This window comes from Salmo trutta, chromosome 19 (assembly GCF_901001165.1).
Source record: "Salmo trutta chromosome 19, fSalTru1.1, whole genome shotgun sequence".
In the NCBI taxonomy this organism is placed as follows: Eukaryota; Metazoa; Chordata; class Actinopteri; order Salmoniformes; family Salmonidae; genus Salmo; species Salmo trutta.
The window spans coordinates 40,567,109-40,711,287 of NC_042975.1; the positions used below are offsets into that span (position 1 = coordinate 40,567,109).

At 45.4% G+C, this 144,179-nt stretch overlaps 1 long non-coding RNA gene across 1 annotated transcript; it reads right to left on the reverse strand.

Moving 5' to 3' along the window:
- Window positions 1-39,750: 39,750 nt before the first annotated feature.
- Window positions 39,751-97,570, reverse strand: LOC115154592 (uncharacterized). Its single transcript, XR_003867915.1, has 3 exons — window positions 97,474-97,570; window positions 40,832-40,903; window positions 39,751-39,995 (listed from the first exon to the last, which is right to left on the reverse strand). It is a non-coding gene; the product is annotated as an uncharacterized LOC115154592 (long non-coding RNA).
- Window positions 97,571-144,179: the final 46,609 nt, after the last annotated feature.

Genomic DNA, 144,179 nt, shown 5'->3' on the forward strand with positions numbered 1-144,179 from the left:
CATCAATAACAGCCTTCTGAGGGCTTTTACTATAGCCCTCTCTCACAGAATGGAGCACTGTGCCCCTAAAAGCCAAACCAGGAGCATCCGAGGAGTAGGAAAGGGGGGCAATCTTTCAATTAGCGTTAAACCTTTAATAGAGTAAAGAGCGCCTTGAGTGTCTGCTGTGTGTGCCACTTTCCATACTGTTCCTCTGTGTTTTTTTTGTAGAGGTGAGGGGACCACTCATAGCCAAATAAGCCTGCTTCCATGCCTCAGGGCATCTCGCTGTGTGTGGTAGTGGTGACTGGGATCTCAGACATGCTCAACAGTTACAGGACGGGGGAGTGTCGAAAACAAGATATGATTCCTACAAACATCCAGATAGATAATAGCATAGATAAGTGTATAATAACTGGTAAGACCAGATATACAGTGCTGTATCATCTATTGCAATGTAGGTTCTGATAAGACGTACTGTAGGAGTGAGTGTGAAGGAGCAGTAGTGAGTGGGTGGGTGACTGTGCTGTGTGTAAGCCTGGGGTGTAATATACTACGCTGCTAATGTGCGTCTCCTCTGATTAATTGTTTGATAGCCAAACACTTCCTGTGTGGACAGATAGTGCTGTGTTCATAATGGGATATCCAGGCTTTACCTACTGTTCTTGGGGGTTATGCATTTTTATATTTTTTATGTCACCTTCATTTAACCAGGTAGGCCAATTGAGAACAAGTTCTCATTTACAACTGCGACCTGGCCAAGATAAAGCAAAGCAGTGCGACACAAACAACAACACAGAGTTACACATGGAATAAACAAACGTACAGTCAATAACACAATAGAAAAAAAAGTCTATATACAGTGTGTGCAAATGGCGTGAGGAGGTAAGGCAATAAATAGGCCATAGTAGCGAAGTAATTACAATTTAGCAAATTAACACTGGAGTGATAGATGTGCAGATGATGATGTGCAAGTAGAAATACTGGTGTGCAAAAGAGCAGAAAAGTAAATAAAAAGAATATGGGGATGAGGTAGGTAGATTGGATGGGCTATTTACAGATGGGCTGTGTACAGCTGCAGCGATCGTTTAGCTGCTCAGATAGCTGATGTTTAAAGTTAGTGAGGGAAATACAAGTCTCCAACTTCAGCGATTTTTGCAATTCGTTCCAGTCATTGGCAGCAGAGAACTGGACGGAAAGGCGGCCAAAGCAGGTGTTGGCTTTGTGGATGACCAGTGAGATATACCTGCTGGAGCGCGTGCTACGGGTGGGTGTTGTTATCATGACCAGTGAGCTGAGATAAGGCGTAGCGTTACCTAGCAAAGACTTATAGATGACCTGGAGCCAGTGGGTCTGGCGACGAATATGTAGCAAGGGCCAGCCGACGAGAGCATTCAGGTTGCAGTGGTGGGTGGTCTATGGGGCTTTGGTGACAAAACGGATGGCACTGTGATAGACTGCATCCAGTTTGCTGAGTAGAGTGTTGGAGTCTATTTTGTAAATGACATCGCCGAAGTCAAGGATTGGTAGGACAGTCAGTTTTATGAGGGTATGTTTGGCAGTGTGAGTGAAGGAGGCTTTGTTGCGAAATAGGAAGCCGATTCTAGATTTAATTTTGTATTGGAGATGTTTAATATGAGTCTGGAAGGAGAGTTTACAGTCTAGCCAGACACCTAGGTATTTGCAGTTGTCCACATAGTCAGAACCGTCCAGAGTAGTGATGCTAGTCGTGCGGGCGGGTGGGTGCGGGCAGCGATCGGTTGAAAAGCATGCATTTAGTTTTACTAGCGTTTAAGAGCAGTTGGAGGCCACAGAAGGAGTGTTGTATGGCATTGAAGCTCATTTGGAGGTTAGTTAACACAGTGTCCAAAGAAGGGCCAGATGTATACAGAACGGTGTCGTCTGCGTAGAGGTGGATCAGGGAATCATCCGCAGCAAGAGCGACATCGTTGATATACACAGAGAAAAGAGTCGGCCTGAGAATTGAACCCTGTGGTACCCCCATAGAGACTCCCAGAGGTTCGGAAAACAGGCCCTCCGATTTGACACACTGAACTCTATCTGAGAAGTAGTTGGTCAACCAGGCGAGGCAGTCATTTGAGAAACCAAGGCTGTTGAGTCTGCCAATAAGAATACGGTGATTGACAGAGTCGAAAGCCTTGGCCAGGTCGATGAAAACGGCTGCACAGTACTGTCTTTTATCGATGGCGGTTATGATATCGTTTAGTACCTTGAGCATGGCTGAGGTGCACCTGTGACCAGCTCGAAAACCGGATTGCACAGCGGAGAAGGTACGGTGGGATTTGAAATGGTCAGTGAACTGTCTGTTAACCTCTCTAGGGGGTGTGGGATGCTACCTTCCCACCTGGCCAACATCCGGTGAAATTGCAGAGCGCCAAATTCAAATTAAATTACTATAAATATTTAACTTTCATGAAATCACAAGTGTAATACATCAAAATAAAGCTTAACTTGTTGTAAATCCAGCCACTGTGTCAGATTTCAAAACGGCTTTATGGCGAAAGCAAACCATGCGATTATCTGAGGACAGTGCTCAGCACACAAAACATTACATACAGTTATCAGCCAAGTCGATTAGTCACAAAAGTCAGAAATAGCAATAAAATGAATCACTTACCTTTGATGATCTTCATATGGTTGCACTCACAGGACTCCCATTTACACAATAAATGTTTGTTTTGTTCGATAAAGTCCCTCTTTATATCCAAAAACCTCAATTTTGTTGGCGCGTTTTGTTCAGTAATCCAATGGCTCAAATGCGGTCACAACAGGCAGACGAAAATTCCAAATAGTACTGGTAAAGTTCGTAAAAACATGTCAAACAATGTTTATAATCAATCAGTTCTTTTTAGCCTAAATAATCGATAATATTTCAACCGGACAATAGCGTCCGGTTGAAATATATGAAGAAAAACAAGAAAGGCACGCTCTTGGTCGTGCGCAGGAAACAGCTCTGGGGACATCCCACTATCCACTCACTCAAAGTTGTCATTCTCTCTCATTTTTCAGAATAAAAGCCTGATACAATGTCTAAAGACTGTTCACAACTAGTGGAAGCCATAGGGAACAGAATCTGGGTCCTATCCCTTTAAATGGTGGATAGGATTTCTTTGGAAAAACAGCCATTTCAAAATAATGCCACTTCCTGGATGGATTTTCCTCAGGTTTTTGCCTGCCATTTCAGTTCTGTTATACTCACAGACATTATTTTAACAGTTTTAGAAACTTTGGAGTGTTCTATCTAAATCTACTAATTATATGCATATCCTAGCTTCTGGGCCTGAGTAGCAGGCAGTTTACTTTAGGCACGCTCTTCATCAGGAGGTGAAAATAGGGCCCCCTACCCTAGTGAGGTTAACTTGGCTTTCGAAGACTTTAGAAGGGCAGGGCAGGATGGATATAGGTCTGTAACAGTTTGGGTCTAGAGTGTCACCCCCGTTGAACAGGGGGATGACCGCGGCAGCTTTCCAATCTTTAGGGATCTCGGACAATATGAAAGAGAGGTTGAACAGACTGGTAACAGGGGTTGCAACAATAGCGGCGGATCATTTTAGAACGAGAGGGTCCAGATTGTCTAGCCCAGCTGATTTGTACGGGTCCAGGTTTTGCAGCTCTTTCAGAACATCTGCTATCTGGATTTGGGTGAAAGAGAAGCTGGGGAGGCTTGGGCAAGTAGCTGCGAGGGGTGCGGAGCTGTTGGCCGGGGTTGGGGTAGCCAGGAGGCATGGCCAGCCGTAGAGAAATGCTTATTGAAATTCTCGATTATCTTGGCTATCACTGTGAAGAAGGACCATAAAGAAGAACCACGGTTCAATGCCCAGTAGGTCCTATGACACACAGCCACAGCAAAGGACAAATGAGCAAAGTTGTGATGTAACCATTCAAAGCAGTGGGTACTATAAGTGCGTTGCTTTGTACTCAGAGTCAAGTCAATGGAGAAAAACAGTGTGGAAAATGAATGCTTCAATCCAGTCTGCTCTGTCTGGAATTTCTCTCATTATCTTTTTCTCCCAGAGCCTTTAATGGGCGCTGCTGTCTGAGCTGGCCCAACAGCATCAATAATGGAGTCAACATGGGCACTGGTAGAGACTGAAGGGTTAAAATAACCTTGACAAAGAGCAGATGCCAAATGGTGTGTTCACTGACAAACCGCTGACAAACCCCGACATCTGGATGAAGGAAACCTCCATCCTTCGCACGCTGAAGTCTCACATTATGACGTGCGTTCAATGGTCATCTTTCACATAGCAATGATGTGTAAGGCTTGGGCATTGTCCCTTCCTGGGCCCTGGTCATACAATACAGTATCACAGGCTCCCCGAGTGCTTCTTTAACATCCAGCCCAAACCACACAACTACCACACAGCTGAGAGTGTGCAGCCTGAAAAGCTTCCAGGAGCCGATTTAAACAAATTAGCTCTCCAGCCTCTGGTCCCCCCGGGGTTGAGTTCTGACAGTCACATTATGAGTGTAATAGGTGGAGTTTATGTAAACAGAATATTACGGTTTACAATGAATAATGAATGAGGCAGCAGGCTGAGAGGAAATTGGTGGTGCACCTAGTTGTCAGAGGGCCTAATGGATTCCAAACAGGCTTGTGTTACAAGCAGACTAAATGAAGCAACGCTCTGTTTATGCTGACATGTTAATGTGCTTTAAAGCTACTTTACTGGCAGGCAGTAGGGCTCCGGCACGCCCTGCACCGCTCATCAATGACACCTCAGAGAGAGAGACAGAGCGGATCGTGGAGATTCAAAAAGGATTACATACACGCAAAGAAATGTGAAAACATGACACTGTTGTTGACTAGTTGTAGAGCAAATAGAGGCTAGTGATGTACTGAGGGAGTGTGGTGTAGGGGTAGAGGGTAGGGGTGCAGGGGTAGGGTAGGGGAGCAGGGGTAGGGTAGTAGGGGTGTAGGGGTAGGGTAGGGGGGCAGGGGTAGGGTAGTAGGGATAGGAAAGGGGGGCAGGGTAGTAGGGGTGTAGGGGTAGGGTAGGGGGGTAGGGTAGTAGGGGTAGGTTGGTAGGGGTGTAGGGGTATAGTAGTAGGAGTGCAGGGGTGGGGGGGTAGGGGTGTAGGGGTGGGTTAGTAAGGGGTGTAGGGGTAGGGTTGTAGTGGCCCAGGGGTAGGGTTGCAGGGGTAGGGTAGTAGGGATAAGAAAGGGGGGCAGGGTAGTAGGGGTGTAGGGGTAGGGTAGGGGCAGGGTTGGGGGAGGTTTGTAGGGGTGTAGGGGTAGGGGGGTAGGGGTGTAGGGGTGGGTTAGTAAGGGGTGTAGGGGTAGGGTGGTAGTGGCCCAGGGGTAGGGTTGCAGGGGTAGGGTGGTAGTCGCGCAGGAGTAGGGAGGCAGGGGTACGGGTGCAGGGGTAGGTTGGTAGGGGTTCAGGGGTAAGGGTGCAGGGGTAAGTTGGTAGGGGTTCAGGGGTAAGGGTGCAGGGGTAGGTTGGTAGGGGTTCAGGGGTAAGGGTGCAGGGGTAGGTTGGTAGGGGTTCAGGGGTAAGGGTGCAGGGGTAGGTTGGTAGGGGTTCAGGGGTAAGGGTGCAGGGGTAGGTTGGTAGGGGTTCAGGGGTAAGGGTGCAGGGGTAGGGTGGTAGGGGTTCAGGGGTAAGGGTGCAGGGGTAGGTTGGTAGGGGTTCAGGGGTAAGGGTGCAGGGGTAGGTTGGTAGGGGTTCAGGGGCAGAGGTAGTGTGGTAGAGGTTCAGGAGTAGGGGTGTAGGGGTAAGGGTGTAGGGGTAGGTTGGTAGGGGTTCAGGGGTAGGGGTGTAGGGATAAGGGTGTAGGGGTAGGATGGTAGGGGTTCAGTGTTAGGGGTGTAGGGGTAGGGTGGTAAGGGTTCAGGGGTAGGGGTTAGGGATGTAGGGATGCAGGGGTAGCACATGGGGATGTGTGAAACGTACTCCTCAGCCTGAAGTGGTACTCACTAAGCAAGCAGCATGACATCCTACTGTGGTGCCTAATGACCCGGATCTACAGTTTGAGGGGTGAATGTAGCACATGGGGATGTGTGAAACTTACTTCTCAGCCTGAAGTGTCCCCACTTGCACTAGAGCGTAGCTGGGGTCATTAATTAGGGTGCCCCTCCCTGTTGGTTCCATTCATCAGCCCTGAGTTTCAGACGGAAACCCCATATGCCCATTGCCTGCCTGGGTCAAACAGTCCACAGCAGGCGATTGATGACCAGCCCCTTTCCCCTCCACCTCCCTGAGCTCTCTCCATGTTCAAACTACCCTCTCATAACACTATTACTACTCATCCCTACTGTACAGTATATGACGAGAGACAGCATAATGTACAACTCCACAGAGCTGTATTTACTGTTTACAAACTGTCATACACTTTTCACCATACAGCAATATTTTACTCAATGCATGACTGAGTGACTGACTGAGTGTGTGTCTGTGTGTGTGTGTGTGTGTGTGTGTGTGTGTGTGTGTGTGTGTGTGTGTGTGTGTGTGTGTGTGTGTGTGTGTGTGTGTGTGTGAGAGAGAGAGAGAGAAAGGTAGAGAGAGAGAGAGAGAGAGAGTGAGTGCGTGCGTGCGTGCGTGCGTGCGTGTGTGTGTGTGTGAGAGAGGGTAAGTAAGTGAGAAAGTGAAAGAGATTCAGATTCAGAGAAAGAGGGAGGGGGATGCAGACATGTATGCAGTAATGGCGACCGTGATTCCTGTGCCCTCTTTGTAAGTGAGTTAGGATGTGCTGCCTGCTATTTATCTCAAGTCCTCCAAAGGCAGCAGCAGTGAAAGAAGCCTGAAAAACCCAGACCTCAGCTGGTCTTCATTCGAGATATGTGGGCAGTGGACACACACACACACACACACACACACACACACACACACACACACACACACACACACACACACCCACACACACACACACACACACACACACACACACACACACACACACACACACGCACCCTTCCCTTGGCCCTGTCATCTAGTATTATTTATCAATGCGCTGACGTCTACCATGGAGCCCGCACCACATGAGAAAGTGATATGATTGATGTGAGACATGGTTCCATCTGAATGCAGACTGCTCCTGGGCAACTGCCTCGCCTTTATCTCTTCTGCTCTACTCTGGCCTGCTCAGCGAGAGGCAGGCCGTATATCAGTAGTTTAAGTGCTTCTCCTGATGAGTCCGGGACCTGGGTGGGGTGTGTATAGGCCTACATGTATGTGTGTGTTCATTTTGGTGGGGGATGGGTTGTGTTCACGTGAGGGCTGCATGTGTATCCACATTGACGTTGGTGTGCATGTGTGTGTGAGCTTTAAAAGGGGTGGGCACACACTAGCAGTGACAGAGGAGGTGTTAGACGGCTCCCAGGGCTGCTGTGTGTCGGCCTGCCCTCTCTCTCATCTTAATCCAAACAGAAAAACTGACACATTTTCAAGGATCCTAAAATTCCTGACTTGTGAGCTGCCTCCACATTGCCAGCAGGGAATGAGGAATGAGATGACTCAAGTGTCCCTTCACACCACAGGGTGTGTGTGTGTGTGTGTGTGTGTGTGTGTGTGTGTGTGTGTGTGTGTGTGTGTGTGTGTGTGTGTGTGTGCGTTTGAATACGGCATGAAATCAACAACAGAAGGGAATACAGACACCCTGAGTTAATTCATCATTACATATTTGGAGCTCTCAGGCTCCACTGTATGATCTGCAGGAGTGTGGCTGGAAAACCAATGTAGTGGCCCAGTCACTGCCATCATATAAAGGCTAAACAAATATGAAGCATGCGTCTGTACATTTTTGCCAAGCAATGCAAAGTTCTTTCAATTATTAGGTAAAGAATTTCACTATTCATCAGAATATATCATAAAAATAACACAAATAATATAGCAAAATTTGCTGTAGGTGAATTTGCTGTGAGTTTAGAGGCTTCGCATTGCATGTTGTAATGTATTCTATTAACCCTTTATAATAACCGTGGTCCAAAAATTCCTTTTTAAACGTGGGTTAAAGGACATGAGACCAGGGAATGGGTTTGAATGAGGAGTCACAAGGGTCAGTCCCTTCAATCTATAGAGAAAGAATGGAATCGGGAATGACTTCATGATATCCACTGTGCCTTAGAGCTGCAGAACTACCAAACCACTTGGCTGCAAAATGGTTTGGATCTTGGCTCGTAAATGGGAGGTTTCTGGTTCAAATCCCATGTCACAACCCTTGAGAAAAGCACTTAACATCAATTGCTTCAATAAAAATATCCAGATGAATAAGAGGATAAATATTTTTTTGCCTTTAAGAGCATCTGGTATGTAAAGATCTGATGACAATAATAACCCACCATTATGGCTGGATAGGGAAATCTCATTGAGTCAGCCAAGGAAATGGAAATGGCTTGTTACCTATGCCTCCCCCAAAGTGGAGTAAACCCCTTTAAACTTGGTAATCTTGTTTAGGACTGCTCTACGTATTCTACGGAGTGTTGGGTTTTGACATACCTGATGTGTAGTCAAAGGTTCTTTCAGATTCTGATATTATTGCAGTCAAATCCTATTCTTCCTCTGGAACAGTGATTCAACTCATCCAGTTTAGAATCCTTCAGTCCAAAACTCCAAACTCACAACACTAACCTGCATATTCAGGCTAAAATACAGCCCTGTTCAACAAGGAAATGAAGGCATGGTGTTATAAAGCTCAGGGCTAAGCCAGGCCAAAGGGTCTGCCGCATCATAGAAGAGTCTGACAGCATAAAAGTCGCGAGTATAGGACAAGTATAGGTCTTTTATATCCGCTTGACCCCGCTACAAAGGCCTAGTCTTACCAGTCTCCCTGATCAAAAACATACCAGAGGAAAAGTGAGGTGAAGAGTCAATTGGTTCACATAAAATAATGAGTGACTGTGACAAACAATATAAACAGTGAATGCGTGCTGACAGAGTCCTGAGCCCTGGACAATCTCATCTCAGTCCCACTGAAAACAAGTCTCGAAAATCTGCCCAAACGTGTCCTGCAGTAAAAGTGTCAAGGGGGTTCATTTTTATTTGGCCTCACATACAGAGTAAAATACAGGCACTTCAGAGGTCTACCGGGCAGGGCAGTGGTTTGTCCACCATCTGGGGGCATGCAAGGCCTGACCTCATGATTGCAATGGACATCACCTCTCTAGCCTGCTCATATCCCCACTGGTATCCACACACACACCTACTAGGGAAAACATCCATTGAACTGCAGCTTGATTGGAAGGTGATTGTTTCCACCCAAGGTAGGTGGTGCTCAGGTCCAGAGGAGTCTGCTGCCTCCCTCCTGCCCTGCAATGTAAATCCCAGATGTGGCCGTGCTTCTGATGGTAATGAGGAGGAAGTGGAGGGTCCAGGGCACGACACCTCAGAGGGATTAAATCACAGACACGCTTCCCTGCGGAAGCGTAAACGCAAACACTGGAGTAGCTAGCAACCCAGTGGCTTAACCCTCCAGATACCTAACAAACAACAGAAATATACACAGCCTGGGCCTGAGCGGAGGAAGCAGATAAAACAGTGGGTCTAGTTGAAGCAGGGTGGAATGGAGGGCACACAGTCACAGAGCCGTGTCTAGAGAGAGGATTGACCAGAGGAAGCCGCTGCAGTGGCACAGCAACAGGTAGCAGACAGACACACCGAGCAGAGTTCAAAGAAGAGGGATTCCAATGCATACTGCATAACTGTAGACATCTGGGCCTGCAATCAGCAGGCTACTCCAAAGGGCTGCCAAGGCAAACAGGGCAATAACAAATCCACTTTGCAGATCATCGATCTGCCTCTGCCAGGGCCAGGTAAACACGCTGGGGCTGAAGTTTGCTTTTTAAACCAGGGCTCAGGGATCGAGGGGAGGCAACTAGCCCCCCGTCCACCCCAACCACAGACGAGCTGTCTTCTTCTCTTCTCTCTAGCTCTAAATATAGGTCTGTCAGAAGAATTTCTCCATCTATCCAATAGTCACTACAACCCACTCAAATAGTGAGAAGTTTCTCTAGAGAAACATGACTTAGACATAGTATAGCATCATCATAGTGTTTGCTAATTGATGTTTACCAAGTTCATGTAAGTCAGTTATCTGTGCAACAGGCAATTGCAATGCAAGCTTAGAACACAGCAGAAAGGATCATCACAGACAGAACTACATCAGATAGTGTAGAACCTGTATAATCTACTAAAAGAACATCAGTGGCTGTATCACATACCTCTGTCTCGCTCTCTCCTTCAGATCCACAAAACAGTCTATTGATTAACAGGTATGACAGTAAAATATGGCAGATTTCCTTTACTAAGCTTTCAAACAAGACCTTGCTTCGGACCAGCTGTGAGTTCTGTTATGTCTTATACACACAGGGACACACACCGGCAAAACTCGGGGCAGGAGACAACCTCCATTGAGAGAGCAAATGAGCTGTTCCACCCCCAGAGACCAGTGCTTATAGTGCGGAAACACAGTCCAGATCCCCTGATAGAAGAACAGGCAGGTTGGAGGAAATGGAGCCTGATGGTTGGGATGATTAACACAGGGTGTAGCTCTAATGAAAGGATCTGGGTCAGCCATAAACATCCAAGCCTGCCTGATGTTATTATATGTGCCTTAAATGTCTTCTCCATCATCTTCCCACTTCTCATACAGTCATCTTTACCTGACCATGGATGATGGCATGTTACTCACATACCCATGAGGCCATCTGTACCCACAAGATTTAGTGGAAGGGCAATTGGATTGAAAGTGCATCTAAGGGAATAGAAATAACAAACAAGTCTTATTCTTATGTTTTGATTGTGTGTCAACGTCTGGCATAGTAGTCCATATTGTCAGCAACACCTTAGTAAATCTTTTTTTAGCCGAAACAGTTTGGTGGGCTGGAAGCAGGAAGGAAGAGGGAGACGGAAGGCTAGAAGTGAGATAAAAACAACGTTTGGAAAACTAGGTCTGTAAAGAGAGACTGATGAAACGTATAGATGATTCATTCCGCTTTAATGTTTATTGACGTTGTGCCGGCCACTGGTCCATATTTGTGTACCTCAATGTTGTAAGGCTTTTGACCTCTCATACATCTCATGCTTTGCAGCTGTATTGTGTTGGTCACATAACAAGTAAAATAAGTACTCCTTATCCAACCTCTCAGATCTTATGAAAAGATCTGGATCTCGCAGGATGTTTACAGATCCTATTGACCTTTCGCCCCAGATTTTTGGTCAACCAAATACAGTGCTCCAGTGGATAGCAACTGTCGCTAACCAAGCTCAAGTCCGACGCCTTGGACAAGCTCACGTTTCAAAACGCATGGAAGCCAATAAGGGCAATGGCGAAAACAGAGATTTTTTAAAATAAAAAAATGAATTATTTAAATAGCAAAATTATTGAACAGTGCACCAGGGGTACGTGGCTGTGATTCCTGAAATGCAGAGCCTTTTGCGCATGAGCTTAGCTAGCTAGCGTCGCCAGGACTTTGCCTGCAAGCGTGATTGGGGACTTCTACTGGAGAATAAGTTTCTGCCCATCTTCATACTGTACTATCTTTGATAGTGGGCAGAACAACCAAGGAGGTGGGCAGAGCCGAGCATGAGCTAGCGAGATCCTATTGGCGCATGTATTTGCATATTTCCGTTAGGGAACGCCTACTCTGTGAAGAGCACGTGTGCAATAACTCAATTAGCCCTTGCACTCCTTAGAAACAACACCATTTTAGAAAGGGTCAAGTCTACAAAACCTAGTGCACTCTGTTCGTAACAGAGTACAGTTTTGAGAACGGAAAACTGTATTGAGATCTAATGTTTTACCGATTAGAACATTTGCAGAATGGGCGTCCCGAGTGGCACAGCGGTCTTAGGCACTGCATCACTATAGACATTTTTTTACATTTTACACTATAGCCCCGGGTTTGACCCCAGGCTGTGTCACAGCCGGCCATGACCAAGAGACCCATGAGGCGGCACACAATTGGTCCAGCGTTGTCCGAGTTAGGGGAGGGTTTGGCCGGATGGGATTTCCTTGTCCCATCGCGCTCTAACGACGCCCTGTGGCGAGCCGGGCGCCTGCAAACTGACTTCGGTCACCAGTTGTACGATATTTCTTCTGCCACATTGGTGGGGCTGGATTCAGGGTTAAGAGAGCAGTATGTCAAGAAGCAGTGCGGCTTGGCAGGGCCGTGTTTTGGAGGATGCATGGCTCTTGACCTTCGCCTCTCTCGAGTCCGTAGGGGAGTTGCAGCGATGGGACAAGACTGTAACAACCATTTGGATATCACGAAATTGGGGAGAAACAAAAAATTGGTTAAATGTCAGCCAAGTTTTATCTTGCTCCATCCTCCCCCACTTCCTGACACTGGACTTCCTCTCATTACCATATTTGGTGGTGAGAAAAAGTTCTAAACAGATGCTTCAGATTTATAGCCCATGTGACATGTCTGGGTTTCCCCTTTTATCTATGATTGCATGTTGTAGGGGAAGGAAGGTAATGCACAGCTTGTGGAAAAAGCATAGAAGAAATACTGTTTTTTAAATAAATGTTTAATGAAGTGAGGGTTTGTGTCTCCTTGAGGTGGTTGGGCAAAGAGGTCCAGATACATGGGACTGGGCACATAATCAATATAAATATACTGCTCAAAAAAATAAAGGCAACACTTAAACAACACATCCTAGATCTGAATGAAATAAATAATCTTATTAAATATTTTTTTCTTTACATAGTTGAATGTGCTGACAACAAAATCACACAAAAATAATCAATGGAAATCCAATTTATCAACCCATGGAGGTCTGGATTTGGAGTCACACTCAAAATTAAAGTGGAAAACCACACTACAGGCTGATCCAACTTTGATGTAATGTCCTTAAAACAAGTCAAAATGAGGCTCAGTAGTGTGTGTGGCCTCCACGTGCCTGTACGACCTCCCTACAACGCCTGGGCATGCTCCTGATGAGGTGGCGGATGGTCTCCTGAGGGATCTCCTCCCAGACCTGGACTAAAGCATCCGCCAACTCCTGGACAGTCTGTGGTGCAACGTGGCGTTGGTAGATGGAGCGAGACATGATGTCCCAGATGTGCTCAATTGGATTCAGGTCTGGGGAACGGGCGGGCCAGTCCATAGCATCAATGCCTTCCTCTTGCAGGAACTGCTGACACACACCAGCCACATGAGGTCTAGCATTGTCTTGCATTAGGAGGAACCCAGGGCCAACCGCACCAGCATATGGTCTCACAAGGGGTCTGAGGATCTCATCTCGGTACCTAATGGCAGTCAGGCTACCTCTGGCGAGCACATGGAGGGCTGTGCGGCCCCCCAAAGAAATGCCACCCCACACCATGACTGACCCACCGCCACACCGGTCATGCTGGAGGATGTTGCAGGCAGCAGAACGTTCTCCACGGCGTCTCCAGACTCTGTCACGTCTGTCACGTGCTCAGTGTGAACCTGCTTTCATCTGTGAAGAGCACAGGGCGCCAGTGGCGAATTTGCCAATCTTGGTGTTCTCTGGCAAATGCCAAATGTCCTGCATGGTGTTGGGCTGTAAGCACAACCCCCACCTGTGGACATCGGGCCCTCATACTACCCTCATGGAGTCTGTTTCTGACCATTTGAGCAGACACATGCACATTTGTGGCCTGCCGGAGGTCATTTTGCAGGGCTCTGGCAGTGCTTCTCCTGCTCCTCCTTGCACAAAGGCGGAGGTAGCGGTCCTGCTGCTGGGTTGTTGCCCTCCTACGGCCTCCTCCACGTCTCCTGATGTACTGGCCTGTCTCCTGGTAGCGCCTACACACTCTGGACACTATGCTGACAGACACAGCAAACCTTCTTGCCAAAGCTCGCATTGATGTGCCATCCTGGATGAGCTGCACTACCTGAGCCACTTGTGTGGGTTGTAGACTACGTCTCATGCTACCACTAGAGTGAAAGCACCGCCAGCATTCAAAAGTGACCAAAACATCAGCCAGGAAGCATAGGAACTGAGAAGTGGTCTGTGGTCTCCACCTGCAGAACCACTCCTTTATTGGGGGTGCCTATAATTTCCACCTGTTGTCTATTCCATTTGCACAACAGCATGTGAAATTTATTGTCAATCAGTGTTGCTTCCTAAGTGGACAGTTTGATTTCACAGAAGTGTGATTGACTTGGAGTTACATTGTGTTGTTTAAGTGTTCCCTTTATTTTTTTGAGCAGTGTATATAATCATGTTACAAATGGAATGAAAATACATAGTGTATTGGAACCTAAGTATTGTGACAATATCGAGGTCACTAGCAATTCGCAGCCCGTAGAATTTGGTTTCCTTTTTGAATTGACTGAAACTGAAATGGAGTTGACCACAACCCTGGACATCATAGCGTGCTTAATATAACAAACATTTTTCACATGAAATGATTTTTTTTAAACATTTGAGTCATTTGAAGTTAGGGCCTGATTCCAACTTAGGAAATTATACCATTCGTTCGCACGCCTTTGCTACTTACTTCTCAGGCGTGATTCCCTTGCGATTGCTGAATAAATGTAATTCAACTGCTGCAAACCTTCCCACTTGCTGGCCAACAGATTTTCTCATGGAGTTTTCATTTATCTTAAGCCATCCCTTTAAATACAGAATACCTTTAGTTCGACAGACTAGAATACATTGAGAGAAGGGGTTCAGAAAATAAGGATCAATGAAGTTCAAGGTCAGAATACGCATAGAGAGAAAAGTGCATAAAAAGGTAATAACCTTCCATTTACGCACACTTAACTCGTTTTAGACTGATCCAATGAACCATTGTATTTCTGTTCAAAATGTTGTATCATGACTGCCCAAATGTGCCTAATTTGTTTATTAATAACTTTTCATGTTCAAAATTGTGCACACTCCTCAAACAATAGCATGGTATTCTTTCACTATAATATCTACTGTAAATTGGACAGTGCAGTTAGATTAACAAGAATTTAAGCTTTCTGCCAATATCAGATATGTCTATGTCCTGGGATTTTTTTTTGTTACTTACAACCTCACGCTAATCGCATTAGCCTACATTAGCTCAAGGGAAGGGACACTGATCCCGAAGAAGTTTTAAGATAGCTAGGTGAGAGACAACCACATATCACATTCATAGTAAGTAAATATTTTATTATTTACAGTTAATGCATTTATCTTAACCCTAAAAGCGCCAACAGGGGTAAAATCTGAACCAAAGGGGTCAAAAATGTCATCATTTTGAAACCCTTTTTTTATCCTTTGGAAATGTTGGGACTTTGACAAGCTACCAAAAAAAAAAAAAAACATTTACCATGATTTCTGTTTTAATATGGAGGAATTAAAAATACATTATATTTTGTAGCGGTACGTGGGCAGCTAAGCTGAAATTGTGGAATCAATAGTAATCTTTGTGAAATTTGGCATAAAGGTAGATGTACAGCCTGTATCTTAAAAAGAGTTAGATCTGAAACCAGCCCAGATTTGGCCCCTGGGGGGCATGGTAGTCACTTTAACCAAAAAATAACTCAACAATGTAAATACATATTTTGCTTCCATTCAGTGATGAAAGTCTCATCTTTCAGATGCAATTGAAACGGAGTTGATAGCCCATAGTGTTCCAAAGTTATAGCTAAAAGTCTGATGGCACCGTTGCCCATATCGGTGAACATCTTAGGTCGTACCAGTATGCCAGATTATATTAATCACCAATGTCTCAGCCTCTGAGTATCACAGAAACACAACACTTTGAATGAATAACAGACAAATGTTCATAACAACTGGCTATGGATGAAATGTATAATTTATATTTGTGTGGGAGCCTATGGCAATAGCCCATGGCATGATCACAAAATTCATATTGCGTGATTTAATTGCGACACTTTGTGAAGAAGTAAGTTTACAGATATGTTCAGAAAAGATGGGCAGACACTCAGCTGTCCTGACATTTGATTGTTCCACCATTTGGGTGCCTGGGTACAGAAGTAAGTAAATATATGTTTATTGTGAGAGCAGAGTAGAGTTCCTAGAGTCTACTGAAAATAATGACAGGTTAATCAGGGTTAGGTACCGGATGTCCCCAACTAAGCCCCTGTAGCTCATCCCAACAAGGGCCCGCCAGGCTGTGGATGGAACTGTTGCAGCCTGCAGCCCTCTATTCCCATATATCAAATCTCTCTCTCTTCTGTGCCTCCCTGCTGGGCAAATTTGTCCAATTAGATACGGCCCCACAGGGAGGTATTCAGTTTGAAATGTGGCCACTACTGCCTGCAGATTAAGCCACAATAAAGAGGGCTTCACAGATACGCTCATTTAAAGGCTCCAAATGGCAGGGACAGAGGAGACTGGACCACACAGACACACACAGCGCATGCAGACAGACAGACACGGGGCTGGTGAAAACGTCTTCCCAACACATATGAAAACAAAAACACACACAGGGCACAGTACCTACCCTCACTTAGACACACTGGAGCCCAGTACCCACCCTTACACAGACAGACACACACACAGGGCCCAGTACCCACCCGTAAACAGATAGATGCATACACAGGGCCCAGTACCCACCCTTACACAGACACAAACACACACATAAAGCCCAGTACATAATCAATAATCAAATAAAATCAAATGTTATTAATCACATACACAGTTTACAGCATGTATAAAAGGTGCAGTGAAATGCTTGCATGCTAGCTCCCTCAATATTGCAGTACAACCCCTCTGCCACCTAGGTGTCTGTGATGAGCCTCCGGCTGATCTGTCTCACACCCGACCATCCGTGGTGACATAATTCAAGACCCTGGCCCAGACTAAGAGCCTTACAGGTGTCAGAAGAGGCCAACTGCCACGTTCAATGGAATCCAATGACTGAAAATACATACCTGACGGGTGGCACTCAGGAGACTGGGTTACAAGCGGACAAATTACAAGCGAATCAAACGCAATGGAACATGGAGCCAAGAAAAGTAGGGATTGACACACCCAAAGTGGGAGGCACTCATGAAGTCTCTTACTGCAGTCAATCAGATCAACTCCAAACCCCTCCTTCAGACGCTGAGGAAATAGATTTTCACATTTTACATTTTAGTCATTTAGCAGACGCTCTTATCCAGAACAACTTACAGTGACGTTTAAATCAATCCACGATTGTGCAGCCCAATACATATCAGACATGCTTTTAAGTTGTGTATCCAGTAGGTCCCTCAGGTCCTCTGGCACTGGCCTTTTAACTATCCCAAAGCCTAGGACCAAGAGGCATGGAGAGGTAGCCTTTAGTTACTATGCCCCCAGGCTCTGGAACAGCCTGCCAGAGAACCTGAGGGGGGTCGAAACTGTGGACATATTTAAAAGAGATCTTAAAACACACCTTTTAAGCTTTGCTTTTCCTCAGGGGGCTTTTTAGTCATTCAGTATTTACTGTTATTCTTTTGTTTTTTATTCTCTTATGTTTGTTGTGTAGTAAATATTTCCGCTTTTATTTTCATACTTAAAAAAATAAACTTCTGTGAAGCACAATACATGGCATTCCATGTCTGAAATGTTTTGCATAAATAAAGCTGGATTTTCAAGTTTTTAAGTTTAAAGTCTTCAAGTTTTAATGTCACATGCACAAGTACAGTGAAATGCCTTTCTTGCAAACTCAAAACCCAACAATGCAATTATCAATAACAATGTAATACTAGAAAGAAATATGAAGAACACAATAAGTCAGTAAGCAAGCATACTATATACAGGGTCAGTTCCAATACCATATTTACAATGTGCAGGGATACCTGAGTGATGGAGTTAGATATGTGTAGGGGTAAGGGGACTAGGCAACAGGATATAAGATAAACACAGTAGCAGCAGCTTGTGTGTGAGTGGGTGTACGTGTGTGTAGAGTCAGTAAAAATGTATATGCATATTATGTGTGAGTGAGTGTGTAGGGCCCTGTGAGTGTGTAGGGTCTTGTGAGTGTGTAGGGTCCTGTGAGTGTGTAGGGTCCTGTGAGTGTGTACAGAGACAGTTCAAAAATACAAATAAAAGGTCAATAAGGATACAAGGTTAACTCTGATAGTCCGTATAGCTATTGTTAGCTATTTATCAGTCTTATTGCTTGGGGATAGAAGCTGTTCAAGAGCCTGTTGGTGCCAGACTTGAAGCACTGGTACCGCTTGCCGTGCGGAAGCAGAGAGAATAGTCTATGGCTTGGGTGGTTGGAGTCTTTAACGATTTTCCGGGCCTTCCTTACACACCGCCTGATATAGAGGTCCTGGATGGCTGGGAGCTCTGCCCCAGGGATGTAATGGGCTGTCCGCACCACCCTCTGTAGCGCCATGCGATTGAGGGCGGTGCTATTTCTTGAACTGCATTGTTGGTTAAGGGCTTGTAAGTAAGCATTTCACGGTAAGGTCTACACTTGTTATATTCAGTACATGTGACAAATAAGGTTTGATTTGATTGCCATACCATGCAGTGATGCAGCCAGTCAAAAGGCTCTCAGTGATTTGACAGGAGCGATTAGGGTTAAGTGTCTTGCTCAAGGGCACATCAACAGATATTTCACCTAGTCGGCTCAGAGATTCGAATCAGCGACCTTTCGGTTACCCGTCCAACGCTCTACCGTAAACTTTATATCACAAAATGCTCCACTTACAGCAGGTCTTCCTCTCTTCAGATGAAGCAAATCTGACATTCCATAACACTCAGTTGACATCACAGAAGCAGATCCCCTGGCAAAGGCATCCACAACTTCATCTGATGCAATTCATAGCATGATATGATGCTATCCACAGCTATCCACAGCCCATAGTGAAGGTTTAATGCTCATTTAGGCAGTAAAGTAGGTCCCAAGGGTCATACTGCCTGCTGTTTTGCTAGGGTGGGTCATTGGTTGATAGACTGATTAAAAACACAACAGACACATATGTACATTAGTGAAAATTGCCATGATTATTAGGGAACAAATTACCAGCTGTTTGCAAGTTCCTTGAGGAAGTTCAACTCAGTCAGTAACTAATGTCCCAGACAGGGACACATTGGGACCAGAAATTGTCCTAGCATTTCTAATGCAAATGCCCATTTCTTTCCTCGAGGCCCCCAACAGGCCCACTGGGCAAATGCCAGCGAATCTGGCATTTGACAGAATTGTCCTGTTGCCAGTCCTTAAAGAACTGTGACATATTCAAAGAAACCAAGACTAGTCACTTTTATTGGTCTGGTTCAGTAAGTGTTGACAACTTCAGCAGTGTTATGGATTTATCCTTTTCATTTGAGAAAAGGGGGTACATAGTCAGCTGTACAACTGAATGCATCTTCTGCATTTAACCCAACCCCTCTGAATCAGAGAGGTGTGGGGGGCTGCCTTAATCAACATCTACAGCACCCAGGGAACAGTGGGTTAACTGCCTTGCTCAGGGGCAGAACACCTGATTTTTACCTTGTCAGCTCAGGGTTTTGATCCAGCAACCTTACCAGTATTAGTATTTCTGATGTGATAATAATGGTAGTCGTGTTGTGTAAGAGTTAAGGGCCTCCACCAAGCCAATAACTATAACGATAACTATAATAATAAACTATAGTCTACATAACTACAAAACATTGGTGAGCATCCACACTAGAGGAAAGTTTATCATTCTACAGTCCTACACCTGTCAATCAACTGATTAACGTATTCTACTGCATGCTGCCTATTAATATGATGGTAACCTGAAGCATCAGGCTGACATTTCCACTCACCACCAAATATGGTGATGAGAGGAAGCCAAGTGGCAGGCAATGGGAGAAGATGGAGCCATATGGATTGCAGCCCAAATAAATGCTTCACAGAGTTCAAGTAACAGACACATATCAACATCAACTGTTCAGAAGAGACTGCATGAATAAGGCCTTCATGGTCGAATTGCTGCAAAGAAACCACTACTAAAGGATACCAATAATAAGAAGAGACTTGCTTGGGCAAAGAAACACGAGCAATAGACATTAGACCGGTGGAAATCTGTCCTTTTTTCTGATGAGTACAAATTTGAGATTTTTGGTTCCAACCGCCGTGTCTGTGAGACGCAGAGTAGGTGAATGGATGATCTCCGCATGTATGGTTCCCACCGTGAAGCATGGAGGAGGTGGGATGGTGCTTTTCTGGTGACACGGTCTGTGATTTACTTAGAATGTAAGGTACACTTAACCAGCATGGCTACCACAGGATTCTGCTGCGATATGCCATCTCATCTGGTTTGCACTTAGTGGGACGATAATTTGATTTTCAACAAGACAATAATCCAACACACCTCTAGGCTGCGTAAGGGCTATTTGTCCAAGAAGAAGAGTGATGGAGTGCTGCATCAGATGACCTGGACTCCACAATCACCTAACCTCAACCAAATTGAGATGGTTTGGGATGAGTTGGACCGCAAAGTGAAGGGAAAGCAGCCAACAAGTGCTTAGCATATGTGGGAAGCTGGTTGAGAGAATGCCAAGAGTGTGCAAAGCTGTCATCAAGGTAAAGGGTGGCTACTTTGAAGAATCTAAAATATATTTTGATTTGTTTAACACTTTTATGTTTACTACATGATTCCATATGTGTTATTTCATAGTTTTGATGTCTTCACTATTATTCTACAAAGTAGACAATATTACAAATAAATAAAACCCTTAAATGAGTAGGTTTGTCCAAACTTTTGTCTGGTACTTTAAGTATTCAGACCCTTTACTCAGTACTTTGTTGAAGCACCTTCGGCAGCGATTACAGCCTCGAGTCTTCTTGGGATTGACGCTACAAGCTTGGCACACTTGTATTTGGGGAGTTTCTCCTATTTTTCTCTGCAGATCCTCTCAAGCTCTGTCAGGTTGGATGGGGAGCGTCGCTGCACAGCTATTTTCAGAGATGTTTGATTGGGTACAAGTCCGGGCTCTGGCTGGGCTACTCAAGGACATTCATAGACTTGTCCCTTAGCCACTCCTGTGTGGTCCTGGCTGTGTGCTTAGGGTCATTGTCCTGTTGAAAGAATAACTTTCGTCCCAGTCTGAGGTCCTGAGTGCTCTGGAGCAGTTTTCCATCAAGGTTTTCTCTGTACTTTGCTCTGTTTATCTTTCCCTTGATCCTGACTAATCCCCCAGTCCCTGCCGCTGAAAAACATCACCACAGCATTATGCTGCCACCACCATGCTTCACTGTAGCAAAGTTGCCAGGTTTCCTCCAGCCGTGACTCTTGGCATTCAGGCCAAAGAGTTCAATCTTGGTTTCATCAGACCAGAGAATCTTGTTTATCATGGTCTGAGTCCTTTTGGGTGCCTTTTGGTAAACTCCAAGCAGGATGTCATGTGCCTTTTACTGAGGAGTGGCTTCCGTCTGGCCACTCTACCATAAAGGCCTGATTGGTGGAGTGCTGCAGAGATGGTTATCCTTCTGGAAGGTACTCCCATCTTCACAGAGGAACTCTGGAGCTCTGTCAGAGTGACCATAGGGTACTTGGTCATCTCCCTGACCAAGCCCCTATCCCCGATTGCTCAGTTTTTGCCGGGCGGCCAGCTCTAGGAAGAATCTTGGTGGTTCCAAAATTCTTCTATTTAAGAATGATGGACGCCATTGTGTTCTTGGGGACATTCAATGCTGCAGACATTTTTTGGTACCCTGCCCCAGATCTGTGCCTCAACACAATCCTGTCTTGGAGCTCATTGGACAATTCCATCAACCTCATGGCTTGGTTTTTGATCTGACATCCACTGTCAACTATGGGATCTTATATACAAAGGTGTGTGCCTTAATTGTTCCAAGATGGGTTTTTTTCTGTATATTTTTCGTATATATTTTAATCTTACTTTCCATCTACGGACTGAATATACTCTCCTGCAACCCGCCTCACCCAATGTGGTACTGATCTGCTATTTTTATATTTTAGAACCGGATCCCCATCAGAAGCTAGCCAGCTAACTAGCTGGTAATTAGTAGCACTGCTAGCGGTCTTCACCGTTAGCTCGGACACCAGCCAGCCTCAGCTCAGCCAATACCTGACAGTCTGCACAGTGCGATATCAATCCAGAGCATATCGGACTGATTTATTTTTCTCTACCACATCTCTGGATTCCTACCGCAAGCGCTGAACCTTTACACTCGATCATCGCAGCTAGCTAGCTGCAATCCAAGTGGCTACTCCTGGTTGATGTTTCTGTCCCGAAGCAAGCACCAGTTAGCCTTGAGCTAGCATCGAGCTAGGCCCATCTCCCGGCTAGCCGAAGAGGTCCACCAGCCAATTCTTCAGTTACAATACCTCTTTTGCCAATTGGCCTGAACCCTTTACTGCTGACACGGAGCCCCGCCGATCTATCACGACTGGTCTGCCGACGTAATTGTCCGAGGTGGCTTCAACAGGCTCTTCCATTGCGACGCCGCCGGAGGCCCATCTGCATCCGCCCGCTAGTTGTCTGAATCGCCGTCTCCAGCCCGCCTAGCGTAGTAGCAACGACTGAAACGCCTCCCTGACTCATCTATTGCTACTCATTGGACCCTATGATCACTCGGCTACACATGCCTCTCCCTAATGTCAATATGCCTCATCTATTGCCGTTTTGGTTAGTGATTATTGTCTTATTTCACTGTAGAGCCTAAAGCCCTGCCCAATATGCCTTAGATAGCCCTGTTGTTCCACCCCCCACACATGCAGTGACCTCACCTGGCTTAACTGGTGCCTCTTAGAGACTTAACTTCTCTCATCGTCACTCAATGCCTAGGTTTACCTCCACTTGTCTGTACATTATGCCTTGAATCTATTCTTCCACGCTCAGAAATCTGCTCCTTTTACTCTCTGTTCCGAACGCACTAGACGACCAGTTCTTATAACCTTTAGCCGTACCCTTATCCTACTCCTCCTCTGTTCCTCTGGTGATGTAGAGGTTAACCCAGGCCCTGCAGCCCCCAGCATCACTCCCATTCCCCAGGCTCTCTCATTTGTTGACTACTGTAACCATAAAAGCCTTGGTTTAATTTTTTTTACTTTTTTTTTATTTATTTCACCTTTATTTAACCAGGTAGGCAAGTTGAGAACAAGTTCTCATTTACAATTGCGACCTGGCCAAGATAAAGCAAAGCAGTTCGACAACATACAACAACACAGAGTTAGACATGGAGTAAAACAAATATACAGTCAATAATACAGTAGAAAAATAAGTCTATGTACAATGTGATCAAATGAGGTGAGATAAGGGAGGTAAAGGCAAAAAAAGTCCATGGTGGCAAAGTAAATACAATATATCAAGTAAAACACTGGAATGGTAGATTTGTAGTAGAAGAAAGTGCAAAGTAGAAATAGAGATAATGGGGTGCAAAGGAGCAAAATAAAATAAAGAAAATAAAGAAATACAGTAAGGGAAGAGGTAGTTGTTTGGGCTAAATTATAGATGGGCTATGTACAGGTGCAGTGATCTGTGAGCTGCTCTGACAGCTGGTGCTTAGCTAGTGAGGGAGATAAGTGTTTCCAGTTTCAGAGATTTTTGTAGTTCGTTCCAGTTATTGGCTGCAGAGAACTGGAAAGAGAGACGGCCAAAGGAGGAATTGGCTTTGGGGGGGACCAGAGAGATATACCTGCTGGAGCGCGTGCTACAGGTGGGTGCTGCTATGGTGACCAGTGAGCGGAGATAAGGGGGGGCTTTACCTAGCAGGGTCTTGTAGATGACCTGGAGCCAGTGGGTTTGGCGACGATTATGAAGCGAAGGCCAGCCAACGAGAGCATACAGGTCGCAGTGGTGGGTAGTATATGGGGCTTTGGTGACAAAACGGATGGCACTGTGATAGACTGCATCCAGTTTGTTGAGTAGGGTATTGGAGGCTATTTTGTAAATGACATCGCCAAAGTCGAGGATCGGTAGGATGGTCAGTTTTACAAGGGTCTGTTTGGCAGCATGAGTGAAGGATGCTTTGTTGCGAAATAGGAGGCCAATTCTTGATTTAACTTTGGATTGGAGATGTTTGATGTGAGTCTGGAAGGAGAGTTTACAGTCTAACCAGACACCTAGGTATTTGTAGTTGTCCACATATTCTAAGTCAGAACCGTCCAGAGTAGTGATGCAGGACAGGCGGGCAGGTGCAGGCAGCGATCTTTGAAGAGCATGCATTTAGTTTTACTTGTAATTAGGAGCAGTTGGAGGCCACGGAAGGAGAGTTGTATGGCATTGAAGCTCGTCTGGAGGGTTGTTAACACAGTGTCTAAAGAAGGGCCAGAAGTATACAGAATGGTGTCGTCTGCGTAGAGGTGGATCAGAGACTCACCAGCAGCAAGAGCGACATCATTGATGTATACAGAGAAAAGAGTTGGCCCAAGAATTGAACCCTGTGGCACCCCCATAGTGACTGCCAGAGGTCCGGACAACAGGCCCTCCGATTTGACACACTGAACTCATGCATGTTAACATTAGAAGCCTCCTCCCTAAGTTTGTTTAATTCCCTGCTTTAGCACACTACGCCAACCCTGATGTCCTAGCTGTGTCTGAATCCTGGCTTAGGGAGGCCACCAAAAATCCTGAAATTTCCATCCCCAACTAGAACATTTTCCGACAAGATAGAACTGCCAAAGGGGGCGGAGTTGCAATCTACTGCAAAGATAGCCTGCAGAGTTCTGTCATACTATACAGGTCTGTGCCCAAACAACTCGAGCTTCTACTTTTAAAAATCCACCTTTCCAGAAACAAGTCTCTCACCGTTGCCGCGTGTTAAAGACCCCCCTCGGCCCCCAGCTGTGCCATGGACACCATATGTGAATTGATTGCCCCCCATCTATCTTCAGAGTTCATACTGTTAGGTGACCTAAACTGGGATATGCTTAACACCCCGGCCATTCTACAATCTAAACTAGATGCCCTCAATCTCACACAAATTATCAAGGAACCTACCAGTTACAACCCTAAATCCGTAACCATAGGCACCCTCTTAGATATCATCCTGACCAACTTGCCCTCTAAATACACCTCTGCTGTCTTCAACCATGATCTCAGTGATCACTGCCTCATTGCCTGCGTCCGTAATGGGTCCGCGGTCAAATGACCACCCCTCATCACTTTCAAATGCTCCCTAAAACACTTCAGCAAGCAGGCGTTTCTAATTAGCCTGGCCCGGGTATCCTGGAAGGATATTGACCTCATCCCGTCAGTAGAGGATGCCTGGTTGCTTTTAAAAGTGCTTTCATCACCATCTTAAATAAGCATGCCCCATTCAAAAAATGTAAAATTAAAAACATATATAGCCCTTGGTTCACCCCAGACTTGACTGCCCTTGACCAGCACAAAAACATCCTGTGGCATTTTGCATTAGCATCGAATAGCCCCCACGATATGCAGCTTTTCAGGGAAGTCAGGAACCAATATACACAGTCAGTTAGGAAAGCTAAGACTAGCTTTTTCAAACAGAAATTTGCATCCTGTAGCACTAATTCCAAAAGGTTTTGGGACACTGTAAAGTCCATGGAGAATAAGAGCATGATATTTTTTAAATTTAATTAATACATTTAAGAATAAGGCTGTAACGTAACAACGTGGATTAAGTCAAGGGGTCTGAATACTTTCCGAATGCACTGTATTTTGTCAAGATGTATCGGCTAACAGAAACATGCTGATGCAGGGATTTCTACACATATGAATTATGATCGTACATGAGCGCGGAGGAAGTTGTATCCATAGTTTCCTCATTTGACTTCTGTGTTTTAAAAGCATTTGAAAATAGGTGGATAATGTAGCCATAAATAATCCCTTAGTAACACAATCTCAAAGGTAAATACTGACCACAAAACCATCAAACAATGGTATAATATTTTAATGATATACAATACTTTACAATACTTATCATAATACTAATACTAACCATAATAATCACAATAATATCTATTTTAATTTGTATTGTACACAAAAATGCATAATATCATAAAATCTGAACTACACTATACACTATACACTATACACTATACAGTACAGTGAAAAAGGATAAAACAGTACCAGGGTCTGGTGTAGCGGTCTTAGCTCGACTGAAAGCTTTGTCCGCCATATTGATTTTGAGGCCAAGTCCAAGGTGGTCCACCATCTTAATTGATGTTTCAATTTAACCAGTAAACAATAAAGATGTTAAAATCACTGTGAAATTTGTTACTGGAAAGAATGGCATTTTTTTCCTTGTCTGGGACCTGCCTACAGTGCCTATAATAAGTATTCATCCCACTTGGACTTCTTCACAATTTTTGTGTTACAAAGTGGGATTTAATGTTTTTTTATCACTGATCTACACAAAATACTATGTTATATCAAAGTGTGTGTGTGGGTTTTATTTTGTAATTTTTTTTACAAATGAATGAAAATGAAACACTAATATATTTTGATTATCTGAGTTAATACATGCTAAAAACACCTTTAGCAGCTATTACAGCTTTGAGTGTTTTTGGGTAAGTCTCTAGAGCCCTGTTCACACTGCAGTCTTTAATGCTCAAATCAGTTTTGTTTTTCTAATACGTTTTGGAATACTGACTGTCCAAACAGCAAGTTACAAGTGACCAAATCAGATTTGTGTGTGTTCAGAACGGTCATTTGCTGACATGGCCAAGCTAGTTGTCATAGTAACGACAGGCGTGTGCACAGTGGTGTAGGCTGATTGATGTTGGTGGTCATGCTTCCTGTCACTCATAAATTCTGTTGCAAGATAAGATGACAGCAATGTCTGCATTGGACGTTTCCCAGTTGTTTTGAATTAAACATTTTAAAGCCTCAAAACTTATCCAAATTTCGAAACAAGTCCTTTTTTTCTAGCCACAGCAGTCAACTAGCTATTTAGGTAGCTGATTAGCTTTCTTGCACATTCACTCATTTATTTGTAAATAATTAAATTAGTTAGCTACCACACCTTATTGTCAAACTGGTAACAGAGTAGGTACTGTAGCAAGCAGCAAGAAATGCCAAATAAGAGTCTAAAAACCACTTGAGGGCAAATAAATCAGATTTGACCGTTCAGACAAGTTGCATGGCCGCAGGTTAGCGGTTTCCGTCATGAATCTTGCTCTGGAGGCCGCTCTGCAGGAGGCCGCTCCTTAACCCTAACCTAAACCACACTGCTAACAGTGAAGCACGGTGGTGGCAGCATCATGCGGTGGGGAAGTTTTTCAGCGGTAGGGACTGGGAGACTAGTCAGGATCAAGGGAAAGATGAACAGTGCAAAGTACAGAGAGATCCTTGATGAAAACCTGCTCCTGAGAACTCAGGCCCTCAGATTGGGGCGAAGGTTCACCTTCCAACAGGACAATGACCCTAAGCACACAGTCAACACAATGCGGGAGTGGCTTTGAGACAAGTCTCTGAATGTCCTTGAGTGGCCCAGCCAGAGCCCGGACATGAACCCGATCGAACATTTCTGGAGAGACCTGAAAATAGCTGTGCAGCGACGCTCCTCATCCAACTTGACAGAGCTTGAGAGGATCTGTAGAGAAGAATTGGAGAAACTCCCCAAATACAGGGGTGCCAAGCTTGTAGCATCATACCTAAGAAGACTCTAGGCTGTAATCGCTGCCAAAGGTGCTTCAACAAACAACTGAGTAAAGGGTCTGAATACTTATGTAAATATGATATTTCCTTTTTTTTTATACATTTGCAAAAATGTTCAAAAACCTGTTTTTGCTTTGTCATTATGGGGTATTGTGCGGAGATTGATGAGGTAAAAAAAACTATTTCATCATTTTTAGAATATGGCTGTAATGTAACAAAATGTAGAAAAAGTGAAGGGGTCTGAATACTTTCCCAAATGACATGATCAAAAGTATGTGGACATCTGCTCGTCAAACATCTCATTCCAAAATCATGGGCATTAATATGGAGTTGTTATCCCTTTTGCTGCTATAATAGCCTCCACTCTTCTGGGAAGGCTTTCCACTAGACGTTGGAACATTGCTGCGGGGACTTGCTTCCATTGAGCCACAAGAGCATTAGTGAGGTCAGGCACTGACGTTGGGCGATTAGGCTTGGCTCGCAGTCGGCGTTCCAATTCATCTCAAAGGTGTTCAATGGGTTGAGGTCAGGGCTCTGTGCAGGCCAGTCAAGTTCTTCCATACTGATCTCGACAAACCATTTATGTATGGACCTCGCTTTGTGCATGGGGGCATTGTCATGCTGAAACAGGAAAGGGACTTCCCCAAACTGTTGCCATAAAGTTGGAAGCACAGAATCGTCTAGAATGTCATTGTATGCTGTAGCATTAGGATTTCCCTTCACTGGAACAATGGGCCTAGTCCAAACCATGAAAATCAGCCCATGAACATTATTCCTCCTCCACCAAAGTTTACAGTTGGCACTATGCATTGGGTCAGGTAGAGTTCTCCTGGCATCCGCCAAACCCAGATTCGTCCGTCAGACTGCCAGATGGTAAAGACTGATTCATCACTCCAGAGAACGCGCGTAGTCACTGCTCCAGAGTCCAATGGCGGCGAGCTTTACACCACTCCGTTCAACGCTTGGCATTGCGCATGGTGATCTTAGCGTGTGGCTTCTTGGCCATGGAAGCCCATTTCATGAAGCTCCCGAAGAACAGTTATTGTGTTGATGTTTCTTCCATATGCAGTTTGGAACTCAGTAGTGAGTGTTGCAACCAAGGAAAGTTGATTTTTACGCGCTACACGCTTCAGCATTCAGGGTCCTGTTCTGTGAGCTTGTGTGGCCCTCCACTTTGTGGCTGGGCCGTTGTTGCTCCTAGACGTTGCCACTTCACAATAACAGCACTTACTGTTGACCGGGCAGCTCTAGCAGGGCAGAGTATGTATGGGCCATTCTAAATTACGGGCCATTCCACTGCCAATGTATGTCTGTGGAGATAAAATGGCTTTGTAGTTGATTTTATACACCTGTTGTGGCTGAAATAGCCGAATCCACTAATTTGAAGGGGTGTCCACATACTTTTGTATATATATCTGTGGACACCCCTTCAAATGAGTGGATTCTGGAGCCAACTGTATATATATACTGTATATATATATTTTTTTTTTATTATTTTTTTTTTTTAATGTTTTATTATTATTTGTAAACATAGAATTTTCTTTTCACTTTGACATTATGGAGTATTTTGTGTAGATCAATGACAAAAACAATCCCACTTTGTAAAATTACACGTGAAAAGTCCATGCAGGGTAAATACTTATTATAGGTAAAACCATATAAATGCCCATCCACAGGCACATAAATCCTCAAGGGATTACAGAGTACCAGTGTCAAATAAAGGCATATTTTCCAAGTGTCCTTGACCAAATGGTTGCTTCTGTGTAAATCAAATTATATCAAATCGAATCAAATGTTATTGGTCACATACACGTGTTTAGCAGATGTTATTGTGGGTGTAGTGAAATGCTTGTGTTTCTAGCTCCAACAGTACAGTAATATTTAACAATTTCATAACAATACACACAATACACACAAATCAAAAGTAAAGGAATGGATTTAAGAATATATAAATATATGAACGAGCAATGTCGGAGCGGCATAGACTAAAATACAGTAGAATAGAAAACAGTATATACATATGAAATGAGTAAAGCAGTACGTAAACATTAGTAGAGTGACTAGTGTTCCATTATTCAAGTGGCCAGTGATTTCAAGTCTATGTATATAGGGCAGCAGCCTCTAAGGTGCTAGTGATGGCTATTTAACAGTCTGATGGCTTTGAGATAGAAGCTGCTTTTCAGTCTCTCGGTCCCAGCTTTGATGCACCTGTACAGACTTTGCCTTCTGGATGATAGCGGGGTGAACAGGCAGTGGCTCGGGTGGTTGTTGTCCTTGATGATCTTTTTGGCCTTCTTGTGACATCGGGTGCTGTACTGTAGGTGTCCTATTGGGCAGGTAGTTTTACCCCGGTGATGCGTTGGGCAGACCGCACCACCCTCTGGAGAGCTCTGCTGTTGTGGGCGGTGCAAAGCACGTTATCTGGTGAGGTAAATCTGCCTTAAATCTATAAACCTGGTAGTAATGTCTTCGGGGGAAGAACGAGCTCCCAAGGCTTTAAGACTCTTAACCTGACCAACCTCTATATCCTATTGAAATCAGCAGTTTCCTGGAATGCAATAGACAATAAACACATAATAGGCTTCATTATATTTTAACCACAACCATGAGCTGCCACGACTACAACATTACAACGGCATATATTAAGAAGAAGAAATGTGCAAATCAACAAACTGACCAAATGTGACTTAAAGAACTATTGAAAAAAATAAAAAATAAACATTGTCTGCCTTGTTTCATATCATTTAACTGTATGTAAGGGGCCCTGACTCAGGGTTGCTACCATGACAGCTTAGCAATGGAACTGCTCTGTGCCTCTGCCTGCCTGCTGATAGACTTTAAAGCAAAACTGACAGCGTTTTAACTACTTCGCAGATATGAAACAAACAGACGATCATAATATATTTATGCTACAAAACCAACTTTATAAGTGGTTTTTTGAAAATAGGTTATATTTGACAAAAATTCCATGATGTAGAGTAAGGCATTGTTGGCAGAATATATGGATGCAGTTATATACACTGCTCAAAAAAATAAAGGGAACACTTAAACAACACAATGTAACTCCAAGTCAATCACACTTCTGTGAAATCAAACTGTCCACTTAGGAAGCAACACTGATTGACAATAAATTTCACATGCTGTTGTGCAAATGGAATAGACAACAGGTGGAAATTATAGGCAATTAGCAAGACACCCCCAATAAAGGAGTGGTTCTGCAGGTGGGGACCACAGACCACTTCTCAGTTCCTATGCTTCCTGGCTGATGTTTTGGTCACTTTTGAATGCTGGCGGTGCTTTCACTTTAGTGGTAGCATGAGACGGAGTCTACAACCCACACAAGTGGCTCAGGTAGTGCAGCTCATCCAGGATGGCACATCAATGCGAGCTGTGGCAAGAAGGTTTGCTGTGTCTGTCAGCGTAGTGTCCAGAGCATGGAGGCGCTACCAGGAGACAGGCCAGTACATCAGGAGACGTGGAGGAAGCCGTAGGAGGGCAACAACCCAGCAGCAGGACCGCTACCTCCGCCTTTGTGCAAGGAGGAGCAGGAGGAGCACTGCCAGAGCCCTGCAAAATGACCTCCAGCAGGCCACACATGTGCATGTGTCTGCTCAAACGGTCAGAAACAGACTCCATGAGGGTGGTATGAGGGCCCGACGTCCACAGGTGGGGGTTGTGCTTACAGCCCAACACCGTGCAGGACATTTGGCATTTGCCAGAGAACACCAAGATTGGCAAATTCGCCACTGGCGCCCTGTGCTCTTCACAGATGAAAGCAGGTTCACACTGAGCACATGTGACAGACGTGACAGAGTCTGGAGATGGCGTGGAGAACGTTCTGCTGCCTGCAACATCCTCCAGCATGACCGGTTTGGCGGTGGGTCAGTCATGGTGTGGGGTGGCATTTCTTTGGGGGGCCGCACAGCCCTCCATGTGCTCGCCAGAGGTAGCCTGACTGCCATTAGGTTCCCGAGATGAGATCCTCAGACCCCTTGTGAGACCATATGCTGGTGCGGTTGGCCCTGGGTTCCTCCTAATGCAAGACAATGCTAAACCTCATGTGGCTGGAGTGTGTCAGCAGTTCCTGCAAGAGGAAGGCATTGCTGCTATGGACTGGCCCGACCGTTCCCCAGACCTTAATCCCATTGAGCACATCTGGGACATCATGTCTCGCTCCATCCACCAACGCCACGTTGCACCACAGACTGTCCAGGAGTTGGCGGATGCTTTAGTCCAGGTCTGGGAGGAGATCCCTCAGGAGACCATCCGCCACCTCATCAGGAGCATGCCCAGGCGTTGTAGGGAGGTCGTACAGGCACGTGGAGGCCACACACACTACTGAGCCTCATTTTTACTTGTTTTAAGGACATTACATCAAAGTTGGATCAGCCTGTAGTGTGGTTTTCCACTTTAATTTTGAGTGTGACTCCAAATCCAGACATCCATGGGTTGATAAATTGGATTTCCATTGATTATTTTTGTGTGATTTTGTTAGTTGTTAGTTGCACATTCAACTATGTAAAGAAAAAACTATTTAATAAGATTATTTCTTTCATTCAGATCTAGGATGTGTTGTTTAAGTGTTCCCTTTATTTTTTTGAGCAGTATATATTATTAATATAATTCACCAATACATTTCTTGGTAGTCCAGAAAATATTGCTATAAGGCTGTAAATCTCAGCTGGCCTGGTACATTGTTTGCTGCCTCCAGTCATTCGGGATGCACTGTTTCAGTTTCAATGACTCAATATTTTGAACAAAAACGGATGAATGTAACTAAGGCTGGGAATGTCAATACAATCAAAGTAGCAAGGGCAATGATCACAATTCAGTCATAATGTGGCTAATAAGCTAGCGTAGCTATTTATTTAGCTATTTATTTAGCAAGCTAAAAACACAGAGCCTAACGTAAGCTTGCTAACTAGCTGCTGGGACAATGTCATATCATTGGACAAGTGACCAACTTTTTCCCCTCATATCATTTTTCAGTGGCTACAGCTAGAGATGCAGGTATCATTTGGTTAGCTAGCAAGAAATCTGAATCACTTTGCTAGCTAGCTGAACTTGAACAGCTGTTATCCACAGTTAGCATGTACATATCTTAGTTGTTAATCAAATGTATTTTGTATCAATCAAATGGGCGGGCAGGCAGTTCCCATTCAGTTGTCAAAACGTGGGTTGGGACCAGCATGCATTGGCAGTCAAGCTGCAGAAGGGCGAGCAGGCTCCTATTCCCCATCGTTTATCAGTACAATTTTGACGACCAACTACAAGCTGATGAAGTTTGAGAGGGTTTATCTACACTTGCCTTGTTAGATTTTAGCTGATGAAGTTTGACAGGGTTTATCTACTCTTGACCTTGTTAGATTTTAGCTGATCTCACTCTGGTTAACATTAGTTGTTGATCTTAGGGAGGAAGAGATAGCCTACCTGTTCATGGTTGTTTGATCAATAGGACTGTAAAGTTCCCAAGAGAGCTCCCGTGGTATTTACATATTTGGCAAATGCTTTCTAATGGTCTAAAGTCGCACTGTTGCTACAGCCTGTAAACAAACAGTCCAGTTAAAAGTTTATGATGGCAGGCCTGTGTGGCAAATGGCTTATTTGCATATAGGCCTACTGTAGCTCTGATTGTCTATAGCACACTGGTCTGCGTAGACTCTGTTCCTGGACAAGACTGACACGTATTTATTAGGTTTTATTTACTGCAGTGTCTATTAATTGTCCAAACAAATGGTCACTTTCCACTCTATATTGCTATATAATTTTCACAAATGCCTTACTCTGCATCATTCCCAAACATTCAATGAAAGTATGAAAACGACCATATCTAAGTTCTCGCTTGTCAGAAAATGTAAAAAAAATAGGTGTCATATTCTTCCTGGGGGTGTATATGAACAGATTTGTACAAGATTTCATGTTGCTAAAATGCTGTCAGTTCCACTTTAAGACTAGTCTATTGCAATGTCCTTCATGTTATATACAGCAGTGGGTTTCTGCTAAGGACTTTAACATGCTTCAGAAAGTCCCAAACTGGGATGCTTACTCACACCTCTTCTCATGATCACATCACTCCATTTTCCCCTCCACTGACTGATCCGATCTGCTCTCGTATTGCCTGCAAATCCATCCCCACAGTTAAGTCAACTTGTCCACGAAACCCAGGGCTCTGAAAGTAAAGTACCTTAGCAACCTGATCAGAACTTACCACCCTACACACATCCAGAATTGCTCAACCTGGCAGCTGAAAACTCTGGGAGGTGTGTAGAGGTTGTAGTTGTGCTGCTCCATGGCTGGGGAACATCCTGACATGTTCTAACTGTCTGGTTATCACTATGCAGCTTCATTCAAATATTTAAGTACAATTCATTACTATCAAAATCATTGTATTTCCTTCCATCAGTATTTTTTTGTTCATCTTAATCTCCCGTGTCCCCAGCTCCGCGTGTCCCCAGCTCCGCGTGTCCCCAGCTCCGCGTGTCCCCAGCTCCGCGTGTCCCCAGCTCCGCGTGTCCCCAGCTCTGCGTGTCCCCAGCTCTGCGTGACCGTCTGTAGGTTTGATAGTGGAGGCCTGAAGAACACTCATAGACCTGACCTGACCCCCCTGGTGGCCTAAATACCAGTAGCAGACTGTCAGGGGCAAAAACAGATTACACAAAGGACACCAGTCTCAGCTAATCTATCATTTTGTGTGTCATAAAGGATTAAGTAAAACACTTTATAAGCGACAAATAAAACAACTGCTGAACAAAATGATTTACCTTGTGTGGTTTGAAACTCTACCTGACCTTCATGATGGTGATGGCATGGCTGATGAGACCAAGGACAAGGATTTGAGACAGTATCTTTTACATCATTAGTAGGGACTACGTACAACAGTCCTGTGGAAGACGTTCTGACATCCTGGCTGCAACTGAGGCCTGAAGATACAGATTGGATGAGACAACCTCCCTGCACCAGCCCTCCAACCCCATCCCACACCCACATCCTTGACATCAAGCCATCCTCCCCTTAAATATCAGGTCTAATGTTTCCTTAATGTAATGGAGTTTGATCTGCAGTGTCCAATGTCCAATATTGTGCTGTTATGCTGGAGTTAAGAGCTCTCTGGGGCTTCTCAGGTTCACACACACAAGACCTCCCAGACTGTGTTGTTGGACTGTTGTCTGTACAGTCTCATAACCACAGACAAGCCTGTGATCAGAACTCAGCAATTTGATACACTGCCAGCCTCTGTATGGGGGGGCTGACAATGTCTCCGGGTGGACGGACACTGTATCCATGACAAGGTCTGTCCTCCTGGGACTGTCCATCCTGGCATCCTCCCCGCCTAGCACCATAGTGTTGCAGACCTCCAAACAATGAGGAATCCACAGACGCCCCAGCCTTGGCAGCGTCCATTTGTTGTTTCTTTAACAGGGGGAGAGAATTATACTAAAGTCAGCGAAACTAATGATACAAAGCGACAGACATAAATAAAGTTAAGTGCAGAGGATTGACATGCGCCTAGGGCCCCTTAATTGACTTACTGCCAATATTTTGGGACTGTGGTCAGGCAGCAAGACACCCTGCGCAGACTTTAAGTCTGATAGGTTGGAATTAGATTAGGTCCGTGGCACTGGTATTTGACCCGAAGTGACAGTGGGGAACAGGTAGCTGGTTTGACAAGATGACCATTAAGATGTCTAAAAAGTCTATAATCAATCCACTTTAATCATGAAATGCAAATTGAATTGACAAGGAGACAACGGTGCTATAAGCCCCATGATCCTCTATTCAACAGTCCTTGTATAACCCATACATTCACTGGTCTAATCCGGCTGTTTACAGCCCAGCAGGAATATCAACCGTCTGTCTGTCCTAATGTCCCTGTCACAATGTGGACAGACTGACCCACCAATACAGCGGTCTGTAGCTGTGTCTCCTGCCCACCCCTGTCTGCTGTGAATTAAGTCCCTGGGTTTCCTGGAAGGCACATTTCTGGCAGATACAGACACAGACAGGGGGTCAACAGATCGGAAAACATGTGCACCACATTCTTTAAGGGGACATGCTGAAGTGAAAAGCCGGCGCCTGACAAGCAAACGTTTAGTCATTGGGGGATCGATGGTTTTGACATGCGTGGGGGCCACCTGAGCCACCCGACCACCTGCCCTGCCACCACTCACCGGAATGACAACTCCAACAGCTGGCCCAGGGATTTACACACATTAACAGCCAGTCTGCCAGCCCAGTGTGGTGTGAATAACTTTCCTGGGTCACCACCACCATAGCCTCAGCCCAGGCCAGGACTGATAGTTCAGAGTCAAGAGGAACACCTCCTTAAGCTTAATGCAGGGGAGTCCAATCTCAAGCCTGTTCTCTCAACGGTTCAGCATGACCTTTATTTGCCATCACCTGAAAGGTCATACTCCTTAATCCATGCCCACTCCGTTTTGCCGAGCCCCAGAGTGCCACATCAGGATTAGTGCCCTCTTAATGGTGCTTATCAGTGCATGAGAGTGCAAGCAGCATGGTTATTTACACCCTAATCTGTGAGAGAGGGACTAAATCCCTGAGTGATCCCAGCCAGAGCAGCCGCTGTGGTACTGCCCGTCCACCTGCCTGCTGACACCCCGCTCTCAGCACCCTCTCCTGCACTCCCCTGACTGACAACTCTATCAATGAGGTCAGCTTCCATGCAGGCACACAAGACACATTCACACTCATCTTAGTAGTGTTAACCAGAGCGCAGAACTAAGTGGATAGAAGACCCCTTACGCATACAGAGATAATCAATAAAACAAATATTTTTGAAAAGGCATAATGCAAAACAAATGAACTTTACTAAACCTATACAAGTTTGTTACATTTTTTTGTAGCAGATCATAGAAAGGCTAAGTTACAAGGCTACGCATGGCAGACATTTCAACTGACACTCGCCCTCCTCATATAGCGTGGTGTTTGCCCAGGTACTACTGCCTAACTAACACAGTGTCCAAGTAAAACCATCTAATAAAATACAATGGAACACAACAGACACCTGATTAAGTGTTTAATTACTGTTAATTAACATTAACACTATGGAAAAGTGTTAAATTAAAAAAGTGTTAAATTAAGTCCAATTTGATGAATTAGTGGGGGCAACAAAGGACAACAGCAAGTAACGCCTCCAGAGATGACATCTTAGGAAAGATTGTTGAGTATTGAACAGACACTCAATTAAGTGTTAAATAGCATTAACTCATTTCTACTTTGTGCGCATTGAGCATGGGAAATGAGCTAAACAAATCAAATATTATTATTATTATTAACACTATGGAAAAGGTTATTGGAATTCCACCTTAATTAGCCAACAAGCTGTCAGGGAATTGATAACTAGCTAGCTTGCTTGCTTTAGCTAATTGACTGAAGTCTTCCTCAGCACAGTGTTTAGTTGAAACACCTTGTTCAACTGACAAATTATATTTTTCAGGGCCAACTAACGAGGTGGACCAAAAAGCAGCACTTTTCAATCGACCAGCCACATTGCCTGGTAGGTAGACTATAACAAAAAATTATTTCAGTCACTCATTCTTTTTATGTCAATCTTCCTGAGTGTAATGTAAATTTAAGGTAAAATACAATATAAAATGGCAATATTTATTTATTTATTTATTTGTTACAATTCCAAGTACAAATTACAAATATCAGGCACAAATATTTGTTATACAAATACTTCCACCACAAAACAAAACACACAGGTAAAACAAGAACAGACCTTAAAGACAAATAAAAAAACTAATAGCGCAATTGTATTCACTCAGACAACATTTCATGATAATGATTCAAGAAGACGTCATTGTTTTTGACCTTAACTAAGGTTAATGTTTTAACTAGATTATCAAATTCAATCAGAAATATTTGTAATTTTAGTATAGATTCCTGGAATTTTTGTTTGTGTCTAAAGTATTTGGTAACAAGAAAATAATCACTATAATTTCAATGGTCCTGTCATCATTGCAATAGTAACATATAATATCCTTCATGTCAAAAACATGGGTAGCGTTAACAAAGCTAAATATGTATGCAAGGCTTTCCAAAAATCGATCATAGATTTACATTCACACAACAAGTGTGTAAGATTTTCACCTTCTTTTACACAGAAAGCACAGATATTATTAACATCAACAAATTTGGACAGCATGTAATACAATTTGAATCTGCATCTCCTTTGGTGCTTCCAGTAATGTCAAGTTCCATTAGAAAAGCCCTTTACCCCAGAAACCAATTAGTATGGTCAAATTAAGCAACAAGATTACTGACGCCTCCTGAGATGACATCTGAACTTTTGGCAACCAGTGGTGTAAAAACAGACACCTAATTAAAAGTGAATTTACTGTTAACAGTAACACACACACACACACACACACACACACACACACACACACACACACACAGGTTACGACAGGTTACAGTACATTGAAAAAGCCCTTGTCCTCTTCTATCCTATCATCTCTTCCTTCCGCTAAATCCTTCTCCATCCTGTTTCCTGACTCTTCCACCTATTTTGAGTCTTTTCACACTTACTACACTTTGCGTAAAAATACCGTCGGCTACACATATTACTACAATGTAAACTTGTGTACTTGCTACGTCTCGACCTCTACCTCTGGAGGTAGAACACGACGCTAGCCCGACAGTTGCCCCCTTGAAGCAGGGCAGTGTAAACAGAATTGTCTTGTTGAGCCAACACTCCTACTGTATAAATGGTAATAGCAGAGCAATGTTTTTGAAACAGCTGAAATGTACAGACATTTAACTCATATTTGAGACTTGTTTTATTGTTTTTACCTGAAACTGCAGTAACAGCCTGTTACATTCTGAAACTGCAGTAACAGCCTGTTACATTCTGAAACTGCAGTAACAGCCTAATACATTCTGAAACTGCAGTAACAGCCTGTTACATTCTGAAACTGCAGTAACAGCCTGCTACATTCTGAAACTGCAGTAACAGCCTGCTACATTCTGAAACTGCAGTAACAGCCTGATACATTCTGAAACTGCAGTAACAGCCTGCTACATTCTGAAACTGCAGTAACAGCCTGCTACATTCTGAAACTGCAGTAACAGCCTGTTACATTCTGAAACTGCAGTAACAGCCTGTTACATTCTGAAACTGCAGTAACAGACTGTTACATTCTGAAACTGCAGTAACAGCCTGTTACATTCTGAAACTGCAGTAACAGCCTGCTACATTCTGAAACTGCAGTAACAGCCTGTTACATTCTGAAACTGCAGTAACAGCCTGCTACATTCTGAAACTGCAGTAACAGCCTGCTACATTCTGAAACTGCAGTAACAGCCTGTTACATTCTGAAACTGCAGTAACAGCCTGTTACATTCTGAAACTGCAGTAACAGACTGTTACATTCTGAAACTGCAGTAACAGCCTGTTACATTCTGAAACTGCAGTAACAGCCTGATACATTCTGAAACTGCAGTAACAGCCTGCTACATTCTGAAACTGCAGTAACAGCCTGATACATTCTGAAACTGCAGTAACAGCCTGTTACATTCTGAAACTGCAGTAACAGCCTGTTACATTCTGAAATTGTTGCAGTAGCTGCCAGCTGCACTGAGCCACGTAAAACTATGGAAGCCTATCCCCACCACCTAAAAACATACAAAAGTAGATCATACAAATAGGACATATTTTTCATTTGTAACATTGTGCGGTGATTTCAGAGGTGGCACCACAGGTACCAGAGTGGTGGGAGGGGAATGTTTTCCTGGGTCCCAGAGTTTTTCCTGATCTGGTAGTAGGCTAATCTAACCAACTCTGGACCCTAGTTGGAGCGTATGACGTAAATCAAATCAAATCAAACTTTATTTGTCACATGAGCCAAATACAACAAGTGTAGACTTTACCGTGAAATGCTTCCTTACAAACCCTTAACCAACAGTGCAGTTCAAGAAGAGTTAAGACAATATTTACCAAATATACTAAATCAAATCAAATCAAATTTATTTATATAGCCCTTCTTACATCAGCTGATATCACAAAGTGCTGTACAGACACCCAGCCTAAAACCCCAAACAGCAAGCAATGCAGGTGTAGAAGCCCGGTGGCTAGGAAAAACTCCCTAGAAAGGCCAAAACCTAGGAAGAAACCCAGAGAGGAACCAGGCTATGAGGGGTGGCCAGTCCTCTTCTGGCTGTGCCGGGTGGAGATTATAACAGCACATGGCCTAGATGTTCAAATGTTCATAAATGACCAGCATTGTCAAATAATAATAATCATAGTAGTCATAGTAGTCATAATAATCATAGTAATCATAGTACTAAAGTAAAAAAATAATAAAAAGTAACACAATAAAATAACAATAACAAGGCTATATACAGGGGGTACCGGTACCGAGTCAGTGTGCAGGGGTACAGGTTAGTTGAGGTAATTTGTACATAGTAGTAAATCAGCTGTAAAAAGTGTTCTATAAGGGCTGTGATGGGACCAGATTATTTCTCTAATCAGGTCATATGGTTAAAAAAGACAACCCTTTACACAGACAAAGAGACAACAACTGTGATTGGACAAAAACTGTCAGGGCTGAGATGGTTGTATGCAGGATTGCATCGGGTAGGCCTTTGGATCTGTAATTAAAAATATACTCATACAGTATGTCATCACTATTGTGTTGGTTGATTCATTCCAGTCAATAATTCTGGATTAAAAAGGTCTAGGTAGCCAAGCCACCCGAAGTGTGAATATAAACCAAATTCAATCACATTCACATTTTCTCAGAACACAAATAAAGGCTATAAATACATAACTTAGTCCATAAAAACATGACGTTACATTACCCCTGGCCCAGATGGGAACAGAGTAAACAGGCTAGGCTACCTGCAGCTGTCGTTGTCATCAGTAGGCTACAGACTGAAGCACAGACTAATTGTGCACGTTGACAAATCATTCCATATAAAATAGTTTGTTGTGGTGAATTCACTTATACCCATGTTTTTGTTTTTAATGATTTGCATGATATTGATCAAAATGAAGCCTGGTTTGTTGTAATGTAAGGTAGACCTACAGTACTTTTATATTCGTATGAGAGGGTTAATCGTTCATTTTTGATAGGTTAACATTACTTGATGAAGACATGTGGTTAGCAACTCTGTGCTTTTGTCTTGAAGCTAAAATGTAATGAGTGTAGCCTACAGATGAGAAAATAAACCCTTTTATTGTCTGCACATAAAGTACATGCTTGTGAATTGTTGCATTATTGAAGAGTGTAATATGGTATGGTTGCATTATTCAATAGTGTAATGTGTTTTAAAATAAACTTTCTGTCATTGTTGAATATGGTTAGAGGTTACTGTGAAATGTACGGTCAATTTGAGCTGTGGCCCAAGAATGTCGCGAGGATGTAATGTGAATTGAATAGTAGAAATCTCTTTCGCCACCCCGCTCCTCAGACTCTCCTTCATACCTCGTAGTGGGACTCCAACTGTCACTTTTCCTTCAGGCCGACTCCACCCTCCCTCTTGCTCTGAGTGACTCCCTGCGTGCACACAGAAAAATTGAGGAAAACCAGTGGTGTAAAGTACTTAAGTAAAAATACTTGAAAGTACCACTTAAGTAGTTTTTTGGGGTTTCTGTACATTACTGTATTATTTATATTTTTGACTACTTTTACTTTTACTTCACTACATTCCTAAAGAAAATGATATACTTTTTACAACATACATTTTTCCTGACACCCAAAAGTATTTGTTACATTTTGAGTGCTTAGCAGGACAGGAAAATGGTCCAATTCACACAGTTGTCAAGACAACATCCCTGGTCATCCCTACTGCCTCTGATCTGACGGACTCACTAAACACATGCTTCGTTTGTAAATTATGTGTTGGAGCATGCCCCTGGCTATCCATAAAATAAAATAAAGAAAATTATGCCGTCTGGTTTTCTTAATATAAGGAATTTGAAATGATTTATACTTTTACTTATATATTTTATATCAAAAATATATTTTAGCAATTCCATTTACGTTTGATACTTAAGTATATTCAAACCAAATACTTTTACTCAAGTAGTATTTTACTAGATTACTTTCACTTTTACTTGAGCCATTTTCTATTAAGGTATCTTTACTTTTAATCAAGTATGCCAATTGGGTACTTTTTCACCACTGAGGAAAACTAATCATCCTTCCACTTCCTCCTCTCTGCCTTCTCTTCTTCTGTATCCACTGCTAAAGCCGATTTCTATCACTGTAAATTCAAAGCCTATGCCTTCAACCCAAGGAAACTCTTTTCCACTTTGAGAACTAGAAGCTGGTGACCTTGTCAACCACTTTGAAAAAAAAAACAAATGTCCAACTAAGTATTTACTAAAGAGCGACTGCCTTTAAAAAATGACAAATCCCTTTGAAAACGTCCTATGTGACATAATTATGAGTCAGAAACAGTTATTATAGTGTCAAAATTTACTACAAATTGTAAATAGGATACTTCTGGTCAAATTGTCAGTCTCGTCTAAAACGGAGTTTGGAACATCTGTGCGTCACAACGGGCAAATGAAGGTTGGGTTATGATTTGACGATATACATTTTTCCCCTAACATGGGCTGAACAGCTGTGGTGATTACTCTCTATCCAATAGCATAGACAATGAGACAGACCTGCCCAGCAGCCCGACTTTGTTAAGATAATACAACACATCACACATTTTTTTACTTGAGAAATGCCGCACCAAAGACCTTAGTTAGATTTAAAATTGCACAACAAAAGTATACTAGGCAAAAACATAAAAATTTATTACAGATATCTTGAGTTATCTTATATTCTTTCTGGGATTTTGAGGAAATAAAATAGGCTTCCGTGTTTACGTTGTCTCATGGGGGACAAACATTATTAGCCAAACGTGGAAATTCTGTTTTTCTAACGAGCAACAGAAAAACACGTGTTCAGTTGACGTGTTCAGTGGCTCTTTAACAGTAACACTATAGAAAAGTTCCTGGAAGTTGCTGTAATTGGCTAACAAGCTGTGAAGGGATCATTAACTAGTTTGCTATTGCTTATTAGCTAACTGACTGAAGTCTTCCTGGGGCAGCGTAGTGTTTACCCAAATACTACACTCTATCACATATCCAACTTAAACCAATTGAATGAATCAAATGAAAATGCATTTGAATTGTTATGTGACTTCGACTGCATTTACACAGGCATGCCAATTCTGATCTATTTATACTAATTGTTCTTCACAAGCTGTGAGGGGGTTGATACCAAGCTACGGTAACTAATTATAGCTAATTACCTGAAGTCTGTTCACCAGCTTCTAGTTCTCACTTTTTTCAGGTTTCTGAAGTTCCTATTTTATACCATAAAGAAAGAGCTACCTAATGTCTTTCTCCTAAAATTCCAAACACAACACTAATAATTAATGAAATGGCAATCAGTTATACAAATTATTCTATATGTACTCATTTTGTTGTTCCATGCTCATCAAAATGGTTACATCATTCTTTGACCCTGATCTTCTTGATAAACCCAAGGCATCTAAAGATTCTAGCTCCTCTTCCCTGCTGACCTTATCCCTTGGCCCCACCTTCCCTTGGCTGGCCACTCTGACACAAGGATTAAAAGTACATCAGGTCGGAGCCAACAGGATTTATAAACAAAGCAATCAATTAAGGCAGAAGCATGCCGATCGTGTTCCCCTGCTGACGCATGCCAGATTTTACAACGCCTGGATAGCTATTTTACGTCTCAGCTAACCACATCATATGTTATAGCAATCTGGTGCTCCATAGCACAGGCGATGACGTGGCACACAACCATTGGTTGATGCATGCAACATCTGAGCAGAGGAACACGACCCCTGTGACGTCTTTAGGGGATTTGTGACACCTGTAGGGACGTATAAAATCTGCAATGGGGATTTGTGACACCTGTAGGGACGTATAAAATCTGCAATGGGGATTTGTGACACCTGTAGGGACGTATAAAATCTGCAATGGGGATTTGTGACACCTGTAGGGACGTATAAAATCTGCAATGGGGATTTGTGATACCTGTAGGGATGTATAAAATCTGCAATGCAGACAACGTGGACTGAATGACAGAATACATATGTTAAAACGGATTTCAACAACATAAAAAACAGTAGCTATTGAACTTAGTAGGAAATCAATTAAATGTATCAAACTTATTAGAACATTTGTTAATTTGCCCAAGTTTATCATAAGACAAACAGAATGCATCAGTGAATTGTATATTCGGTAACTTTCTGAAGATACAACAACATGGGAATGCCCCTGTCTCTGTGTGTGCGTTGTTCGCTTATGTCTGCCAATTTGTGTAGCTGTTAGTGATGCTAATGATAACTGTCTTCTGGTAGATGGAAAGGCTTTCCCAAAAACCTTCTCAATGAAATGTTATGGGGCATTTACATGTTATATGAGTTGGGAAATTTCACTTGAACGACCCTCCAAGTTGTAATTGCAAGTGGGAAATTGAGAATTTTCTAACCCGAGTTTCCCAGTCAACCAAAAGATGATCTAAAGCAAGCTAGCCAACCTAATTATTATCAACGTTAGCTATCTTATCCAGCTGCTAAAATCTTATTGGTTGAAGAATTGTTTCACCTTCAAAAGCACATGAACACAGTCATGCCGGACTCACATCGTATGCCTACCTGATTATTTGCATCAATCCAGTGGGTATTTGTTTTGCAAACTCTACCGTGATCACATATGGTACAGAAACACTCATAACCAAACAACAGTCTTTTGCTAGTACACAGTTTAATTAAAGGGTAACTACACTCCAAAATCAACATTTCTTAGACCTCAAAAGTAGTCTACTGATGTGGCATTAGTTGTGGACTGAGAACATGTTATTTAGTTTTTCCCCCCAAAAAAGTGAGATTTTAAAAGCAAAAACCTGAAAGAAATGGGAAAAACCTGGAAAAATTCAACAGAGAAAACTTATTTGGAAAAAAAGAAAACAGAGTTGATAGGACTCTACACCTGCAACACACACACACACACACACATAGTTTAAATTAGGCTCAGCAGGTTGCAGTAATGTGTAAACAAACTGGCACTATGGCTGTCTTTATTCTCACTAATCAGCTCCTTGGGCCAGAATCAATCTCAGAAATACCAAAACAGCTTAAACTGTAACAGGTGTTTAAACCAAGCCATTTATTTATTTCAAAACTGCTGGCCCTTCTAACCATAGTAGTGTTGCTTGCTGTTAGGAATCAGGATCAGCCTTCCAAACAGTAGCTCAAAGCCCCTTTGTTATGTTAAGAGAAGTACAACTTTGATGGAATATGTTACATCAAGCGCTCTCCTCAACCCTGCCCTAGCACCTTTCTGTAAAGCTAGGATGGTGTAGTCTGATCTTTAGCATTTAGAGATGAGTTGAGAAACATCCCATTTTGGCCAAGGTGTAATTTTCCATACTGTATGTGTGCAGAGAGCGAGAGAGGGGGAAGAGAGCGAAGGAGGGAATGGTCCCTTTGGTTCTAACCGGCATCTTACATCTTACATTTGTCACAGTGTAAAGAGGGCTTAGGGGAGCAGTAACTTGGAACAATGACTCCATGAGTTCTTGGTCTTTGAGCTTTACAATACTTCAGCCTAAGCATGGTCTATATGGGTATAAAACACACAGCCCCATGTATCTACAACCAAGAGCCAAGGCAGATCCTGGAAAAATCATCTCAAGTAGCCGTAAGTCTGCATGTACTGACAAGCACTGCAGGCGTAAGCAAACAGAGGGAGCCGATGACGCGTCAGATATACGATTGTTTTCTTTGTTTGTGGGAAGGAGGGAGAGAGAGAGAGAGAGAGAGAGAGAGAGAGGAAGTTGGCCAGCTGAGACTCCCTCCCTTCGTGAGCCCAGGCCTCTCCTTTCCTCCCCCCGTTGACTGATCTGAAGTGATTAAACCTCTGCCATCCCTCCCCTGTTTCTCATCACAGAAAAACATGCTCTTTCAGCACCACCACTCCCACTTTAGCTGAACTGGGCTAACGCTGTGCAGACTGGGGAAAGAGTGTAGGCTGCTCTACGAGCTTCGCGCTGCACACTAAATCCAGTCCACATATGGGCAGAGAGCAGCCAGGGACAAGGCCAGATCTTATCCTCTGAGAGACCTTTCATCCATCTGCCCCTGATAATTCATCAGTGTTTCCTCTCAAGACAACATCATCAGAATCACAGCCGTACACATTCATCTCCATCTGTAACTTCTCTCAGCCCTTCATGTTCCTGGAAAAGATGTTGTCTACCATCTCGTCTGGTCTTTTAATTCTGGTTATGTGTAAGATAACCAGGGCTTCATCATGATGCTTGTGTGAATGCAGCTGTGTAGCTGTTGAGGAATGTTACTCGTCAGACTCTTGCTGTAATCGTGCACTACGCAACACCAGCACCTCTCCCGTTCTCTGGCCTCCTCATGTTGTATCTGTGGTCATATGATCAAAGAGAGGCTTCCGGCACAAACAGGACTCCATTATGGATTTATGCGACAGGCTGCAACACAAGACATGGCTCTGGGTAGACTGTGATAGACAGGGAATCAGAGAACCTAGGTTTCTAAACAGACTGTTCCCTGCAGTACATCCATCCAGAAATCCCTCTGTCCCTGGCAAGTAGATGAGCTTCTTGGCCCTGTCTGTCTGTCCCCAGCCTAGTGGATTTGACTGATTTGCTGGCTGGACAGTAGACGGCTTGGAGTGAGTGGGTGACAGCACGGTGAAACATTAGCCAGACCACCTAGAAACAGGGAGAAATGGGGTAAAGGTGCAGTAAACTGTTTGATTATTGTGCCTCTGCTCGTTGCCAAAGTTATATTTAACCGTTCCCATAAAGCAATGCTTGAGAAATGCGACTTGGGAATGGCTTCAGTGTGGGCCAGCGGAAGAGGAAGTGGCATTTCACCTCAGACGGCTCAGGGAGTGTTGAAAGGACGCTCTGGGCAGATAGGCTGCGGCTGGGGGAACAGGGAGGATGCTGGGAGTCTCTGTGGTCAGCATGTGAAATGTTCTCACTTTCACCCCCTTTGTCTTTGTGGGTACTTTTTGAATCCTCTCCCATCTCCTCTTTGAGAAAACATCTGAGATGATGAGATAAAAATGTACCTCTGTATATTTAACCAAAGCAGCAGTATACTGTACTTGTATGCATACCTTCAAACACAAATCCTTATTTTAGAACACACTTTGTACATGACATGCACTTCCCCTTGAACCACACGAGTCAAAACAAAAGCACAAGTTGTAAGACTAGCAGATGATTATAACGAGACAAAAGCACCCATGTCCTGTTGCCATGCCCTTTTATTATTGCTCCATAACACGTATCCAATCAAAGTCTAGCTTGTGAATGATTGACAGGTGGGAGGGAGTACTGACTGTAGCCCGGTGGTGGTGCTGCTAAGTGGTATGTGTGGTGCGCCAGACTGTGGACACTGCCTGCTGAGACATACGCACCAATACAAGCTCAGGTTTCTGGCACATGTAGCTATTCATGTCGAGGATGAAAACTTCCCTGTCTGAAGACATTGCTTCAAGTTTATAATTGCTAACCGTGAATCCTCTCCTAATCGAGATGTAATAGTACATGAACACAAGCAAACATAACATTAATGAATGTTTGTGCTTCTGCCATGGCTCCAATGTGATTATGTCTCCTATATGCATTACATCTATCCACTGGTCTTATTGTATTCTGCAACTTGTATAAGTAATGAACTGAACAGTCCTTTCTTTATGTTTGCCAAATGAAATAGATTAATATCTGTAAGAAACTCTCACAGCCTATAATTAATTACATCTGTTAAATAAGGGGGGAAACAAACTCTCCACATTTCCTTTGTCTTTCTGATTCAGAGGAGACTGTGTGTGTGTGTGTGTGTGTGTGTGTGTGTGTGCGTGCGTGCGTGCGTGCGTGCGTGTGTGTGTGTGTGTGTGGGTGTGCGGGTACGCATACGTGTCATGTCTGTGAGACTGTGTGTGTGTTTGTGAATGTGCATACGTGTCATGTCTGTGAGACTGTGTGTGTGTTTGTGAATGTGCATAAGTGTCGGGAGTGTGTGTTTCAAGTTTTTATTGTCACATGCACAAGTAAAGTGAAATGTGTTTCTTGCTTGCTCTTTCCCAACAATGCACTAATCAATATCAGTAGCACAATAAAAAATACTATAAATCAAGCAGAACAGAACAGGGGTGGGGGCTCGGAGCAGGCAGTCGTTGGGGGACTAGGGAGGGCTTATAGTGTGTGTGTTAAGGTTTAATGAGAGCAGGCCTTCAGCAGGCAGGCAGGCAGAGCCAGGCCATCGGTCGGTGGGGCTCTCTCTGATATTAAGCAGCACGGGGCTGTGTAGCGAAGGCCCAGCGGCCTCTCTCTAATCTGCCCTGATTTATGGGGTGCTCTTCCTGCGGCTCAGCCCTAGCCTGGAGACAGCCTGGCGTCCTCTCCTACACACACACGCACACGCACACGCACACGCACACACACAGTACGCCCACCCTAGTCCCCCAACAAATGCCCACTCTCAACCCTGGCCTGTGACTCAACCAAGCCACACAATAAAGCTCTATAATGCAGCAGTGTACACCGTTCATCAGCATACTCACAGATAGGCACATAGACAACACTATATACAACAGGTATTTCATTCACATAAACACTACGATGCTTACTTCCTCCAAATGTGTTACTGGGTAGGCTTGTCTAGACGATGGGACGATTGGGAAAGTCAGAGTGTTCAGGAGACATACATGACCATCTGTCTTACCCTCTCCATGTAACACAGACAGCTTACCATTGTCGACAATCAGTCAGTCCTCCATACATGCTCAGTGTGTACAGAGGACTCCACAGGACGGAGGACCAGAAGACCATGCAGTGTTATCGGGGCCCAGGAATGTAAATCAGGAGGCAGCTCAGGCCCGTTAGCAATTCATCAAAGTCTGACGTGTGTGTGCTGTTCACCTGAGAGTCATCAGTCCTGTGTTAAGTGTGGTGTCAGAGCTGTGGCCATTATCTCCTCAGGGCTGGATAAACACACACCACACACACACCACACACATCCATCCTGTAAACAAAGACCCACCAAAACAGACAGATCGCCCCACTCTGAGAGACTTCTCACATGACTCCTCTCAACTGCAACCAGTCACACACATACCATATATACAAAATATACACAACATGCTACACAAGCCCAGGTAAACATACAGTAGCAGTCTTACATAATACAGTAAGCACACACAGTATGCACACACACTCACTCAACTCTAAGGATAGCTATCAAAACTAGATTCCAGTTACCCTCTTAGTAATGTGTGTGAATCTGACATTGCCAGGGCACTCTCCCTCATCCTCTCAGGCAAGGCAGGGTTGCTCTTCAGCAAGGGACTGATTTGACCATGTCCCTCTGACCCTGGCAGGGCAGGGACGGGGAGCGCTGGGAAGCAGCACAGAGACCCTGACCTGCTGCAGCCACTCTTCCCCTGTCCCCTTTCCACGCTCCCAGAGGGGCCCTGGGAGCCTGGCAGAACATCTCCCATCACATCACAGTTCCCAGGACCAAGACTAGGGACTTCACCCACCCAGCAAGCCATAGGGGACCCATAGAGAACCCAGAGGCAGCCTCCTCTCGCTCTGCGCCGTCAGCTTCACCATGGCCCCAGGACCTCTAGTTCCCAGGACCACAGGGCAGCTTCCCAGAGCCTCTGGACACTGCCCAACTATAGCGTCTCCCCCTCACAAACATGTCTACTATTATCTTATTATAGTAATGGGACTTATCACTATGTGAATGCACGGTTCCTCTTCCTTTTTCTTTTCAAACATTGAAAGTGTAAGTGCTCTTTGCCACCCACTGCTTCTCTTCCGGAGGCCCTGGTTGTACACACTATGAACTCATGTTAAATGAGAGGACTGTGTCATTAGAACAACCAGTGGCCTGCCCGACACACTACATGGTAGACGCCAGAGGAGGGGGAGCAACACAATCACACCAGGTGGGCATGGCAGGCAGTTGAACCCTACAAGTTAATTGTTAAGGCGTTGGACACCCTGGGTGGCACAGAGATGCCATCTGTGCCCAGGAGATGGATGTTCCAGGTGAAGAGATGTGAGGTGACACATTGGCCTCTCTGACACACCAGCCACCAGAGGTGTGACAAGACATTACTCTGCTTTAATAGGAGAGACCATTACCGTGCTTTAATAAGTGCATGCTGCTGTTGACTGCAGTCAGGCACTGATATGAGAAAGTGGAGGGTGTTGGGGGGGGGGGGGGTGATAACTATAGCTGTAACAGCTACAGTAGCCCTTTTGTGGTGGAGGGCAGAGGGGGACAGATGGACCAACATGGAAACAGATGGAGAGAGGTTATATAGGTTCATGCTGAAGCAGGAGACCCAGTGGGAGTACAAGTGGGTGGTCAAAAAGTGTGCTATTCTCATATTGCCTCTGTCCCATCATATACGCTGTACTGTTTTTAGAACTAAAATATTGGTAGAACTGTGGAACAGCCAGCCAGTGTAATTCAGGGAAACTAGAGCACACAGATGCATCTCCGTTACAATTGGAGTCTCTCATTACCTTTCAAGTTTATTGAGAAGCAGACCAAATAAACCCCTTTAGTTGCGGACTAAATAAAGAATGAACCCACGTACAGATTGTAGGCATAATGTGGCCTGTTTCTGAAGTGTAAGCCTTGTAATTCCAGTCACATTCAAGCACATCAGACACTGTCAAAAATGAAACTCCCAAAAAGAGCGGTTGAAGCCAAGACAAACGAAACGGGAGGATATAAAAATGGAGTTGTAAAGCGTGTCTGAGAGTGATTTATTTCACATCATAGCAGGGTACCATCCCTCTCCCCCTATGAAAGAACAACATGGAGGCTTAGCACACAGCCTCCACAGATCCCTGATAAATGTGGCTAATGGAGGAAACAAACGGAGGGTTCCCACGCTTTTTTATTTATCCAGGGCTATTTTAGCTAGCGCCTCTCACTCTTTGGGCCCTGTGATGCCTGCCCTGCCTCTGGGCTCTCCCTGTGGAGCTGTGGGGTTATGTGAAAATACAGACAGGAGTAGGACAGAGAGAGAGAGAGAAAGAGAGAGAGAGAGAGAGAGAGAGAGAGAGAGAGAGAGGAGAGAAAGGGTGAAAGAGAGAGAGGAGACAGGAGGGTGTGTGAAGAAGAGGACGAGAGAGAGAAGGGGATGAGAAATAGGGTGAGGGTGTGTGAGAGACGAAGAGAGAGAAAGAGAGAGGTGGAGAGAGGGAGGGGGGAGAGAGGGAAGAGAGAGGGCGGAGAAAGAGGGTGAGCAAGAGGGAGAAGGAGAGGGGGGAGGGAGAGAGAGAGGAGGGGGGATATAAAGAAAAAGAGGGTGCATGAGGAGCCTGCATGACCGGAGTCAGGTCTAAGTAATTATTTCCATGAATTAGATCAGAACCCAACCCAGAGCCAAACATACAGAAAACGCTCACACACTCATCCACAAAGAGCCACACCCCCTCATTCCCTCACCCCCACATGCCAACTCAAGGGCCACTAATTCCCTCCACCGGCCCAGGGACATTGAAAATGGAGGCCTAATCATGGGCAAACAGCTGGCCCCTGGTTCCGGAATGTAGCCACTTGAGTCCAGCTAATACCTCTGTAACAAGGCCAGCTCTGGCAGAGCATCAGACCACTTTACTCCTGGGTTTGTCTGGGCCACTTGGACTAGATTCGACCAAAGAGAAAAAAACATAGTATTAAAGTGCCTTGCAGTTTAGATCAAATGAACACATTGTGTCATCGGTGTTTTGAATCATAACCCTGCTAGCCAAGTAAACGTATCTTTACCAACATGTGGACCAAAACACACAGGTGGTTCTGGTGCTTACAATCTAGCCCTCATCTAAAGAAACAGACATGAAACAGAGAGATCAAGGCCACAGAGAAGTGGGACAGACTTATAGAAGGAGAGGAACAAGGGTACGTACCTCTGTGAATAGACAGTAAAGGAGGGTGAGGTTTGGAGGGGGGCTCAAAGGAAAACCGTGCCCTCTCTCTCCCTGTGAGTGTGTTTTCCAGAGCCTTCTTCCTTTCACAGTGTCTAATGCTTTACCCAGACCAGCTCCTTATGGAGGTCATCCAATAGCTCCTTATCCAGATGTTTTCATCCTCACTTTTTATCTGTCACTCTCAGCCAGGTTATCAACACTGGGAGAGGACTAAACAAAGACCAGGAGAAATGTACTATATCTTTAAATCTGACCAGCTGCAATCCCTCCCTGCACACAAAGAAACACATGTCATTTTGTGAATGCTCTTGTATCAAATACAGGGGCATGTATTGATTCATTGTGATACTGTACATGAACAAAGGGCGATTTTGTCAGATTTAATCCATGCTTTCCAGTCAGAAGCACCTGCAGCCTATAACACACAGAGTGATATGATAGGAGCAGTGTTAACCCGTGGCCATACAGTATTTTGTGATTTGTATCACAGATGGGCGATTGACCCAGCTGACCCCTGTGTCCTCCAGGCTAGACAACAATTGGCCTGAAAGAGCTACTGACAGACAGAGGCCCACTGCAGCTACCATCTGGGATCCCGAGTAGCACAGCGGTCTTAGGCACTGCATCTCAGTGCTAGAGGGGTCACTACAGACCCTGGTTCAATTCCAGGCTGTATCACAACTGGCTGTAATTGGGAGTCCCATAGGGCGGCACACAATTGGCCCAGAGTTGTCTGGGTTAGGGATTGGCCAGGGTGGGCCGTCATTGTAAATAAGAATTTGTTCTTAACTGACTTGCCTAGTTAAATGAAGGTTAAATAAATAAAAATATATAGATTAAAAAATCTGTGCCAACAGACAGCAGGGTCTGATTATGACTCCCACCCATGGGCTGCATTTCCCTGGTCAATCAGGCTGTTGGCTAAATGAGCACATGTGCAACACAAGCTATTGAGTGGTTTGTGTCTCTTTAGACAAGCGCCAGGTTAAACTTAGAGGGGTCCCCAAAGTATTTGTTTTCTTGGAAACTCACTGACCCTGACCCTGAACCTTCTCTGGTCTGAAAGACCTCTGAATATGCAGTACAGCTTCAAGTTCAAGAGCTTCAGATCAACATACACAGACACATTCTAAATCCATGCTCTACCAAGGTTTTCCAGTACATAGCTTTGATCTACCACAGTTGCTATGTTTGTCTACTGTACTCAAACAATGTGTAGGCAGGCTGCTTAGGATTCAAACATTTTCAAACAGCCTACTTCATACTCTTGGAGGAGGTGCTGTACCGCATACATACAAATAATGTATTGCATGTTTTCCACCTCACACCAAGACATTATCCCATTCCACTACTTTTTGCTTTTATAAGACCATCAGGCTTGATTTAATTTGCTTTTTGTCTTGTAATAATTTATGAGGTACCTGCCTGCTGTTCTTTGCCGTTTTTATTTTATTTAAACCTTTATTTTAGCAATATATGTAATTGAGAAAAATGTATATTTCATAATAACATCATTTCTTGGTCAGTAGCTGTGCAACATAACAACAGGTGGTGTGTTGAACACAGTCACTCATATACAGTGCATTCAGAAAATATTCAGACCCCTTGACTTTTTTCTTTTACAGCCTTATTCTAAAATGTATTAAATAATGTTTTGCCCTAATCAATCTACACACACACACACACACACACACACACACACACACACACACACACACACACACACACACACACACACACACACACACACACACACACACACACACACACACACACACAATACCCCATAATGACAAAGCGAATACAGGTTTTTAGAAATACCTTATCTACATAAGTATTCAGACCCTTTGCTATGAGACTCGAAATTGAGCTCAGGTGCATCCTGTTTCCATTAATCATCCTTGAGATGTTTCTACAACTTGATTGGAGTCCACCTGTGGTAAATACAATTTATTGGACATGATTTGGAAAGGCACACACCTGTTTACTGTATATAAGGTCTCACAGTTGGCAGTGCATGTCAGAGCAAAAACCAAGTCATGAGGTCGAAGGAATTGTCCGTAGAGCTCCGAGACAGGATTGTATCGAGGCACAGATCTGGGGAAAGGTTATACCCAAGAAGACTCGAGGCTGTAATCGCTGCCAAAGGTGCTTCAACAAAGTACTGAGTAAAGGGTCTGAATACTTATGTAAATCTGATATTTCAGTTTTTTACTTTTAATACATTTGAAAAAATGTCAAAAAAACTGTTTTGCTTTGTCATTATGGGGTATTGTGTGTAGATTGATGAGGATAAAAAACGACTTAATCAATTTTCGAATAAGGCTGTAACATAACAAAATGTGGAAAAAGTCAAGGGGTCTGAATACTTTCCAAATACACTGTAGATAGAGAGTTCATTCCTGATTTCTGTAACCATTAGCTAAGCTGTGTAATATTGACATAAGCTTAGAACCTCTTGTTTTGCAAACATGGTGCTGTTCTTTCAATTTCTGAGTTGATTAATGGACAGTTCATTATCTCAGTCAAATGAATATGCAAGTTATGTTTGTATTTGTATTTATTTTCACAGTAAAGATGGTGATGATACAATAAAACACATTTACAATAGGCCTATATCTAAAAATGCATACGAAGACAGCCCGAAAACGTTTTTTTGGGGGGGGGGGGCTCACAGGGTTGGTCGGCGAAGCCGAGGGGTGAGTCTGAGAGTGAAGAGGAATATTGGGAGAGATTGAGCGAGGAGTACTGTGAGATAGTTGAGGGGGGTGATGAGAGAGAGCTGTTGGCTTGACGTAGTATGTACGGCATTTTCCCTGAGGAGCGTGTTGGCCATCAGATGCCCGTACTCATCCTGAGAAGTGTGTTAAAGTTCCGGTACAAATGAGGACGGCTATACGCACCAGGTCTCCTGTGCGCCTTCGCAGCCCAGTACGTCCTGTGCCAACTCTCCGTACTCACCGCGGGGAGCGTGTGACCGGTCAGGCACCATGTTTTGCGGTGATACACACGGTGTCTCCAGTGCGCATTCACAGCCCAGTGCGTCCTGTGCCAGCGCCCCGCACTTTCCGGGTTAAAGTGAGCATCCAGCCAGGACAGATTTTGCCAGCCCTACGCTCCAGACCTCCAGTGCGCCTCCACAGCCCAGTACGTCCTGTGCCTGCTCCTCGCACTCTCCCTGAAGTGCGTGTTAACAGTTTGGCGCCACCTTTGCCAGTTCCACGCACTAGGCCTCCAGTGCGCCTGTCCAGTCAGGTATGTGCTGTGCCTGCTCCTCGCACTCTCCTTGAAGTGCGCCTGCCCAGTCAGGTACGTCCTGTGCCCGCTCCTCGCACTCGCCCTGAAGTGCGTGTCACCAGTCTGGCGCTACCTGTTCCAGCTCCACGCACCAGGCCTCCAGTGCGCCTTCCGAGTCCAGAGATTCCGGCGACAGTTCCCAGTCCAGAGCTTCCGGTGACAGTTCCCAGTCCAGAGCTTCCGGCGACAGTTCCCAGTCCAGAGCTTCCGGCGACAGTTCCCAGTCCAGAGCTTCCGGCGACAGCTCCCAGTCCAGAGCTTCCGGCGACAGCTCCCAGTCCAGAGCTTCCGGTGACGTTTCACAGTCCGGAGCCTCCAGCGACGGTCGGCGGTCCGGAGCCTCCAGCGACGATCGGCGGTCCGGAGCCTCCAACAGGGGTTCCCAGTCCGGAACCTTCTGTGGCGATCTACGGTCCGGAGTCCCCGGTGACGATCTACGGTCCGGAGTCTCCGGAGACACTCCATGGTCCGAAACCTCCTGAGAGAGTCAATGGTCCGGAACCTTCAGCTCCATGGCCGGAGCCTTCCCCTGCGTTGATGCCCAGTCTGAGCAAGGCGTCCAGTCCAGCTCAAAGGCCAGAGACTTCTTATGCGTTGGTGCCCAGTCCAGGCACAGCGATCAGTCAGGGTCCATGGCTGGATCTGGGGGATGAGCAGGTTCTTCGTCCCACACCAGAGCCGCCTCCGATGCTGGAGGATCCGCGGGATGAGAAGGTTCTTCGTCCTGCACCAGAGCCGCCACCAACACTAGACACCCCCCAACCCTCCCTTTTGGTTTCAGGTTTTGCGGCCGGAGTCCGCACCTTTGGGGGGGGGAGGGGGGGGTGTACTGTCATGTCCTGACCATAGAGAGCTCTTATTTTCTATGGTAGAGTAGGTCAGGGTGTAACTAGGGGGTTTATCTAGTTGATTTATTTCTATGTTGGGTTCTAGTTTCTTTTTTCTATGTTGGGGTTTTTGTATGATTCCCAATTAGAGGCAGCTGGTCATCGTTGTCTCTAATTGGGGATCATATTTAAGTAGTTGTTTTTCCCACCTGTGTTTGTGGGATATTATTTTGAGTTAGTGCATGTTGCACCTCTGTCGTCACGGTTTGTTGTTTTGTTTGTAGTTTATTGTATGTTTTGCTAAGTTTCACATATTGTAACGGCTGTCGTGAGAGAGAGTAGACCAAGGCGCAGCAGAGTTAGTGTTCATCATGATTTTAATTAACGTAAGAACACTAAACAAAACTGAACAAAAACACGACAGCAAAACAGTCCTGTTAGGAAATAATCTAACAGAAACAATTACCCACAAAACCCCAACGGAAAAACAGGCACTTATGTGTGACTCCCAATCAGCAACAACCAACAACAGCTGTGCCTGATTGGAAGCCACACGGCCAAAATCAATGAAACAGACAACATAGAAAATGAACATAGAACGCCCACCCAATGTAACACCCTGGCCTAACCAAAATAAAGAACAAAAACCCCTCTCTATGGCCAGGGCGTTACAGTACCCCCCGCAAGGTGCGGACTCCGACCGCAAAACCTTAATCTGAAGGGGAGGGCCTGGGTGGGCCTTCTTACGGCGGCGGCTCAGGTGCGGGACGTGGCCTCCGCTCCACCCTCGGCGTCGCCCACTTAGGTAGCGCCCCTGGCCGCGCCGGAGGACTGGTGGGCGACCTTGGTTGCGCCCGGCTGGCGGGCGACCCTGGCTGCGCCCGGCTGGCGGGCTGCAATGGCTGCGCCCGGCTGGCGGGCGGCGATGGCTGCGCCCAGCTGGCGGGCGGCGGTGGCTGCCACCCGCCAGCCGGGCGCAGCCATTGCCGCCCGCCAGCCGGGCGGCTCTGGCGGCTCCGGACAGGCGGGCGGCTCTGGCGGCTCCGGACAGGCGGGCGGCTCTGGCGGCTCCGGACAGGCGGGCGGCTCTGGCGGCTCCGGACTGGCGGGCGGCTCTGACGGCTCCGGACTGGCGGGCGGCTCTGACGGCTCCGGACTGGAGGGCGGCTCTGACGGCTCCGGACTGGCAGGCGGCTCTGGCGAGACCCACTGGAGGCCTGGTCCGTTGAGCAGGCACAGGACTGACCAGGATGGGGAGACCCACTGGAGGCCTGGTCCTAGGAGACGGCACAGGAGAGACCAGGATGGGGAGACCCACTGGAGGCCTGGTCCGTGGAGGAGGCACAGGCTTAACCAGGATGGGGAGACCCACTGGTGGCCTGGTCCGAGGAGGAGGCACAGGATAAATTAGGCTGTGGGGGAGCACTGGAGTTCTAGTATGGACGCTCTTTACCCACACTCCAGGCTGAAACTGTACCCAGTTTAGGAAAGTTGCACTTGCCTGTACTTTGAGAAACACCGAAAATGTGGAATGGAATGGTAAAATGGAAATGCAAGCACAAGATGAGAGAATGTGTTGTAACCAAGGCGGTGAGTATATGTTTTGTTTTTTAAAATTATTTCCCGCTTATATGAGAGTTAAGTTCCAAAGGTTTCCAAAAATCAAGGTTCTCAGAACCTTGGGTTCTTGAAAGCTAGTGAGCATGTACACTGCATTGCACGCCAATTGTTTCTTGGCAAGGCAATTTGTTTTCTCAGCTACAGTTTGTTGTTGTGTGTTGGCTGGTCTTAGTCAAGGAAATGTAGGTAGCTAGTGACTTGAGTAATGCAGAGTTACTAGCGTGGCAGTTTCCCAAAGTTTTGTGTTGGTTTTGAACTTATAAAGCTAGCTAGCTTGTTTCGTGGAAGAATGTGGGATATATTCAAAATTGAGTTGGGGTGCAAGAATGTCCACACCACTGTTTGTGTATCATTGGCAAGCTAACACTAGCTGTGTGAAGTAGCTAGCTAGCAGGCTAATGACCTAAGTAATCTGTGTAAAAACCTTCTATAACCAAATATAGTTAGCTTTCTGTGCATGTTTGTTAGACATTTTACATTTTACATTTACGTCATTTAGCAGACGCTCTTATCCAGAGCGACTTACAAATTGGTGCATTCACCTTATGATATCCAGTGGGACAACCACTTTACAATAGTACATCTATATTTTTTTTATTTAAAAAATATATATTGTTTTTGGGGGGGGGGGGTTAGAAGGATTACTATATCCTATCCCAGGTATTCCTTAAAGAGGTGGGGTTAGCTAGTTAGCGGGCTCTCATCTGAGTGGTGTTAGCTAGCTAACGTTAGCCAGCAGCTGGAGATTTGGAAAACAAGCTAACCAAAACGAAACCACATTCATTGGCAAACTTATTAAATCGGAAACAGCTCACAAATGAAACTCCATTTTTAATATCTGACAATTATCTGTGTACCACCATACCACCATAACTATCTATCTACAGCATCATCCCTCGTTCTCATCTACATCTGAATGCCACCTGTCTCAGTGTCTGTCTGCCTGTGCAGTTGCATGCTGTTGAGTTGCCCAGCAACCTGGTTACTAGACCCGGTTGTAGAACTCAGAGAGTCTGAAAAAGATAGATGTTAGAATTGTCAGAAATGCAACAAAAAGGTAGCACGTTATTGGTTTTTGTTGGACATGTGAGAGCAATACATTATATAATGTAATAAAAATTGTTGCACCGACAAACTTAGTCAATCCGACAAATTTTAAGTCCAATGGTCACCTTACAGACACTATAGTCTCGGTTTAATACAACGTCTGTGCCACAACCGGCCGTGTCCAGGAGTCCCATAGGATGGCGCACAATTGGCCCAGCGTCGTCCGGGTTAGGGGAAGGTTTGGCTTTACTTAGCTCATCGCGCTCTAGCAACTCCTTGTGGCGGGCCGAGAGCCTGCAGGCTGAATTTTTATATATATATATATACACTGCTCAAAAAAATAAAGGGAACACTTAAACAACACATCCTAGATCTGAATGAAATAAATAATCTTATTAAATACTTTTTACTTTACATAGTTGAATGTGCTGACAACAAAATCACACAAACATAATCAATGGAAATCCAATTTATCAACCCATGGAGGTCTGGATTTGGAGTCACCCTCAAAATTAAAGTGGAAAACCACACTACAGGCTGATCCAACTTTGATGTAATGTCCTTAAAACAAGTCAAAATGAGGCTCAGTAGTGTGTGTGGCCTCCATGTGCCTGTATGACCTCCCTACAACGCCTGGGCATGCTCCTGATGAGGTGGTGGAAGGTCTCCTGAGGGATCTCCTGCCAGACCTGGACTAAAGCATCCGCCAACTCCTGGACAGTCTGTGGTGCAACGTGGCGTTGGTGGATGGAGCGAGACATGATGTCCCAGATGTGCTCAAATGGATTCAGGTCTGGGGAACGGTCGGGCCAGTCCATAGCATCAATGCCTTCCTCTTGCAGGAACTGCTGACACACTCCAGCCACATGAGGTCTAGCATTGTCTTGCATTAGGAGGAACTCAGGGCCAACCGCACCAGCATATGGTCTCACAAGGGGTCTGAGGATCTCATCTCGGGTACCTAATGGCAGTCAGGCTACCTCTGGCGAGCACATGGAGGGCTGTGCGGCCCCCCAAAGAAATGCCACCCCACACCATGACTGACCCACCGCCACACCGGTCATGCTGGAGGATGTTGCAGGCAGCAGAACGTTCTCCACGGCGTCTCCAGACTCTGTCACGTCTGTCACGTGCTCAGTGTGAACCTGCTTTCATCTGTGAAGAGCACAGGGCGCCAGTGGCGAATTTGCCAATCTTGGTGTTCTCTGGCAAATACCAAACGTCCTGCACGGTGTTGGGCTGTAAGCACAACCCCCACCTGTGGACGTTGGGCCCTCATACCACCCTCATGGAGTCTGTTTCTGACCGTTTGAGCAGACACATGCACATTTGTGGCCTGCTGGAGGTCATTTTGCAGGGCTCTGGCAGTGCTCCTCCTGCTCCTCCTTGCACAAAGGCGGAGGTAGCGGTCCTGCTGCTGGGTTGTTGCCTTCCTACGGCCTCCTCCACGTCTCCTGATGTACTGGCCTGTCTCCTGGTAGCGCCTCCATGCTCTGGACACTACGCTGACAGACACAGCAAACCTTCTTGCCACAGCTCGCATTGATGTGACATCCTGGATGACCTGCACTACCTGAGCCACTTGTGTGGGTTGTAGACTCCGTCTCATGCTACCACTAGAGTGAAAGCACCGCCAGCATTCAAAAGTGACCAAAACATCAGCCAGGTCTTTGGTCCCCACCTGCAGAACCACTCCTTTATTGGGGGTGTCTTGCTAATTGCCTATAATTTCCACCTGTTGTCTATTCCATTTGCACAACAGCATGTGAAATTTATTGTCAATCAGTGTTGCTTCCTAAGTGGACAGTTTGATTTCACAGAAGTGTGATTGACTTGGAGTTACATTGTGTTGTTTAAGTGTTCCCTTTATTTTTTTGAGCAGTGTATATCTGGTACAACAACAAAAAATGTATTTAAAAAAATCTGGTACAACAAAAAAAGTATTAAAACAATATCTGGTATGTGGTTCTCGGTAATGGCTGCACGTATCATGATGAGAGGCAAGGAGTGTGTCGTGTACCTCCAATCAAGTTGATTTGCAAAGTTCAATAGACATTGGTGTCATATTGGCTTAGGTGTCATGGTAGGAAGATTTGTATTTAAAATTGAGCATCAACCTATGCTTACTATAATCGCCTATTGGCACGACCATAATATGGTTTGTGCCTGAAAAGGCCATCTGTAGCAATCGCTGAATGTATTAGATCAATTTATTTTGGGGTGAAAACACAAACCATGGTTGAATAGAAAATCAATCATGCAGAAAAATTTGTTCCAAAGATTCTACACCTGCATTGCTTGCTGTTTGGGGTTTTAGGCTGGGTTTCTGTACAGCACTTTGTGACATCAGCTGATGTAAGAAGGGCTTTATAAATACATTTGATTGATTGATTGATCACACATGCATAGCAAAATCTCAGACTGGATAATGCAGGTTTTCAGAGCTCTCTCCCTCTCTGGTTAACTTCACTCTGTCACCTCTCATCGTGTATCCACCATACTACTATCTCTACAGCTAATCTTCCTCCATCTCTCTTGTAACTCAGTCCCTTTCTCATCATACTCTCCCTCCCATGCCATGTTGTCTTATTGTTCTCCTCTGACACTTTCACGTCTCTCCTTCTCCCCTCGCCATACACACTGTCATAAGTGGTGTACTGTGAGTACAGACTTTAAGGGGTGTGCTCACACTGTGAGGAATGTTAAAATGAGTGCAGCCCGGTAGGTTTGCCCAAGGCCAGAGGTTGCATTAGTCAGCTAACAAACTGCAGAAGGAACAGGCCTGACCCAATCAAACCCATTCAGCAGGATATAATGCACCCAGGCGCCCTTCTACGCCCTCAATGCACAGCCAGCCTGGCAGCACTCACAGCAGGCAGACAGCCCCCTAGAAGACTGTCTAATCCCCAATTTAACATACACTCAAGTGAGCAGGCCGATATAAAAAGAGTGTTAATGGTATGCGTCACTCCCTGAGCTTTGTTTCACACACACGCACGCATACGCACACACACATGCACACACCTAGACACCAGAGACACACTCAGAATGCTTCTTATTGTGCTCAGAAAGGAAACATCTAAACTGAGTTGAACAGTACTTCTTTGCCAGGAAAACAATTTGAACAGATGCAGGAATTCACTATTGAATATATTTGGTAAACAAGACTGACAAGAAACGGATGTCACCCAAATGCTCTATTCTTCTTAACCAATGCTCTATTCTTCTTAATGCACTAAGTGCAAGCTACACTGTTGGTGGTGCAGGCAGCGTGTTCCAGCTTGGCGTGGGGATAATCACCCTTTGTTTGACAACATACAGCAGGGTACAGGGCTAGCATTAGCATACAAGCATAAGCGTATTACCCAGGACCTTGCAACAGATACACACACACACACACACACACACACACACACACACACACACGCACACGCACACGCACACGCACACGCACACGCACACGCACACGCACACACACACACACACACACACACACACAGGACGGGATCACAACCCCAGCATCGTTGCTACCCTAACATATAATCACATCTTAAATTCAGTTTCACCCCCTCCTTGCAAAAGTCCCCCTTGGAGGTTCAAGTAGAGTTGAAAGGTGAGGAGGTCAAGGCAGTTGCTGGAGCTTTGGGGAGGGGGCAGCCTCGCATGGTGTCAAGGGGGTTCTATGTGGGCCTTGTCTGAAAGGGGGGGGGGGGGGGCAAACTCGTGTTTTGGGGTAACGAAGCCACGCTTCACTCCTTAAATGCCTTGACACGTCCCCACAATGCTCTTTCACACTCTGTCGGGCACAAACACACACACAGACACACACATGATCACACACACACTCACTTATACACACTCATTAATGTACAGTACCATACAGGTCTAAGTATACAATAATAAATACTTGTAATAAATACTTAGAGACAACAAATTAAGGCCATAGCGTGAGAGGGGTGTTGGGTTCGTAAGAGTTCTAGGAGCTGTCCCTGGAAAACTCCTCTCAGGAGTGCTATAAAGATGACAGAGGAGCCAGTCACAGCTCCCTTTCTCATGTGAGGCTGGGCTTTTCACATGCCAGGAGAGTGAAAACTACGGCCCTGTGAGACACCTATGGACATATGGCAAAGTATCACCACACACACACACACACACACACACACACACACACACACAAGTTCACTGGATACACACTTTGAAGTTGCAAAGAGAGTTTGACACAGAGAAAGTAGCAAAACATATACACAAGAAACAAAATCTCAGACAAAAATGTACTAATGGACAAGACATGCTCCCTGGAGTGATGTGCTTGTGAAAAATCCATTACTCAACATAACTCTCTCTCTCTCTCTCTCTCTCTCTCTCTGTCTCTCTGTCTCTCAGCAAAGGTGTACATTCCTGAACTCCCTGGTCCTAGTCAGGGAGCGGGCCGGTTTAAATCAGTGACTGGACAGAGTGGCAGAACGGTGGAAACCGTCAAACATACAATGAGGATGGCATGTGTGTGTGTATACAAACTGTTTTTTTTAAACTCACACTAAATCTTGAACAAACGGTACGAAACAAATCAACTGTTGACAGACTAACATATGAACTGGGAAACACTTTACGTGACACCTAGCGTCATAACACGTTACGAAACGGTCATAACCATGTCATAATGTCATAACAGCTGACATTTGTATTTATTAGGGATCCCCATTAGCTGCAGCTACTCTTTATGGGGTCCAAACACATTAAGGCACTTACATCAAACATAAAACCAAAGATAAAACAGCACATCATATAACATTACTACACCACTACAGTACATATCTACAATACAAAATTGATAATACCACCATACAACAATATTACAATGTACGTGTGTGAGAGTGCGTGTGCTAGCGTGTGTGTGCATATGCATGTGTCTGTACCTGTGTCTGTGTCTCTTCACAGTCCCCACTGTTCCATAAGGTGTATTTTTATCTGTTTTTTAAACCTAATTCTACTGCTTGCATCAGTTACTTGATGTGGAACAGAGTTCTTTGTAGTCATGGCCCTATTGAGAACTGTGCGCCTCCCATAGTCTGTTCTGGACTTGGGGATTGTGAAGAGACCTCTGATGTCTTGTGGGGTATGCATGGGTGTCTGAGCTGTGTGCTAGTAGTTTAAACAGACAGCTCAGTGCATTCAGCTTGTCAACACCTCTTACAAAAACAAGTTGTGATGAAGTCAATCTCTCTTCCACTTTGAGCCATAAGAGATTGACATGCATATTAGCTCTGTCGTTAGTAAAGATTGAAAAAAGTAAGGGGCCTAGATAGCTGCCCTGGGTAACTCTTTATCTAAAATATAGCAGGAGTGTAAAGCCATAACACATAAGTTTTTCCAGCTGCAGACTATGATCGATAATGTCAAAAGCCGCACTGAACTCTAACAAAAGAGCCCCTACAATCTAAACATAACATGCCATAACCTGTCATAATATGGTCATAACACTGTCATGACACATGTATTTAGACCGGTTGTAACATATATTGTGCTATTTTATGGCTGGTTATGACACCTACATAAAAGGGGCAGCAGGTAGCCTCGTGGTTACAGTGTTGGGCCAGTAACTGAAAGGTTACTGGTTCGAATCCTCAAGCCGACAAGGCTATGTCAATGTACACTTGATCAAGGGACTTAACCCTAATTGCTCAAGCTAAATGACTAAAATGTCAAACCCCCAAAACCTACCACACAAGGCACAACATATTACACCATAGCCTACTTGTCAATAGCATTTTCATGTTATATAACGTTTTCTGAAATTGACCATATTAAATTATCATTGTAATTGCGCACACATTGATGTCAGACATGCACCTACCCCAATGCTCTGCTGCTGATGACTGGGATGAATGCAGGAGCAGATTTCAGGAGCAGGACAAGACACCCTCTTTTGACTGATGACAGACATAAGGGCATGTACTGTATGTGATAGGCCTATCTGGCTTATATGATGCTGGTGGTCATAATGCTTCTTGACGGTGTCATAAAATGTATTTTCTTAGTCCAAGTCAAATGACACAGTACAGTCATAATGCTTCATGACAGTGTAAAAGAGTATTCACTACAAGTTATTTAAAATATGATGAAAATAAACATGCTGTAAAGAATTAATTACAACAACAACAAAGGATTAAAGAAACAAACTTTCAAATGAAAGGACATTTCTTGGTGGTGAAAAAACACATTTTAATACATTTGGGTTTTGACACTTACTGTATGTAGGTGTCATAACCAGCCATAAAATAACACAATATATGTCAAAACAGGTGTAAATATAGGGGTCATGACAGTATAATGACCATATTATGACAGGTTATGACCGTGTCATAACATGTTATGACGCTAGGTGTCAGGTAAAGTGTTACCAAACACTGTAACTTCGTTTTTGACAACATTTTAAGTTTGAAGCCTATAATTCTGTGATTGTGCAGCAGGTCTTTGCAGACCTAGAATTACAACACACTGCTGCCAAATAAGGCAAATACACTTGCTCTCCTGTGACCACTGAGTTTTTCTCGGTAATCCTGTAAAATACCAAAAACCTGTTGAAACTTTGAAATCCCATACATTTCAGCGGTAGGGCTCAGAGAGTTAATGAGCAGCTCATAAATGTGAATGTGGAGGTCAGGGCATTACAATGAGTGATATAGAGGTCTCCTCTAGAGTTTTGCAGGCAGGCAGGCAGGCAGGCAGGCAGGCAGGCAGGCAGGCAGGCAGGCAGGCAGGCAGGCAGGGCAGGCAGGCAGGCAGACAGACAGACAGACAGACAGACAGACAGACAGACAGACAGACAGACAGACAGACAGACAGACAGACAGACAGACAGACAGACAGACAGACAGACAGACAGACAGACAGACAGACAGACAGACAGACAGACAGACAGACAGACAGACAGACAGACATTGTAGAGGAATGGAAGCTAGCTGGAAGAAATATATAAAATATGTATCTATTAGTTCACTGTGATGCCAACCAATTAGATTTTAAACCTGAAAAGCTTTAAGATAAACTCCAGTGTACAGTAAGTGTTCCCTCAGCAGGTTTATGGCAGGACATGGGGAGATTGTGTTTTTCACCCATCCTGCGTGAGGCCATGCAGTGTGGTCCCACTGAAGCTCTGTCCTCCTGGCCAGACAGAAGCAGGACATGAGGCAAATTAACAGATGAGGGGCAACTGGAGATTGACTCGTTTGAGGACCTAAAGTGCAGGCCATCAGTGTAGCAAAAGAATATAAAGACATGAACAGATCACCATCCCCCTACTGGTGTTACGAGACTTACAGTAGAATATCTTTGTAAGTCTAAAGAAAGACTAACAGACACTAACACTGCACCCACCATTTCAATGACCCTGGACAGCATTAGGGAGCCTAAAAGTTCATCAAACGGGGAGTTAAAAGTTCATCACATGGCTGACGTATATAATCCTGTCTGTCACGTGTGACTAACCATAGTGTCAGTCTGGGTGAAATCACACCCTCAGGAGTGAGTTGTCTCTAAACCAAGAAGCCCACACACCTCCTTGTAGTTATCAGGGCATGGGCAACATGAAAGCCCCTGGGTTCTCCCCTCCCTCTGCAGAGCAACTGACTATCGGCCTGATCAAACGCAGGAATTATGATTAGCGGAGATAATAGGAAATAATGGAGCAAAGGTAAACTTCCTCTAGGAGATGATACTCATTTCCCTCAAAGAACAAAACACACACAAGCAAGAACTCACGCACACACAAATGCACACACGCACATGAAGTTCATGGGAGTGTGAACTTTCCGCTTCTGACTTGTAACACACATTTTTTCCTTTGACAAATCAGAGGGCATAGTGTCAGGGTTGTCGTAGGATGAAGCGGATCAAGGTGCAGCGTGATTATTGTTCCACATATTTATTGAACTGTGAAACTATGTAATACATACAAAATAAACTGAATAAACAAAAACAACAAACCGTGACGAAGAGTTAACATACACGTACTCAAAAACAATCTCCCACAAACCCAGGTAGGTTAATTGGGGTCTAATTGGGGTCTCCAATTAGAGACAACGATGACCAGCTGTCTCTAATTGGAGATCATCCCAAACAAAACCCAACATAGAAATACAAACACTAGAACATAACAACATGTCATGCCCTGACCTACTCTACCATAGAAAATAACAGCTTTCTATGGTCAGGACATGACAGTACCCCCCCCCCCCAAAGGTGCGGACTCCGAACGCACCTAAACAAACACGAAAAAAAAGAAAAAAAGGGAGGGTTTGGGAGGGTGACTAATGTCTATGGCAGCTCTGGTGCAGTAAGCAGAACCTTCTCATCCCGCTGGGGACTCCGTCCCACTGGGGACTCCGGACTGCAGACCGCTGCTGGGGACTCCGGACTGCAGACCGTCGCTGGAGGTTCCGGCCTGGGAAACATCTCAGGAGGTTCCGGGCTGGGAAACGTCTCAGGAGGTTCCGGGCTGTAGGCCGTCTCAGGAGGTTCCGGGCTGGGAAACGTCTCAGGAGGTTCCGGGCTGGGAAACGTCTCAGGAGGTTCCGGGCTGGGAAACGTCTCAGGAGGTTCCGGGCTGTAGGCCGTCTCAGGAGGTTCCGGACTGTAAGCTCTGGACTGGGCACTGTCGCCGGAAGCTCTGGACTGGGAACTGTCGCCGGAAGCTCTGGACTGGGAATGCACACTGGAGGCCTGATGCGTGGGGCTGGCACAGGTGGCGCCAGACTGGTAACACGCACCTCAGGGCGAGTGCAGGGAGCAGGAACAGGACACCCCGGACTGGGCAGGCGTACTGGAGGCCTGATGCATGGGGCTGGCACAGGTGGCGCCAGACTGGTGACACGCACCTCAGGGCAAGTGCGAGGAGCAGGCACAGGGCGTACCAGGCTGGATAGACTCACTGGAGGCCGGGTACGTGGGGCAGGCACAGGATATACTGGGCCGTGGAGGCGCGCTGGAGGTCTCGAGCGTAGAGCTGGCACAACCCGTCCTGACTGGATGCTTACTTTCGCCCGGCAAACGCGGGGCGCTGGCACAGGACGCACTGGGTGTGAATACGCACTGGCGACAGTGCGCAGAGCCGGCGCAGGATATCCTGGACCGAGAAGGCGAACTGGAGACCAGGAGCGCTGAGCTGGCACCAACCTTCCTGGCTGAATGCTCAACCTAGCTCGACAACTGCGGGGCGCGGCCACGATTCGCACCGGGCTGTGAATGCGCACTGGCGACATAGTGCGCATCACCGCATAACACGGTGCTTGCTTCGTCACTCGCTCCCCATGGTAAGCACGGGGAGTTGGCTCAGGTCTCCACCCTTACTCTGCCAATCTCCCCGTGTGCCCCCCCAAACATTGTTTGGGGGTGCCTCTCGCACTTGCCTCGTGGTTGGTATAGTGCCTCGTAATATCGCCGCTCCGCTTTCGCTGCCTCAATCTCCTCTTTAGGACGGCGATACTCCCCAGCCTGCCTCCAGGGTCCTTTCCCGTCCAGTATCTCCTCCCAAGTCCACTGGTCCATTCCACGCTGCTTGGTCCTTTGGTGGTGGGAGATTCTGTCACGGTTGTTGTAGGATGAAGCGGACCAAAGTGCAGCGTGATTATCGTTCCACATACATACAAAATAAACTGAATAAACAAAAACAACAAACCGTGACGAAGAGTTAACATACACGCAGTCAAAAACAATCTCCCACAAACCCAGGTGGGAAAAACACCTACTTAAGTATGATCTCCAATTAGAGACAACGATGACCAGCTGCCTCTAATTGGAGATCATCCCAAACAAAACCCAACAAAAAAATACAAAAACTAGAACATAACAACATAGAAAATCTAAACTAGAAAAAAAAACCTGTCACGCCCTGACCTACTCTACCATAGAAAATAACAGCTTTCTATGGTCAGGATGTGACACATAGTCTTTCTCTACAACACTGTATGTGTAATAAGACCTGGTAGGTTCCATCCGCTAGCTTGTCATTCAATAAAAGTTTCAGTTTGAAATGTTTTGCATGTGACTGTGATACAAAATGCAAGAATGCAGATATCTCAGCTCTAATGTAGCGGTTAACGTGTGTAATAAGCCCTCTTATCTTGTTACCAGGCCTAACTTTGTTTCTGTTGCTTACAACCGTGAGTGGTTCAGGGATGATGAGGGCACACATAGCCATACAGTATGGACATCAGGCCTGATGCAACAGTACTTATTTTTCCATATAGTGTAACTCAATTTTGTGTTACAGTATACAAAGTGCGGAGATGGCCACTGAAGTAAAAACTAACAACACCAAACCTGAAGTGGGTAAATGGAGCCCCCTGTTGAGTTGTAACAGTTGGGGTGTGAATGCTGAGGCCAGAAATACTTTTCCTTTAGATGATGCTTTCTGGCAGAACACTCACACTCCCTGCCCTTGTACTCCAATGCTGCAGGCTGTGTGAGTGAGTGTTTTTGTGAGTGTGTGTGTGTGTGTGTGGGTGAGAGAGAAAGAAAAACAGAGAACGAAAGAGAGTGAGAGAGAGAGATAGAAGGGGAGAGAGACTGAACTGTGTGAACAGTGTTGTGCAAAGGGTGTGTATGTGTATACGCGCAACGATGCATGTGTGTCTGCGTGTGTCCGTCTGGGCATGTGCGCGTGTGTGTGTAGGGGGGATTTAGAGATCTACATGAGTGACTCTGATCTGATTAACAGTGTGGCCGGGTGGCTGGGACTGCTAATAGCCATGTCCTCCAGGCAGAACCAGGCAGCACCATGTGACCCAGCCAGGCCAACAACACGGGCCCTTTCTCCCCGACCTTGTCACTGGAAGACAGGCTGGGCCCACCGATGGAAACACAAGACCAGTTTGGCCTATGTATGCGTCAGCGTGGAGCCAGGCCTAAGGGCCTGCCTTCAGGGGGAACCATTGTGTAGCAACAAGTCCCTCTATTCAGCGCCAGTGTGTCGCTACAATCTGCTAATGAGTGTGCCCAGCAGCTCCGCGCACCATCACAGGATGCCCATTCAGTCCAGAAACCAGGCCACGGCCATACTGCAGGCCAGAGAGAGAGGAAGGGAGGGAGGTAGAGAGAAACAGAGAGAGGGTGGTTAGACAGGAAATTTGTCTCGGCAAACACAGCAGTATTTTGCCGCTTCTCACACGAGAAACTAAGTCAACAATTGTGACAGCTTTTTGACTACTCTGTGTAAACAGATTCTGCAGTACGTGTCAGCATGTAAATAACGAACAAAAGAGAAGCACTATCAATTATTCCATGGACACCTGCCTGTTATAACTTCCATTATACTGTAGCTATACTTAGCCTTCTCTCACTGGTATGTCTCATAGAACAGAGCTGACAGTATGATTCAGTGTTGAATCATAACAACTATCAAATTGATATGAAAAATTAATGACTCTGCTGCAAAGGAGCTCTCGATGAGAAGAACCAGGTACTCTGTCAGGAACAGACTCTCCCTTACCCACGTATAGTACCCACCCTCTCTGCTCTCTAAGAGCAGGGGGGAAGGGGAGGCAGTTCAGCTCAATTCCCCGAAAGGCTACATTCTAAATTCTCTAGCGTTTCTCCCCGTGTCACCCAGCCCTGGCCACGTGACGAGTTAGCCGGCAGCTAGCTAGAAGAGCAAAAGGAGGGCATGTCATCTCCCATCAGCCAGAGAAGCTTTTCTCTCCTCTCACAGCACAGCAGCTACTCTAAAGCCTCCCAGGAGCAGCAGAGTGGAGGCTGCCCATTAAAGCCCTGTTAAAACATTTCTGATGTTTTCAGAGGAGCCCGGTTAAGCACGGTGGCTCAGCCGCCAGATCACCCAGACACTCTGCGTTTCCCAGCATTCTCTCACCACCACTGTCCAGCTCAGAAGCCTTCAGGTGTCAGATTAGCATCAACCTAATTTCACCATTAAAATGTAATGTGCCGCTCCGAGGGCTAGATGAGTGCCTGTTTCATAGTTAGAAGTTTTAATGTCACATGCACAAGTACAGTGACATGCCTTTCCTGCAAGCTCTTAACCCAACATGCAGTAATCAGTATCAATGTAGTCCTAAAAATAACATAAGGTAGAACAGAAACACACAAGAAATTAAAATAAGAAGAACATGAGAAAGTAAGTAAACTGTATACAGGGTCAGTTCCAATACCATTATTTACAATGTGCAGGGACACTGGAGTGATAGACGTAGAGACACTACATGGCCAAAACAAAAGTATGTGAACACCCCTTTCAAATCAGTGGATTCGGATATTTCAACCACACCCATTGCTGACGTGTATAAAATCAAGCACACAACCATACAATCTCCATAAACAAATATCAGCAGTAAAATGGCTCATACTGAAGAGCTTAATGACTTTCAATGTGGCACCGTCATAGGATGCCACCTTTTCAACAAGTCAGTTAGTTAAATATCTGCCCTGCTAGACCTGCCCCGGTCAACTGTAAGTGCTGTTATTGTGAAGTGGAAATGTCTAGGAGCAACAACGGCTCAGCAGCAAATTGGTAGGCCACACAAGCTCACAGAACGGGGCCGCGTGATGAATCGCGAAGCGTGTAAAATTGTCTGTCCTCAGTTGCAACCCTCACTAATGAGTTACAAACTGCCTCTGGAAGCAACATCAGCACAAGAACTGTTCGTCCGGAGCTTCATGAAATGGGTTTCCATGGCCGAGCAGCCTAAGATCTAAGATCACCATGCACAATGCCAAGCGTTGGCTGGATTGGTGTAAAGCTTGCTGCCATTGGACTCTGGAGCAGTGGAAACGCGTTCTCCGGAGTGATAAATCATGCTTCACCATCTGGCAGTCTGATGGACGAATCTGGGTTTGGCGGATGCCAGGAGAACGCTAAAGTTTGGTGGAGGAGGAAAAAGTTTGGAAGAGGAGGAATAATGGTCTGATGTTGTTTTTCATGGTTCGGGCAAGTTCCCTTAGTTGCAGTAAAGGGAAATCTTAACGCTACAGCATACAATGACATTCTAGATGATTCTGTGACTCCAACTTTATGGCAACAGTTTGGGGATGCCCTTTCCTGTTTCAGCATGACAATGCCCCTGTGCACAAAGCGAGGTCCATACAGAAATGGTTTGCACAGAGCCCTGATCTCAGGTGGTGAATCTCATCTCTGCATGTCTGGCAGACATATCAGTGTGGATGACGGATCACCACCTCAAGCTGAACCTCGGCAAGACGGAGCTGCTCTTCCTCCCAGGGAAGGACTGCCCTTTTCATGATCTCGCCATCACGGTGGACAACTCCATTGTGTCCTCCTCCCAGAGTGCTAAGAGCCTCGGCGTGACCCTGGACAACACCCTGTCATTCTCCGCTAACATCAAGGCGGTGACCCGATCCTGTAGGTTCATGCTATACAACATTCGCAGAGTACGACCCTGTCTTACACAGGAAGCGGCGCAGGTCCTAATCCAGGCACTTGTCATCTCCCGTCTGGATTACTGCAACTCCCTGTTGGCGGGGCTCCCTGCCTGTGCCATTAAACCCCTACAACTCATCCAGAACGCCGCAGCCCGTCTGGTGTTCAACCTTCCCAAGTTCTCTCACGTCACCCCGCTCCTCAGCACACTCCACTGGCTTCCAGTTGAAGCTCGCATCTGCTACAAGACCATGGTGCTTGCCTACGGAGCTGTGAGGGGAACGGCACCTCAGTACCTTCAGGCTCTGATCAGGCCCTACACCCAAACAAGGGCACTGCATTCATCCACCTCTGGCCTGCTGGCCCCCCTACCTCTGCGGAAGCACAGTTCCCGCTCAGCCCAGTCAAAACTGTTCGCTGCTCTAGCACCCCAATGGTGGAACAAGCTCCCTCACGACGCCAGGACAGCGGAGTCAATCACCACCTTCCGTAGACACCTGAAACCCCACCTCTTTAAGGAATACCTGGAATAGGATAAAGCAATCCTTCTAACCCCCCCCCCCCCCCCCCAAAAAGATATAGATGCACTATTATAAGTGGTTGTTCCACTGGATATCATAAGGTGAATCCACCAATTTGTAAGTCGCTCTGGATAAGAGCGTCTGCTAAATGACGTAAATGTAAATGTAAATGTAAATCTCAACCCCATTGAACATCTTTGGGATGAATTGGAACGCCGACTAAAAACTGTTCAGGAGCCTGTTGGTGTCAGATTTGATGCAGCGGTACCGCTTGCCATGCAGCAGCATAGATAACAGTCTATGGCTTGGGTGGCTGGAGTCTTTAACAATTTGAAGGGCTTTCCTTTCACACCGCCTGATATAGAGGTCCTGGATGGCAGGGAGCTCGGCCCCAGTGATGTACTGGGATGTCCGCTACACAATGCGATCGAGGGCGGTGCTTTTGCCATACCAAGCAGTGATGCAGCCAGTCAAGAGGCTCTCAATGTTGCAGCTGTAGAACTGTGTGTGTGTGTGTGTGTGTATGTGTGAGAATGTGTGTGTGAATGAGAGAGTGCTGTGAGAGTTAGTAGTGTGTCATAAGTTCTTTGTTTCAGTGTCTGATCTTCAACTCTGACCTAAAGATGCCCAAGGATGAGACTTTTCCTGCTAAAACAGAAAACATAAGGAGCTTGTTTTCCTGGCAAGCAGGTCTTGTGGGAAAAGACTACAACAGACATCTAAGTTTACACCACAATGTGTCGACAGCTCAAGTGAGAGTGTATTTCAGGGTGAGAGTGTATTTCAGATTGAGAGTGTATTTCAGGGTGAGAGTGTATTTCAGATTGAGAGTGTATTTCAGGGGGAGAGTGTATGTCAGGGTGAGAGTGTATTTCAGATTGAGAGTGTATTTCAGGGTGAGTGTGTATTTCAGGGTGAGAGTGTATTTCAGGGTGAGAGTGTATGTTAGGGTGAGAGCGTATGTCACGGTTAGAGTGTATTTCAGGGTGAGAGTGTATGTCAGGGTGAGAGTGTATGTCAGGGTGAGAGTGTATTTCAGGGTGAGAGTGTATGTCAGGGTGAGAGTGTATTTCAGGGTGAGAGTGTATTTCAGGGGAACACGAACTTACAGTATGCGTAGGGTTGAAGTCAGAAGTTTACATACACCTTAGCCAAATACATTTAAACTCAAAAGTACCTGTCTTGGGTCAGTTAGGATCACCACTTTATATTAAGAATGTGAAATGTCAGAATAATAGTAGAGAGAAGGATTTATTTCAGCTTTTATTTCTTTCATCACATTCCCAGTGGGTCAGAAGTTTACATACACTCAATTAGTATTTGGTAGCATTGCCTTTAAATTGTTTAACTTAGGTCAAACGTTTCAGGTAGCCTTCCACAAGCTTCCCACAATAAGTTGGGAGAATTTTGGCCCATTCCTCCTGACAGAGCTGGTGTAACTGAGTCAGGTTTGTAGGCCTCCTTGCTCGCACACGCTTTTTCAGTTCTGCCCCAAAATGTTCTATAGGTTGAGATCAGGGCTTTGCTATGGCCACTCCAATACCTTGACTTTGTTGTACTTAAGCCATTTTGCCACAACTTTGGAAGTATGCTTGGGGTCATTGTCCATTTGGAAGACCCATTTGCAACCAAGCTTTAACTTCCTGACTGATGTCTTGAGATGTTGCTTCAATATATCCACATAACTTTCCTACCTCATGATGCCATCTATTTTATGAAGTGCACCAGTCCCTCCTGCAGCAAAGCACCCCCACAACATGATGCTGCCACCCCCGTGCTTCACGGTTGGGATGCTGTTCTTTGGCTTGCAAGCCTCCCCCTTTTTCCTCCAAACATAACGATGGTCATTATGGCCAAGCAGTTCTATTTTTGATTCATCAGACCAGAGGACATTTCTCCAAAAAGTATGATCTTTGTCCCCATGTGCAGTTGCAAACTGTAGTCTGTCTTTTTTATGGCGGTTTTGGAGCAGTGGCTTCTTCCTTGCTGAGCGGCCTTTCAGGTTATGTCGATATAGGACTTGTTTTGTACCTGTTTCCTCCAGCATCTTCACAAGGTCTTTTGCTGTTGTTCTGGGATTGATTTGCACTTTTCGCACCAAAGTACGTTAATCTCTAGGAGACAGAACACGTCTCCTTCCTGAGCTGTATGACGGCTGCGTGGTCCCATGGTGTTTATACTTGCGTACTATTGTTTGTACAGATGAACGTGGTACCTTCAGGCATTTGGAAATTGCTCCCAAGGATGAACCAGATTGTGGAGGTCTACAAAAAAATTCTGAGGTCTTGGCTGATTTCTTTTGATTTTCCCATGATGTCAAGCAAAGAGGCACTGAGTTTCAAGGTAGGCCTTGAAATACATCCACAGGTACACCTCCAATAGACTCAAATGATGTCAATTAGCCTATCAGAAGCTTCTAAAGCCATGACATCATTTTCAGGAATTTTCCAAGCTGTTTAAAGGCACAGTCAACTTAGTGTATGTAAACTTCTGACCCACTGGAATTGTGATACAATGAATTATAAGTGAAATAATCTGTCTATAAACAATTGTAGATGTCCTAACTGACTTGCCAAAACTATAGTTTGTTTAAGAAGAAATTTGTGGAGTGGTTGAAAAACAAGTTTTAATGACTCCAACCTAAGTGTATGTAAACTTCCCACTTCAGCTGTAGGTGTGTGAGTGTGGACTTGCGTGTGTCCCCATCATGTTAAGCAGGGCTATGGAAGAAGAGGGAGCAGTGAGGATGGGCAGGTGGGGGTGTCCACAGTGTGAGGGAGAGCTGCCTGACTGCGTGCATGTATGTTTGTCTGCTCTTTCCCCTGCTCCCTGGTGACCCCCTGTGATGAGGCTTATTCACAGAAAATATAAAAGGGGGGAGAGAGAGGAGGGGGAGAGCAGGAGGAGGGGAGGGGGGAGTCACGGTTGGCTGGCTGATCTGCAGTGACAGGCCGTCTCCAGTGAGATGGGAACTTAGCATGTCAGGCAGGTCAGCACGGGCCAGGCATACAGTCGATGAAATATTGAATCCAGCACATTGCTATCATGGATCTGATGCCTCCGAAACAGTCCGCGGCTAGGAGATCTCTGGCTATCTCTTAGTGTCTCGTAACAAAAGTGTGTGCAAAATCAAGTCAGTTAAAGGTGAGCTAGCTGTCTCTGCGGGCGAGCCAATGGATTTTATCAACCAGGATTCCATGCTGGGCTATAAGGAGGTAAAGTTCAAAAGTGCACTGTGACCCTTTGTGGTCATATTCTCTCTACACGGTGGAGGAGAAAGAGGCAGATCTTTTCTTTATTTTCACTTCTCTTGTATTTCCTCTGGGCCATTTCTGTTCTCTGTTTTCATTTACTGCTGCTGTATCCTTCCTGGCTCTGTTCAGAAATAAATAAATGTAAGAGCATGTGTCTCTTTTGGCAAAGCACCAACTCTGGAGTCTGTGTCGCACTGGACTACTCAAAACCAGAGCATGATGCATTCTGGGATGGTAACGCAATTACCCATTTCCTATCATGCCATATGAATTGGCTGTACTCCATCATGTCTAATTCACTACAAGTACAAGAGCACACACACTTCACCCTCACCTTCTCTCTAGCCTCCCAGAGCTAACCATAACTATAAAATAGCCATTTACATTCCCATTGCCCTCCACTCAGAGTTCCACTCCTCCACTGCATTGCAATAGACACTTCACCAGCTCATTCTCTTCCATTTCATTCTTAGAATGGCCACATCTCTACCACTTTTCAACTTATTATATATTGATGAAGGAATGCGTTGTAAAACGCATGTGTTGGCAGAAGAGCTGCTACTGCCGTCCTAAAAGAACCAGGTGATCTCACGCTTTGCCTTGACACAGTGTCCCAGCGTTGCTTCACACCATCACCATAGGGCTGACTGGGCTGGAGACTGAGGGCAGAGAGATGGACTGGAGGCCGAGATCAGAGAGATGGACTGGAGGCTGAGGGCAGAGAGATGGACTGGAGGCTAAGAGCAGGGAAATGGGCTGGAGGCTAAAATCAGAGAGACTGACTAGAGGCTGAGGGCAGAGAGATGGACTGGAGGCTGAGAGCAGAGAGATGGACTGGAGGCCGAGGGCAGAGAGATGGACTGGAGGTAGAGAGCAGAGAGATGAACTGGAGGCCGAGATCAGAGAGATGGACTGGAGGCTGAGGGCAGAGAGATGGACTGGAGGCCGAGGGCAGAGAGATGGACTGGAGGTAGAGAGCAGAGAGATGAACTGGAGGCCGAGATCAGAGAGATGGACTGGAGGCTGAGGGCAGAGAGATGGACTGGAGGCTAAGAGCAGGGTAGTAGTTGGCAGACCCTAGAAACCGCTGCACTTCCTTTACCGTGGTGGGAGTCGGCCAATTACGCACGGCTGAAATGCGGTCATTCTCCATCTCCACCCCTGAAGTGGAAATGCGGTACCCTAGGAAGGAGACGGACTGTTTAAAGAACAGACATTTCTCAGCCTTGATGTACAGGTCATGCTCCAACAGTCGACCAAGCACCCTGCTCACCAGGGACATATGCTCGGCGCGTGTAGCAGAGTATATCAGAATGTCATCAATATACACCACTACACCCTGCCCGTGCAGGTCCCTGAAAATCTCATCTACAAAGGCCTGGAAGACTGATGGAGCATTCATCAACCCGTATGGCATGACGAGGTACTCATAGTGCCCTGAGGTGGTACTAAAAGCCGTCTTCCACTCGTCTCCCTCCCGGATACGCACCAGGTTGTAAGCGCTCCTGGGATCCAATTTTGTGAAGAAGCGCGCCCCGTGCATTGACTCAATCGCACTGGCTATGAGAGGTAGCGGGTAACTGTACCTCACCGTGATCTGGTTGATGCCTCGATAGTCAATACATGGGCGCAGAACTCCATCCTTCTTCTTCACAAAAAAGAAACTCGAGGAGGCAGGTGAAGTGGAGGGCCGAATGTACCCCTGCCCCAGGGATTCGGAGACATATGTTTCCATAGCCCCCGTCTCCTCTTGCGACAGGGGAAACACGTGACTCCTGGGAAGTGCTGCGTCTACCAGGAGATTTATCGCACAATCCCCCACGTCGATGGGGTGGTAATTGAGTCGCCTTCTTTTTACAGAAGGCGAGAGCCAAATCGGCATATTCAGAGGGGATGCGCACGGTGGAGACCTGGTCTGGACTTTCCACCGTAGTAGCACCGACGGAAACCCCTAAACACCTCCCCGAGCACTGTCATGACCACCCTCTGATAGCCCTCTGTTGCCACGAAATTGTGGGGTCATGACAGACCAACCAGGGTAGGCCCAACACCATGGGAAACGCAGGCGAATCAATGAGGACTGATTCTCTCCTTGTGACCCTCCTGCGTAACCAGGCTCAGTGGAGCGGTGGCCTCCCTAATTAGCCCCGACCCTAATGGTCGACTATCTAGGGCGTGCACAGGGAAGGGCAAATCCTCTGGAACAATGGGGATCCATAAACTATGGGCAAATGATCTGTCAATAAAATTCCCAGATGCGCCTGAATCTATGAGTGCCTTATGCTGGGAATGCTGGGAAAACTCAGGAAAATTAATAAACAAAAACATGTGAGCAACAGGGGGCTCTGGGTGAGCCTGGTGCCGACTCACCTGGGGTGACACGATAGTCCCCTGCCTGCTGTCTCGACTCCTAGAGGAACCTCCCCAGTACCGACTGGCAGTGTGCCCTCTGCGGCAACAGATTGTGCATGGAACGGCCCCTCCTCCGGTCACCCTAAGATCAGCACCTCCCAGCTCCATGGGCGTCGGAGCGGTGGTGCTGGGGGATGGAATCGACAGACCCCGATCTGGACGTCCGCGGGTAGCCAGCAGGTTATCAAACCGGATGGACAGGTCCACCAGCTGGTCAAAGCTGAGATTGGTGTCCCTGCAGGCCAACTCCCATCGGACGTCCTCGCGCAAACTACAACGGTAGTGATCGATCAGGGCCCTGTCGTTCCATCTCGCGCCGGCGGCCAGGGTCCGAAAGTCCAATGCAAACTCCTGTGCGCTCCTCGTCCCCTGCCTCAGATGGACGAGACGTTCACCGGCGGGTGAACTCCTCATATTGGTCCAGCACCGCTTCTCCTTCCCCCCATACGGCGTTGGCCCACTCCAGGGCTTTCCCTGGGAGACAGGAGAGGAGGGCGGACACGCTCTCCTGACCCAAAGGAGCCGGGTGGACGGTTGGAGGAACTCCTCTTCTCTCCCAATGATCCATAGTTTGCAGGACGCAATCCATGGTGGTGCCGAGATGCTGTAACATGGCAGCGTGCTGCTGGACGCGCTCCTCAACCCCTAATACCGGGGCACCTGCTCCTGCTTACTCCATTTCGGGGGTGCTGACACCATTTTGTGGGTAATTGGGGTATAGAAACCAGGTGTGTCGAAAACAAAGACAAAACAAATGGAAAATGAAAAGTGGATCGGCGATGGCTAAAAGACCGGTGACGTCGACCGCCGAACGCCGCCTGAACAAGGAGAGGGACCGACTTCGGCGGAAGTCGTGACAGTGTGTTTGGAGAGTGGCCTTGTGCCTGATGGTAAACATCATTAGGATGGTTAGAGCCTGGCTGGTGATGACTTACAGCCTAGAGGCAGGAATGGGACTTCACTGCAAACATCTTGAGTTTTCAGATCTTTCATGAAAATGTAAAGAAACATACAGGATAAAATAATGTGACCATCAAATATATGGTGTACCATATTAATCCCATATACAACAGTGTGATAGTATATTCACTTTGATGAGATGCTCTTCCTAGAGGTACACGAGAAGAGGTTCAGTACAAAAAAAAGTTGCAAGTAATATCCTTTTGAGTGCTTTTCTGGCAGACCCTGAGCCACTCCACGACGCACTTATCGTAGGAGAAAGCACTATTTGTAGTAAGAGCCCATATTTCTCTCTATCAGTCTAATTTATTCAGCAGAGTTTATACTACAAGCAGATATCCAGTTTAATTGCTGAGATGAAGCTGCTCTCTTTAGTTGCCATGATTCTTGCCAGATCAGTTCTGCACAAATAAACATGGTAGTGTTGATGTAAAAATAGGACACAGAGAGACTTGGTTCCTCAGAGAGTTTCCGGAGGGGTGATAAACACAGGGAGGCCTGGCTACAGAGGTCCCACTACCTCACCCTGTCTCCCCCTTCCCCCTTGTCTCCCCCTGTCTGCTTGTGTAGACTGTGGCTTGGCCAGCGGGGCTGAGGGGTCACCAACCCAACAGGCAAGGCTGAGGGCTGTCCTGTCCTGCCGCCAGGAGTCAGGAAAACAGCTGTACACTGTCTGACCAGAGCAGCTGTACAGAGAGACAGAGTGACAGACAGACAGACAGACAGACAGACAGACAGACAGACAGACAGACAGACAGACAGACAGACAGACAGACAGACAGACAGACAGACAGGCAGGCAGGCAGGCAGGCAGGCAGGCAGGCAGGCAGGACAGAGACGGAAGGATGGACAGAGACAGACAGAGCAGACAGAGAAGACTCCAGAGTTTAGGCCTGGCCAGTGTACTTTAGGCCTGACCAGTGTACTTTAGGCCTGGCCAGTGTACTTTAGGCCTGGCCAGTGTACATAAACTCAGGAGTCTGTCTGTCTGTCCGTCCGTCCGTCCGTCCGTCTGTTTGTCACAGCTGCTCTGGTCAGACAGTGTACAGCTGTTCCCTTGACTCCTGGCGGCAGGACAGGACAGTCCTCAGCCTGGCTGGTGACCCCTCAGCCCCACTGGCCAAGCCACAGTCTACACAGCAGACAGGGGGAGACAAGGGTAGGTAGGGCAAGCCACGCTGTCTGTCTGTCTTTTAGAGGATAGTCAGTCAAACAGTTTCCATCCTGGGTTAATTGTAGAGAGATTAAAGAGAGATTAAACAAGGTAGCCTGGCATATAAAATGTATGATTTAGACCTGAAGATGAAGAGTGTTGGATTGTAATAATCAGAGCATCTCTTATAATATATATAACTTCTAACTTATAGACTCACAGGTAGCGAGCTCCAAGCCTCCAGATATTTAGCTTCATGATTGGCCTGAGTAGGGTGCCTCATGTTTGGAGTTGTATGGTCAATTGACAATTTCTGATAGTGACATGGCTGAAATGTCTTAGCGTGGGTCAATGACCCTGCAGGCGTTTGGGCCTAACAGGGGGACAGGTGTTCAAACCTCCCTAAACCACAGGGGCACGGCCCTGGGCCTGTTGGTGGAGAAGAGCCCTAGAGGGGAGGCTGAATGGTGGCAGGTAGTTTTGGATTACATCTATGGCTTTGTTTGCTGTGGTTATAGGTTTATCTGGAACATTCTGTGTGACCAAATAGCTCTTTTAAAAGCTGCCTATGTGTCATAATGAAAGCAAGCCTATACATAATGTGTCTATATGATATAGGATGGATGAATGCACATTGCACCCCAAAACCCAAGGGAAACAAAACAATAGCATAATTTTGCACATCATGCTCAACCCTATACGTTTTTCTTTGTGTGTAGTTTCTTTATGTGTATACATCTATATTTCATGGTTAAACTGAATCCATGCTCTGCCAGGCAACAATTTCACCATGTGGAATTCATGGCCTGTGTTTCATATTACACTCCATCTCTCCACAAACTCAAATTCCCTCCGATTTCAAAAAACGAATACATGCGGTTAGTCCTTTGGGAAGACAGAACAGTATTTAATTTGATTCTTCAGTTTTTTTGGGAGAAAGTTGAAACTGACACCGATGTGAGAAGGCCGGACAAGTAAGGAGTCAGAACCATGATGTGGAGACCGCAGTGCAGCAGGAAGAAAAACAGAATCACATAATCTGAACTGCTTTAACCGTTGCACTCTCTGTGCTGCTGAAGGTTCATACATCACTATTAGGCCACAGCTCTTGCTGCTGCTTTGTCAGGCTGGCTGCCTTAACGGGGTGTAGCAATAGTGCACGGGGACAGACTCTTGGCACTTCGCACACAGTGTGCCTGGGCATGGATAATGCTATATATGCACCATGAAGAAAATCCCATGACTGCAAAGTTAACATTATTCTTAATAAAGCAAGGGTAAACCTGTCTCGCTCTACTTTCTCCTGAAAGAAAGACTAGCGTGTTAAGGAACACATTCTAGCCGTGGGTAACTGAATATCCTGGTGGATATCAAGCTTCCTTCACAAAGTACCGTGTCTAATCAACCCAGGGGAATGAAACATTCTGTAAACATTTCCAAAATCAAATGTTGAAACAGATCGAAATGTCTTCTGTTATCCACAAACTGGTGAAGTTTGAAGATCGACGGTGCCAATATTGCAGGATTAATGAAATAACTAAACATATTTCTCTGAGAGCACATGATTATCAATAAATTTGATTGTCTTCATAGCTTCCCTCTTAATTTGATTCAGAGGGTGAAAAGGAGAGCAGCCATGCCCCATTTGCTTTTCCTCTCCCCCCCTTCCCCCCTTTCCTCCAAAATCCCCCTCTCTTCTAAATACCTAATGGGAATCGGAAGTTTTAGTAGGGCAGCTCTGCTAGCTAGCCCTGGTCTAACCTTGCCCATCTGGAGGGGGCTTGCCAGCCTCAGGGCGACTCCAGGCCCCTCCCATCTGCTGTGGACAGCTTTCCATCCTTTCACATGGACACAGGACTATAGAAAAAAGTCTCCCTCCAGCTGCGGACCTGACTTCTGTCCACCTAACTAACTGGTCATCTGGCTTCCATTTACTATGGGCAGGGTTGACCCTGGTCCACGATGCAGCGCCACTCTGACAGCTCAACGTGTTAAAGCTGTGACAAGGAATACAGGGGGGATAATGCTGCTGCCCTAATGGGACTGGCTATTAACCCAGCACCCCACCACCCTTGCCTGTAGCCTCATACCCAAACAGCACAGCCTAGGCCAAATAGACGAGGTTAGGCTTATTTATCCACTTCAACATAGGGCTCCTGAGTGGCGATCTAAAGCGATCTAAAGCAGCGATCTAAAGCACTGCATCTCAGTGCTAGAGGTGTCACTACAGACCCTGGTTCGATTCCAGGCTGAATCACAACCTGCCGTGTTTGGGAGTCCCATAGGGCGGCGTGCAATTGGCCCAGCGTCGTCCGGGTTTTTCCGGGGTAGGCCGTTATTGTAAATAAGAGTTTGTTCTTAACTGACTTGCCTACGTAAATGAAAAAAAGAGAAAAACATAGGAGAAGGCTGGTTCTCGTTGTGATGTTGTGATACCGTTATAGTTCATAATGTCCCCTCCTCACTCCAGACTTGTTTGTGCTGTGTGCAGATAATACTGCATTATGAATTGAAGGGATGTTTACTCCAGATGTCGAAGACTTGTTTTTCTCCTCGATTTTTTTCTGAAAAGACGGTCATTTTATTTATGCTTAGAATACATCAAATATATGAACATGTTTGTTCCAAGGTAACGACTGCATGGAGCTTTTTGCACAGCAATTCGTAAAAAAAAAGTAACAGCACTGCCGAGGAGCCAGGGAGATAAATAGACAATGAGAAGACAACCCAGGAGTGATGGAACAAACACAAGATGAGCTGTCAACGAAACAGCTTGGTAGAACCTTCAAATCTCCAAGCAGCCATGGCTTACTGAAAAAAACACTTTAGCACATTTTCTCCTGACAATATTTCACTTGCCTGTCAATACTCCAATTGGATTAAATATGAATAATGTGGCCTTTTGCGTCACATGTGGGGTGCCAGTGTTTGCGGGGTGGTACGGTGTGCTGGGTGGTTAGGGCTGCTCCTGTATTCATGAGGCTGTATAATTCATGCTTCTTGATCCCTCAGGTGAGGGCCACACAGCAGCGTGCCAAACAGACTTGTTCTAGAAACACTTCCCTCATCCGCACCAGCCAGCCCCAACGCCACTGGAAAGCAGCACAAAGGCTTTCTTCACATCTGTCAAATGAGCCAGAAACACAAAAAGCACGAGGCCAGGTGTGCACAAGCATGACGACACACAAAAATGCAGATGCAGAGGCACGCGCACACGCACACACACACACACACACAGCACCATCCAGCCCACCCTGCTTACAGTGCACCACCACTGAAGCAGGTTCAGTCTGTCATTTTCTGTACTGCACACTGGTCCACTGTGGTCAAGCACATGGGCGTACGCAATAATTGCACAGTAAAGTTATGGTCTAATTGCAATTTGGCAAAGGCCACTTCAGGACAGGAGAATTATATACAGTCGGTGAATGAATTCCTGTAAGACTGTGTAACCGTTGCTTTGTTTTGACTGGTGTTGCTTTTGGCTGACCGGAATATTCTAAAATACACAAGACTGGCTTTGACTGCAAATTTGTACGTTATCCTTGGAGTTGATTACACATTTCAGAAGTCAAAGTACAGATCACACACAACCCAAAGCCCCAAAGTGCATTGAATAACATCAGAGCCTTTTCAACCAGTATGGCAGTGCTGACTTTTGACTAGAATGGCTTGTTCCAAACCTATCAAATGAGTCCCCACTCTTGGCTCTGGCCAACTGGCATTGATGTGTGAGAGAGAAGGAGGGCAATGGGGCATGAATGGCTATGGAGGTCCCTGTGACTAACAGGAATCCCACACTGGTCATTTGGGTTTCAAATTGGGGTCCAAAGTTCACAGTTCTCTGTGTTGTTTACCAGCCCAGAACAGCCCACAGAGCTGTAAAATGTGCTTATAATCAAATTTCAATGGTCCAGTGCCTCTCCATATGAATGTGTAGAGCGCTTTGCAGAGGCTGAGAAATTCTTCTGGTGGGGATTATCTAGCGGTAATGGTCAGATTGAGGCCTGTGCCAATGGACAGTGTGCTCTTGTACAATGGCACCATTAGAGCTGCAGAATCTCATGTTAATGATATAATCACTGTGCTCAATATATTAGTTACTGTAGTTATCAAGTGACTCAGGGTGGGCCAAAATCCCATGAAATGTGTTGATGTACAACACATGAATAGAATAGAAGACGGTTTACTCCTTTTCCCTTCTCATCCTGTTTTTGGCAACAGCAGATCAAACCTAACAGTCAATGCACCATAGGGCCTACAGAGTGGATATCAGATGTGCCACCCACTTGTTCTCTGGTAGCCACAGCTCCTTCCCCGGGGCCATGGGTTTACTGGTTCTCCTCAATCTGATTCTGTTTTATTGGATCAAGCTCAGTGTTTGGTGATATTTACAGTGCCTTCAGAAAGTATCACATCCCTGGACTTTTTCCGCAATTTGTTGGGTTACAAAGTGGGATTAATATAGTTTATTTGTCATTTTTGGACATCGATCTATACAAAATAATGTCAAAGTGGAAGAAAAATGTCTATAACATTTTTATTGTTATTAATGGAAAATAAAACTCTAATATATTTTAATTAGATAAGTATTCAACCCCCAGAGTCAATATACAGTACCAGCCAAAAATGTGGACACACCTACTCATTCAAGGGTTTTTCTTTATTTTTACTATTTTCTACATTGCAGAATAATAGTGAAGACATCAAAACTATGAAATAACACAGATCGATCCCGTTAACGGGATTTGATCAATAAGAAGTTATTTTAAGGTATCTTTACTTTTACTCAAGTATGACAATTGGGTACTTTTTCCACCACTGCCGCCGTGTCTTTTGTGAGACACAGAGTAGGTGAAAGGATGATCTCCGCATGTGTGGTTCCCACCGTGAAGCACGGAGGAGGTGTAGTGTAGGGGTGCTTTGCTGGTGACACTGTCTTTGATTTATTTAGAATTCAAGGCACACTTAACCAGCACGGCTACCACAGCATTCTGCAGCAATACACCATCTTATCCGGTTTGCGCTTAATGGGACTATCATTTGATTTTCAACAGGACAATGACTCAAAACACACCTCCAGGCTGTGTAAGGGCTATTTGACCAAGAAGGAGAGTGATTCAGATGACCTCAACCAAATTGAGATGGTTTTGGATGAGTTGGACAGAGAGTGAACTAAAAACAGCCAACAAGTGCTCAGTTTATGTGGGAACTCCTTCACAACTGTTGGAAAAGCATGAAGCTGGTTGAGTGAATGCTAAGAGTGTGCAAAGCTGTCATCAAGGCAAAGGGTGGCTACTTTGAAGAATATACAATCTAAAATATATTTTGATTTGTTTAACACTTTTGTGGTTACTACATGATTTCATATGTGTTATTTCATAGTTTTGATGTATTCACTATTATTCTACAATGTAGAAAATAGTAAAAAAATTAAGAAAAACCCTTGAATGAGTAGGTGTATCCAAACTTTTGACTGATACTGTATGTTAGAATCCCCTTCGGCTGTGAGGCTCTCTGGGTAAATCTCTAAGAGTTTTGCAAACCTGGATTATTCTTCAATCTCTGTCAAATTGGTTGTTGATCATTGCTAGTGTAACAGTGTAGGTTCCGTCCCTCTCTTCGCCCCAACCCGGGCTCGAACCAGGGACCCTTGCACACATCAACAACTGACACCCCACGAAGCATCGTTACCCATCGCGCCACAAAAGCCACGGCCCTTGCGACGCAAGGGGAAACCCTACTTCAAGTCTCAGAGCGAGTGACGTCACCGATTGAAACGCTATTAGCGCGCACCACCGCTAACTAACTAGCCATTTCACATCAGTTACACTCACCCCCCCTTTGACCTCCTCCTTTTCCGCAGCAACCAATGATCCGGGTCACGGCACCAATGTAACAGTGTAGGTTCCGTCCCTCTCTTCACCCCAACCCAGGCTCGAACCAGGGACCCTTGCACACATCAACAACTGACACCCCACGAAGCATCGTTACCCATCGCACCACACCACCGCTAACTAACTAGCCATTTCACATCGGTTACAATAGACAGCCATTTTCAAGTGTTGCCATAGATTTCCAAGTCAAAACTGGTACTAGGCAACTCAGGAACATTTAATATTGAAAAAAAACTCCCTAGTCCTTGCCGATGACAAGCATCCACATAACATGAAGCAGCCACCACCATGCATGACATTTTGAAGAGTGGTATTCAGTGACGTGTCGTGTTGGATTTCCCCCAAATGTAATGCTTTGTATTCTGGACAAAAAGGGAATTTATTTGTCACGATTCCCACCGACGGTGGCGCCCCCTCCTGCTCGGGTGGCGCTCGGCGGTCGTAGTCACCGGCCTATTAGCTGCCACCGATTCCCTTTTGCTTTTCCCTTTTTTTATTTTGTGACACCTGTGGTCAATTAGCCATTAGAGGGGCTATTTAGTTTAGCTGGCCCGCTCCTGTTCGTGCGGGATTAATGATTGTTTCTTTGACAGACGGCTTATGTTCGTGTCGACGTTGTTTGACGCCGTATGTACTTTCTCCCCTGTGTGTGGGAACATTTGTTTTTTGTGTGAGTGTATATTAAAAACACCACTACCCTGTGTTCGCTGCTTCCTGCGCCTCATTCCTCCTCCACGACTACCAAGCCGTAACATTATTTGCTGGATTTTTTTGCAGTATTACTTTAGTGCCTTATTGCAAACTGATTCATGTTTTGGAATATTCTTATTCTTCACAGAATAATTATTGTGGAGTAACTACAATATGTCTGATCCATCCTCCGTTTTCTAACAGCCATTTAACTCTGTAACTGTTTTAAAGTCACCACTGGCCTCATGGTGAAATCCCTGAGGGGTTTCCTTCCCCTCCGCCAACTGAGTTAGGAAGGAGCCTGTATCTTTGTAGTGAATGGGTGTATTGATACACCATCCAAAGTGTAATTAATAACTTCACCATGCTCAAAGGGACATTCAACATCTGCTTTTTGTCCCCAATCTACCAATAGGTGCATTTCTTTGAGAGGCATTGGATAACCTCCCTGTTCTTTGCCGTTGAATCTGTGCTAGAAATTCACTGCTCGACTTAGGGACCTTAGAGATAATTGTATGTGTAGGGTACAGCGATGAGGTAGTCAATCAAAAAGCATGTTAAAGACTATTATTGCACACAGAGAGTCCATGCAACCTATTATCTGACTTGTTAAGCAAATTGTTACTCCTGAACGTATTTGGCTTTGCATAACAAAGGGGTTTAATACTTAGTGACAAGACATTTCAGCTTTTCATTTTTAAATTTGTAAAAATGTCTATAAACATAATTCCACTTTGACATTATGGGGTATTGTGCGTACACCAGTGACACAACATCTAAATGTAATCCATTTTAAATGCAGGCTGTAACACAACAAAATGTGGAAAAAGTAAAGGGGTGTGAATACTTTCTGAAGGCACTGTATGCACAACTGAGTATGCAGATGATGTAATGTTCTGTATTTGATCAATAAGAGGACTTCTGTTGAGTTCTTTGTGTTCTTGTCTGGAGCCTGAGGCCTCTCAGGGCGCCATAGGAACAGAGTGTGTGTAAACACAGCACTATTCCAGTTAGGGGAGTGTGTGGTGGGGGACACACAGTAAACCTCTTCACCCTTTCTCTGCCCAGCCACACTGGCTCCCATTGTGTTGCATTGAGTCTGCTGGGGATGTGACTGGGAGAAAAGAGCCACATCACTGAGAATAATCTGACACAAACCAACACAGGCATGCAGTAGGGGAGAGTGGGGTAAGTTGAGCCAATTTTACATTCAGCATCACTCAATCAAGGGAAATATAGTACCTTCTAATACAAATATTCACATATATATGTAATGTTGTGTATCCCTGGAAATAATCTGAATTAATGTTAACATTTGTTTTGAAAACATAGCTTGTGTCAGGTGCGTCGTAAAAGGTGGACCAAAACGCAGTGGGTATATGAATACTCATCTTCTTTTATTAGAAGAAAAAAACAAAACAAAACACTTATACAAAAACAACGACTAAAAACAGTCCTGTAAGCTACACAGCTATACACGGAACTACCCCCAAACCCATGGAAAACCCCCAACTAAATAGGACCTTCAATTAGAGGCAACGAGGAACAGCTGCCTCCAATTCAAGGTCAGCCCAATAAACTAAACATAGAAATATAAGAACTAGAACAAACATAGAAATATATTAACATAGAACATAACCCCAAAAAAAACGAAACACACAAAACAAACACACCCCTGCCACATCCTGACCAACCACAATAACAAAATGACCCCTTTCCTGGTCAGGAGGTGACAGCTTGTCCCAAAAAAGTGAACTCTTGGCACAACTTACCCTGGGTAAGGGGTAAGTTGAGCCGCGGCACAGGGTAAGTTAAGCTGTCTACAAATTTCTGTACTGAATTAAATATTACCACTAACTTTTTAAAACAATGTCTATCTTTATTTCCCAAACACAATTCAACACAATCACAAACTCTTTTTGTCTCTTAATCATATTAAGCATATTTTAACACAGGGTTAACACCTAACAAACATGTTGTACTTTTTGTTTTACACTTTTAACATAGGCACTGTTGTTACCTCATTTCCCAGCAATAATGCCTTGCATTACTTCTGGGAAGAAAACACTTCAAATTGCCATTGGTTTAACCATTGGCTCAACTTACCCCATGGCAAACATTTGGACTATATTAGCCCACACAGCTACAAGGATGCACCTTCATATTGAAGCTTATAGAGACCTCAACTGATGTATAGAACAATCTTAAAATCATCTACTTTGGTTTAGATACAAGAAACATAAAACCCCTGTCATGTTGATCACATATCAATCTCCAGGTCCCAGCCTTCTGCATGTCTTTTCTCTTATTTATTGAACCTTGATTTAACTAGGTAAGTCAGTTAAGAACACATTCTTATTTACAATGACAGCCTTCCCTGGCCAAACCCAGACAACGGTGGGCCAATTGTGCACCACCCAATGGGACTCCCAATCACAGCCAGATGTGATTCAGGCTGGATTCAAACCAGGGACTGTAGTGACAACTCTTGCACTGAGATGCAGTGCCTTAGGCCGCTGCACCACTCGGGAGCCTAGTGAGTTCTGTTCTGTAAAGCTGGCCCGGGTGCCACGCCACTAATGCTGCCACAGCGCAGAGGTCCTGCTTTGTTGTGTTGGGGGCTAGATGGTGTTTGGGGGTGTGTGTGGATTGGGGGGGGGGGTTGCCCTGCCCGTACTGAGAGGTAATCAAGCTCATAGATTAAGGGCCGCTAAACGCTAAAGCTGTGAGATCGGCACGGCTCAGGGTTCTCATTAATTAACCCCTTAGGGCGAGGTGTCTGCTCCGCATGCAAATACACACACACACACACACACACACACACACACACACACACACACACACGCACTCACAGATCACCAACATACTGTATGCTATAGATTATATTTGATCAGTGGTTGAGCTGAGAGAGGCAGTCAGCCACCCTACAAAACACTAACTCAGACCTAAGTGAAGTCTGCTGCATCCTTAAGAGTTGCTTACAAGACACTCCATGATACTGTAGAGCAGGATTGGGGTCAATTCCATTTCAATTCCAGTCAATTCAGAAAGTATACCAAATTCCAATTCCACATTTTCCTCATTGAAAAGCAATGAACAGAATTGGAATTGGAATTGCTGTGTACTTCCTGAATTGACTGGAATTGATCCCAACCCTGCTGTACAGAATGTTGAGGTGACAAAAGAGGTTGACCCTTCCCCTCTCCACTTGGCCCCACACTCACACCATAAAAAAATGCTAAATGAATCTCCAAAACACCAAGAGGTTAAGCCGTGGGGGATAAACAGGGACAGGCCAGTAAGGGGAGCATCCCAGTTTAACCCAGATAGAAAACATAGCTCAGCAGACGTCTGATTAAAACGTGACAGCTGTTTACGGCAGAGAATTTGCCGCTAATTTACTGAGACAGGTTCTAAGGAGCCTTATTGTGGTCATCACCTCATTTACATAATACTCACACAAAACACTGAGGCTCTGTTTACACTCAGGCCCCTATTCTCTACCGTTTAGCCTGCTCTCAATACAAAGGCTGAGAGCTGATGTCAGTGGTGTGACATTCAAACTAGTGACAAGGAATGAGAGAAGTACAAACACACACTTGTATAGAGGAACAATGAGGACTGATTTCAATCCGATGTAAATGTGAATCAGATTACATACATAAAGAAGGGAGACTGAACCTGGGACCAGTGTGACATGTTTTATGTACTCTAAGAACTCATTAACATCCGAAGTGCCATTGAATAATGCTGCTCTAAAATGTATAGTGTTCGAGACTGACAGTTGATTGTGATAGTATTGTGCTCAATGTCGATGTGCATAATAACTTCAGGGGGGCTAGCCTGGCTAATAAAGGTAAAGAGAGGTGACATGGTTGATGTGTGAAGAGCTATACTATAGACAGGGGCTGGCCACTATCCCCAGTATCAAAGATCCCTTCATTTATTCCTTTATGATTTTAGGAGTGATGCATTTTGCTCGCTTGGATTGTCTTTCCCTCTGTGTAATTCTCCTGAGCACGCAATAACATATGAATGAGTGCCACTGCAAGAAACTGGCAGATCAGGGCAGGGAAGGGTAGCGCCATGACTCCTAGCAGGAGAGGCGCAGCCCCGGCGGACACTCCACTATAACAAGAACAATGTGGAGTGCGTTTTTAATGCGTTGGAATTCTAAGCTAAATGGTGTGCCCAGGCTACATAAAACCTGGGCAGGCAGATGAAAAAATATTTTCTGTTTTTATGAAATCTTTCCCAGTCATGTTTCTCAGGCCTCCTTCTTGCCTTGTAGCTGCAGGCTCCTTTGGTACGGTGGAGGGGGGAATTCAGTAACGTGGTTTTATTGAAAACATTGACTGTGACTGTGGAGGTGGCCGGGCTGGGCAGAGCTGGCCTCTCCAGACACAGCAAAGAAGAGAAGAGAGGGAGGCCAGCAGACAAGCAGGCAGCTCTGATGATTACAGAGACAAGCACCAGGCCTCTCCTTTAATGAGCTACAAGCCCAGTGCGTCACCATGTAGCTGTGCCAAAATGGAAAAACTAGACACGAGATGCTGTACGCCTGGCCTGTAACCTTAGCCTTTTCTGCCTCCCTGTCCCCCTCTTATTCTTCTGCCATACAACTGAGTGCAAAATCAAAAACACAATGTGTTAGGGACCGGCATCAAGCCTAAAGCGAACAGTATGCAAAATGTCACATAGAAACCTGTTCGGTAGGCGCCACAGCACGGAAGAGCACGGGGCTGGGGAAGGAATTAGAGTGGGGGACACAGTCTCAGCCTTGCACCCTCAACTCTCTCTATCCATTGTTTACATGGGACTGTGCTGTCTCTCTCTGTGGCTGATTTGTTGTCCCTAATCCAGGAAGCAGTGTAGCAGCGTGCTAAATAAAACATGAGCCTGAGGTCGCTGAGCCGAGGCAGAGCCATGTGTGAGAGGGCCCTGACCATGTAATTATACAGTCTCTCTCTAAGACCATAAAACAAATAAAGACTTCCTCTACATATTTAATGGAGAACCAAACAATGGTTTTAGAGGTGTTCAGAATTATGAATTTTAAACATGAAAACATTCATTTCAAGCTTGGCCACATCATTTACAGAATGAGTTCATCGTGCTGTAAGTACCAGAGGTCAATATTAAACAGGTTTGAATGAGCTGGAAAATATTTGTGCTTTAGTGCAAATGTGTACAATAACCACAAAACAATTCCTAGCACTTTCCTCTAACTGGAGTGCCCTAACCCCAGCCATCCTACCCTACCCCAGACCAGCCGGTGGTCAGGTTTTCACCGTTTGCAGTAATTAACGTGATTTATAACGTGACAGCTTGCACCAAGTCATAATCTCCACACTCCTATGCTGCTGCTGGTACTGGACGGGTTTTCAGTTCAAAGCCTTGTTTTTTAGCTTTCCGCAGAATGAGTAAGAAATGAATCCCTGATGGACAGCCTGTCCTATGAAGAGCATCTGTCACCACATTCAAATGATATTGACAGTGACAAAAATATAGACCCATTTTCTGGGTCAGGTTTTAACCTTTATGAGGGGGTTGTATTCTACGGAAATAAATATCTGCAGCAACAGAGGAACCTATAGGCAATCAACCTACTGTAATATCAACCTTGTCTCAGAGCATTTCGTATTATTCATATCATATGATGTGTTACGAATAACAATTTGTACAATATGTTACAAATTTGCAAAACGTACAATATGTTACAAATTTGCAAAACATATGATATGTTATGAATTCTAGCTAGGTGGCTAACATTAGCTAGCTGTCTAACGTTAACTAGGCAAGGGGTTAGGGTTAAGGGTTAGGGTTAAGGTTAAGTTCAGGAGTTTGGTTAAAGGGTTAAGGTTAGGGGAAGGGTTAGCTAACGTGCTAAGTAGATGGGAAGTAGCAAGTAACTAAAAAGTTGCTAATTAGTTCAAATGCAAAAGTTGTCCGTAATGCGATTTGAACTAGCAACCTCTGAGTTGCTAGACGTTTATATTATATGTCCAGCCATTCACACTGACCAACCATCCTATTTCAACCAACCATCCGTTTTGCCTTAAGTAACCATCTGTCTTATGTAACCATACCAAATATAACATATCGCACTACTTTGAGGTGGCCCGGATTTACATTGACTATGTTTTGTCTAGTCTATGTGACCAGGCTGGTAATCTGCGTTTCATGCCATTAAATTGCTTCCATGTGGCTATGCACTCTAAGGGTATGGTTAATGGGTTCTAGAAATGTATGAAAAAGCATTAACTCCGGTGCATTCACTGACATGATGCCACAAAAACAACAACACACAGTAAATGTTTAATTGTACGCTTATGATCAGATTACCCGGCGAAAATCACAGAGACTGCTCTCATTCATTCAACTAGAAAAAGTGACAGGGGTCAGGAAATCACTGGCCAACACTAAAATTACAATTCAATACTTTATTTTTCAACTTCCTGAATGAACTGCCTTCAATTCGAATTGAGCCCAGCCCAGGTATGGTCTAGCCCACATCTGAGACACATCTAGACGGTACATCTAGACAGTACACTGTCCTTCTCTCAGCACATATCAAAGCTGCAGGCTAAAGTTAAATCTAGACTTGGTTTCCTCTATCGTAATCGCACCTCTTTCACCCCAGCTGCCAAACTAACCCTGATTCAGATGACTATCCTACCCATGCTAGATTACGGAGACATCATTTACAGATCGGCAGGTAAGGTTGCTGTCGAGCGGCTAGACGTTCTTTACCATTCGGCCATCAGATTTGCCACCAATGCTCCTTATAGGACACATCACTGCACTCTATGCTCCTCTGTAAACTGGTCATCACTGTATACCCGTCACAAGACCCACTGGTTGGTGCTTATTTGAAAAACCCTCTTAGGCCTCAATCCCCCTTATCTGAGATATTTACTGCAGCCGTCATCCTCCACATACAACACCTGTTCTGCCAGTCACGTTCTGTTAACGGTCCCCAAAGCACACACATCCAAGGGTCGCTCGTCTTTTCAGTTCGCTGCAGCTAGCGACTGGAACAAGCTGCAACAATCACTCAAACTGGACAGTTTAATAACAATCTCTGCATTCAAAGACTCAATCATGGACACTCTTACTGACAGTTGTGGCTGTTTTGCGTGATGTATTGTTTTCTCTACCTTCTTGCCCTTTGTGCTGTTGTCTGTGCCCAATAATGTTTGTACCATGTTTTATGCTGCTACCATGTTGTGTTGCTGCCTTGCTATGTTGTTGTCTTAGGTCTGTCTTTATGTAGTGTTGTGTTATTTCTCTTGTCGTGATGTGTGTTTTGTCCTAATTTATATTTTATTTTATTTGTTTTTATTTTTAATCCCAGCCCCCGTCCCCGCAGGAGGCCTTTTGCCTTTTGGTAGGCCGTCATTGTAAATAAGATTTTGTTCTTAACTGACTTGCCTAGTTAAATAAAGGTTAAAAAAAAATTACATCGGCAGCATTGCGAGGAGCCAGGCGAAGGGGAATGAGGTCTCCACTGCAGTGACCTGTTGGAGTAGAGCTACAGTATTTACTGCACTTGGCAAGGCATTAGCTCAGCACAAGCAGCGTGCCTGAGATCACATACAGCTCACTGATCCCGTCTTGTCCATGCGGAGGATGACAAGGTCTTTACACTCTGCCCCTCGAACCCCCCCGGGCCTTAGCCAGATGCCTTGCACTTGCCCAATTGCACCCTTCCGATATTAACCTCGCATGACAGCCAGCTTTTCCTCTTCGCATCTGAGCCAGAGACAGATGGGCCTAAAAGGTGTGCCACATCATGTGAACAAGGGAAGTGGTTCTGTTCTGTGTGTGTGAGAGGATTCTGGACTACAGGGCTGTCTCTGTCTGAACCGATCCCTAGCCTGGTGGTGACCGTGACTGAGAGGAGCTGCCGTGACACCCTGCTACGTAACGGGACTTATACAGTCCTCCTAGCCCATTCTCCAGTTAACAGACAGGTAAACATTTACTGTATTCACACAAGAGCAACCATCAGACAAGAGCAATAATCAGACAAGAGCAACAATCAGACAAGAGCATACAGAGCAGCCTTCGGTGTCACACACAGGCTTTATCTTCTAAAGAGATGAGGAAGTGATAGAGTACACTAAACTACACTATGCGTGTGTGTGTGTGTGTGTGTGTGTGTGTGTGTGTGTGTGTGTGTGTGTGTGTGTGTGTGGTGTGGAGGAGGGCCAGCCTCTCAGTAGAAATTAATGAACTGAGAATGACCTTGATCAATGATTCAAAGCAGGGAGCTCCCTCCTCTGCCCTTTCATTCATCACAAAGTCCTTTTGATCTCTGAGGCGAATCGCGTATGCTTTCCCAATCGGGCTAGGGCCTTGCAGAGCCGCAACAGCTCAGCACAGCACAGAGACACTCACACAGCGTAAACACAACACACTCACAGCCCGCAAACAGTAGCTGCAACCAGCGCCTTCCATCATAAGGATTATAGTAACTCTATGGAAACCAACTTTGTGTCATATAGGGTCAACCCTGGACCCTGACTTAAACCCAGGGAACAGGTTTGATTGGACAGACAGTACAATACTGTTAAACAGCAACTCTTTGAATGGTGTTTATCTCGTGAGAGTTTTACATATTACCAGTACAAATGTACGAGCTTACTCCGAAATATGTCTAACAATACTGTGCCCCTTTTTAAGCAGATGCTGGCTTGTGGATATCCATGTATAATCTAAATAGGATACACACTCTAGCTTCCACAATTATTGTCTAAATGCAGCATATTTTTACAGTTTATGAACATTCAAAAAACCCAATTTGGATTCTCTCCTTTCATGTAAACCATATTTCCTGTAAACCATATTGTATGGAAAGACACGCCCTAAACAAGGGCCCTTGAGGAAAATCAGCTCTTTTTCCCCCTCTTTTCCTTCACACTTCATAACATTGGCTTAAGTGTGACTGTAAAAACTATAAATAAAATGCTGTAGAGCTAGCTGGAGCTAGCTGGCCCTGGCGGTCTGGCCTGAGAGAGAGCTCCATGTACCCTACGCTTCCCAAATCTGGTCGTGCTGGGGGAAACAAGGTCATTAGTTGGACTTTTCAAAGTGATTTTCTCTCTTGCAGCCTGATCCCCAACTACTCAGGTTACCAGAGAGACAAACAGGATTGGACACTCCAGATTACTGGATTATTTCCCAATACAGCTGCCCACAATATGATGAAAGATCTTTTTCTATATAGTTTATTGAAAAAATCTTCTTTCATATGGGTTTGTGCAATGAGTCTCTGGTTGACAAATCTGACAGGCTGTGAGGCTGGGGCTTTACTCTGCTTTCTAAAAGCTCCTCCCAACGAGGATGAATTTGTGTCTTACTACAGGACAAGCCAGAGAGGACCACAATTCCCTCACAGAGCCAGACAAACCATTTCACTTCCTATTGTCTATTTTTTTGCGAGGCCTTGTGCTACTGTGAAGTCCAGCTGAACGTCTTCTTAAAAACTACAGTGCCTTCATGTGTTAAAAAGAAAATCCATATTTACTTTAAATGTATATATAAACATCCAAGACCAATCTGTGATCAACTTGTGGCTTTTTGAAGTCTTTTGCTTTATTGTGGGTGTGTGAGTGTTATTTTTAACAGTCCATAAATTGTGCTCCATTTTCCCCAAATCATTGCAGGCTTCTCCGGCCGGCAGAGTGGTGGGGGGCGTGCGCTCCGTCTACATCTGTGGCACTGCAAGGCATTAATCAGCGCTGGCCAAGTGAAGTGGCGCTGTATGTCTGGGTCCATGGAATGGTCACAGGGAGGCACCAGACAGCTGGTTTCTCCTTTGGCCAGAGGGCATCAGTGTGTCAGCAGCACAGGGCCCAGACCATAACCTGGACCAGGTCAGACCACATATGTACAGTATGTATGCATCCAGTATGGCTACACCTGCTATGTGTACTGGGTTATTGGTGCAACACAAAAGTATAATGTACAGTATGTAGTACATAGGTATCTACATTATCTCTGCATCAGCCCTGTTCAAGACCATCCTCAAGACAAGTAAGATCAGATATAGTATCTAACCTGAATGGCCTTGGTTAATGAATGACCATTCAAGTAGGTCAATATTTAAAATACAGGTTGCCCTCGTTGAGAGGATCTCCTAAAGCAGCTATGTAATACAATACTTGCGTTTGAGAAAAGCCATGATGTTTAGGCCTATCTAGTGTCTAGGGACTCTACAGTATATTGATTTGTATGTGATCAGGCTGAACCATCCAAACGTGGTGAAGGCTACCTCTCCCTAAACCTGAAAGGTGACTGAATGAAGCCTCACCACACACTGTGCAATTACTGTAAGGCTCTGACATAATATTTCTTAAAAGTGAGCAGTGGTAGCCATAACCCAGACAGTTTAAAAGAGCTTAAAGTAAAGTTACCTAATTCATTAAGCTGTATATTTTAAACTCTCCTTCCTCTCCTCCAAGGGCAGGCAGGCCCCACTAATGGCCCAGTGTTTAAATATCATTACTCTTTGGGAGCCAGAAAGCGGGCCGCTCTACAGTACCTGCCACCAAGACCTCTCACTCATCCACTGAGGTACTTTTACCAATGACAACACAACACAGGAGGACCGACCAGTAAGACAGACACCAGGCAAATTTAGATGTATGATCAGAGCCTCCTCCTTAACAGGGGAGGGTTACACACAGCTCAAGGCCTGAGGAAAGACGTGATGGAAGGACAGGTAGGTGGAGAGGAGCAGAGCCAGAACCAGGTGAATGAAGGTGGAGCTATTCATTTCTTTCCACGCTCCAGTAATAAAGACAACAAGAAAGAAAAATAACTTATGGTAAGCAACACTGTCAACCCACATTTATGAACCTCTTACTTTTAAACAGAGTTTTCAAATAAGCTAGTGATGCATGGATTACCTTTGCACTGTTGGACTGGTTGTCCTAGACTTTTTTTGGAATTCGAGTTTGAAATACTTACACTCTCATCTCTAACATTGAATAAACTTAATTTTAACTTACTTTACCTGTTGTGCGCTGATTTTGTCCTTATGTCGCTGGTAATCGGAGACAAAATATCCACAAGTGTTATTAACCCGACTTACAGTACGCTGGTCTGTATATCTGTTTGTATTTCCGGTTTGAGATTTTCAATACTGACGCAATTCACAGCGACAAACGCTTGCACAATATGTAAACAATGGCCGAGCTTAACCAAACCACAGACTGAACATTGTCCCACGCAATCAGCTTGAAAATTTCTCATGCACTTCCAGCTGATTGCAAGGGATGTCATAATCGTGTATGTAGGTGGCAGGGAAGTCAGGCACAGGAGAAACCAAATTGGTTAATCTGAAGTATTTAATGAAAAAACAAACTCCAAAACCAGTACAAAATAACATGGGTAAAATATACCCGTCGCACACCGATACAAAAACACACGTAACATAACATCACAAACAATCACCGACAAGGACATGAGGGAAAACAGAGGGTTAAATACACAACATGTAATTAATGGGATTGGAAACAGGTGTGTAGGAAGATAAGACAAGACCAATGGAAAATGAAAAACTGATCAATGATGGCTAGAAGACCGGTGACATCAACCGCCGAGCACCACCCGAGCAAGGAGGGGCATCGACTTCGGCAGAAGTCGTGACAGTAACCCCCCCCCCCCCCCCCCCCCCCCGGCCTCGGGGACGACCCGGAGGACAAGGTGCAGGGCGATCCGGATGTAGACGATGGAACTCTCGAAGCACAGAAGGATCTATCACATCCTCCACCGGAACCCAGCATCTCTCCTCCGGACCGCACCCCTCCCAGTCCACGAGGTACTGAAGTACCCCTCGCCCGACGTCTCGAATCCAGGATGGATCGAACGGAGTACGCCGGAGCCCCCGCTGGAACCTACCACACCTCAGCCTCTTGGAGCGGGCCAGCCACCATCGGCCTGAGGAGAGACACATGGAACGAGGGGTTAATGCGGTAATGGGAGGGGTTGCTTTAACCTATAACATACCTTGTTCACTCTCCTCAGGACTTTAAACGGCCCCACAAACCGCAGACCCAGCTTCCGGCAGGGCAGGCGGAGCGGCAGGTTTCTGGTCGAGAGCCAGACCCTGTCCCTCGGTGCAAACACCGGGGCCTCAATGCGGCGACGGTCTGCGCCAACTTTCTGGCGCCCCACGGCGCGCTGAAGGCGGACATGAGCGGCGTCCCAGGTTTCCTCCGCGCACCGGAACCAATCATCCACTGCAGGAGCCTCGGTCTGACTCTGATGTCAAGGGGCCAGAACTGGCTGATACCCCAACACACACTGAAAGGGAGAGAGGTTAGTGGAGGAGTGGCGGAGCGAGTTCTGAGCCACCTCTGCCCAGGGAACAAACTTCCCCGGCCGGTCCTGGCAATAACACCTCAGAAACCTACCCACATCCGGATTAACTCTCTCCACCTGCCCGTTACTCTCAGGGTGAAAACCCGAGGTAAGGCTGACGGAGACCCCCAGACGCTCCATGAACGCCTTCCAGACCCTAGTAGTGAACTGGGGACCCCGATCAGACACTATATCCTCAGGCACCCCGTAGTGCCGAAAGACGTGTGTAAACAGAGCCTCCACCGTTTGTAGGGCCGTAGGGAGACCGGGCAAAGGGAGGAGACGACAGGACTTAGAAAAACAATCCACAACGACCAGGATCGTGGTGTTACCTTGTGAAGGTGGAAGATCGGTTATAAAATCCACTGACAAGTGCGACCACGGCCGTTGTGGAACGGGTAAGGGTTGTAACTTACCCCTGGGTAGGTGTCTAGGAGCCTTGCACTGAGCGCACACTGAGCAGGAGGAAACATAAATCCTCACATCTTTAGCTAAAGTGGGCCAGCAGTACCTCCCACTAAGACAGCGCATCGTCCGATCAATCCCAGGATGACCAGAGGAGGGTGACGTGTAAGCCCAGTAGATCAATCGGTCGCGGACAGCAGACCGAACATACCGACGCCCAGCTGGACACTCAGGGGGAACAGGCTCTGCATGCCCGTTCAATGTCCGCGTCCAGCTCCCACACTACCGGTGCCACCAAACAAGAAGCTGGAATTATGGGAGTGGGATCCATGGACCGCTCCTCCGTGTCATACAGCCGGGACAATGCGTCTGCCTTAACGTTCTGGGAACCTGGTCTGTAAGAGAGGGTAAACACAAAACGGGTGAAAATCATGGCCCATCTTACCTGGCGAGGATTTAGTCTCCTCGCTTCCCGGATGTACTCCAGATTGCGGTGGTCAGTCCAGATGAGAAAGGGTGTTTAGCCCCCTCAAGCCAATGTCTCCACACCTTCAAAGCCTTGACAACAGCCAACAGCTCCCGGTCCCCCACATCACAGTTTCGCTCCACCGGGCTGAGCTTCTTAGAAAAGAAGGCACAAGGGCGGAGCTTAGATGGCGTACCCGAGTGCTGAGAGAGCACAGCTCCTATCCCAGCCTCAGACGCGTCCACCTCCACTATGAATTGCAAAGACGGATCCGGATGAGCCAACACAGGAACCGAGGTAAACAGAGCCTTCAGTTTCCTAAAAGCCCTGTCCGCCCCAGCCGACCACTGCAAACGCACCAGACCCCCCTTCAATAGTGAGGTAATGGGAGCCGCTACCTGACCAAAACCCCGGATAAACCTCCGGTAGTAATTGGCAAACCCTAAAAATCGCTGCACCTCCTTCACCGTGGTTGGAGTCGGCCAATTACGCACGGCTGCAATGCCGTCACTCTCCATCTCCACTCCTGAAGTAGATATGCGATACCCTAAGAAAGAGACGGACTGTTGAAAGAACAGGCACTTCTCAGCCTTGACATACAGGTCATGCTCCAACAGGCGACCAAGTACTCTGCGCACCAGGGACACATGCTCAGAGCGTGTAGCGGAGTATATCAGAATGTCATCGATATACACCACTACACCCTGCCCGTGCAGGTCCCTGAAAATCTCGTCTACAAAAGATTGGAAGACTGATAGAGCATTCTTCAACCCGTATGGCATGACGAGGTACTCATAATGCCCTGAGGTGGTACTAAATGCTGTCTTCCACTCGTCCCCCTCTCGGATACGCACCAGATTGTACGCACTCCTGAGATCCAGTTTAGTGAAGAAGCGCACCCCGTGCATTAACTCAATCGCCGTGGCGATCAGAGGTAGTGGGTAACTGTATCCCACCGTGATTTTATTTAGACCTCGATAATCAATGCACGGGCGCAGACCTCCATCCTTCTTCTTCACAAAAAAAACTTGAGGAGACGGGTGAAATGAAGGACCTAATGTAGCCCTGACGCAGGGATTCTGAGATATATGTCTCCATAGCCACCGTCTCCGCTTGCGACAGGGGATAAATGTGACTCTTGGGAAGTGCAGCGTCTACCATGAGATTTATCGCACAATCCCCCTGTCGATGGGGTGGTAATTGAGTCGCTTTCCTTTTACAGAAGGCGAGAGCCAAATCGGCATATTTGGGGAAAATGTGCACGGTGGAGACCTGGTCTGGACTTTCAATCATAGTAGCACCAACGGAAACCCCTACACACCTACCTGAGCACTCTCGCGACCACCCCGTGAGAGCCCTCTGTGGCCAAGAAAAAGGGGGTTATGACTAGTTAACCAAGGTAGACCCAGCACCACGGGATACGCAGGAGTGTCAGTAAGGAAAAGACACATTTCTTCCTTGTGACCCCCCTGCGCACCATACTCAAAGGAGCTGTGGCCTCCTTGATCAACCCTGACCCTAATGGTCGACTATCTAAGGTGTGAACGGGGAATGGCACATCCACGGGTACAATGGGAATCCCTAAACTACGAGCAAGAGCTTGATCAATGAAATTCCCAGCCGCGCCTGAATCTACTAGCAACTAATGCTGGGAACGTGGGGAAAAATCAGGAAAAGTAACAGACACAAATATATGTGCAACAGAGGGGTCTGGATGAGAATGGTGCCTACTCACCTGGGGTAGCGCCAGAGTGCCCTGCCTGTTACCTCGATTCCTAGAGGAACCTACCCGGCACCGACCAGCAGTGTGACCTCTGCGGCCACCGATGGTGCACGAGCGGGAACCCCCTCCAGTCTCCTTGTGCACCCTCCCTCCCAGTTCCATGGGAAGAGGAGAGGGGGTGCAGGAGAATGGAACCACCAGACCCCGATCTGGACGTCCGCGAGCAGCCAGCAGGTTGTCCAGCCGGATGGACAGATCCACCAGCTGGTCGAAGGTGAGGGTGGTGTCTCTGCAGGCCAGCTCCCGAACGGACGTCCTCACACAGACTGCAGTGGTAATGGTCGATCAGGGCCCTGTGATTCCATCCCATACCGGCTGCCAGGGTCCTGAACTCCAGGGAGAAATCCTGGACGCTCCTCGTCTCCTGCCTCAGATGGTAGAGGCGCTCACCCACCGCTCTGCCCTCGGGTGGGTGGTCGAAAACTGCCCGAAAACGGCGGGTGAACTCCTCATAATGGTCCAACGCCGTATCGCCTTCTCCACACACAGCGCTGGCCCATTCCAGGGCTCTCCCGGTGAGGCACGAGACGAGGGCGAAACTCTTCTCACGGTCAGTTGGAACTGGGTGAACCGTGGCCAGATAAAGTTCTAATTGGAGCAGGAAATCCCGGCAGTTGGCAGCACTTCCGTTGTAACCCTGAGGCAAGGCTAGACTGATGCCACCGGGTTCCGGTTGGCACGGGGCGCTTCAGATAGACCCTGGTTGGGCTGGTGGAGGCGCTGGATGAATTCCCTGTCTCTCCCAGCGGTCCAGATTCTGGACAACGCGATCCATGGCGGCGCATAGATGGTGTAGCTTCTCCGCATTCTCCTGGATGCGCCCCTCCACCTCTCCGTCCGGGGTATCTTCTCCTGCTGACTTCAATATGCAGGTCGGTGAATCTGTCATGTATGTAGGTGGCTGGGAAGTCAGGCGCAGGAGAAACCAAATTGGTTAATCTGGAGTATTTAATGAAAAAACAAACTCCAAAACCAAAGTACAAAATAACATGGGTAAAATATACCCGTCCCACACCGATACAAAAACACACGTAACATAACATCACAAACAATCACCGACAAGGACATGAGGGGAAACAGAGGGTTAAATACACAACCAACATGTAATTAATGGGATTGGAAACAGGTGTGTAGGAAGACAAGACAAGACCAATGGAAAATGAAAAACTGATCAATGATGGCTAGAAGACCGGTGACATCAACCGCCGAGCACCACCCGAGCAAGGAGGGGCATCGACTTCGGTAGAAGTCGTGACAAGGGAAGTGCTTCGGTAGACCACATTCGGTTACATTTGGCTATTGTTTACATATTGTCCATCACGTGCAATGTGTCAGGAGATTGAAAATACAGGGGACAAAACCTACTGCCGCTGCAAAACACCGCGTAAACAACACTTTCCTGTGGATATCTTATCTCCACTTCCTACCGCCAAAAGGACCACCAGCAAGTAAGTGTAAATATTTTATTCAAAAATTCTGGCTTGTAGAGACTCTTGTAATTTTATTTAAGGCGACATCTTTCAGACTGAATAGCCATGGGGTAACCATGGTAACTGTCACGTTGTTCGTCGGAAGGAGCAGACCAAAAGTGCAGTGTGTGTATCGCTCCACATATTTTATTGAACTGTGAAACTATGCAAGATACACAAATAAACTAAAGAACAAAAACAACAAACCGTGACAAAGAGGTGCAACATACACTAACTCAAACAATCTCCCACACACCCAGGTGGGAAAAACAACTACTTAAGTATGATCTCCAATTAGAGACAACGATGACCAGCTGCCTGTAATTGGAGATCATCCCCCCCCCAAAAAACATAAAAATACAAAAACTAAAACATAACAGCATAGAAAATCTAAACTAGAAAACCCCCTGTCACGCCCTGACCTACTCTACCATAGAAAATAAGAGCTTTCTATGGTCAGGACGTGACAGTACCCCCCCCCCCTCTCCCCCCAAAGGTGCGGACTCCGAACGCACAACCTAAAACAACAACAACAACAAAAAAAAGGGAGGGTTAGGGTGGGTGACTAATGTCGGTGGCGGCTCTGGTGCAGGACGAAGAACCTTCTCATCCAGCAGAGGAGGTGACTCCGGTTCGGGCGTAGCCCCCGCTCCGCCCGCTGATCCCTCCACTTTTGTGTCACCGGCCCTGGATCGTCGCCGAAGGACCCGGACCGCGGATCATCACCGGAGGTTCTGGACTGCAGACCGCCGCTGGAGGTAGCGGACTGCGGACCGCCGCTGGAGGTTCCGGACTGCAGACCGCCGCTGGAGGTTCCGGACTGCGGACCGCCGCTGGAGGTTCCGGACTGCGGACTGCCACTGGAGACTCTGGACTGGGGACCGCCGCTGGAGACTCCGGACTGTGGGCCCTCTCAGGAGGCTCCGGACTGTGGGCCCTCTCAGGAGGCTCCGGACTGTGGGCCCTCTCAGGAGGCTCCGGACTGTGGGCCCTCTCAGGAGGCTCCGGACTGTGGGCCCTCTCAGGAGGCTCCGGACTGTGGGCCCTCTCAGGAGGCTCCGGACTGTGGGCCTTCTCAGGTGGTTCCGGACTGTGGGCCTTCACAGGAGGTCCCGGACTGTGGGCCGTCTCAGGAGGTCCCGGCCTAGGTCGTCTCAGGAGGTTCCTTTATTGGGAACTGTAGCCGGAAGCTCTGGACTGGGAACTGTTGCTGGAAGCTCTGGACTGGGAACTGTCGCCTGAAGCTCTGGACTGGGAACTGTTGCCTGAAGCTCTGGACTGGGAACTGTCGCCGGAAGCTCTGGACTGGGAACTGTCGCCGGAAGCTCTGGACTGGGAATGCGCACTGGCGCCAGACTGGTAACACGCACCTCAGGGCGAGTGCGTGGAGCAGGAACAGGACATACTGGAGTGTTGTTACAGTAAAGTGTTATTACAGTAAAGTGTTGTTACAGTAAAGTGTTGTTACATTAAAGTGTTGTTACAGTAAAGTGTTGTTACAGTAGTGTTGTTACAGTAGTGTTGTTACATTAAAGTGTTGTTACAGTAAAGTGGTGTTACAGTAGTGTTGTTACAGTAAAGTGTTGTTACAGTAAAGTGTTGTTACAGTAAAGTGGTGTTACAGTAGTGTTGTTACAGTAAAGTGTTGTTACAGTAAAGTGTTGTTACAGTAAAGTGTTGTTACAGTAGTGTTGTTTCAGTAAAGTGTTGTTACAGTAAAGTGTTGTTACAGTAGTGTTGTTACAGTAGTGTTGTTACAGTAAAGTGGTGTTACAGTAGTGTTGTTACAGTAAAGTGCTGTTACAGTAAAGTGTTGTTACAGTAGTGTTGTTACAGTAAAGTGTTGTTACAGTAGTATTGTTACAGTAAAGTGTTGTTACAGTAAAGTTTTGTCACAGTAGTGTTGTTACAGTAGTGTTGTTACAGTAGTGTTGTTACAGTAGTGTTGTTACAGTAAAGTAGTGTTACAGTAGTGTTGTTATAGTAAAGTGTTGTTACAGTAGTGTTGTTACAGTAGTGTTGTTACAGTAAAGTGTTGTTACAGTAAAGTGTTGTTACAGTAGTGTTACAGTAAAGTGTTGCTACAGTAAAGTGTTGTTACAGTAAAGCGTTGTTACAGTAAAGTGTTGTTACAGTAGTGTTGTTACAGTAAAGTGTTGTTACAGTAAAGTGTTGTTACAGTAAAGTGTTGCTACAGTAAAGTGTTGATACAGTAAAGTGTTGTTACAGTAGTGTTGTTACAGTAGGTGCATAGTCTGTTAGTATGTGTTTCTACAGCCATGTGACGATGCAGGATCTTTCCAGTACATCACAGTGAGTCTGCAGCTCAGCTGTGAACACAGATGGCTGCACTGATCTAATCACCATCAGACCTTTGATATTATGCTAGTCAAACATGTTATACAGGAAGAGCACAAGACCAGTGAGGATGGAGAGGCAGAATACAGTCAGGAAGATAAACTACAGACAAAAATAATTATCTGTAACAAGCTAACTGGTTGTGAACAAACTGTACTGTGTTCACCAATCAGTGGTATAAACACCCACTGATCAGCTCCATGCACACATCTCTGTACACAACAACAGTAACAGGGCTGACACATTGATCACAGAGCAGACCAGAGGAGCCAGAGGAGGAGCAAAGAGAGGAGGTGGAGGGGCTGAGGGGCAAAGTGAGGAAGCCTCAGTAGTGGAAGACAGGAGGAAGGGAGGATAACCAGAGCAAATGAATGAAAGAAGAGACGCGGGGCCTGTGAGCATCCGGGAATAGTTTGAGGGGAAACAGTGTTCGTTTGTGGCCAGTGATAATACTTTCCATTCAACTGGGCTCACAGATAGCTGATTCTCTTGATTGCAGCATGGCGCCCTGCTGGCGAGCCTCCGCACTGAAATTAAATCCTCTCTGCTCAGTTGTAAATTATAATTGTCCATAAACAACAGCCCCAGAGGAACACAGAGGAGAGAGATGCACACCATGAGTGGAGAAAGAGACACTGAGGGAGAGATACACACCATGTGGGAAGAGAGGGACACTGAGGGAGAGATACACACCATGTGGGAAGAGAGGGACACTGAGGGAGAGATACACACCATGTGGGAAGAGAGGGACACTGAGGGAGAGATACACACCATGTGGGAAGAGAGGGACACTGAGGGAGAGATACACACCATGAGGGAAGAGAGGGACACTGAGGGAGAGATACACACCATGAGGGAAGAGAGGGACTCTGATGGGGAGATTTGTACATGTGACATGTGCTGGGATTGTCCATTGGTGAGTTGAGCATCCATAAGCCGTGTGGATATTTCAAGATTCCATCAGTTCCAGTACACGTCAGCAGGAGGTGTCACTCAGTTCCACAGCACCTCTGCTGGTGGGATGAGGATGATGCTGCACAAGGAAGGTAGCGACGGGGTGTGTTCTGCTGTACAGCGAGGTTAAATCCAGACAGTAAACGGACTACATGACAGCATACAAGCAAATACACAAACTGAGGCAAGCTCAAAGTGCTGTTTCAGCTCCAGCACTAGTCAGCGAGAGCAGAAGATTCTGCTGTGTGCTAATATTTAACCCAGAAACTGCAAAGCCAAATAAGAGTACACAGTGAAAAGGGGAGCAGAGAAAATCTCACACTGGCACATCTCTGAAAAACAAGGAGTTTCTCACAATGAAACAAATCATATAATAACTGTGACACTCCAAACGAGCATCCTCAATCTAATGGAGAGTAGAACAAACTGTTACTGTAAACATTTCATGCACTGGTCCATCTGTTCCATGGGTCCCCTGAAGCACATTACCAAGCAAACAAAGACTCAATGGTTGTAATCGGACTGTCTGTCTCTGTGCTCCCTCCTGGCTAGTCAGCCACAGCAACACATCTGTAACCATCTGACCAGCCCACACATCCCCCAGGGCTTACACCCTCTGTTACAGTTTTGCTTCCTCTCGCTGAACGCAGCTCCCCTCACATATGAACCTACAGTATAAATAATGCTAGTTACAACGTCTATTGGACTACTATTCCTAATCAGACATGAACTGTGTCCAATCAGAGTTAGCCTCCAGTCCAGCCTCTGCTACAGTACAAATCACACAGACAGCAGTCCAGATTAGCACCGTGGGCCTGTTAGTTAGTGACGCTCTTGTCCCCTCCAGAGCACAGGGCTAAGAGGCTGTCAGTCTGCTGGGGGGTCTGGCTGTTCCTCTGATATCATCCGACTGCCCACATCACTGAACTTTACGCCGCTTCATTGGCGTTTTTTTGGTGCCAGGTTACGTGCCGTTTCGGTATCAGTCAGTGCAAAGTGTATCTTGGGCAATAGGGTAAGCTGAGAGTGGCCCCTAACCCTTGCAGCAGCAAGTGGGAAATAGAGCAAGTGGATTTGTGTAAAAATAGGGAGGGGAGGAGGGGAAGAGGGGCCCATTTGAAAGCATAAGGTTTGGAAGGTTTTGATGGTCTGCTTTGTCTTCACTCTCCTCCCTCAGGAGATTAACTGTCAGCTCACATAGCCGTGATGGACTCCAGCAGGGAAGGTGCAGACGAGAGGAGAGACGAGGGGGAGACCACAATATGAATCCACATTAGCAACACTGCATACCACTTGGCATTAGTCACAGATTACTAAAACCCAAGTGCTGATGTCTGCTCTGGTGTGGCCACCTCTCACAGCATCCTATTACAGTCAGTGACATAGAAAATCAAACCAAACTATATTTGTATAGCACATTTCGTGCACTATGAGTTTAACTGACACAGAGCTTGCCATCCATTTTGAGAGCTGAGTCTTGTGTATATTGGAACCAACAGATGTAGGATCTTCATTTGATCACCGTGTTACAGGAGAACCTTCCTGCAATGCAGGACATGTTTTACTTGTAGCGCATTTGAGGTTTAAAAAGGCTTCTGAAGTTCTCATTTCTGTATGAGCTTAACTGACACAGAGCTTGTCATCCATTTTGAGAGCTGAGTTTTGTCTATGTTAAAACCTAGGATAAAACCACTGCCTCTTTTGATATTACTCACAGCCTCTGACAGTCTGGTGAGCTCTTCACCTTCCGCTATTCCCGACCCCTTCTGTGAGAAAATAAAGGCAAGGTCTTAAGAGTAAAAACACTTGATCCCTAAGTTTCATTTTAAACTTGCTTTAATAAACAGTCCCATGTGTTTGATATCAGGGCAAAGCTGTGGCTGGCTGCACCATCCCGGAGCAGGAGCGTTAGGAGGAGGAGAGGCAGCTAGCTGCAGAGGGCTCGGCTCAGCTCTCCACAGGGGACAAGTACTGGTAACCTTACATAACGCCAGCGAAGCATTGCCAGGTGCCAACTTTCAAATATCAATATCACAGTTTGATACATTAGGACCTCTTTGTAATCATACTTTCATAACATTGATTCATTTATTTTCTATAGGCGGCAGGTAGCCTAGTGGTTAAGAGCATTGGGCCAGTAACGGAAAGGTCGGTGGTTCAAATACCCAAGCTGACTAGATGAAAAATCTGTTGATGTGTCCTTGAGCAAGGCACTTAACCCTAGCTGCTCCTGTAAGTCACCCTAGATGAGAGCATCTGCTAAATGACATACATATAGAATAGTACAAGCTAGCCTTATCAGCTATAGCCAACACTGTTACACAGGTAATCATTTTTTGAAGATAATTAGAAAATATCAGAACAGATTTGAGTACAGCGTCTGGTTTTTCCCTTTATTGCACAGAGATTTTAACACTATGTGACACGCCACACTAGGAGCAGAAGTCTGCCATTGGCACTGGGGGGGAAATGTTCCAGAATGGAGGTCAGTGCACCGCATCAAACAACTGTCTCCAGACCAGCACCATATGCCAAGCTCACACTATCAGCTGTGGCAGACAGCTGACTCCAGACCAGTGCCATATGCCCACTATCATATGTTTCCCCTAAACAATCTATAGGCTAAGTTTGATCTGATGGCCTACAACTCTCTGGGTGTTTCTCAATATGTATACTACCGTGCTCCGAACACGCAAATTGGAGGGTTGGAGTCTGAGTCAAAATCAAATTCTGAGAAACGGATCACGGAGGGCACTTCTCGGATGCGCACTCTGTTTGTACATATTTTGAATAATGCATTGATGCACGCTTCAACGGAAAAAAATGCACAGAAATATAATGCAACCACTTAAAAAAACTAGTCAATATGGCTAACTGGCTAGCTAGCTAGCCACAAAGAAATGGTAGCTAGCTACCCATGAAGAATTGACAGCTAGTCATCTACCTTGCATAACATTAGTTTTAGGTCATTTTTGCCTGTGAAACTAGCTGGACAGCTAGATTATTATGATTCACATATAGCTAGCTGACAATTCTGAAGTTAAACGTTTGCTTTGTGTAGATCTAATGTTTACTGCTGTTAGTACAGCACTATAAAAAGCACAGATTCCACTTTGTTTGGATAGTCCGGATAGTCCGGTTATTGTATCAACAAAGTATCTGTTGAAAAGCAACTGCTTGCTTAGGGTTAGTATAAGGGTTAGGATAAGGGTTAAGGTTAGGGTAAGGGTTAAGGTTAGTAGGTAGTTAGATTCAATGTTACTGATAGTCTGTAGAGCATCTGTTATTTAAAAAACATATATATATTTTTTAACTAGGCAAGTCAGTTAAGAACAAATGCTTATTTTACAATGACAGCCTACCAAAGGGAAAAAATCGTCCTGCGGGGACAGGGGCTGGGATTAAAAATAAAAAAAGGTACAGGACAAAACACACATCATGACAAGAGAGACACCACAACGCTACATAAAGAGAGGCCTAAGACAACAACATAGCAGATCCATCTACATCTACAGATGGACTATCCAAATAATGTGTTACCAAAGCCCATCCATAAACACTAACCAGCAGGTACAGTAGAGTTAAGGTACGGTAGGTACTTAGCAACATCCCAACCTAAAAGGACAACAATCAGTCTCAGGGTGGCAGGTAGAATGGTGGTTAGAGCGTTGGACTAGTAACCAGAAAGTTGCAAGATCAAATCCCTGAGCTGACAAGGTAAAAAATCTATCGTTCTGCACCTGAACAAGGCAGTTAACCCACTGTTCCAAGGCTGTCATTGAAAATAAGAATTTGTTCTTAACTGACTTGCTTAGGTACATTTTAAAAAATTTGACAGCATCACAGCGATTGGGGCTAAATTAAGTGCATATTTGGTTCTTAACCACCATAGGACATCAAGTACCTATGCATCATGAATAATGTCACACACTTAGCTATCATAAAGTCCTCCACACTGTCCAATCCCATCAGTCTGTCTGATTGTTCTGGAGATGAATTACAAGTGATTTGACACATTGACCTGCTCAGACAAGTTTTTCTTTGACCTTCTGAACTCTATGTACGAACCAGCTTGCCTTGAGGAGCTGTCCCCCACATCTTTACTCAAACACCCATTTCATTTCAGTATGATGTTTCCAGTCTGAACTTACTTCGTCTCCAAAATGCCATTATTAAACTAATGGACATGCGAGCAATTTCATGAAACACCCTATAGAACTTAACCACACAACTCAATTCAATATAATCACCACACAAACATGAGCAGCTGATTTCCTGTTGGGGGATCCAGCCAGAACAATGGTAATACTGGGTACACACAGTACAGTACAGTATCAGGGTACCTGGGAGGATGCGGAAACCCGAGAGCCATTGACAGCCTGACCATTATTACTACGCTGTGTGCTGCTGGTAAACAGATCATTATAAACCAAGGGGGAAAAGGGAAGGGAGTTGCATGTGTGTGTGCTTCGGTAATCCAATCAGATCATTCTCTCTGATATATGTGACCACGACGCTTGTTGCCACATCTAAAGAATAGTTACAGTGTAGACCCTCTTTCCTCTGGTCACGCGTTATGAGAAAGTCCTGCTCCCTTGGTGCAGTATGGTGGTACTATGCAGCGTGACAAGTGTGTGGCTGTCTGCTGTGGGATGACATCAGCCTGGGAGGCCGCAGGAACGAGTCACGGTGAGGTAATACGACTTTACCAGGAGACTCGGGCACTACAGCAGGATGCAATGTTACTAAGGGTAAGAACACTGTCAGTCTATGGCCCCTGAAAAGTGATCATTCCTACAACCCAGGCATGTCCTCCACACTGAAGTCCTAGTATCTTGAAAAAGACGCTGAGACTCGACTTTCACGTCAGTTTGATTCATGGAAACAGTTTTTACGACACTACTGTACTTACACTATTACAAGCAGATGGAGGGACGCTTACATGCTCTTTGGATTGACTATTAACTCCGTCAATGTTAAACACACATAATAGGATCAAAACAACACATAACGTGACATACTGTAGAAGTGTACAACTATAGTCTATTACACGTCCGACCGATTTCTAAAGTGTAAAAGCCCCTGTGTAAAACGTGACCTGATGCCCCATACAGTAGGTCACCCCATCCCATGTGTGCATCACAGACACTCAGACACCCTCCAGAACAGGATATGTGACCCTGCTCACCCAAAGTAATAACACAGCCCCAATAATAACTGTATTAGCTGTATTAACTGGTCAATTATTAAAAACAAGGAGGGGACATGGGAGAGAGGCCTGACATAATAAAAGTGACTTCACGTCCCTGCACATCAGAGGATCCCATAAAACGCTACAAAGGCTTGTCGTTTTTTGGACACTTTCAAAAGGGAGGTCAGACTGGTATGTAGGAAAGCACTTTGCCTAGGCTAAAACAACAGTCTAGCAGCGAGCTGCCATGGCAACATCTGTATCCAATTACACACTACATCCTCGGCAGAGCTCCTTGGTAAGGAAGAGAGGAGTGTGGGTAAAGCTGTGGGCTCAGGAGAGATGTCAAATGTAGGTTAGACAGGCGCACGCACAGGAGTTGAGATGTTTCATTAGAGCTGTGCTCAGAACAGATAGTGATCTGAGAGGTTCCCACATTTTGACTGGGATCCATTCTGCTGAGTGAAAACACGTCAAACTTCAGGCCACATCTCCTCACTGAGCCTGTGTCAGTCACAGGCTTCTCCCTGAGGATCCATACACAGCTTTGTTTCAAAGATAACCAAATAAAAACATTAGGATTTTGGTGTTTTCATCTATCACCTTCATTTGCCTTAGAATAACTAATGACACACACACACACACACACACACACACACACACACACACACACACACACACACACACACACACACACACACACACACACACACACACACACACACACACACACACACACACACACACACACAGTGTTTGCCCAACTGGCACCTGTGTTGTACATCAATCTCCTGCCGGCTGGCTGCACAGATCAATGTTTGTCAATGTCTCTGGCTTTAGACTGACGCTGAAAACACAGTACTGTCTTCTCTCCTCTGTGTGTGGAGCTGACAGGCCCAAAACACTGGTAGTTTGATGTGTCACTGCTGAGCAGCACGGGGGGATAGAGTGGCTAACGGCTGGGGGCTAGCCTGACCCACGCAGCACACAGTGTCACATCAGCTCAGCTGTCACCTCACTCACCATGACAGAGCAGGCCCTCACCTACAGAGACAAACCACTCACACTCCACTCAGCCAAAGGCCAGGCTAGCTCATTGGCAATGTGACAATGTGACAAAAAGAGATACTGCACTGAAATTCATGTCACTACGTGGGAAATCTCATCAAAATGAACATCCTTCTAAATATGACTGTATATCAATTAAGTAATAACTATTAGTCCATCCCTTGTATCTGTTTCTAAATGTAAATCTGCCCTGATCATCCCTACAGTGGACACAGGCCTGACAACAGGTGGAGATGTAGTTAGTTAGATCCTTAGAAGCAGTGGTGAAGTGACAGTGCCAACAGGCTAGACTGGAAGCAGAGCCTCTCCTGCTCTGTCTCTGTGTCGACTGTGGTGTAGTGACATTTACCTAATGCGGCTAAGCCGGCGCTGCTGATCATTAGAGAGGGGCTGATGGTGATGTGGTCTGACTGATGCTGCTACTGCCAGTCAGCCTCTAACCAGACCTCTGTTATTTTATACTCATTGTACTGAACATCCCCCTAAAAACACCACACTGCTTCCTTTCTCACTCTCCTCTCACCCTGCCTGCCTGGAGTTCTCCTCAACTCTCCATGAGGAAGGGGGAGGGGGGTGGCAGAGAGAGTCCCATTGCTACCCATTTTAAAATGATGAGAGATGTCGGAACACCCAGAGAAGGGCCGGGTAATCCTGCAGTACCATGACAACAGGCCGGGCAGGCCAAGAGGCAGGCCAGAGGTGCGGGCAGGGCAGCGGAATATTTCAGTTGGCAACCATCCACCTGTGCCTAAAGGACTAGGCCAGCCAGAGGAGCAGAGTTCACTGAGACCACTTCCTGTGCTCCCTGGGAGAGAGGGAGAGAAACAGCCACAATAACAAGGCAGGCTCCCTTTCTTTAGTCTAGAGTACAAGCCAATCCACACATCAATCTTCATTACTGTTCAGAACACTCGGTTTTATCTGAGATCACAATGTTCCATCAATACGGGTTTATCCCTCCGCCTCTTTGTGGCATGTCACCCCCTACGTTCCCCACCATCACACCATCAGCCCTGGGGGACCTACAGTCATAAATCTCTCTCTCTACTGCTCTACCCTCCAACTCACCCCCTGGAGTTGGGCCAAGGGAAGGAGAGAGGGGAGGCAGGACGAGAGACACTAAAAGGCCAGCTCAGACCAGGAGCTCTCAGGACCCTCTGGGCTGTCCACAGACACTATTATCAGCCTGTGGAGGTGTGCAGACATTCTCCAGTGTCTGAACACGGCACCCCTGGCTTTGCTTCAAACACACTATACACCCACTATAAAAATCTTAAACCAGCTTTTACACAAGCTAAATTTTTCCCTCCTGGATGCCTTATTTTTGAGTATGTCAATTCCACACCATTTCAAAAGTTGAGTCAATATCTGGACGGGGGTCTCTGCTCGTGTCTTTGCATTGGGATGTAAAGAATGGCATGCTCGCTTCCAAGTGTCATCTGAGAGCATGTTGAGGCATCTGGCTCTGTTGAGCATGTCTGGATGTGTGACCATAAAATGGACAGACAGCTTGTTGAGCCACATGAGCTGCTCAGTGAGTGGCAAGAGAACTTTCTTCAACAGCATGCCATATCTGACACACCAGATCTGTTTAGACCTACTGCTTTTTTCAGTCTTTCTTGGATAACTTCTGAGCAGCTCCTAACAAGCGCCAATGGTTTCACAGTTTCAGAATAAATACAACAGGAAACATTAGTGTTCATCTACGCCTCTCCAAATCAATCCCCACCTGTACAGTAGTATCAGCTGTTTACTCAATTCCCCCCCCCCCCCGCATGGAGGAGCAGACAACATACAGGTGAGAGGGTTCTATCAACAAATAGTGAAGCGAGATACATCCTACACACTTGTTTTTACAAACTCCCTGTCCCTCTCCCAGATTGTGGACTACCCCCTCTGTTCCACAGCTGATGCCACGTTCTTCTCAGTCTGATGTCTCTGTCATACCACACTACGGAGCCCTGGCATGGAGGCCTGCTGGAGCTTGGGAGGCCTCCAGACTACTACACTACACCAACACTGACCCTGCCCAATGTATGAGGCCAACACTTCGCTACTGAATCTCCAGAGGTCACTGATGTTGAGCTGAGCAGCAGGCATTAACATGGTCCTGTTTGAGACAGATTCCTGTCAGGCCCATTTAGCTGTCACATATCCTATCCTGGAGGAAAACGAGAAGAAATTACTAGGTTAAATGAGGGAAAGGATGGAGCATATTGAGTTGTGTATTTGACTAAATGAATTGCAGCATGCAGAGAGGGATGTGCCAGGGTCCAGCCCTGTGTCTCTGTTTGTTTGTGGAACTGACTGGGCATGGATGTTCTGGAGCCCAGCCAGAACCAGATGGATGGGTCAGGGACATGCCAGGTCAGCAGCCTCCACAGCTGCCAGCGAGGTACATGTGGCTTTAATAAGCAGAGGACAGCCCTGCCTGTACTGGCCTGGAGGATTAGGGGTAAGGGGAGGTAGAGGATGGGCCTCCACAGCCTCCTCACGCTCGGCAGAGGCACTGTCAGCGCCATGCGTTCTGTCCTGGGGGGCCAGGAGGCATCTGTGTCTGCAGAGTGGTGTCTGGTAGAAGTCTTCACAGGAAAACCTGCAGACCTCACTGCACAATCACAGCATTCATTCTACGCCCCCCCCCCCCCCACCCCACCATGGTTCGCTCCCAGCCCTTTCTAATCAGAGACAGAGCGTCTCTAATTGGGGTAAGCCAAGCATCACAGCGGGGGTAGACGGGAAAGCAGCCAGACCATCCAGCTCGCTCTGAGGAGATCAACGGAAACGCACCAGTGTTCCACCACCCCAGGCCCAATGGAACCAACCCCTGTGCAAGCAGCACCTCAGTGAGTCTCCAGACACACACTGGCCTCCCTGGCCCTCAGCCCTCACACCTCCATGCTCCTGCTGCTTTCACAGGAGACAGAGTCTCAGTCAGGATGGATGGGTGTGTTTTGGTTGGAGTTGTTGGAAAGCGGAGGATGATGGAGGGTTAATGAAGGAGCAGGCGGAGTGAGAAGGGCCGTCACTGGGGCGTTGGGGGATGGGGGGGTGTTCTGGTGAATTACGGCGCAAATGATTCATCGCTGTGTGGTCAAGGGTCAGCCACCTTCTGAGCAGCCAGATCAGAGCGTAACATTCAGACACCTACCCCCACTCAACCCTGACGGTAGAAATCACTCGCCCTCTCACAAATCTATTTCACAGCCTCGGTCCAGGCAGCAGTCCCAGCAGAGGAGAATCCAAGCCCAGCCCAGGCTAAGGGACAGCAGAACAGACAATGGGGCTGGCATTCTGTACTCGCTTTATGACCAACGCAGAGAAAACCCTTAAACCCTTAAATAGACCAGACTTTTGAAAGCTGCCTGAAAGTAAGCTTGCGGCTGCCTGAGGCGTTGATATGCATTTTTTGTCCTCTTTTGTCTGCTGTTTGTTTGTCTTAGTGCATGGCTGGAGTGGATGTCTGTGGCGTGCCCCCATCCTTCACTCTCCTCCGGCCCGTCTTCCCCAAACTAAATGATCCTTTCATTTCCTCCAAGACTCCTCAGGCCTGCGGCGGGCACTGGGCCCCGTGGCCTTGATCGCATGTGAAGTTCACAACTCGTCCTCCAATCTGCAGATCCTCTATCATAACACAGCTCGGCCAGGCCAAGCGCTTCCTGTCTGGGACGGCCTTGCGTGAGATGCCCCTTGGCTGGATCTACCTCCAGACTCACTTCCCCTTTGTGAAAAGAAGCAACAAGCAACTTGACGCAATCCACACACATGTATACACCACTCCCAAAATGCCAATCCTCCCTACCCCCTTCTTCTATCACCCCCCTGGCCAAACCTCCTTCTTGCCCCCCTTAACCCGTCCACAGAGACCCGACTCCGGAACTGACTTAGGAAGTCCCTTAATGGGTACCAAACTTTTGGGAACTGTTTGCACTTTCTGGGACTAACCATATGTTTAGAGGAGACAACATGAGCAATCACCACTTGACCCCTTGACAGACCTTGGGTCTCATACCCCCTCGCAGGAGAAAGAAAACTTTAACCAGATAATATAATCAAGTGAAAGCATAAGACTGCTGAGGAAGGACTGCGAACATGCCCATTTCCAGATGTCTGATGAGACGATGCTGAAATTCAGCCGTCGATAGACTCCACAGAGGATTACACAAGGTTCTGCGGTATGAAAAGAAGAAAATACGCAAACAGCCACATTTATCCAGTATGCCGAGTCATTCATACATGCATACACAAACACAAGCACATGCACACACCACGTGCACACACCACGTGCACACACATTTACCTTTTACATTTTAGTCATTTAGCAGATGCTCTTATCCAGAGCGACTTACAGTTAGTGCTTTCATCTTAAGATAGCTAGGTTGGACAACCATATATCACTATATCACAGGCATAGAAAGTACATTTTTCCTCAATAACGTAGCTATCAGTAGAGTCAGAGCTAAAGGGAGGGGGGGTATTGTACACCACATGCACACACACCATGTGCACAAGTTGACCTATACAAAAAGGAAAATAGCACATTTCTTATGTCTGTGACTCAAGCGTCAATGTGTGAATAAGATGTGAAAGGAAAACAAAGTGGAGTAAGACTTAAACAGTCTCCTGGCTTTTCCCCGAGGGCATCTTTCCTCAGTCCTTTTACTGACTCCATGCCTGAGTGTCTTGTGAAATTATTATTTATAACCAGTGAATCCCAAATGTGAGAAATCACAAGTCTGAGAAAATTACACCTCAATAACCACAGCGGCAGACAAAATTGAGTCTTTCATCAATCCAGAGACCATTCATCTTGCTGCAGTGAGAGACATGGAACATTGAATCAAGTCCAAAGCACGGACTTGTAGAATGATGAGCGCTGAAACTGGACAAAAAGAGGGAACACAAGGAAAAACAGTGATAAATTAACCTTGTCTGGAAAAAGTGTAATCATTGAAGGGTAGTTACTCATCTCCAGCTCTTACTTACCTGTATAGCTGTGAAGCTCTAACACCCTCTTCCTTACCTGTACAGCTGTGAAGCTCTAAAGCTGTGAAGCTCTAACACCCTCTTAATTACCTGTACAGCTGTGAAGCTCTAAAGCTGTGAAGCTCTAACACCCTCTTAATTACCTGTACAGCTGTGAAGCTCTAAAGCTGTGAAGCTCTAACACCCTCTTGCTTACCGGTACAGCTGTGAAGCTCTAACACCCTCTTGCTTACCGGTACAGCTGTGAAGCTCTAACACCCTCTTGCTTACCGGTACAGCTGTGAAGCTCTAACACTCTCTTGCTTACAGACAACTCATTCTCAAGCTCACAGATTTGTCGAAAACAGTAGATGTAATCGTTTAAAATCCTAAAAAGGATGGGTAACAGCAAATGCTATGCTTTTTCATTGATATGCTGTTAACCCGAAAATTTGCCAACATATTTATAACCCTAAAAGCACCAACTGGGGACATTTATTAATGGTTGTCAAGCAGTACAACTCTTTCTTTTATTAACAATTTGTAACACAAGTAAATGGTTTTAATTCACCAAAAAGTATCATATATTTGAACATTTTCACACATTTATAGTAAAATTTGACGTTTTCAAATATATACGTTTTTCATGTTTTGAACATTAATTTGATACATTTCATCCATAGCAACTTGTCATGAATTATTGTTGATGTATTCATTCAAAGTGTTGTGTTTTTGTGATATTAAGAGGCTGAGAAATTGGCAATTGAGCTAATCTGACATACCGGTACGACCTAAATTGGCCGCCAATACGGGTGATATGGGCACCAGTGCCATCATACTTTTAGCTATATCTTTGGAACGGTATGGGCTATAAACTCAGTTCCAATTGCATCTGAAATATGTTACTCTCAACTTGATATCTATACATTGAATCGAAGCTAAATATGTATTAACATGTTTGAGTTATTTTTTATAGTGGCTGCAAAGCCACCCAGGGGCTAAATCTGGGGTGGCTCCATATCTATATCTTTCCAGGGTACATACATCTAACTCTGTGTCAAATTTGCACTACTGAGTCAACGTTTTCACCTTATCCACTCACCACTAGTATTCAAAACAGATTATTTTTTATTTCTCCATATCAATTTTTTTTGCCGTTAACAAGTTGCTTTGCAAAGTCCCGAAAGTGTTCGGAAATGTACATTTTTGACCCCTTGTTGGAGCTAAGGGTTAATATGAAATGCATGTGTAGTGCATATAGAACACTTGTTAATGTATTATTAATACTGTATAAAAAATACCAGACCTGATAAATAGAAATAATAAGACATTATCGTTTGTTATTGTAATCTAATTTATTACATATTTTAATTACATTCTCATAAAAGTCAAAAACCACAGATGTGTCATTGATTGTGAAAAACAATAGAATCAAACACTAATAATTACTCAAGGCTTTTGAGACGTAATGTTCGATGGTGCTTCTAAAGCAGGCTCCGCTCCTTTAAAAAGTAATCCACAGCCTTAAAACAAAACATAGTACAGTACTATCCAGCAGAGTAAATGGGGGCATAATGAGAGAAATAAAAACCAAATTGTGTTCTGCGTGTGTTAAAAGGTCAGGAGAATAATCATTCATTCAAGAGAAAGAGGGGGGGGAAACACTAGATAAACATTTTTCCGGATGCAATTTTCAGTCCAAGGGTAGATTTCCCAGTAGAAATCAGCAGCTAGGAGGAAATCATTTAGCCTCTGTAAGTGCCAAATTGTATCCTGATTTTCCTGGTCTGGCTTCATTTTCAAAACTGGTGGTAAGCACTCTGCAATCTTTCACCCGATGACTATGTAAACACATCTTTAAGAGGGTAGACCTAATCCCTGTGTGGCCTTGCACACCCAGGCTTAAGAACAATGTTTCAGAGCACAGAACAGTGGAAGAGAGAAGATTTAAAGAGAGACCGAAAAAACAGGAGTGGCGGCCGAGCCGCTAGTGTCATGTAGTGAAATTACTCTGTATTATTTACAACGTTCCTGCAGACAGAACGCGAGGGAGGAGAGAAACCGATGTTTCTGATCTATCACAATGATACTAATTGGCCTTTCAGTCTCCAGGACATTTCATCTGTTTATTAGATTCCACATTAATGAAACTCTGTGTCTAAAACCCAACCGCTAGCTGCCAACATGTCTCTAAATACTCTGAGCTTCGTTTATATGAAAATTAGATAACATCAATTAATACATGGTCTAAATTGAATATGTATGTGGTAATAGTCATCAATTAAATGGACAACTCTGGTTTCGACTACACACTTGTTAGGTTAGATTGCTCGTTGGATATTACTGCATTGTCGGAACTAGAAGCACAAGCATTTCGCTACACTCGCATTAACATCTGCTAACCATGTGTATGCGACAAATACCATTTGATTTGATTTGACTTTTGGGGGACGCCCTGGAATTAAAACCGGCCATTGCAAACGAAGGATGAGCACAAAGGGAAACTATCAAAAATGTATTTAAACCAGAGACTGCTGTCAGGGGTGTGTGGGGCAGGTTGGAGGCTGTTGGGGGTGTATGGGGTGGGTTGGAGGCTGTGGGGGGTGTATGAGGTGGATTGGAGGGTGTATGGGGTGGATTGGAGGCTGTTGGGGGTGTATGGGGTGGATTGGAGGGTGTATGGGGTGGATTGGAGGCTGTTGGGGGTGTATGGGGTGGGTTGGAGGGTGTATGGGGTGGGTTGGAGGCTGTTGGGGGTGTATGGGGTGGGTTGGAGGCTGTTGGGGGTGTATGGGGTGGGTTGGGGGGTGTATGGGGTGGGTTGGAGGCTGTTGGGGGTGTATGGGGTGGGTTGGGGGGTGTATGGGGTGGGTTGGAGGCTGTTGGGGGTGTATGGGGTGGGTTGGGGGGTGTATGGGGTGGGTTGGAGGCTGTTGGGGGTGGGTTGGGGGTGTATGGGGTGGGTTGGAGGCTGTTGGGGGTGTATGGGGTGGGTTGGAGGCTATTGGGGGTGTATGGGGTGGGTTGGAGGCTGTTGGGGGTGTATGGGGTGGGTTGGAGGCTGTTGGGGGTGTATGGGGTGGGTTGGAGGCTGTTGGGGGTGTATGGGGTGGGTTGGAGGCTGTTGGGGGTGTATGGGTTGGGTTGGAGGCTGTTGGGGGTGTATGGGGTGGGTTGGAGGCTGTTGGGGGTGTATGGGGTGGGTTGGAGGCTGTTGGGGGTGTATGGGGTGGGTTGGAGGCTGTTGGGGGTGTATGGGGTGGGTTGGAGGCATGGTTATTTGGGTTTTAGCCCTTGTTTGTGTTTGTCGCTAATTTAGTGGATTATGTCCTGCTGACCGGTGTGACTGACGGGGCGTCCGGCCTGGTTTGGGGCGACAGAGGCGTTGTGTGTGTATGTGTGTGTGTGGGGGGGGGGGGGGGGGGTCCTCAGGGACTCCTTAGGGGGGCTGGTGTTTGTTATATCGCTGCCTGTCATCTTTCCCCCAGTATCCCTGCACTCAAACTCAGATCTTAATTACATGTTAGCCAATTAGGGGCTAGACTGGGAAGTGCTGTAAGGCATGGGAGGGAAGACACCACATACTGTCCTGTACAAATGTCATGTACTGTAAATGCCAAGCCCTCAGCATCAAGCATCACTGAGCATTAATGACACTCGGTAGATTAGCTGTTTCCCTCAAATGTTTGCCAGTGCTGCTGCAGAATAATTCCATTGTGTGTTCCCCCTTTACGTAGAAGTAAATGAGTCACTGCATGCGTATTGCTTCTGAAGACAGTGAAATAATCCAGGGTTTTTTATTCAGCTCAGGAGCTCCCATCAGCCCTGTATGCCTCAGTCTTTCTCTAAAGGTTCTCCCCTCAGACCAGATCAGGTGTTGCCTCACTGGGAATGGTCCTCTGTTGATGGATGTTAACCACCCTTTTCCTTTAGAAAGTAAAACATATAACTGGCACAGTTCAACCCTCCCTACTACAGTAGCCCCCTCCCACATCCTTCCCCCTGCTCCCATTCCCTTACTAACAGTACATGTACAAACAATAACATGACTACACGTTCAGCTGAATGAATTAGCTGCAATAGTGGGCTGCTGCCCTGACATATACTGTACATGCTTTATCAAAAACACATGTCCCCCCCCTCACTCCAAGCGCCACTTCCCTTTGCGGACAGCAGTGAAAGAGGAACAGAGCGCTCGCTGGCAGCCTAGTCATAGCATAGCACACACTGAGAGAGGATTTTTTAAAGAACTATAAACATGAAATTGTGTTAGGATCTGAGCTTCCATCAGCAAGGCATTAGTCTTTCAGCATTCCTACATGCGTGCATCCTGTTAGTTTATTATAAACACATTTACCGGGCCTTGCTTGTTTTGGGTTATATACACAGCGATTTGAAAGCTCTGTTGCGATTGGCTGTCAGCCCCTTTGCCTGGGGAGAAATTCAGAGTCCGCATCAGTTTACAGGAGAGCTGGAGCAGAGGATGAGGAGGAGGAGGAGGAGGAGGAGGAGGAGGACAGCAACAGGAAAATGTTTCACATATTGAGTCATAAAGACGGTCCATAATTGTCTTATGAACATATCATACCATTTTGTTTTGGATGTGGTGTTGTTCTATTTAATACTGACGATAACCATCTAATCAGTGATCTAATCAATATTTATCAGTGAGATGAGGCATTTATTTGGCTTCCCTTCTAGTACGGTCAAATTCCGCATTATTTCACTGATGTAACAGATCACAAAGTTATCACATTATAGACTATTTTGTAACAATACATGAATACAAAAGGAATCTAGCCAGACCCACCAAGGAGGGAAATAGGATTGGTATCGTATTATTCCACGTTCCTGGAAGGATTCCCAGTTTCAGTGCAGACGGACATCTTCGAGTGAGAGGAGAGAACAGGGGGGCTCCCAAGCCCTGAAGGTCCCCTCTCCTCACCTCCACATTGTCATCTTGGCCGGCTGGGTGCCTGCCGGGTCCTGCCGGGGACCGTTGGTCCAGGTCAATCCGCCTGTTGAATGAATAAACAAAGAGCTGCTCTGTCCCTCTCACAGCCAGGTGAGCTGATATCGTCTTCCCAACCCGAAACCCATCTGCACAAATAAACGCACACAGGAAATGACTTGCCAGGCCCTTCAACCTGCTGTGTGATAGGCCAGGGGTGGGGGTCTGGAATATCTGCACTGTTTCTCTCACATCTGGGAGAATCACGGAAAGAGGGGTGTCATTGATGACTCGCCCTAATAATATCAGTGGATGGAGAGGCATGCTGAAATATAGATAAACCATGCTGGCTGAAATGTGTACACTGTGATACTGTATGCTGAATGTCAAACATGGTGCATCTCCACTCAAAATGAATCTCCTGACCTGATCATTAACGATCAGATCACCTTGGTGTCTGTGGGCAGAGCTAGAATGGCTGTGTAAATGATTGCGGAGCTAGAGGAACTTTGTTCATTTGCACAATTTCTCTAGTTCACTTTTGCTTGTAAATGTCCATGACATTCAGTAGCTACTAGCTATGTATACCTTTATGAGCTGGATTAGCGTGTCTTTGTAATGAATTTGTTCATTTTCAGTCGTTAGCATTTAGTTAACAGCATCTATGTGATTTCCGCTATTAGTTTGTGCTAATTGTGTTAGCATTCTGGTAATAGAGGCCCAATAGGCTTTTCTTGCGTTTTTACCGCCCCCTTGTGTGCTATGCCGGTAATACTGTAAATCCCGGGATAAGAGAAGGACGGTATGACAATATGAAAATCTGGATACTGGCTAAGCCTAGAGAAACATGACATCAAATAATGTGGTTGTCCAGTAAAAAGTCACTGTACATCCTGTCTGATCATCTGCAACCATTTGGACTGATTTCATGCGTGCCATGGTCTCTATGAATCATTACATGTGTTGAAGCGATTTAGTGTCTTCCTCCCAGAGGCGCTGTGAAAACACAAAGACCAGAGAGAAACAATAAATCTAGACGGCTGCCAAGACGTGCTGAACCCACTGACGGTCATCTAAAGGCAGAGGCCCCTGGAGATGGTCCGCAGGAGCTGGAAAAGCCAGCTAGCGTTGTGCACCACCGCTGGGACCATCAGTTCCAGCCCAGCCGCCACGCAAAGAATGGTGGCTTTCATGGCAGGCAGTATCAGCGAGGATGCAGGGGAGCGGAAAGCACAAAAATAATCTTAAAATGAGCACCTGAATCGCACCTTTTCATTTTAGCCGATTGGAGCCCCCAGGCCACCGGGAGAAGAAAGAGACAGTGTGGGCGAAAGGGGCAGGGGAGGTAGGCCAGGTGGAACTGTGTCTGTTCAGTAGGATAGAGAGAGGTGCAGGGGTCACAGGATTAGGCTCATATCAGTGTTGATAAAAATCCCTTTCTTGTGAATGGGGGACCTGTGGGCCTGAATGTGACCACTATCTGCAACAACAAGCCACCTTTATGCACGGAGGGCAAGGTAATTACAGGCCGCAGGTCAGGCTGCTCCGAGCGTATACATTACTGCTGCTTCTGCCAGCGCCCAGCCACCCAGCCCAGCCACCCCACAGCCCTGCCTGCACTCAGCCATGTGGAGAGGAGAGGCCAGGGAGCGCTGCTGGGAAAAGGAAGTCCAGTCCTAGGCTGCCCTGAGGCATCGTTACCTGACAGGCCCACATTGAGGCAACTGAAGGAGCCACACACACACCTTTACACCTCACCACTCACAGACACTGGCTGCTTTGTCTCCCCCACTCCTTCACAGAGCCTGCTCATACGGTCATCTGAACCATGCTCCCTATTTGATCAATAGCTGACCGCCTCTGCATTGAGGGGCAAGACAATCCACGATGATGGTCATGCCCGTTGGCCAATATTTATCCCTGGTATGTGAGGGACACAAACACTTGCTTATATAACATGAATGAGTCATTGTATTAGTCACTTCCATGGGGATTTCTAACGGAATTACAAATAATAATTTGGCACTATTACGTTTGAAGTGCAGGCTGACCGAACTTCCCGAAACGACACTGATTATGCTTTAGTAGAAAACATCAAATCGACTCATTTGATGACAAGGTGTATAAGTCCACTAAAAACGTAGGTTTCAAACTATGGAAAATGCACGTAGAGTGTTCATTACACTGTATTGCGAGGTGTGAATTAATCGGCTGAAACAAAGCCACCACGGGCTTGAGCAGTAAGCATCCGTTCACCCACACCGTACTGTGATGTCAACTAGAGGATCTTCCCAGTCCTAACCCCAGCCTGGAACCTGAACTCTAGGAATATCTGATTCCATAAGGCCCGCATAGAGACAAGGTTTCCTTCAGACAGATCCTAGCATGCTGTTCTGTACTGTGCAGAGACATTATTCTATTGCTATCTGTATACGGCAGATAATACTGTAAGGCTCCCCTATAGCTGGAAACAAAACCTAATCAAACCGGAGCTATGTGACTTCACTTTAGTCAATGAGATCAGGGTAGATCTGTAATCTCAACATGTCTGCTTTTGTCCTCAATGGCGGCGGAGGGAGGGAGGCAGAGGCAGCAGTGGTCATGAAACCAGGCAGCTGGCCCTAAAAAGGAAGTGGGGGCTGTAGAATGCACGGGCGAGGGGCGACAGAAAGAGAGAGAAGGGGAGCCACCATTCTGATCCCCAGGCAGCAGGCACAAACATGTGCGTGTGCCCCATCAATCTGGAGGTAAGGAAGACGCGGCTGCTACTGCTGCTGTGATGCTGTGTGATAAGAGGCGGCGCCGCGCTGGTTGGAGCTCTGAGCCGATGAGTAATCACACCCAGACTGATAAGAGCCGTAAAAGGCAACAGATGATCCATTGGGGCTGCTCCTAATATGCCTGGAATGGGATAGGAGGCCTGCAAGGGAGGGGGTCCCGGTTTAAAGACAGGTAATAAATGTTTGCAGCCTACTTTAGCAAAAAAGACCTGATGCCTATGTGTTGCAGGGCATATGTCCGTGGCCGTAGCCAGGAAACAGACGAGATCCCATTGCTAACGCTCATTGACATCTCGATCATAAACTTTTGTAACGACTGTCGTAGAGAGGGGACCAAAGCGCAGCGTGTTGAGTGCTCATGATGAAATGTATTTTAACTCAAAAACACTAAAGACAAAATAACAAAAGCGAAAACGATCAGCTCACAGTTCTGTCAGGTGCAGAGACTAAACAGAATACATAACTACCCACAAAAACAGTTGGGAAAAAACCCTACTTAAATATGATCTCCAATTAGAGACAACGAGAACCAGCTGCCTCTAATTGGAGATCATCCCAAAAAACAACAACATAGAAATAGAAAAACTAGAACTAAACATAGAAATAGAAAACATAGAAAAACCCAAACCACCCCCTGTCACGCCCTGACCTACTCTACCATAGAAAAATAACATCTTACTATGGTCAGGACGTGACAACTTTAGGGATGCTTTGACTCACTCGATTCGCCATGAAGAATCATGCATGGCACACATGCGTTTCCTCACACATTCACACACAGACTAGGGCTTGTGTTGTACTGCTGATGTGCTGTAAACTCACACACAGACTAGGGGTTCTGCTGTTAACTCACACACAGACTAGGGGTTCTGCTGTTAACTCACACACAGACTAGGGGTTCTGCTGTTAACTCACACACAGACTAGGGGTTCTGCTGTTAACTCACACACAGACTAGGGGTTCTGCTGTTAACTCACACACAGACTAGGGGTTCTGCTGTTAACTCACACACAGACTAGGGGTTCTGCTGTTAACTCACACACAGACTAGGGGTTCTGCTGTTAACTCACACACAGACTAGGGGTTCTGCTGTTTACTCACACACAGACTAGGGGTTCTGCTGTTAACTCACACACAGACTAGGGGTTCTGCTGTTAACTCACACACAGACTAGGGGTTCTGCTGTTTACTCACACACAGACTAGGGGTTCTGCTGTTAACTCACACACAGACTAGGGGTTATGCTGTTAAGTCACACACAGACTAGGGGTTCTGCTGTTAAGTCACACACAGACTAGGGGTTCTGCTGTTAACTCACACACAGACTAGGGGTTCTGCTAATCAGTGACATGTCGTAGATGACCTGATAACAGCGCATCACATGGCCATACAGGAATGGAGAATATCCTGTCCAACTACCAGAGATTACAACACTGTCCTGCAAGTGTAATTTTAGGATTGGGGAAAAAACGCACAAAAGTTATTTGATTTTATCAGAGATTATAACATTTGAAAAATCTCTTGTAAGACGAGATCATAGTATAAATCGACATGAGCAAATGACACGATCAAGAGCAAACTGCCAACATCATCTAAATGTCACAATAAATAGGCAGAAGTGTGGATGTGTAAAAAGATCACATTTGTGCTGATACAAGATATAAAGAGATCTACAGTGATCTCCAGGGCCCTTTGATGGTAGAGATCTGTGCCGGAAGGAAACACAGAGGATACACCAGGCCTTGGCTATTCTACTAACACTGTCATAATGGGAAACGAGTGCATTAACACACACACACACACACACACACACACACACGTACATGCACACACTCAAGCTCACTCTCTTGAGTGCATGCATTGCAGACCGGCAGCAAAAAAAGGAGTATAAAATAATAATCGCTTTGGCTTGTTTATTTCTTTTTTCTCCACAGGCTTTTATGTCTCTGCAGCGATTAGATCAGAAACCAGGACGGCAGCTTACAGATTTCTGACTTTGTATTTGTATGATGTGTCCTCAGCAGATGTGCAAATTAGGCCAGAGAGAGAGAAAGGAAGAGCGAAAGTGTGACCGAGAGAGAGAGAGAGAGAGAGAGAGAGAGAGAGAGTGAGAGAGAGAGCAGAGGAGAGGGGGATTTTTCTCTGTATTTTTTTGCAGTTAACACCATCAGTGTCACATTGCCCTGCAGATAAACAGATGTCGCTGCAGTTTTGTCACTGTGGCTTTGGGGCCAGATGCTGCTTGCCTGTCGGTCCCCTCCGTTGTTCCATCCTTTGGTGCCCTGACATATTGCGCTATGCTGACTGCTTACAGTACACTGCACATGATGTCATTGAGGGCTCTTTATGTGGGCCACACTAGGATGGCACCTTTCATAATAAGCCCTCCTCCCCTTAGTTTTCATAAAAAGATGTGATGTCCAATATAGATTATATTCAAATGGAGTCCTTGAGGTTTTGTTGGTGATGCCACACATTCATGCTATTATCAGAAAAGATTTACCACGTAGGCTTTCATAAGAGACTAAAGACAATGAGGATTCCTGGGTAGTGTCACAACCAAATCCAGGGAAAAGAGCAGAGCAGGAAATAGGTCACATTGCTGTGCCATTACAAGACTGGAAAACAACCAAATCTCTGGAAATAGATTATAATAAAATAACAAAACGAATACCCACAAAAATAATAATAATTTTCACAAGACCATGGAAATCCTATTTCCCAATGGTATTATTCCTCTGTCATTTTTTAAAATGCACTATCCCAAGCTAGTCTCGAAAACCAGAGCCTAGGCAACAGTGTCTGGTTTCAATAATGGACTGCTTGGGTCGGGTTTACAAGACTAACAGCCAGCCATTGTATAATATCAATCCAGTCCCATCCTCACACCAGACCAAGTCAAAAGGCTCCCATGTTCATGGTCAGGCTTTACCTTTTTGTAGTCATGGCAACATGTACAGTACTCATCCATATTGCAATATAAAAACAGAACACGAGCTGTGATTAGGTGAATTGTAATGTCAGGGGGGATTGAGGAGACACTTTGGTTTCTCATGTGCTTTCTAATATGGCGGAGCTGAGTCCATCCTGTTATCAGTCATGCCCCTGACCTCTAACCTCGTATGTGTACAATATAATAGTGTTTCCACTGATAAATCATTTAAGTGAGTTGATGGTCAGTTGATAGTCAGTGGCCTTGCAGATCATATGTGTTAAAGGCTGTTCCATTACCTGATGGCCCCATCATATCCAGAGAATGGTCTGATGATGCCTGCTGGCTTTGCCTGGAAGATCATCCTCTCCCGTCTTCTCCGTCTGGAATACAAACAACAGAGTGAAGTGTTAGACATGTTGTTCCATTTAAATCATCCGTATAGTTCCAGTCACTGTAACAGCCACTGTAACATTGACATACCTGCGTGAACAGCAGGACTACAGCTTTTTGACCATGCTTGCTTTTCCCACTCCGTGTTGGTGCCGCGGCAGCAGTAACAGACATCCAAACACACCACACTGATGATGATGCATCACAGGTCCTTATTGATCCCAAATGTGGCTGGCCGGCGTGCTGATGGGATTGGCCTTATTAAAATGTGTACTCTGTGTGCATACAGCTGCCTCCCATCACAGGGAGATACTTCACAGATCGGACACATACAGGGCCATTATGGATAATTCACTGGAGTCTCCAACCCGTTAGGCCCTCCGCAGCTGAGGCCTGGCAGAGAAGGAGGAACACACTGTGTAGCCTGCAGGGGCTGGAGCAGCTATTACACAGCCATGTTTCAAATCAAATTCTATTTGTCACACGCACCGAACACAACAGGTGTAGACCCTACAGTGAAATGCCTACTTATAAGCCATTGACCAAAAATGCAGTTTTAAGAAAAAATAAGTGGTAAGAAAATATTTACTAAATAAACTGAAGTAAATAGAAAAATAACAAATAATTATAGAGCAACAATATGTCACGTCCTGACCAGTATAAGGGTTATTTGTTATTGTAGTTTGGTCAGGACGTGGCAGAGGGTATTTTGTTTATGTGGTTCGGGGTGGTGTTTTATGTAGTAGGGTGTTTGATTTATTATTTCCGGGGTTTTTGGGGTTATGTTCTAGTTTTTGTATTTCTATGTGGTCTCTAGTCTTTTGTATTTCTATGTCTATGTCTGGAGGCAGGTGTTTTCTAGTTGCCTCTGATTGAGAGTCCTATATATGGGTATGTGTTTGGTTAAGTGTTTGTGGGATATTGTTTCTTGTTTTGCGTGTGTGAGCGTGACAAGACTGTTTTGTTGTTTGTTCATTCTTCATTTTGTTATTTTGGTGTTTTCTTGGTTTAAAATAAAATACAAGATGAGCATCCACATTCCTGCTGTGTTTTGGTCCTCCATTCCCGATGACAACCGTTACACAATAAAACAACAATAATGAGGCTATATACAGGGGGTACTGGTACAGAGTCAATGTGCAGGGGCACCGGTTAGTCGAGGTAATTGAGGTAATATGTACATGTAGGTAGAGTTAAAGTGACTATGCATAGATAATAAACAGAGAGTAGAAGCAGCGTATAAATGGGGGGGTCAATGCAAATAGTCCGGGTAGCCATTTGGTTGGCTGTTCAGGAGTCTTATGGCTTGAGGATAGAAGCTGGTAGCCTTTTGGATCTAGACTTCGCACTCGGTACCTCTTGCCATGCGGTAGCAGAGAGAACAGTCTATGACTAGGGGGGTTGGAGTCTGACAATTTTTAGGGCCTTCCTCTGACACCACCTGGTATAGAGGTCCTGGATGGCAGAGAGCTCTGCCCCAGTGATGTACTGGGCCTTACCTATTACCCTCTGTAGTGCCTTGCAGTCGGAGGCCGATATGCAATAGTGCACACCACTTACTGAAGACTGTAGAGATCAGAGCACCCATGTGCCCGCTGGCCTGCCCGCTGTGACTCTGAAATACCTCGGCTTTCAATTTAAACTCATTAGCGTGGCTTTGCCATGGTGCAATGCAAAGAAAGGAGAGGACAGGGGTACACTAACCCATTCAGCTGTCCACCTCAGTGTACCCCTGTCCTCTCCTTTCTTTGCATTGCACCATGGCAAAGCCACGCTAATGAGTTTAAATTGAAAGCCGAGGTATTTCAGAGTCACAGTGTCATGAAGTGGATAAGGATCTTATCGCGGGCCTGTTTTTAAGGAAAGGAATTAGATTAACACATCAGTAAACATAGAACAGAACGGAAGGAGAGAAGGTGAAAGATAACATAAAAGACGAACAAACAGCATAAACAGTTAGTTAATAAGGCCAGAACTATACCGCCAGCGTGCCGTGACCGTTTGTCTGGCATAAGATGCAGTTAAATTCATCCCGCTGTATTCAAGCTGCTTAGGTCCAAAAATGTACTTTTCAAAGCCAGAGCTTGGAGCATGCATTTCTCGCATTTAAATTGTCCAAACTAGTTAGCTCTCTGGTGGCAATGTTATCTTTTATCAATATAATAAAAAGCATGAGCTGGCGCACACCCCAAAGAAGTTGGTAAGGTGCTGTCTAACGGCGTGTAAACTGTATGCTATAAAAAATAAAGAGGGTCGCACCCTCTAATTACAAGCTCCCAGTCATTTCTTTGGTAAACCACCAACGTTTCGGCATCACTGTGCCCTCTTCAGGGAACAGCGCATTTCGGAAAGTATTCAGACCCCTTCACTTTTTCCACATTTTGTTATGTTACAGCCTCATTCTAAAATGGAGTAAATAAATAAAAAACTCCTCATCAATCTACACACAAAACCCTATAATGACAAAGCGAAAACAGGTGTTAAGAAAAAACTGAAATACCTTATTTACATAAGTATTCAGACCCTTTGCTATGAGACTCAAAATTGAGCTCAGGTGCAACCTGTTCCCATTGATCATCCTTGACATGTTTCAACTTGATTGGAATCCACCTGTGGTAAATTTATTTGATTGGCACACACCTGTCTATATAAGATCCCACAGTTGACAGTGCATGTCAGAGCAAAAACCAAGCCGTGAGGTCGAAGCAATCCTGCTCCGAGACAGGATTGTGTCGAGGCACAGATCTGGGGAAGGGAAACAAAACATTTCTGCAGCATTGAAGGTCCCCAAGAACACAATGGCCTCCATCATTCTTAAATGGAAGAAGTTTGGAACCACCAAGACTCTTCCTAGAGCTGGCCGCCCAGCCAAACTGAGCAATTGGGGGAGAAGGGCCTTGGTCAGGGAGGTGACCAAGAACCCAATGGTCACTCTGACAGAGCTCCAGAGTTCCTCTGTTGCGATGGGAGAACCTTCCAGAAGGACAACCATCTCTGCTGCACTCTACCAATCAGGGTTTTATGTTAGAGAGGCCAGACGGAAGCCACTCCTCAGTAAAAGGCACATGACAGCCCATGTGGAGTACCTATAGAGTCCTATAGGCACCTAAAGGACTCTCAGACCATGAGAAACAAGATTCGCAGGTCTGATGAAACCAAGATTGAACATTTTGGCCTGACTGCCGAGCGTCAACTCTGGAGGAAACCTGGCACCATCCCTACGGTGAAGCATGGTGGTGGCAGCATTATAATGTGAGGATGTTTTTCAGGAGCAGGGATTGGGAGACTTGTCAGGATCGAGGGAAAGATGAACGAAGCAAAGTACATAGAGATCCTTGATGAAAACCTGCTCCAGAGAGCACAGGACCTCAGACTGGGGCGAAGGTTCACCTTCCAATAGGACATCAACCCTAAGCACACAACAAAGACAGCGCAGGCTTGGCTTCGGGACAAGTCTCTGAATGTCCTTGTGTGGCCCAGCCAGTGCCCGGACTTGAACCCAATCGAAAGATTCTGGAGAGACTTGAAAATATTTGTGCAGTGATGCTCCCCATTCAACCTGACAGTTCTTGAGAGGATCTGAAGAGAAGAATGGGAGAAACTCCCCAAATACAGGTGTGCCAAGCTTGTAGCGTCATAAAATATATATATATATATATGTTTTTGCTTTGTCATGGGGTATTGTGTGTTGATTGATTAGGGGGGGAAAACTATTTAATCAATTTTAAAATAAGGTGGTAACGTAACAAAATGTGGGAAAAGTCAAGGGGTCTGAATACTTTCAGAATACACTGTAATAGCATGAATGCTTGAACCAGTTTATGTGCAACTAAAAAGTGGAATTTGTGCAACCAATGACAGTTGTGAGGGGTGTGTCATAAATATTAGGTTGATTAGAATGAATTGAGTGAAACTGTTAAAAGACAATAGTTTACATTATGTTGAATATATTAGGCTATTGTTACCATATTGCAACATAATTAGATATTGTTCATAATAATGTATGTTGATGCTATTACTATTTAATTTAATTTCATATGCAGTACCAGTCAAAAGTTTCTACACACCTACTCATTAAAGGGTTTTTATTTATTTTTACTATTTTCTACATTGTAGAATTAAAGTGAAGACATCAAAACTATGAAATAACACATATGGAATCATGTAGTAACCAAAAAAGTGTTAAACCTCTTGATGCACGTTAAGGATAGGGGGCGCTACAGCGAATTTTGAAAGAAATACGTGCCCATTTTAAACGTTATCGAATAAAAGAATGCATGTATTGTGTAACATGATGTCCTAGGAGTGTCATCTGATGAAGATTGTCAAAGGTTAGTGCTTCATTTAGCTGTTTTTTGGTTATTTGTGATGCATGTGGTTGGTCAGAAAATGGCGGTGTGGCTTTTTTGACGATGTACTCTCCTAACATTATGTAATGTTTTGCTTTCGCTGTAAAGCCTTTTTGAAATCGGACAACGTGGTTCGATTCAGGAGAAGTGTATCTATAAAACGGTGAAAAATAGTCCTATGTTTGAGAAACAGAAATTATTAGATTTGGTTATGAATATGGCGCTCTGATTTTTCGCTGGATGTTGATCCCGATTACGGGACCAGCGTTTCAAGAGGTTACAAATCAAAATATATTTTATATTTGAGATTCTTCAAAGTAGCCACCCTTTGCCTTGATGACAGCTTTGCACACTCTTTGCATTCTCTCAAACAGCTTCATGAGGTAGTCACCTGGAATGCATTTCAGTTAACAGGTGTGGCTTGTTAAAAATGTATTTGTGGAATTTCTTTCCTTTTTAATGTGTTTGAGCCAATCAGTTGTGTTGTGACAAGGTAGGTGTGGTATACAGAAGATAGCCCTATTTGGTAAAAGACCAAGTCCATATTATGGCAAGAACAGCTCAAATAAGCAAAGAGAAATGACAGTCCATCATTACTTTGTAAGACATTAGTCAATCCGGAAAATTTCAAGAACTTTGAACGTTTCTTCAAGTGCAGTCGAAAAACCATCAAGAGCTATGATGAAACTGGCTCTCATGAGGACCACCACAGGAAAGGAAGACCCTGAGTTACCTCTGCAGCAGAGGATAAGTTCATTAGAGTTATCAGCCTCAGAAATTGCAGCCCAAATAAATGCTTCACACAGTTCAAGTAACAGATACATCTCAAGATCAGCTGATCAGAGAAGACTGCATGAATCATGACTTCATGGTCGAATTGCTGCAGAAGGACACCAATAAAAAGAAGAGACGACTTGCTTGGGGCAAGAAACACGAGCAATGGACATTAGACTGGTGGAAATTTGGTCTGATGAGTCCAAATTTGAGATATTTGGTTCCAACCGCCATGTCTTTGTGAGATGCAGAGTAGGTGAAAGGATGATCTCCGCATGTGTGGTTCCCACTGTGAAGCACGGAGGAGGAGGTGTGATGGTGTGGGGGTGCTTTGCTGGTGACACTGTCTATGATTTATTTAGAATTCAAGGCACACTTAACCAGCCTGGCTACCACAACATTCTGCAGTGATACGCCATCCCATCTGGTTTGCGCTTAGTGGGACTATCATTTGTTTTTCAACAGGACAATGAGCCAACACACTTCCAGACTGTGTAAGGGCTATTTGACCAAGAAGGAGAGTGATGAAGTGCTGCATCAGATAGCCTGACCTCCACAATCACCAGACCTCAACCCATTTGAGATGTTTTGGGATGAGTTGGACTGCAGAGTGAAGGAAAAGCAGCCAACAAGTGCTCAGCATATGTGGGAACTCCTTCAAGACTGTTGGAAAATCATTCCAGGTGAAGCTGGTTTAGAGAATGCCGAGAGTGTGCAAATCTGTCATCAAGGCAAAGGGTGGCTACTTTGAAGAATCTAAAATATATTTTGATTTGTTTAACACTTTTTTGGTTACTACATGATTCCATGTGTGTTATTTCATAGTTTTGATGTCTTCACTATTATTCTACAATGTAGAAAATAATACAAATAAAGAAGAACCCTTGATTGAGTAGATGTGTCCAAACTTTTGACTGGTACTGTACATATTTAATTGTTTTCATTTCATCTTTGTTTCATGTAACCTTTTGGTTCGACTGTAATGTATAATGTATAATCATCAACAAAGGGCACATCTTAAATGCACGCTGATAAGCTGTAGAAAGAATATGTTAATTTTGTTAATTTTGTTAATAAAAAAGGGGACTTAATTAAATCCCAAAAGTTCCCTGGATGTCCAATAAGCTGGTCCTTCATGTACTGCTGTTTTTAGGTTCCTAAAAATGGACTACATGATGTTGTGTTATTATGAATGCCAGAATCCTTCCTTGTAAAACCAGATATGGGAATGATTCTGTGCTGTGATAGGGCTCCATATGGAACTGATCAGAGAACAGTAGCGGTATGGTGTTCATGTTATACACAACAACAAAAAAACATTGCATTACTGCCATGAAGGTTACGCTTCCAAATGTGTTATGACTTCAATCCTCTCCTGAGAGGAAGTCACATGTTTTGACCAATGGCCACGCTTTGAGACTAAAACAATGTTACATATGGCCTGATCCACACATGATTCACCCAATTAATAGCCATAGTGTAGTACTAGCGAGCAGTCCAGTATCTGAGCTTTCTACACATTTGTGCACATTCTGTCTGACCTGTCACTGCTCTGAACACTCACTCTGCCATGTCCCTTTAACCTGTCAGCAAGTCACAAATTACCCCTGACACACGCTCCCTCAGCCAGACTGGCTTAAGTGAAAAGCCAGAAAGCAAAATTAGAGGCCAGTGCATTTATTAAAATTGGAGTGAAAGAGAACTGACTGGCTGCATCTCAGTCATGCTGTGATGATGATGAGTGAGGTGAGGGTGGAGACTGAGGTCAGTCCTAGAATGGCCACTGGTAGCCTTTCGCACTAGCTGTTTGTTAGCTGCTTCCAGCCTCTCCTCCAGCTGGAGATATCAATCAAACACTTGGCCCTATGACAAGACGTGGAGGGTTCACAAAGTGCAGCATGCCATTTCCTCATCTCTTCAGATTTCCTAAAATGACATTCTCATATCAAAGCGCTGTAGACATAGAGCAGATAGGGGGTCTTGAGTATCCTTGATGTGGGGAAATCACTCTTTGAATAATAAACTCCCCCATCAGCCCGCAGGATATAAAAAGAGAAAGTCTCAAGATTCAAGATGGACTATAAAATGTCCCTCTGCTCTGCTCCCTGTGTAAGGCTGAGGCTTCATGGAAATTGAATGAGATTACCAGCTCTACTCAGGGTGGGTCAAATGGGGGGCATTTTCAGGGGGTTGATTAAATCTTTAAATTACTGATGGAAACCAGCTTTATGATATTTACCCACAAAAGCTTGTGATGGGCTGTTTTCAATAACAGGGAGAAATTATTATAGCAGAATGGGTCAGCATTAGACTCAATAATGTCTCAAGTGACATGGAACCCTACGCACTAGGCAGCAATCCCAGCGGTGTAAAAATATGTTTTCCTCCAAGTCCTTTGTTGTTTTTGGGGTGAGCTCGCTAAGAAATAAATCCCCAAATAATATGGTTTAAATTTTATATCTTATGGAATATATAAAGTAAGTCCAACTACAAACTAGTATCCCCAACCACTTAAAGTATAACAAGACTTATTAAAACACTATGAGAAAGGACTGCTGAAGCTTAGAGCAGACCCAGCCAGCCAGCCAGCCAGCCAGCCAGCCAGCCAGCCAGCCAGCCAGCCAGCCAGCCTCATCTCAGCACTTCGCATTAGTCTCAGCTCTGACATCATATGCCTTATCTCGATATGGTCCTCTCTGGGATCTCTACCCTCAGCTACCATGGCTAGCCACACACCACCCTCATATACTGTACTTCATACAATAGAACAATATCCTTCAAATCAGCGTAGACAAAAGTTAATGTTCTTCATGACCAAGCAAAACTGAACTGTTGTGCCACTGTGCGATTTGGCAATAGCATAAATTACCCTTGCTCAGACTTAATTATTGAGCTACTAAGGCCACCACACTGTCAAAAGGAGAGCTTCGATACTTCATCCAAAAGAGACTGGAGACTTGGATTTCCTCCCTCAACTGGGACCACGTGTGATTATTTCTTAATGTGGTAATGTGAGATGGAGGAAAAGTTCATCTGACAGACAAAGAGAATCTATCATTTATACATAAGTGATACAGTCATCATGGCATTACCTCTATAAGCCATATCCATCCATTTAAAAAGGCTGCGTGGCCAACATAAGTCATGAAAGAGGATCCCTTAGGTAGGGATCAGTCCTCCATGATTCATTTTCAATAAGGCATTACTTTTTTAGGGCCTCAACAGGGGATCCTAGGGTTAGGGAAATACGTACAACATACAACACTTCCATTAATTGCACATTTGAACACTTCCATTAATAAGTGTTGCTGTCATTGTACAGTGATTATGAGATACCTTCATTTCTCAGACGATCCAATTCTGCAGATAGCATGGATGCACTTGCTCTTATGAAGCCATTAGGCTTTGCCAATTTCCAGGCACAGATACACTCACACAAACAAACAAAAACAAACAAACAAACATATACACTACACATACAAGCCCTATCCCCTCTCCCTCTTACTGCACTGGGTTTAAACCACTTATTATCCTATTATGATACAATGGCCATGGCTTAAAAGCTGATTGCTTCCTGTACTATAATAATCTGGGCACATCTGTAGGGCCAAAGGATTGCCCTGCTCTGTTCTGCAGATCTCATATGTGTTCTAAATATGCCTTTGGACTGATTCGCTCTTTTTTTTGCTCATTTTAAAATGTAATTTATCGGAAAAGTGCACAGTGTTTTATTCTGTTGGACGTTGGCAGCGTGAATGCAAACACACACATACACACACACATAAACAAGCTAATGAGTGTGTGACAGCTGCTCTCCTGCCTGAATCTGCATAAACAGGTAGAAACAGTTGCCTATGTGTCTAGCGCCCAGCACGTCTGCTCCAGTTGCTTGCACACACATTAACCCCCCGCACCCCACCCACACACACACACACACACACACACACACACACACACACACACACACACACACACACACACACACACACACACACACACACACACACACACACACACACACACACACACACACACAGATGGCACCCTACACTCAGTCAAACACAGCCTATAGTGAAAACCCACATGATATCATGCACTGAGAGCTAATGCTGCCCAACACTGCCATCTCTCTCACTGGGCAGATGAACTGAGGCAGCCAGTCAGTATGCTGGATGTCTGCTTTGACACCATCCGCCTCCAGACTTGCATCTTTCACAGTTCTGGGATCAGTGGTACTGGAGTAAATGCACAGTGCAGCGCTGCTCTACTCTGAGTGCTGTGAGCATACCATCAGTATGCTGCTGATGAGATGAGCTGAGACAGACACATCCAGAGGAGCAGATGGCTTAACACAGCAGCACCTCTCCTCTCCACCCTGGCCTACCCTGCCCGGCTCAGCACAGCCGTGTCCAGAGCTCGGCTCCAGATGTGCTGGACTCAGCCCCACAGTAGAGGGGGGAGTGTGGGGGAGGAAGAGTGAGAGGCTTTAACCTTGGGATGAGCCAGAGCACGGCTGGGGGGCTACGGGGCTGGGGCAGGTCTAGGGGGAGGGGGGTGTACACATTCCATCAGCTCTGGTTCTTCTCGGGCCGCCAGGGGAAGACTTCTAGAAGTGTTACATAGGCCCTGATGTGTGAGCAGGAAGTAAGCATGTCACAACCCTGATTATTAAACATCCGAACGGCCTGGATCATCCAGAAAAGAGCTATCAGCACAGAATAGGAGTGCAGAGCAGAGTAGGAGAAGAAAGCACTCTACTGTCTCGACAAACTAGAACAACATGGAGCCACGGAGGACCTGGATGTTTCTATAGAGGACGTGGCAGCTGGATGGAAATGCATGTACAGACAAAGGGACCTGCAGCTGATGCACTACCACTGTCAGACTGATAGTACAAGGTAAAAAGAAGGGTGAAAGCAGAATGACAAAGTGTGCTGAGCAGATTCAGGGAGTGTTTACAAACTGCCTGTTCCGCACTATGCCATATAGATCAGGAGACTGCAGGAAAAAGCCGGACACTTCACATTGGATGGAGGGGTTCTCCAGAAAGTTGGAAATTAGCATTTTTCAATATTTATCAGTCTAGATTTCACCCTTGTTTTGGACTGCTCTGTTATATTGTGATTAGGGCTTGCCCTGGCTGGCTGGCAGGATGTGTGTGCGTGTGCGTGTGCGTGTGCGTGTGCGTGTGCGTGTGTGTGTGTGTGTCTGCCCACCCTGTTCCAGGTATTTGGCTTGGGGATAGTGGATATGTGCCTATTTACCGGCCATGGCACTAAACTACGCCAAGGAGTAAAGAAATAAAGTTCAAGTTTCATCTGTGGTTTGGAGAAGCCAGACCCCTGGCTGTTACTGTTAACTGGAGAGAAAACTAGAAAAAATAAAAGTATAATTTAGCAGCCCCCAACCTGGGGCTCTCGCTCTCACAATACTAAAAGCTTAGCAAGAGACCACAGCTGCAAACAGCTGAGGGTAAAATCATAGCAATGCTAAAAAGAAGGCCCCCTTTTTAGACTATAGCCTCCATTCCACAGGATGGGAGAGAGGAATATAAAGAGCAAATGTTGACAAACTGATATTCCCATTCCCATTATACAATTTACAGGCCATGCTGAGCAGCACAACATGTCTGGCAAGAAAACAGACAGTGTTTGTGTGGACACCTGGGTGCATCTGGACGTTGCTGGCGCCCAGACAGGACCTAATTGACGTGAATGGAGGGAAGGCAACAGCATCGCATGCAAACAGTGTCTCATAGCAGAGAGATGATAGGGTAGGAGCATCATGGGAAAGGCTCCACTCATGATCCACTACACAGCCTGACAATGAGGCCCTTTGTGCTTCTACCCTCCATATCTTTGTGCTCCTACCCTCCATATCTTTGTGCTCTTACTTAAACCATTCAAATAATTCTCTGGGAGAGGCCTGTCAAGGCCAATTACCATGGAAAACATCCTGAGGTGCAGAATATGAAGGAAGGGAATAGGTGTCTGTTGTTGAGGCGGTACTGAGCCTATGAGACAAACAAACAGACAGACAGATCTACTAAACAAGATGGTCTATTAACTATGACAGACAATTCAATACCACTCACACATTTCATGCAACATCAGAACATAATGGACAAAATATCCACCACACTAACCAGATTTCCAACCTTTTTATGCTAGTAAAGTACATGCTGGATAAAACATTTCACCGAAGCCTGATGGAAAGAGTAACATACGCTAGACAAGGTGGGATCATTTTGTGTCTGTAAAATGTACTATGCGAGAAACGGCAGTGGAAACGCCTTTAAGTGTAAACATCGATATAATAACCATCATATGAAAGTAAACTTGGAGTCAGGCGATGGATGATATGTTATGGGGGCTGACTCCTCCCACTACGACTCAGGAAAGCAGTTTATTTGACTACAAATAAGTTGTGATGAACTTCACAGGGTGGTAAAAGTGCACGGTGATGATCTTGATGCCCCTTTCCAATAAATACAAAGGGTCTTATTCTGGGGACATGATAACCGATGCTTGGCTGCTGTTTGACCCCCAAAAAATCTATATATTTTGTCCATAAAAATCTCATCATGTAGGCTATACCCGCACTGTATCTGCCAGCTGTTGGCTAAAGTGTACGTGCCAAGACCAGAGTGGGGGATTAGCAATATAATGCACATTTTTTGTTGCAAAATCATCAGTACAGTTGAAAATGCGATGGAAACCCATTAAACTTGTATTTTTTATTTCGTATATAGGAATTTTACTGCAAAAGTAATTTTTAGGAGTACTATGTCATCACGCACAGCCTCTTATTCGAAACAAGTCAATTTGATGGAAACATCTCTGGTGGGAAAATGCGCATATTGTTTTTATGCAGATTTTTGAATATTTGCATGAAAATATGTCGCAATTGAATGGAAACCTAGCAACAGACACAATTACTGGTAGGAGGATACATTTTATTCTCCTTTGTTGCTGGGAAAGATTATGAAGGACACAAACTGAAGAGGGGAAAATGGAGAGAGACAAAGAATCGACAAACAAGAAAGAAACTAATAATAAAAGTGAGTGCTCTGTTTACTTGGCAATGAAAGCAGTGAGTGCTCACAGGCCCTGGCCCTGGCCGTTTGGAGGGGGTTTAGATAGCTAGCACACTGCACTGGCCTCCATTATTACAGTGAAATGCCAGCTTGTCACTAATCAGAGAGCGCCCATTAAGAACCCCTAGCCTTCAAAAACTAAAGAGGAGTTTTTGAAGGTGCAGGTACACACAGTAGCCGTAGCCTCAGAGGGTCCTTTACTTCAAAATAGCCCTCCATCCCAGCCCAGCCATTCCTCAGCGGAGCCACCGTTTGTATGGAAGAGGAACAGAGAAAGGAATCCAAGAAGGAAGCAGACTGAAAAGCCATAATGGTGCCTCAGATGGATAGAAAGTAAGAGGGGAGGAAAGAAAAATCTTAATGAATATAGCATCCCCTCTGAAAAGACACTTCACCCTCCTCCTCCCAGTGCAAGGCCTTAACCCTCTGTCACCCAGGCCAGTACATACCACTGTCTGCCGCCTCCACAACACAGTTCTGTAACACAGTCTCTCACTTGCTCTGTCCCGATCACCTCAATCTTGGAATGAAACACCAACAGCTCTAGTCATGCCAACTGAAATAACAGGCTTTTTTGCCCTTTATAAAACACTTTAAATAGCTGTAACTCACAGTATTAGTTGGGGAATTTTACATCAAAATAAAGCCTTGTAAGCCAAGAGAAACAAATCATGACAGAGAAACTCAGTCAGCGGTGAAGAGGGTCTCAAACCAAGAAGATAACTTCTAGGGCGGGCAGATATTGTAATAAATGCCCTGTGAGTGACATAAGTTTGGTAGCTGGCTCTGTCACCAGGACGACTGGAAGACAGGTCACACTATTGTCACCTGACCATCCAGCCGGGGCCCCACCAGGCCGTGCCCACCCTCTTTGGCATTATCTGTACTGCCACCACTGTGTGTGTACAGAACACTTTACTCCTCTAATACTCCACTCCTCCACTCCTCAGACTCTTTTTCCAGTTCCCATCAGTTAAATATCGGTTAACATGCACTGTAGAAACATACAACACAAACTATTTTGTTTCTGCAGTGAATGAAGACTTATGCAAGTATAGGCATAGGTTTTCACTCAAGTTGTTCGACAGCGATTACAAACTTGGCATAAATGTTCTTATCCAAATAGCACAGAATGGAGAAACATAATTCAGTGGGTGGAGTTTATGTTTGAGAGGAGGGGCTCTCAATATGAGGGGGAGGAAGAGCAGTTGGAGCTCTGTGTTGCCATGGGGAAATCACTATCGTGTCATGCTGACCCGTGTGAATTCCAACAATCATCATTACAAAACGACTCAGTTCTACAGCTAAAAAGGGGGCAACAGCGCGCTGGAAAGAAATGGCCGATCCCCCTCAGACGCAGTGAAAACAAATTAAAAGGGCCATTATAAAACGCAGATGCAGCAAAGAAAATAAGCTTCACAAGATTTACTGTGTTTCTGAAGACCTAAGCTATATCTGTGCTAAAGACATTACAGAGACAGGTAATACCAGACCACTGCTTAGCTCGGTCACAGCTTTTGTTTCGTGTCAGTTCTCTTTCTTTTTCAAACTCTAACTGGGGTCAGTCCAGATTATGTGAAAGTGGCAAGCAGCCAGTATTGTAATCACAAGGGATTGATACAGATAGGCACCATAGCAATATTCCTTGTTTTATAGAATCCGTTTTATATAGGCTAGATAATATTAGATGGCACTTATTGTACAGTGAGTTATCATCAATTGTAGCCTATTCATGTACCCAGGTAGGAAATAATATTATAAGTATGCCATACACACACACCATACACAGAAAAATATACATTGTTAATTAAAAAAAAGTGAAATTGTATGCATGTTTAAAAGTGATATTGGCAGGCAAGTGAGATGAGGGTACAGGCATAGTACATTAGAAACATCAGACCAGGGATCCAGTTAGGGCTCTACTGAGCACGCCCAGAGCCATAAATGCATGCAGAGACATAATCAATGGGCTCACCATGTGGCTCTGATCAACAGACAGTAATCTGATCATGTCAACTTACTTAGGCAAACGTGGTAACTATACTGATTACTAATGTCATGAAGCATTTCAACTTCCAAAAACCATGAAAAAAGGGACCAGAGTACATTTCTCCACATGCAAGACTCAATGATCAAAGAGATTGTAATTAGGAAGGCTGTCTACAGTGAACTGTTACTCCATTCGGGGCCATCCTCCTGTGGTTGCACTGTAGTCCCACAGCGTTGGCCTGAGGAGAAGGCCACTGGATCCTGCTGACGGATCAGCACAAGCACGCAGATGACCAGCACGAATAGATAGAGGACCTGTCCCTCTGGGTGATAGGGGTCAGATACAAGGATAGACATGTTAATAATACAGTCATAAAGACAATATCATGAACATAGATAAACACACGCCATGTGCCAAAACCGGACGAAGCGCAAAGTCAACACAACCAGTAACAATCATTCCTACAGACAATCAATAGACAACTGGACAGAAATAATCAGCTGACTGGGTTCAAACAATCTCTGTTGGTCAAATGACCCATTTATGACATCTTAGTAATGGCAAATGAAAGGAAACAAATAATACTGGACCAATGCACACAGCGAGCTACTGACTGTGGGTCCAACACAGAACTGTAATCTCCGTTAATGATTCCTGGAAAGGTATTCCAAGAGAAAAAAACAGAGGAAAACTCCAGGTCATCCCTTACAAAGACAAGCAGCTGTTTAAACAGTTCCACGATACTGAAATTGGCTACAATTTATACAAAGCAGACTTCAAACAGCCAGAATGAGCAGACAGTATTTACATAACCCACAGGATAATGTTTCTCCACTCAGAAGACATGGCCCCCATTAATGGAGAGCAATAAAAGGAAGCCATTTCCACATCCTCCAGTTTTATCTAATGAGAGTCTGCTGATAGCGAGGACTACCTCACTTAACCACAACTGGTCCCTAGTAAAGTGCTTGACAGGCCACATTTACTTACATTTGTATCAGTGAGGAGAAGAAGAAAAAAAAGTTTCTAAAACCCATAAATTTTCCCCTTTACTTCATGGAAGAAACCTACTCTATTTTTAAAAAGCCCTTAGTAAAGAATTATCATTTAGGTTTCTAAAGGAAATAAAGTACACTTCTACAGTATCCACACAGTCATTCATTAGTCATTACTCTGCACACCGAAAGCTATAGTTTCGATATCAAAATGTATTATACTCCAGATATTTAAGTGAGAATGCTGAGGGCCTCGGTCTTGATGTAACCATGGTGAGATGTCCGTGACTCAGGTCATGAGAAGCCTCAGAAATACATTTCCTTGCCATGGGAAAGGACAATGTTATTATACAACCCACACACTCGCACACTTTCTCTCTCTCTCTCTCACTCACACACACACACACACACACACACACACACACACACACACACACA